The 138,191-nt window shown below is 47.4% G+C and overlaps 6 protein-coding genes and 1 long non-coding RNA gene across 7 annotated transcripts in view; 2 read left to right on the plus strand and 5 right to left on the minus strand.

Annotated features, from left to right (window-relative positions):
- Positions 1 to 1,078: 1,078 nt before the first annotated feature.
- Positions 1,079 to 47,943, plus strand: LOC149335844 (uncharacterized). The gene is made up of 6 exons (XM_089554566.1): positions 1,079 to 1,392; positions 32,583 to 32,721; positions 36,307 to 36,449; positions 41,667 to 41,784; positions 42,333 to 42,458; positions 45,277 to 47,943. Exons 1-6 carry the CDS (start codon positions 1,344 to 1,346, stop codon positions 45,590 to 45,592), a joined length of 891 nt encoding a protein of 296 aa, XP_089410692.1. The 5' UTR covers positions 1,079 to 1,343; the 3' UTR covers positions 45,593 to 47,943.
- Positions 47,944 to 51,605: 3,662 nt separating this feature from the next.
- Positions 51,606 to 53,174, minus strand: LOC149335845 (carbohydrate sulfotransferase 1-like). Its single transcript, XM_089554023.1, has one exon. The coding sequence runs from the start codon at positions 53,172 to 53,174 to the stop codon at positions 51,606 to 51,608; it is 1,569 nt and encodes a 522-aa protein (XP_089410149.1).
- A 5,293-nt stretch (positions 53,175 to 58,467) lies between these two features.
- Positions 58,468 to 70,280, minus strand: LOC149335846 (galactosylceramide sulfotransferase-like). The gene is made up of 7 exons (XM_089554024.1): positions 70,272 to 70,280; positions 70,035 to 70,156; positions 65,543 to 65,701; positions 62,725 to 62,935; positions 60,819 to 61,064; positions 59,766 to 59,939; positions 58,468 to 58,815 (listed from the first exon to the last, which is right to left on the minus strand). Exons 1-7 carry the CDS (start codon positions 70,278 to 70,280, stop codon positions 58,468 to 58,470), a joined length of 1,269 nt encoding a protein of 422 aa, XP_089410150.1.
- A 1,188-nt stretch (positions 70,281 to 71,468) lies between these two features.
- On the plus strand, positions 71,469 to 101,513 carry BicD (Microtubule-associated protein Bicaudal D). Its single transcript, XM_089552410.1, has 11 exons — positions 71,469 to 71,821; positions 73,040 to 73,180; positions 74,625 to 74,849; positions 78,256 to 78,505; positions 86,976 to 87,083; positions 88,318 to 88,418; positions 89,918 to 90,094; positions 90,941 to 91,126; positions 92,468 to 92,566; positions 95,249 to 95,384; positions 97,596 to 101,513. Exons 1-11 carry the CDS (start codon positions 71,591 to 71,593, stop codon positions 98,408 to 98,410), a joined length of 2,469 nt encoding a protein of 822 aa, XP_089408536.1. The 5' UTR covers positions 71,469 to 71,590; the 3' UTR covers positions 98,411 to 101,513.
- On the minus strand, positions 84,356 to 85,557 carry LOC149335848 (uncharacterized). Its single transcript, XR_016284114.1, has 3 exons — positions 85,360 to 85,557; positions 85,069 to 85,136; positions 84,356 to 84,517 (listed from the first exon to the last, which is right to left on the minus strand). It is a non-coding gene; the product is annotated as an uncharacterized LOC149335848 (long non-coding RNA).
- Positions 101,514 to 103,054: 1,541 nt separating the features above from the next.
- LSm7 (U6 snRNA-associated Sm-like protein LSm7) lies at positions 103,055 to 103,674 on the minus strand. Its single transcript, XM_089552411.1, has one exon. The coding sequence runs from the start codon at positions 103,505 to 103,507 to the stop codon at positions 103,184 to 103,186; it is 324 nt and encodes a 107-aa protein (XP_089408537.1). The 5' UTR covers positions 103,508 to 103,674; the 3' UTR covers positions 103,055 to 103,183.
- Positions 103,675 to 124,692: 21,018 nt separating this feature from the next.
- LOC149335850 (venom serine carboxypeptidase-like) overlaps positions 124,693 to 138,191 on the minus strand; it is a 24,303-nt gene continuing 10,804 nt past the window's right edge. The window contains exons 3-5 of the mRNA XM_089552412.1: positions 129,247 to 129,445; positions 127,417 to 127,747; positions 124,693 to 126,403 (exon numbers count right to left, since the gene is read on the minus strand). Of these exons, the coding sequence (XP_089408538.1) occupies positions 125,601 to 126,403; positions 127,417 to 127,747; positions 129,247 to 129,445 (1,333 nt within the window). The 3' untranslated portion in view covers positions 124,693 to 125,600. The remainder of the gene's footprint in view (positions 126,404 to 127,416; positions 127,748 to 129,246; positions 129,446 to 138,191) is intronic.

The following is a 138,191-nucleotide window of genomic DNA, read 5'->3' on the forward strand; positions in this document are numbered from 1 at the left end:
TTCTATTCCTCACGTTTGTTTTTCTTTTCTGACATTAGGTCCTTCAGTTTGCATCAGTATTAGTAATGTTGTCGGAAATTATCTGTGCGAATGGTCGGGATTATCAGGTTGCAAAAATACATCTGCGTTTACCTTTCTGCCCTTGCCGTCTGCAGGAACCACACACACACACACACACACACACACAAAAAAAAACTCATTCCATTGTTGTCAATCTAGCTGACCCTCGCAGGTGACGAGCGCTGTATATATCTGAGATTGCGCAGGTCGTAGGTTCCATTTCAATCATCTAAAAAAGCTGCGGTGGGTTACTTGTGTCCACTGAGCAAGATACCAGAGGACGAGATATACAAAAAAAAAATGCTGCGTGACTTAAGGTTTCCACGCCCCAGCAATGGCCTAGTTTAATGTGGAGTAAACATGCTCTCAACTCTGCCTACAAAGCTACTCATTGGATATATAAAAAAAAAATAAAAGGAGAGCCTCCGACGCCTTTATTACCAACAATATGGCGGATGCACGTGCAGCGAGTAACCACGCCGGAGACAGAAGCGGTCACGTGGTAACAGCCCACGCTTGCGCTTACTCCCCTCAACCAATTTGCTCTTTCATTTCCCACCCCGCCGCTCTTTCTCTCCCTTCCCTCTCTCCCAACTTCTTTCTTTGGATTAATCAACTCAAAGGCCGCCACGCCTCTTGTTTTATTTGTGCCACGTTTTCGTCCGAGGCCACAAGCGGATGGACATCCCTCCCCGCCCAAAACGCTTTGTTCCTTTCTTTTCCTTGTCTTTCATTCTTTTTCAGTTCATATTTGTTCGCATGGCCCACGAAACGGGCAGGGTACGAACGTGAACGAAAACCGAATAACGGCGGTTCTCCTATTCGTTCGTTCGTTCCCTCCCTCGCTCGCTCTCTTTTTTCATTCTTGTTTCTTTCTTTAATACCTCTTTCTCAATTCTCCTTTCCTATTTCCTCCCACGCCTCCTTTCCAATCTCACTGGTGGCGTAGTGGCGGGCCAGCGGTTTTGTCCGATTTTGCGATTCGTCGCCCTCACTGCGCGGTGCGGGGGGTGGAAAGGGTCGGCGCGGTCCTCCCCGGCGGGGTTTTGAAAAATAACGCCGCCGGGAACGCCACCCCAGAAGTGACTGCCGCTGCACTACGGGAACGCAGAGAAAGAGCCATGCGTTCGACGCCGGGGTGACCGTTGAAGAGTTTCGCTGGTTTCGTCGACGTCGACTCGGCTTGGATATTCAGCATTGTGTTGGACACTCGTTGGAGTGCGCTTTATTGAGAACGCAAAGCGTTGAGGACACAGTGACAGTGAGCAGACTAGCTCCCGTGGATGTGCTTCGTCATGAAGCTAGCCTGGTTGGCCTGTGTCGTCACGACCGGTAAGTCCGTGTTCCTTTTGTTTCCTTTTGATTCACTTTGTGTGCTTCCTTCGTATTCAATGCTCTTGCTCACTGCTAAGGAGACAAAACAATTAATATCAAATGAAGGGAAGAAAAGAATCACGTGAGTGTTTTGCTCCATCCAACTACTCTGTAACGCGAAAAGTGTAATCAGGGAAAAGAGGAGTGAAACAAATGAAAATGCAAAAGAAGAGTAAATGTTGAATAACTGGCCAAGCAGGACCAGTGGTTCTATCCTGTAACGCCGGTGACCACTGAGTTTTTGGGCACAGAGTTCTAACTGGAGATTATTACCTTTCTCCATGTATGACTACTAGATGATCACGACGATGATGAACAGTTCCGGCGTATATTCTTCAGTACTCTTGAGCCTACGCTGGTGCCTGATGCAGGCGACGGTTCATTACCCATGAACACACGTCTTTTGCGAAATAATCGAAATAATTGTGAACACCGGACTACTTGGTACAACGCTCTGTATTGCGTCGTGTGATCCTTAAGTGTACAAACTTCAAATGAACGAAATGTTGAGTTTTAATGATTTTTGACTCATTGAGGATTAGCAGTGATGGTGACCTCACATTCTTGGGATCGTGCCTCTGCCTTTTACTTTGTTGTCCTCAACATTTTTCCCGGGCATCAACGTGCTTCTAGATCAAGAGCGGTGTGCTATTGATCTTATACCGTGATAATGAGCAAATTCAAATTTCATGCTTCGATGTTTGATCATAGAGAATGGTTTGATCGCTATCATCACTCTTGCGTAAAAACCACTGCCTCTTAAATACCAAAGAATATTAGGAATCAAGCATCTTCAGAAGCTTCTGAAATTGCTAAAGACAGAGCTCGTGAACGCTGAGTGATCTGCAACATTCGTATTAGAGTTTCGTACTAGCGCATTAATGTATTAGTATTCGTATTAGAGCGAAAGATAAGGCGAGCGTGCAGACAGATTTCGCACTAGTTCATGTGCAAATGCTACAATTCGAGAGTGTTATTTTTGTTGCAGTGACGTAGTTATTAATTATAGCTTTCTATAGGCGTCCAAATAAAATAGCTGGGTAGATAGTTGAGTTCAATTGTGTGCGTGAAATTTGAATTTACAAAGGAATGAAAGGCGACATCAGGCCCGGTTAGGTGAGAGTATGCTACTGCGATCAGCAGCATTGAAAACGTTGAAGAAACTGCCATCAAAAAATATTTGCTAAAGGGGCATAAATAGACACTCTAACACCTTGCCACATTAACTACGCGAGACTGTATCGGCTTTTACAAATTGTGAGCGACGCGAGAGCCGTGGCGTGTGGTACGCTATTAGGCTTTGCGCCAGAAACTGGCATACATTCGCTTTTTTTTTTGTTGCTGTAGAAGCGTTACGAATTACTAGGACATAACGAATGCGGTCGCTATCACTTCAGGGGTACCTCGTAACGGTATGAAAGCCAGTTTTGATGCCCAGTATTGGCGATCTGGACAATGAAGCAATAATTACGATGTGCTCACCAGGAAACACGACTTCGAATCCAACGTTCAAGGTGAAACTAAGTACAGGTGCTTTAAAAGAAGTGACCCACATGGACATAGCACTGTTCACGATCTCCGCTCCTTGAAATTCCCAAAATAAATGTCAACATAGGTTTTATTTGCCGTTTCAAGCTATGGTCATTCATTTACCATAAACGCAAACGTCTCAAGCCCTGACACTATATCTCTCTATGTCTGCACTTTGCTATAACTCCTGCATTCTGCATAATCTGCTCCTCAAATAGTTAAGCAGTAGCCGTAATACCGCAGCAGCAGCGTCTACCTACAAATGTCGGCGGTTATTTTAATCATAAAGGGAAAGACAGAAGAGGACCGAAATCTACCAATTGATTGTAGACCTATTGGAAAACTCCGGAGCCATAACTGGTTTACAAAGAACGAGAGCTGCCCTCTGATTGCGCGGCTTTTGCCGTTCAGAGATACGGTATACCGTGTGATTCTTTTTAAGCTCTACAGTTTTTAATCTTAACAAGTTGTAGATGTGTCGCTGCGGTCTTTGCAGATGAATTTTACAGCAAAGCGGACAATATCTGCGTTACAGAGCTCGACTAATAAACGGCTATTTACTAAAATTCAATAATCAACTTTTAAATTTATATTTGTCGGGCTCGAGATTAAAATGCGAAATTGAAAGCCTCCAACGTCGGAGTAGAGTCTAGTTGTTTAAATTTCTGAATCACCATTGGGGTTCGAAAGATGCACCTTTGACATCTCGTGAAGTTGGCTTTCCCGTGTCGCATATTGATGAAATGACGGCGCTCGCATTTCTAATGAAGCAAATACGGACGCACTTCATGCATTCGAAGATGTAGAAAGGTTCACGTGGTTTTGGCGATAATGCCACGCGCGGCGGAGCCCTTTTAAAAATATATCAACGCCGGAAAGCCAACTCAACCAGCTTTGAGAAGAGTATTTTTAACGCTTGATTGATTATTCGAACCACAATGCCAAATGAGAAAATTTAAAAGCTGGGATTGCCTTTGATTCTGGACCTGCTGTTTCACATATTGCGCCATAAAACCAAACATTAAAAAGTTGATTAGTTAATTTTAGGATTGGTTTATTGGGATTTAACGTCCCTAAGCAACTAAGGCTATGAGGGACGCCGTAGTGAAGGGCTCTGGAAATTTTGACCACCTGGGGGTTCTTTAACGTGCACTGACATCGCACAGCACACGGGCCTCTAGAATTTCACCGTCATCGAAATTCGGCCGGCGAGGCCGGGATCGATTAATTAATTAATTAATTAGGGGATTAGTTAATTTTATTTCGACAAATTAAAAAAGTTTAGTTAATTTTATTTTATTGACTGTCTTTAATCGAGCTCTATCGCGTACATATTGTCCGTCTTGCTGTACAAACCAACTGCACCTACCGCCCCGGCGTATCTATCATGGTCTTTAAAATACATTTAGTAATTTTTTTTAGAGAATCACACTGTATAGGTCGCATTCACGTGACGTCACGGGCGCCATTTTGTTCTCCAGCGCGTAGCTTCAGCAGTGCAGGCCGGAACAGGAGGAGATAATCCCTTTAGACACGCCGGCGGCCTTTCGCAGGGCTCCACAGGCATCAAAATGGCGGACGATGTGACGTCGGTGAATGCTCCCTATAGGGATCCTAACACGTGACGTAAGGCGCCACACTTTCACACAGTTTGCTCTCGCTCTGAGAGTGAACGGCGACGGGATCTGAAAGGCAATGTACAAGATTACCCAACACCTTTTCATTTCCATTTGAAATTCAGTTAGGCTGCGCCCGTTGCCTGCTCCTATTCCGCCCGTACTCGTCTCCTCTTCAAAAGTCGGGGGGCAGCACCGGGCGTGTTCGTGAACAACGGTAGGCTCCATTATCAGCGGAAGCCATCGTGTCAGAAAAACAACGCACTCCTCTTCTTTTCTCCTGCGGTGTTTTGTGCTACCCTTCTGCTCAGCCTCAATCTTTTTTATTATTATTTTTGTTTCGCATAAACGTTGCGCCGGGGCTTATGCCAGAAAAATAAGCTGACCAGGTCGCATGTGTCACCTGGACCTTACGCTCTTCCTGCGCTTTGTTATGCTAGAATGAACGGCTGACCTCGCTCGACGGCAGCGTGGTCACGTGGTACGCCCGCGACCAATCACATTGCTTGCAATGGCCCCTCCTTCCCCGCTTCATAACTGCCACAGGCACGGCTGCTCTCTAGCGTTCTTTTGGCGCTCCTGCCAGCTCAGTCCGCTTGGGACATTTTCACTTTTTTTTTGCATGGTGGTGTTTGTTGTGTTTTTTTCACTTTTCACCTTGCCCTTGCAATTATGTCCGCTCGTGTCTATAGACGGGCCTCGTTAGAGCGCCTTGGTTCTGAAAGCGAGCGCGTCACCATATGAATTTTAACGGACTCGAGGTGTTTGTGATACCCCCTGTACGAGGTCTGTTAGAAATGTATCCGACTTTATTTTTTTTTTTGCGAACACCTGATGGATATGAAACAAGCGCGCTTACAGCAGCCGACCTTGAACCCTCGTGCGCATGCACGAATTTTTTCCCGCCTGCCGATAGCGTCAGTCGCTGGGAAGCAGCGTTTGAGTGAGGCAGTGCGCAGTGCTCTCGTCGGTTTTTTGTTGCAAGGAAAATGGCGGAGCGAGAGGAGCAGCGCTACTACCTCAAATTTTGCCAGAAACTTGGCGATAGCCAAGTGGAAATTATTCGAAATGTTCAGACGGCTTTCGGTGATGATGCTATGAGCAGCACACAGATTAAGCAGTGGTGCAACTGGTTTAAAGACGGCCGCACATCCGTGGAGAGAGAGCCACGCTCCGGTCGGCCATCAAAATGCCGAAATGACCAGGTAATTGCCGAAGTGAACGCTGTGGTGATGTGGGACTGTTGTGTGACTATCCGAGAAATTGCGGAAGAGGTGGACATCAGCAATTTTTCTGCACATTCCATTATCACCGAAGATTTGGCCATGGAGAGAGTTGCGGCGAAATTCGTGCCGAAGCTGCTGACGGTGGAGAAAAAGCAGCTTCGTGTTGAAGTCTCACAGGAGATGCTGGATTCCACAAACAGTTACCCTGACTTCACCGACGCCGTAATCACTAGTGACGAGTCTTGGGTATACGGGTACGACCCGGAAACCAAATCCCAGTCGTCACAGAGGACGCATCCCACGTCACCAAGACCAAAGAAGGCCCGACAAGTGCGCAGCAATGTCAAAGTGATGCTGACTGCTTTTTTGACTCCCTCTGTGTGGCATACCACGAGTGCGCACCCCACAGGGTCAAAGAATGACTAAACAGTACTACAGGGATGTCCTCCATCGCCTACGTGGTGCTGTGCGGCGCAAGAGACCGGAATTAAGGTCAACAAGAAATTGGCGCATCCCTCGCGGCATTGCTCCTGCACATTCCTCGCATTTGATTCAGACTTTTCTGGCGAAAAACCATACTCCTGTAGTTCAACAGGCTCCTTACTCTCCTAATATGTCCCCCTACGACTTCTGGCTGTTTCCTAAAATCAAGAGGTCATTGAAAGGAGCGCGATTTCAGAAAAGAAAGGACATTATGGCTGCAACGACAGCAGAGCTAAATTCCATTCCGAAAAGGGTCTTTTCGGAATACTTCCAACAATGGCAGCACCGCTGGGAGATGCATATGGAGCCCCAAGGAGACTACTTTGAAGGTTATTAGGTTTCTAAGGCTCCAGTTATGCCAGTTTTTTTTTCTTCGGCCAAAGGTCGGATACTTTTCTAACAGACCTCGTATATGAATGTTTTTTTTCTGCAACCTGTAATTTAACCTGAGAATCGAATCTGCGCTAGTAAAAAACAGTAGACAGTTCGCTACAGAACACTGTTCTTTCTGTTGGGAGTTATATCTGATAGGTGCCTTGTAGAGTCACGGAGTAATACCAGTAGAGTCACAAATAGTAATGCCTCAGCGCAAACGTTCATACGAGTTACTTTGTCAACATGAGGGAATTATTTAAGGCAGGTGAGCTAATGGAGGAGTCGTTTGGGGAGGTCTTGCGCTCTCCTTACGTCTAGTTCATTTATCGACCGTTGATCCTCGAAAAAATTGAGGTTTCCTTCACGCGACTGCGACGTCACATTCCCCAATTATTTTTCTGCCGTCACAGATCCGGTATGGTGGTGTCCCCCCATTGTATGCGTTCTTTGATAAACCCGAAACTGTTGATCACTTCCTGCTGTCTTGCCGCTTCTTCTGCTCTAAAGGAGGCGCCTGATTGAGATCCTGTTTCAGCAACTCTTCCTGGGTTTGTCTACTAAGATTGTTCGTTCCTTTGGGGCTTCTACGCTAGGACCCGGTTGCAGAAACGTGTACTCCGCCTTTAACCCCCCCCCCCCCCCCCCACCCACACACACACACTTTTTTTTTAGAATCAAAACGATGCACTTGGTAAAAGTTTCCTTTATTCTTATTTCTTTTACAGCTCATGCCCATGATTCGTTCATACCTAAACTATTCTATTTCTTTTACAGCTCATGCCCATGATTCTTTCCTGTCGAAACCATCCTATTCCTTGCACATAAAACCCACTTCCCACATTCACTCAGTTATCTATATCATAGAAGCCAAAACATTTCTTACGTTAATAAGTCAGTCTTCTGCTTTCAAATGCTTTATTGCGGAATATTTTTGACATGAGAAATTCCCCGCCTGTATCTTGGCCTATCCACCGAGGGGGTGTGTGCCATTTTTTACTTGAGAACAACAACAAAATCAAGCAAACAATAACAATTGCTCAGTGATCTCGCAGCGTGTCTACTCGGCGAAGCAACGTGAACGGCCTCGGCGGCATCGACAGCTAGTATAGCCCGAGTGAAGATGCACTCGAACCCAAATAGATTCAGCGTACATCTTCAAAAATCCGCCTTGTCGATATTTCAAATAAAATCGACATGCGTCGTGTGTGACCACGTACACGGTCTCCCGCTTTGTTGACACTCAAGTGCCAGCTGAAACTTATAACAACCAACCAGGAAAGCGATCAAGTCTGTGAACTGTAGGATCGGGGATATAGCTGGCACTGTACGCGCATTCTAAAACAGCACAAAAAAGACACGGACAGCAGAAAGAGACGTACAAACAGGGCTGTTTGTACGTCTGTTCCTGTTGTCCGTGTCTTTTTCTACGCTGTTTTAGAATGAACAAGCACCAACTCGCCCAAGCTTTTACCTCAACTGTACGCTGTTCTTAAAGACTGAAACGTCCCGAATAAAGACACACGCCAAAGAATGAAGCACAAGTTGGTGCCCGTGTGTTTTATTGGTGCTTTATATTCTGTCCGCGTCCTTTATTCGCGCCGGTTAAAGCTTCGAGAGCACTGGGTCCGAAGGCAGCCTCTGCCGCCACGGTAGTGCATGGTAATATATGACAGCCGTTTAGCTTGGTTACTACGGAGTTACAAAGACTGCACAAAAGCCAAGGAAAGACACTGCCAATTGGCTTCCAATTACGGTCTTACAGGGGGCAGTTACCGTTAACCAAAAAGGCAAAACAAGAAATCGGTATATGAATCTTCACAAAATGCAGCCCCTGCTGTGGTATTTTGCCTCGATATTTCAGCTCTGAGATCGTGCGGATGTATGCTTCATCAGCTAGCCCAATAGTACACGTTACTCAAGTAAACACGTGGGTTTGAAGTTTGAAGTTTGAAAAGTTTATCCGGCCATATTTACAATATACCCCCGGGGAGAGGCAAAAGGAGGCAGGCAAAGCGTGCCTCCTGACGAGGCCATCATCCCGGCTAACACATCAGTACACAGGCGACTAAATGGCAAATCACATATGTAATAAAAAAACACTTTAGAAGAAAAGAACAGCATACTTTAGGGTAGCAAGCCTAATCACAAAGACAAAGTACTCCTAAAATCTTAAAAAACAGAAACATGACACCGTTACACCCGAACTGTCTAACCAGAAACATACAACACAACTAAAATAGAAAATCTTTTGCAAAATTGATAACAGACCCTGGAGTACAAATATGCAAGAAAAATCCACAACACTGATAAAACAACAAAACAACAACAGTGACAACCCACTCAATAAACACAAAAGTTACAAAACAGGACAGAGCAACTTTAATTTCTAGGGGTGTGCGAATATTCGAAATTTTCGAATATAATTCGAATGTTATATTTTTAGTATTCGAATTCGATTCGAAATCCAGGTATTCGTGTTGTCTCGAATATTCGACCCGACGCGAATATTCGTATCTAGCCGAATATTCAATGTGAGTACCGGCGTTCATTTCGGTCCGCAAGCCGTATTGACAGAGACATAACAACAAGGCGGCGCCCAGAGCAATGCGCATTCCTTCCTCCAAGGGCCATGCCGTAACTGACTGCGCTGTTGAGCTTCTTTGTGGCTATACCTGCGAAGCTGGTATAGTCAGAGCTGTGCACGAAGTACCTCGCAATACGTGCCAGTTCAGTGTCAAGTGAGAGGGCATTTTCTGTGGCTGGAGGAGTCGTTTCAGCCAGAAGGGAACTACTTCTGCCTGACCATGTGGAGCAGCGGGTTTTCCTTCACGACAACCTTTCATGTTCATCCCAGCAACGCGCTTTCGTGCTGATGGCAAGCTAGGCTTAATCAATGCTGTGTACCAGCCATCTTCTGTGATATTTCCACTCTTCTAAGAATAATGTTCGAGACTGATACTTTTTGTGCAGCCACACACACCTTTTGTGTTCATTTAATCATCGATAGTTGAACTGTGATGTTCTTCGGTGCTCAAATAAATGTTTTGTAGTGGTGAAATGCGTCTGTCCTTGATTATTCGATATTCGATTCGATATTCGGAGCCAAGTATTCGTATTCGATTCGTATTCGAAGAATTTGATATTCGCACACCCCTATTAATTTCTTTTTAAAAGCAATAGAACTCGTAGCTACTTGAGCTATTTCCACTAAAGATGGAAACTTCCTTTCCCGTGGGACGAACGTGGCAGTCTCCCTTACGAGCACCTCCGAAGCCAACTATGCCCGCTTACGCCCGGAGAATGTCCCCCACACAGCTGTCGCCGCACAGTGCGTCGGTCACGTTGTGTACGCGGACATGCGGGAACAGGAAAGCGGTGGCAACGTGGCATTCATCTGTGCACGCGGCATGTACGGAGGAGGAACAGCTACGGTGGCGCTAACTCATCCGTGGAACCGCTTTGGCGGAGGACCCCGGCCGCACCATCACCGCGGCCTCCGTTTCCGCCTCGGCTTCCGCTGCCCGACAGGGCCCGCCGATCGCGCCCGTCGAGGTCACTGAAGTACTGGCCGTTTGGTGTACACAAAAACCATGTTGTCTGAGGCTAGCCTGCGGCTACGCGTGGTTCGGAGGTGTTTGGGCTGCGTTATACTGACGCTGTGGACGGCGGCTACAGAGCTGAACGGTCAGATCTGGTTAGCGGGAGCTGTAGCCAAAGATTTTCCCTTGCGCGCTTGGACACCGTTGTGCAGTCTTAGGCACCTCATTTAGCTCATTGCATTAAGTCACTACCTCCGATCTTCACCTTCCCCTCTTTCTGTTCTTACCCCTTTACTTTCTCAGATGTGGAGTAGAAGGCCAAAGACACGTTCTGACGGTATACCTCTTCATCCTACCTAGCCGTATAGATTTCTGTATCCGCTGACGCAGCCACTTGAAAACTATCTTCTACCACTCAATATTATCATTTCAAAAGTAGATTATATATGCAGTGTCTGCCCTAGCGGTGCCTCAGAGTAGCTTCACATCACGTAGAGTGTTCACCATCGTCCTGTCTACGTTCATTTCAGGACAAAGGCCTGTTCTTACCATACATTGATTTGATCTAGACCATTGCTGAGCTGCAGAAGGGCCCAGAAAAACTGACCTTCAGTACGGTTGCGGAGACAGTTATTAGGCGCACGTGCTATCGGGGACAAAAGTTTGCGGGACGCGAGTTGTTGGAAAAACGTTTATTGTAGGTCCACCTCTCTACCCAGTCACCTGATTTTGTTACCAGATGAAGTAGCGTTTAGGCCTTTAACACGTTCATACAATATCATGCGAGTGGGTAGCGAGGTGGAGCTATACTAACGTTTTCCAAACAAACACGTCCCGCAAACTTTGTCCCCTATTACACGAGCTAAGAACGCCCAGGGAGGCCGCCGCGGTGGCTCAGTAGCTATGGTGCTCGGCTGCTGACCCGAAAGACGCGGGTTCGATCCCGGCCGCGGCGGTTGAATTTCTTTGGAGGAGAAATTCGAGGCCCGTGTACTGTGCGATGTCAGTGCACGTTAAAGAACCCCAGGTGGTCGAAATTTCCGGAGCCCTCCACTACGGCGTCTCTCATAGCCTTAGTCGCTTTGGGACGTTAAACCCCATAAACCAAACCAACCAACCAAGAACGCCCAGGGAAAAACGCATAACTCTATAGCTCCTAAGTAAAGCACGTGCTCAACCGCTTCCTGTATGCCTCGCATGATGCGCGCGGAAGTTTGGCCAGGAAGGCGCTTGGATGTACACGTGGGCTCATCGATTTCTTGGAAGCCCTTGCGAACTTTCCACAGGTTTTATTTTGCTTAATCGATGCACGCGACAAGTCCGTCGAAAATCGTTCGCTGTCACGCGCTTACTGATTTTTCGTTTTTGTTGGAAGGCCGCTCCCTGTTCTCTGTTGTGAGGCTGTTGTTTGTGCACGGACAATGACAACGTAATTAAAAGAGTTGGCCTGTATGGTTCCACTTATGTACCGAATTAAGTCGGGAGCATGTTTGTACCTTATGTGCCCTTGCACTGCGAGGCAGACTCTTTCTCTCACTGTCATTAATTTTCTGTGACTCAGTTTATTAATTTGCTTGCTGGACTCAATGTACGATTGCAGAACTTTGTCTTGACATAACAGAGGAACCATTACAGTCGACATGAATAAATGCTCGCGTTTAAACTGTGCGTGTCTTTAAAGAGTAGCGAATAGACATTATAAACATTATGAATAGACATAATAGACATCGGCTTCGGTACCTAGTAAATCGGCGCCACTGCATAGCTGCAGCACTGAAGGGACCTATATTCAAAACCTTAATGCTAATTCAATGCTCGCTTTATATACAATGACACTGGATGGGCACTAATATTCCTGCAGGTATTCTGTTCTGTACTTTTGAATCGTCAAAACCGCATTGTAAATCCTTGACATGGAACAAGGTTCCTGCCCTCCTCTTACTTAGATGAGTCCTGGCATGTGGGATTAAGGTGACGTGCCTGCGTTTTACGCATTCTTGGAGTGCACAATAAAGAAAAACGCGCATAGTGGGTGCAAGAGTAACCGTGATCACACCCTGATTTAAAGTAGTGCACATTGAAAAACTCTTGGGTTTTTTAGCATATCGTCTAAATTATCCGGTAAACAATTCCTACAGAAAGCTTCGTCTGCAATGCGCCATTTCTTAGAACTTTCACGTTTGCGCTGCATAGCCTACTTTAGAAATGTCACCTAAAACAAGAGATAAGTGTGGATATCATGTCATTGAGACCACATTAATGCCATTGTTTGTTGAAATTTGAAGCGTAGCAGCTATGCTAAAGGCGAAATGGAGATAGTTTGTGTGGTGCGTAAATGCTGCAAGTGGCGTTGTTTTTTATTCTTTGAAAGCTCTGTTGTATTTTATTATGTTGTGTTGAGTTGAATTGTGTTGCATTGTATTGTATTGTTTTGTATTCTATTGTATTGTGCTTAGCCAGTGCTGTGATGCTCACACCTTTGGCTTTATAACGTAGTGTATGTGTATGCCAGTGTCATTCAACGAGGCTACGCGACATTGATCTGATTTGCCCATTCATACTGTCCTATTTCTGATATCAGATCAGAAATAAGATCAATAGCTAATTAACTTAATTTGATTTCCCAGTTCATTTAGAATACATCGAGTTACACGTGAACATTCCGTTAAATTGAAATTGAAAGTTTGGGCGTTACTGCACGTATAGAAAACCGTTTCTTAAAGCCCCATTATATATCAGGTAACCAATGGATATTTCCCGCTAGTGCTGGTCAGAATTTTCAAGAAATAAAAGCTACTTATTTTTAAAGGATGGTCTAAGCGAACTTGTCAGGCAAACAGTGTTTGGCAAGCAGTGATTTCAGCTTCTCCCAAAGGCAGACCATTAGGCGGTCGTCAGCTTCCTGACTCAACTCCGCGACAGCTGACGTCATCAATTACCGTGATGCACCTCGTCGGCACTTCCCCGAACGCAACGTGTGAGCGAGCATTAGTCCAGCAGGCAGGTAGCTGTGAGGCGGGGCACCGCCACCTAGCGAGCGGCGTGTCGACACTGATCGTGCTCGGAATGCCGAATCGTTTCGGCACTGCTGACGCTCAGGCACACGCTGTATGGCTGTGGACTTTACTGCGAAGGCACTTACGCAAGCCCCGTGACGCCCGTAGCTGTCGACATCGCGACCTTATGTTGCCCCCTTTATTATGAAAACGCCCTGATATTTAGGCTGCCCGCCATTTCTTTTTTTTTTTTTGCTTGCTCCTACGTTCCCGTGAGGTCGCTTTCATTACTCTTAATATTAGCCCCTCTGACGCACTTTATTCATACTGATAGCTTTGGTTACGTCTCGTTCTCGTTTCGTAATGCTCGATAATGACTGGCAAACTCTATGATTAATTGGCTAGTACGCGTGTTATATTACTACGAGGACAAACGCAATATATCCTGCGCCTGATCTTTGTTCAGTGGACTCTTTACGTTCATTATCATGCGTTGTGCGGACGAGGGCACATGAGACATATGTTCGACGTGCGTAAGGCCCCATAACCTTCAATTATTAGTCGTTTTTTTGTTCCTTTTGTTTTATCTATGTGCTTAGAAGGGAGATTATGGGATGGCAGCTTGTTCAATGCATTTTCCCTCTAGTCTTACTGCCAGGTCACCTCCCAATTTTCTTAACATCTGCACGCACCAGACTAAGGCCGCAGTTGTCTTGCGATATTTAAATTGAAAAATATCAGTACATGAACGAAACGTCTACGAGGAACGGGTGGAACAACGCTCCAAGGCAGTGTCTAACCCTGCACATGAGCATTGAAATTCAGCAAACTTGCCTAAGAGACGGTCTGTATTGGTCGCGCCTGGTATCTGTTATGTTGCATCTCTTTTCCACTTCTGGGAAAATCTTGAAAACCGCGGAAGGAAATGCCTTTAAGCATGACCACAATTCCAAAAACCTGCCCCTAGAAAAATATGCTGCTGAGCTGTCGTGGTTTGTGTGAAATAAAACGCCGACTACAGATTAAGTGAAGCTTGCGTGCGCACAGTTATATTGTCTGCGTTGCCGTTCATAAAAAAACATTGTTCCAGGAAACCTACCTGCCCCAGTGTTGCCACAGTAAATAAGTATAACAAGAACAGAAAGTAAGCGTAGAGCACGCTTCCTTTCAAGGGGAATGTTACCTGTGACCCTGACAACGACCCTGGAAGAGCGAGTGGAAGCTAAATGAAACAGACTCATTCGCTGGCCATTAAAATAATTGGCTATTATACGGCCCCTAGAGAGTACCAGGGCCGTTCTGTGAGCCCCGCCCGATCCTTGACTGCGATTCGCTGTTTCTATGGCCTTCACAAAAACTCATTCTCTCTCTCTCTCTTTTCTTCCTCGCTGGGGAAAGACTGGAGGGCAAACTATCCCCATTGGGATGAAGCTTCATAGTAAATTCTCCCTGTTGAGGGACACCACCTGGAACAACCCTGCATTCCAGGCAAATATAGCGGCCCGGTTTCTTTGTTGGGTATCAGCGGGGAGAGGAGAATAACAGAATAAGCGGCTGAAAGCACAGACGTACAGTCGATGCAACCCTCTCGTCGCTTTATAAGGCGAAAGCCTTTAATGCCTCATACTGTCGTTAGCAGACGCGTCGGCAGGAGTGTCGACAGACGCGTCGGCAGGAATGTCGACAGACGCGTCGGCAGTCGTGTCGACAGACGCGTCGGCAGATTCGTCTGCCTTTCGGCGTCACTGCTTAAAAGGCTCAAGGTTCCAGCATGAATAAAGGCGCATCTTAGTGAATGCATGGGCTTCATAAATAAAATAAAAGGAGTAAAGTCAAGAAAAGGAAAATAAAAATAAGAAAATAAACAAAAATAGAAACAAGATGTTGAAATAAAAATAAAAAACAATAAAATTAAGAAAAGGAGCAAAAAATTAATAAACAAAATATGAAAAATAAAAAGTAAGCAAAAACAAACAGTGGCCAGGAAACGCTTTCGCCTTGCAGCACTTTAGAGAGCCAAAGTGCCCCCTGAATTTTTTTGCCATCGTCAAGGGATTGCAGGCGCCCTAATCTCACGTGCGGGAGGTGCGGGGTTCGATTCCTAATGCTGATGAGCCCCCCTCAGTGTTACAATCCGCTGGCTTTGCGCAGGCCTATTGCTCGGCTTCCTTAGGGTGAAATGCTTGGGAAATGGGTCTCTGATCTCACATTGAGTAGATGAAGACACCTTATGCGATGAGGCTCTTTGGCTGAAGATGCTCTGGTCCCAGAACAATTCTTCATCGTCAACAAGCCCTAATCTTGAGACTATTATTGCGAAAGCAATACTACTTGCACTTTCACGCCTTTGCGTGCCGCGGCCGGTTGTACCATGGCGTAGGTACGGATATTGCTTTCGCAATTACCGGGCTTAACCAAGCTAAGCCGCAGCGAATTTTTGTTCTTATTATCAATAATACTGCTGTTCTTTTAAATCCGAGAGACCAGTGAGCGTCGAGTGCCTTGTATGAAACGTCCACAGTGTGTTCGTATACTTTTACCAGAGCAGTTCCATGGCATCAAACCTGGGCCAGAATCCAGGCAGTCAGAGGCTGAATTCACGTGTTAGATCCTGTAGGAAGACATTGTTATGTGGTAGTAAGGCAGAGGTCGTAACAACGTCAGAGAGCCGATGAAGTTAGTTAATAGGCGACAGGCTTAGAATTAGGCCTCCGTGCCGTGGAAATGCTCGCCTTTTATCCAGCTGACTTGTTTATACGACCGACCCTGGACCACCGAGCGACAGTCCCAATCAATGATTGGGGATCAGACGAATGACATAACGGTGCACATGAACAAACATGATTATAAGATGGTGGACGACTTACTGCTGCGATTGAGGACGAGATGGCTTTGGTGAAAGACTGTCACTAAGAACTAGGAGATAACGGCTCATGAACATGGGCGTGTGCCGAGTGGCATAGGCGAAGCGCTGTCTTGTATCGATGCCGTCGTTTTAAGGCGTCGTGTCTGGCCGAGTCACTGTCTTTGTCTTCCAATCGCGTTTTTTTTATTGTATATACACCTTTTATTTATCAACCTTCCTCATTCACTTTCACGGTCATTAAGCAGAGTGATCAATTTGATACGCGAGTCATCACGCCAGGTACGTACATCAAGCTCCCGGCGGCTATCGCATTTGAGGAGCACAGCAATGTGTCCAAAACGTTACGTTTGGTTGAAGTGTTCGCTTTTTTGTTGTGATTGTTGTGATGATATTCGTTTTATTAACGTTTCTGCCCTACCTTTTTAAAAAGTCATGATACTCGGCCGCCGCCGTAGCTCAGTGGTTATGGTATTGGACTGTTGACCCCACTGATGCAGGTTCGATCCCGGTCACGGCGGTCGCATTTCGATGGAGGTGAAATGCTAGAGGGTCATGAACTGTGCGAGGTCAGTGCACGTTAAAGATCCCCAGGTGGTCGAAATTATCCGGAGCCCTCCACTACGGCGTCCATCATGGGACGCTAAGCCCTATAAAAATTAGGCGTGGTTCAACTACTCTTGAACCTGGTTAGAGAGCGAAAGCTATGGCATATCGGGCAACGCGGCTTGGCGTCGGTAACATTTAGTGCGTTCCGGACACTGGATAGGCAGCGCACCCACCCTGCCACCCTGGCAGGTGGAAGTTAACGGTTGATCGCGAGATGCTCACCTAAAGAACGCTGCGACGTACTGCTGCAGTTCCTCAAAGCGCTATTCAGGCGCCCACTGACCCAGGGAGGCAGTTATGCGCCTAAAACGTTGTCAACGCCACCGCCAACGAACACAATGAACGCCGACGGCCTACGGCTTCAATGCCGCGTTTCTGCCACGCCGTTGTCAATGCCAACGCATGAAGCGCACATCTGAGCTTGGCGCATGATAGCCTTAGATGCTTATGCGCCACTAAACCCAACCCAACACAACGCACATCTGTCACTACCGTCACGTAGCTTAAAGCGCGACTAAGGTGTCCACTTTCCCGGTGGTGGTGATGAAAACATTTATTAAGAATGAACAGGAGGTATGTTTTGATCAGCCCGTAAGGGACCGATCCTTACAAACACTAGGTGGAGGTCCCTAGTATGGGACCCCAGTGGCGGTGGCCGCCGCCCGGGCGCGCCCGACTAAGGCCTGTTGGGCCTGTAAGTCGTGGCAGCCGAGCAGGGTCCTTCCCAGTCCTCCCGGGTTGGGTTGGGGATGGGGGGAATAGCGGGGTTGGAGGGGCAGGCCCACACCATGTGATAGGTGTCAGAAGACACTGCACTACAGCGTGGGCAGCTGCCGCTAAAGGAGGGGTCAAAATGTTTTAGCGCTGCCGGGCACAGCAATGTATTTGTGAGAAGGCGGGAAAGGAGCCGTTCATCCGCCTTCTTCAGGCCTTTACATGGGGTAGGGTAAAGGCGATGACAATTTTGATAATATGTTGTAATATCTTTGAATGTATAGACCGGATTAAAATCGGGCTCCTGATCAGGTGGGGAGGAGGAAACAGCCCGGTGAGAGAGCGCGCGGGCGGCTGCGTCTGCTGCCTCGTTGCCTGCCAATCCCTGGTGAGCAGGGGCCAATATAAGGTAACGGTGTGCGGGGTCCGTATCCCGTATGCAATTTTGGTAGATTCGATAGACTAGGAAGGGAGTGCAGCCTTGTTCGACGTTCTGACAGGCCCCTCGCGAGTCGGTGATTATGTATTTTTAATCGGAATGTGAGGCCGCGAGAGCAATCGCGACCTCTTCTGCTTGTGTTACACTGCTGGCTCGGAAGGTGAGGCCGTTAACTGTGTTGTTGTTGCGAACCACCGCGACCGTGTACCACCCCCCGTGGTGAGGACCGGAGGCGTCCACGTAGTATACACCTGTTTTGTTGCCATAATGTCGGGCTAGCGCTTCCGCTCGTGCCAGGCGCCGACCATTATGGTCTTCGTGTGACATGTTTGCTGGAAGATGCCGCACGTGGAGGGCACGTCTCCACAGTTCTGGGATGCGAAACCTTTCTTCCATTGGAAGGGTGTGTTGGATATGAAGTCGAGCAAGAAGGCGGCGACCCGACTCCGTTAGCGACAAGCGCGTGTACTGGCTTGTAGGGTGCGCCTCCCGGAGCTCCCGGAAAGTATTCACCACCCCAAGAGCCATAAGCCGGCTGTTTGAAGTAGTGATGGAGAGGTCAAGGGCACGCTTAGCGCCACTCGACGAACCCTGGCTTCTTTCACTCTCCCACTCACTTTCCATATCTACCGACGAATCCCAGTTGTTGTTGTTACGACTGTAGGAATGATGAAAGGGAAAGTGCACGGGCCTGCCCAGTGGCTCGGGCTGAGCCACACTCGCTGCCACGTGCAGACAGAGGAGAGCTGAAAGATGTGAAAGATTGAAAGAACGGACGCGCTTCGCAACAACCGCGTCCGCTGTAGCGACGACGCCGGTTGTAACAGATACCGCAAGCCCCTCAACCGATGAATCCAACCGAGCCACCCCTTCTATATATACGATGCAACGCCGGCTCCTCCTATGTTGCTGCAACGCGGTTTCACCGGCTGCTCCTCTGACGTCATGCCATATGGCGCGGCGCTGCCAGCTGCGCTGGTTGCTAGGCGGCGGCTCCGCTCGCGTTGTGGCCACCGGCCACAGCGAAACGGCGAGAATGCAGTCAATGTAGCTCTCACTACAATAATTTCGGCCACCTGGGGATCTTTACCTTGCACTGACCGCACAGCACACGGGCGCCTTTTGCGTTTCGCCTTCATCGAAACGCGGCCGCCGCGGTTAGGTTCGAACCCGGGTACTCCGGCTCAGTAGAGGAGCGCCTTAACCACTGAGCCACCGCGGCGGCTATTTCCTTTCATGTATGTAAGTGGTTTTAATAAAACATGATAAATGGAAGGATACGATATGATAGGATAGGATAGGACAGGATAGGATAACTCTATTTAGCTCAAGTGCAAGTGCTTTTATGCGGTCAGATGAGTCCATCCGCAACGGCCGGTTGCCCCTATTCCAGGGCTCCACTGGATGCTGCCGTCACCTGAGCTCGCCGTATCAGAGAGAGAGAGAGAGAAACAACTTTATTGCCATAGATTGGCGGGATTTAGGGCAGGTGGGCTTGGTGTGGCCCCCAGGTGGGGGCGACTTCCTGGGCCCACGAAATGAGTGCCAGTTGGATGCTCTTGTGTGGCCTTTTGAGGAGTTGGTTCCATCCTTCTTCGGAGGGAGTTGGCAGTAAGGTTCGAGGGGGCGGATTTCCCGCGCAACCCCAGAGGATGTGTGCCTGGGTGGCGATTTCTCCCTGGTAACAATTTTGGCTGACGGGATCGTATTCCCCGTCTGTGATGAGTGAAAGTCTAGAATGGCTAAGGATAGAGTGTGTCTGCAACCTGCGGAGCAAGGTGGCTTGCGCTCGATTCAAGTCGGGGTGTGGAGGCGGGAACTGGCGTCTCATCTCCCTGTAGAGGTTGGTAATTTCGGCAAAGGTCTGGGGAGCTTCGGCAAGAGTGTCTGGGTCCGTGGGGCCGGCCGCCCGGGTGGTTAGTCCTCGGGCTAGTCGGTCGACCCCTTCGTTTCCAGAGTTTCCCGCGTGGGCGGGTACCCAGACCAGGTTGATCTTATGGTCGAGAGTGCAGCCGCGAAGGATGCGTGCAGCGGGGTGGCAGATAAAACCTGCCGAGTAATTTTGTATCGCTCTTTTGGAGTCGCTTAGGACTGTGCGCGTACGTGGGTGGTGGTGGTGAAAAACATTTATGGGAAATTAAGTTCTTTACAGAAAGGTGATTGGGGTAGGACCCTATTGGCCCTATCCCCTTACAATACTGTGTGGAGCCCCTATTCCGGTGCCCCGTTGGCAAGCAGCGCCGCCCGCGTCCTGTTGAACCAAAGCCTTTTGGCTCTTTAGGTCTTGACAGCCGAGCAGGGCCGCCTCCTAGTCCTCTCTGGTGGGGTTGGGGTTGGGGGGGATAGATGGGTCAGCGATGGCCAGCGCGATGGCGGTTTCTTCTGCCGCTCTCGGAGAGTGAGCTACTACTGTGGCGGCGGTGACGAGAGTAGATTGTGACGTGGTTGCACAAGCCACGTATGTGTTTGCACTTTGCCGTGCAGCGTCTACGTATATTGCGTGTTCGTCGGCAAGGTATGTGGCATCTAGTGCTTGGGCTTTCAGTTGACGGCGCGTATCATGGCGGCTAGGTAGCATGTTTTTGGGGATTGTTGTATCAGACCTATCTGGTCATCGCGGCAGTCGCTGGAGAACAGACCCTCCCATTGCTCCGCACTTGGGTTTGGCATAATTGGGACGATGTCGACTTTTTGACATGCCCATGTTGCGTGATACAGTGTAGGTTTTCCATGGCACCACGTACAATTGTGTGCGTAAAGTGTGGGGTGAATTTTACTTAGTGTGTTTAGATTTGGATATGACCCAGTTTGAAGTTGTCTCCATGTGACAGCCTCTTCTTTGTTTAAGGTTGGTTGCTTTTATGGGGTTTAACGTCCCAAAGCGACTGAGACTATGAGAGACGCCGTAGTGGAGGGCTCCGGAAATTTCGACCACCTGGGGTTCTTTAACGTGCACTGACATCTTTGTTTAAGGATTTGTGCGGTGGTGGGTACCGCATCCTGCTGCCTTTGTAGATGATGAGTATGGCCGAGTATTCCTGAGGTACTGGCAGGAATTCCTCTAGGTAGTTGACGTTGGATTCTAGGTAGTTAGTATATGCTCGAGCTATCCTGTCCCCCTCTTGGTTTCCTGCCACCCCCGTGTGCCCCGGTACCCAGATGATCACATGTTTGATCGGCTTGTGTGGTTCTGCATCTGTTGATTGCGTCTTACAGTCAAAGACTTTTGCTAGCCCCGGCATCTGCTATCAATCCTGGAAGCACCTGTGCTGGGGCAGCGAAATAGAAGGATAGCAGGCAGTGTATAGAAGTGAAATTAAAGAGTTGAGGGGATATTTAGAAAGAACAGGGGGAGAGGTACATTGGGCGATAAATATATTTACATATTAACGCAGTAACATATGTACAGGTCGCACGCGCATGATGATCGGTTCACCAAATTAAAATTGGAAATTGGTTTTTGAGGAAAGGAAAATGGCGCAGTATCTGTCTCACATATATCGGCGGACACCTGAACCGCGCCGTAAGGGAAGGGAGGAAGGTGGGAGTGAAAGAAGAAAGAGAGAAAGAGGTGCCGTAGTGGAGGTCTCCGGAATAAATTCGACCCCCTGGGGATCTTTAACGTGCACTGACATCGCACAGCACACGGGCGCCTCTTGCGTTTCGCCTCCATCGAAATGCGGCCGCCGCGGTCGGGTTCGAACCCGGGTACTCCGGCTCGGTAGACGAGCGCCTTACCAAAACCAATTTTCAGTGCTATTCGGGTGTCCACCGAGAAGCGAGGCCGTTCCTGCGCCCTTTCCTTTCCTCTAAACCAATTTTCCTTTTTTTTTGACTACGAGGTATGCACGAAGTTCTGCCCGCTATCACTGCTATACTTAGCTACTTTTCTGATAAAGATAAAGTCATATAACGATATTTACTAAAAGACCGACAAGCATGAGGCGTAGAATTATTTCAAAATAATAGCTGCTGAGGCAGTCGCGGAGCTATGAAAAAAAAAAGATTTCTAAGTTTCAAGAAAATGCAGCCAACTTTGAGCGCTCCTTCTAATGACATCGCCGAATAATGAAAGGAAGAGAGCAGTGAGTGCAGTGTTTGTGTTTACTGCTTTGTCGCGAAGTTTTGCCGCGTTACCCTTATGTCCACTCTGAACTGTTTGCCTCATTTGTTACTGTCACGTCTGGCCGTTACAATAAATTTCCCTTTATATGGCAAGTGTGTTTAGACCCCCTTGGCTCCGTGGACCACCGCACGGTCCCACTCTACGTCGGAACGTTCATGTGGTGTTTGTTCATGACGTCGGCACCCCGAAGCATCGCAGCAAGCTGCGATGGCGGGTCCAGAGACGAGAACACGACCTCCCAGTTCTCCAAACTTGATAACGCGGGCTGTCCCTGCGGGGGAGGATCAGCAGGGCAGCCGAAAAGGATGTGGGAGAGTGTGGCGTGAGGGTCGCCGCACAGGGTGCATGCAGGGGAGGTGCCACAGTAGAGAGATAGCAGCTGAGGGGATGAGAGAAAGTGGGTCTGGAGGCGGGGTGGGGAGGAGGGTAAGTCCGACGGTCCAAGCGGGGCATTTGCGTGAGCTCTGCAAAGGTGTGCGCCCGTTCTCTCGAGAAGCCTGGACCGAGGCCGCCCTGAGCCCGGCAAATCAAACCTCGGGCCAATTTATCGGCAGCCTCGTTTCCTGGATTCCCAGAGTGAGCCGGCACCCACTGGCGCTCTACCCTGCGTGGTAAGTTTTTGGAGGGGATGTTCAACAACTCCCAAGCAGGGGCGTGCATCCTGCCTCTCGCGAAGTTGAACAGAGCCGTTTTGGAGTCGCTAAAGATGTAGTTTGCATTGGAATGTACAAGGGCTAGGGCGATGGCGGTTTCCTCTGCCTCCTCAGGCGCACAGCCCGAGGGAAGGCGGTGTGTGAGGGGCTGTGCTAGGGCTGGATTGTAACCAACTGCTACAGCTTCATGAGTTGTGCACGCGGCGTCTACCCAAATGGCGTCCTGGGCTTGTCCGTAATACTTGTGAAGGCCTTAGCGCGAGCCATGCGGCGAGGGATGTGGTACTGAGGATGAACGTTCCGGGGAAGGGGTTTCACAACGAGGGGGGTATGAATGTGTGGAGGAATGGCTATAAGGGATGTCTGACAATCCGTGTTGCAACTCCTACGCCGCGTATCCTCCCTGCACAAAGGTTTAGACGAAGCGGACAGCATGAAAGTAGTGCATGATTTTACACTTAGCCGCGCTTTATACGCCACCCCATATCTTAAGCTGAACCGCATGGAAACAGAGCGAGTGAACGCCATGATTCGTCTAGCAACCAAGGCAGCCTTAAACCTACCCCGCAGTACTAGCACAGCCAAGCTCCTTGAACTAGGCATGCATAACACATTTCAGGAACTAGTAGACGCGCACCTTCAGACACAGTATCTAAGACTTGCCGCGAGCGCAACTGGCAGGCATATCCTCGCTTCCCACCGCATCCTGGCTCTAAGGCGTTTGTGCGCGGGTTTTTGTGCGCGGTTTTCAACCCGGCGTGCTTCCCCCGCGTATGGACCCACTAGAACTTTCTTGGACACTTTTTGTTTTTGGACACTTATGTTCCCTGTGAGTGTGTGTGCATAGGGCGACATCAGTTGCCGCAATGTAGCTTTGTTTTACGGATGTCCCTTTTTGATCGAGACTGCAAAGAAACTTCTCTTATGCAGTTTGATCATGGATTAGATATCATAGCAGTTGGTGTCTGCGGGTGATTTGGAGTAAAAGCACTATGCCAATGGGTCAACCCTGAGCAAGATTGTATGCTTGCGTTGTTTGTGGGTGTGTACCAAGCGAAAGTAACACATAAAAAAATGGCTTTGGTTTAGCTCAGCTAGGCCAGGATATACTTAGCGAAAGCAGTTGCGTGTAATGGCATTTCGGTAGCGACGTCGCATTTCGGCTGCCGAAGCGAGCGAAGGCGAGCGCAATGACGGGGCAAGCGGTGTGACGTCATACCAAACGGCGGTGCAGCTCCGCGGCGAGGCGCGCCGTGTGACGTCATGCCAGATGGCGCGCAGTCCGCCAGCTGCGGCGGTTGCCGGGCAACGGCTCAAGGTCGGTCTCTGTGTCTCCTCGGGGCATAGCCACAGCGAAATCGCAAGTTCGTGGCCAACGTAGCTATCGCTACAAAACCAAACCATATTACTGGCTAGGACGATCACACTTACTCATCCCCGATAATGGCTTTTTTGGAGAAATTGGATGTCTTTGTTAGTTTTTATCGTAAGTAAGGAGTGCCATTGTCGTATGTGTATTTTTCATGATGCGACAAATATCTACATTTTTTTGTCAGCCGCCAAATGTTCTGCCCCGATCTTTAGCGTTTTAGAAGCGCTTTGCTGTACAGTGTAGTTTTCTTCATAATAATTCACTCATTTATTGTATGTACCGACTCTCTGTATTTCTAATGTGCAATTAGGCAGTGTTTACAGAAGGAGCAGGGAAGAACCAGACATTGCTACTCTTTTGACATTCGGGTTCTGTGGTGAGCTATATGCTGTAGTTGTTATTCTTTAATACTATGAGCGCTGTCAAAAGATATGGAGGCAAATAGTGTACAAAAGAGCACATAGTAAGGAATGAACAAAGTGACGTAAGGACGGACGGACGGATTTTTTAATTAGAAAACATGGTCATACAGGTATTAAAGGGGGAGGGTGATACGTATGAGCACTAAAATAGAGAGTTGGTCCAGTTGGTGCATATTTCTGAAGGCAGAAAACAACGCTGCGGCGAAGGACGAAGAAGATTAGAGGACCGATCGGCGCTTTCATGCTGTGCCAATGTGTACAGCGCCGGTCCTGTCTTCTTCTTCGTGCTTTGTCGCAGCGCTGTTTTCTGCCTTCGTAAATATGTTTGCGCACAACCTGTGTAGATATCCATTGCTGCCTTGAGCGGGACTCTAACTGGTCGCAATACTCGACAGCCCGACAGCAAGTGGGTAGCCTTCGGCTGTCTTGATTGGCAGGGACGGGAATAGGGCTGCAGCCAACTCCTAACCTTCTCTAACATAGAGATGAATTGTGTGGACCACGAAATGCAGTGTGTTTAAACAGTTCGTGGAATCCTTGATTCAGCTAACGGTAGCGAGGAGCCAGTGGTTGTTCTTGTGTGTTTCCTTGAGCGCGTTCCTTTGTCACAACGAAGAGGCCCAAAGTTGTCTTCTTAAACTCGGTTCTGAGTCCAGCGCTTGTGTTATTGTATACTTCTTCTGTGTCCCTGTACTCTTTAACACAAAAGTGTTAAAGGCCTTGTTACCCAGAAAATGCGTCATCGGCGTTGTGAAGGAAACATAATGGCTCTGGCAGGTGGTCCACCTAAGCCACGTGACCTTGTGGCGTCATCACAACCTACCCAACCGGATAGTGAGCAAACTGGCCACCGCGTTAGGTAGCAGTTAAATGAATGATTAGTCGTTCGGGAAGAACAACATGGGTCGCACAAGGCCCAGGAAGCATCTGACATCGCAGGGCAGGGGCGCATCGCTTAATCGCCGCACCACTGCGCCGGGAGGGGTTTGAGAAGTTCCAGGGATCTATGAATGTAAAGTAGAGAATGACCTTCTAGGTATATGGGAATTAACACATTGCGCTATTGCATCACACCCTTAATGCGGAGCTTAAGTGTTACCTCCAATTTTTTTGCATTGACATCACTCAAAATGAGGATTTCTTAGTTGGTTGACGTCAGGGCAAGTATAAAATAGTAATTCTTTAACTTTAATTCCTTTGCTATTTATCCACTTCACCGAGTGGTCGATCCCAGTTATAGCCAAGGGCATGTCTTTTTTTTTATGATCGAGCCCATGGAGACGGCTGAAAAAAAAATCGAATGAAATAGGGTTACAGTATAATTTTTATGCCATCCCGGCCTTAATACAGCTTGGGCAAGGCCACTTAGTTTTATTGAGACTAGGCATGAACTCTTGTCGACCGCTTGAGGTTTCGACACCAGACTGCGAACCTGCCCTGCTCTAATCGTGCGGCACTCTGGACACCCGCCCACGTCTCGTATACAGACTGGGTGGGTCGGTACAAATGACCGTGAAAACAGGGTGTGGTTCCTCATTTGAGTAATGCGCGCGGCGCGTAGTCGGCTTTTCGCGTGTGTGCATGTCTGGCAGGCCCCAACCTCGTCACGTATGTTCCGGCGTTGATTCGCCTTTTTCCCGGCACCACCTGGGGAACATTAAACAACGTGTCTGACCTTCGGGGAAACGCCGGAATCAATCGTGAATTAGATCGACTTTATTCCGAACCGTTTGTCAGCCGCTAAATCAGAAGCAGAGCCGGAAATTCGCGAATTTGAGCTGGCGTGCAACTGCTATCAAGAGTCAGAACCCGATATTATGAAGAGTTTCTGGGCGCCTGCAACTGGTACTTGGAGATACTGACTTTCTTTTGTCTGTCTTGTTTTGTGTGTCTGTATCCGCTGATTGTGTTCATGTCAATACAAGCAGCGCAGCTTTCGTAAAAATGAAGTTGCAACTCGCCCAATCCCAAGAATTTTTATCTTATTTATTTTAATTTATTGAACTATCAGGGCTGGCCAGAGGCAATAAAGAGGGGAGCGGTTACAAACAAGAAATACATAAACAAGAACAATGAGAGTTACATTTTTTTTTTCTGCTATTTATAAAATGTTAGCTAATACGTTACGAAAATGCTGCTTATCATTTCTTAGCTTTCTTTTGTGTACTCTTTTCCATCGGAATTGAGAGCTTACAACGGCACGCAAAGATAATGATGTGCGAATACGTGTACTAAGTGTACATCATGCTCAAGGTAGCCTTTAATCAATCAGGGGTTAGTTCATTTATCAGTAGTGTTTAACATAGTGTCCCGAGGTCGTGGGTTCTATCGCGACCACGGAGGCCGTATTTCGATAAAGGCGAAATACATAAACGTCTGTGTGTTGTGCGATGCCAGCACGCGTTAATGAACTCCAGGAGATATAAATTAATCCAGAGCCTTCCACGCCGGCATCCCTCATAGCATTTGCGTTGCTTTGGGACGGCAAAAGCTACAATTTACGCTTCTGCTAAATTATGAAATATTTCTCCTACCACGTGGCAAAATAATAAGACGGTGTAAACTCTCCTAAACTCACTTATGCAACCGCCTTAAGCTCTGCGCCGCGTTTCCACACAAGGGAATAGAAAGGCACCTAATAGAAGGGCTCAGGTGTAACGTTTATTTATTTACGAGCTTGTCTAGTTTATTTTTAAGCATATTAGTCAATGTTACTATCAGAACGATGCCAGTACGCCAGTAAACTTTGATGAAAGGAAGGACATACGTTCTAAAAAGTTTCGCACCATTTTGGGTGCCAGGCGAGGGCTTCGACCGACTAAACCCACGTGAAACCAAATAAGAACATCTTTTCTTTTTTCTGCAGTGACGTCAGTAAAGGCAACACTCTTTTTTTACTTCCATCGTTTCGCTTCTGAACAGAATGCAAGTGTACAAGGCTTTATGTCGAGCCTTGTTGTTGATTAGCTGGCTGAATCTTCCGTTCACAGTTGTGACAAAGGGAAGTGGCATTATTCTGACTGCGCCTAATTTGGTGGACCTCATGTAAGACATCCGTCGTTTAAGGGAACGGGTAAGCGTGGTCAGGTAGGATTTTACACGAACTTCTGAATCTGCAGAAATCATTCACACGCAGCCTTTTACGATTGATAACCCCTTGGCTTTAATATTCATCGGTACAGCGCGACAGCGAGAAGCATTTTCTGTTGCTTGACCATGAAAGCAGTACTGCGTGCTATGCTTTTGGCGACAAATATGAGAAAGAAGTGGCAGAAATAGAGAACGAACTAAGGAGTGATATGTCTTTCACATCCCATGCGTGCTCGACAAAGAAGCACAAAATATCGCGTACATCTTCAGTGACTGGCTTGGCTGTGACCGTGTCTTCACGTCCTCTCACAAAGAATCTGCTCGCAAAGACCCACTGTCTGTCCCACGAAGCGTGCACCAAGGCCCGCAGCCCTTGAGATCTCGTGACAGCGAACTATCTTTGATGGCCTCGAGGGATGCATGCGCAATGCTCGTCAGGGTCGAGCACGTGGCGTAACAAAACTTCGGACACGGACCGTGGCATTGCTTCCGAAAGATCGATACGCCGAGGAATCCTCGTGTTTCCTGGTCCCGGCGAACTTGTACAGGGAGGGAGCAACACGCGAGCCTGTAATGGGAAGCTTCCTTTTTTTACCTTTTTAAACACTTTCTTGGCGCTGTGGGTCCAAACCTGTCTTCTGTCTATGGTGGAATAACTTTCTAAAACATAATATATTTAGTCCTACTTCTCGAATCGGTTTAGACTAATGGCGATGGGGTTTGGTGGTGACATCTACAGGTGGCGCTATACGTATAATGCCGGCGAGGACGTACCTGTGTCCTGTATACACATTTGACGCACCATGTGCAGTCTGTTCAAAAATCTACAGCCCAAGGTGTTTGCTTCCAAGCCGGGTAGCGGGGCTCATAAGCACATCTAACAGTCCTCAGCTTGGGAGGGTTGAGGACTTGACTTTCCTCTCCCTTCGTGAGACTATAGGGTCCCTGAGTATGCAAGAGTAGGCACGCTGCAGGGTTCAGAAGCACATCCCTTGGGCTGTATACCTTTGACAAAGACTGTACAATCACGTGCCATCCAGCGTCCAAGTGTCTGCCTTAGTGGTGCGCTGTTCTTCCACCACGATCACGTCCATATGGTCGATCCGCAGGTTAACGCAGGGGCCTTTATGGCGCCATTTTCTGTTACCACAAAGGCGGCCTTTCATGCAGTGGTCATTGCTGAAGCAAAAGTTAACGAACAACTCAGCGGTTAAGGGAATGTTAAAAAAATACTGAAACGCTTACCGCACATTGTTGTGCCTTTTGATCGTTTGCACTAAATTTCAGAGTAAAGTAGCTTTCTCTCCATCGGGAATGGATTCTAGTGCTTTCTAACATCACTTGGCTAAAATTTTTCACCCCCCCCCCCCCCAAAAAAAAAAGAAAAGATACAATGGTTTATTTTCATACGCTTTCTTACGGATCCTGATTTTTTAATAATGCCTTGAAAACCTGCGTGGAGCTCAGGAGGCAGCGCGGAAATAGGCAATCCGTTCCAAAGCGGACCTTCTGAGAGCTCTTGAGAAGTGTGTAGAGGGTCTGCAAGATTCTCTACCGGTGAGGTTCTCTACCGGTGATATTTTAAAGAACTGTGAGAACAACAACTGCAATCACTCTGTGAGCTTCGCACACCACAGAGGCCTAAAATGCACTAATCTTTTGATATGGCCAACAACACGGATTCGAAAACAGTCGCCAAAAACGCAGCACATGGAAAGCGTTCACTTTCCACCTTCACCATGAATCTGCGAGCTCAAAATAGATCGCATCGGTTTCATCGTACGTTTGTATTCTATTCTTTTCGCAGTTCGGTTAGCCCAGTTCGCAGTGAAAGCTATGAGAGAACATGTAGTGTCTGCGTGGAGTACACCGTACGGAAAATACTTCATACTGCACAGCCAGTGCCCTTATGATACAAATTAAAGACCAAATTTTGTCGTATATCAACTACGCATGCGCAGTTAATGGTCTCATTTCATTATCGCATCCCATCTTCGCTCGATTCTTTTTTTCTAGCGCTTGTACTTTTCTTCTCCTTCTCAGCGAGAAGACGAAGGCCTGAAACATATTCCGCCGCCCAAACTTCCCGCCCCCCGCCACACGAAGGATTCTCCACTGCTTACTTTATTTGCCTGAGTGGAACTCACAGGGCGGTTCAACGCTGAAATGTTTTACGTTGCCGGAGGTTTTTATGCAGTGATATTGAAGTACCTATCGACATCGGAGAAAAAACGCGGCATCTTGTGGCGTGAGCCATGAAAATCACAGATTGGTGGCCAGGTTATAGAGTTATCAAACCATGTGACCAAGTGACATCATGACGGCGCGCAGCGTGTGTAAGGGGTTGCCAGTCGAGACGGGACTATGATGTTTGTATGTTTATTGCGTTTTAACGTTCCAAAGCAACTCAGGCTATGATTGACGCTGTACTGAACGGCTCGGGAAATATCGACCAAATGGGGTTCTTTAACCTGCACTGACATCGCATAGCACACGGGTCTCTAGAATTTAGACTTCATGGAAGTTCAGCCGCCGCGGCCGGGATCGCACCCGCGTCTTTCGGGTCAGCAGCCGAACGCCGTAACCACCGAGCCACCGCGGCGGGGGGACTCTGATGTGACACTAAGAAGACAACAGGACGGGAAAATACATGGACGAGAATAAAAGGCGTTTGCTATTTCATTCTCAACACATAATGTACTAAGAACTTTTCAACAATCTGCCCAATCCCTACTTAATGAGTAAATGGTGTCCAGACACATACGATTCGTCCGGCCCCTTCTGTGGAGCAGTTGGCGCACTCTTTCGCACAGTTTGGGAATTTCAAGAAAACCCAGACTTGGACAGCAATCCCGATCCGGCATACGAGCGCTGGGAGGCAACACCTCGTAGCCACAGTCCCCTCGACCGGAAATCTTTGGTTGAGAGAGGCCGGATTATGATGGCGACCAGTGGGTTCTCCTACTGAACTCACCCAGGATTTAGGCTCTTAATAAATATTTTTCCTCCTCCTCAACACATAACGCAATTAAGTGTGCCCCACAATTTTCTTGCAACCGCTATTCAGCAAAGAAACGCGTGGTGCATGTTAGAAAGCCGCTATGTGATTTAAAAGTGCGAGAATTATGCCTAATTGTTTGTTCATCAGGTAGAAACGGCGGTAAACTTTTTACGGAGAAGACAAAACGATAACACAGCACAAAGCACGCGAACTGACAACCGATTTTAATGGGTGATGCAGGTTTCCTTTCGTTCAAAGGGCCACCACCAACGCCACCTGCAACCTACATCACCCATTAAAAGCGGTTGTCAGTTCGTGCTGTTTGTGGTGTGCCTTCGTTTTGTCTTGTTCGTGAGAAGGTAAGCGTGCTGCTAAGGTGTTGCGGTACAAGTCAACATATATAGAGGTAAAGGTGAGCCCATGGTTGGCTATGCTGAGGCTATACTGTGCATAATTTGCAGGTCGCTAAAGGAAGCCATAGAACACAGGCGCAGCTAATCTGTCTGTGCTATTCTTGCATACGTGCCTGCAATGCTATCCGCTTTCAGGTGCTGCCCTTCCAGGTATCGCCGCCTCATATGCGCAGTTTCATTCGCTCAGTGTTCTTTCGATAAAAATGGACACTCGAACAACGGCGTTAAACTCTAAGGAAGAGGGATGTCGAATGACGTAGGGAAGGACTTCCGACCTGTACAGACTCAACGACAGCGCCAAAACTGGGGAACAGCTCACTCCTATAAATGTCTAAATGCCTATGGCCCTTAAGTCGTTCTAACGCTCTGGTGAAACCTCCCCCCACCCCCACCACTATGAGGACGACTTTCCGTGAGCATGGCCCGCTGAAGGCACTGTCAGGCCGGAGTAAAATGAACTTAATTTCCTCCAAGTTTGTTTTTAATAAATGTTTTGGTGCGTTAGCAGCATAGCCTACTTGTTGCAAAAAATTGTCGTCTGTGTGTCCACCTGAAGCCTCTACCTTCTTGGAACCCGCAAATATAAATACATCTCCCACCTGCGACAGTACACCTACCACCCACCCACCCACCCACCCACCCACCCGCCCACCCTTCTCCACCCTTCAGAAGCCCTCGCCCACCACACGTGTACGACAAAAGCAAATTCAAAGAAGCTATGGGAAAGCGGTTAATATAAAAGACAAGCAATACCTATAACGTGGATTTATCGCATCACATCATACGATCGGCTGTGAATTGTTTGTTTGAAAATGTGGTGATCTACTAGCCAGATCCAAATTCATACGTAAAGTGTCCTGTGACGTCCAGGATGCTTTACGTAGGATGCAGGATGCGTCAATACTGCACTACGAAATCATGGAACAACGCGGGACATTTTTCCCTATTGAATCCGATCGATTAGCGAGGCGCTTGTTGACGGTGTCCTAGCAGTTATCGAATAACGACACGTACGCGAATGCCTGCCTTCTCGTGTTTTAGAAGCAGGCAGGCTCCAACCTCAGCCCTGGGGCTAATGATCACGTGGTCATCGTTTTTCTCAGCCGGCAAAAAGAAAACTGTCACGGCCGCGGTACGTGGCAAACACGCTTACTTGTGCGGCGCCACACTGAGACCTCGCACTGATCTCACATAGGGGACACTCGTTAATTCGAATTCACTTAATTCAAACTGATCTTTTCGTCCCGTCAGCATGAACTTGAAGCATATTAAAAAGGCTCTTCTCATTTGGAACTGCGCGTAAATGGAACTAGTTTTCCTTTTCCGTTGTTAATATTAACTATATTATTGGGAGTAAACTGTATATACTTCCATGCACTGTTATTGCTGGTTTGGTTGGTTTGGTTTATTGGAGTTTAACGTCCCAAAGCGACTCAGGCTATGAGGGACGCCGTAGTGGAGGGCTCCGGAAATTTCGACCACCTGGGGTTCTTTAACGTGCACTGATATCGCACAGTACAGGGGCCTCTAGAATTTCACCTTCATCGAAATTCAGCCGCTGCGGCCGGGATCGAACCCGCGTCTTTCGGGCCAGCAGCCGAGCGCCGTAACCACTGAGCCACCGCGGCGGTGCACTGCTATTGCGTTGCTCACTAAGGCTACTCCTACCGTGCTTTCGCAGCTGCCGCCCTGGCCAACGGGCGTGGCCCGTCCAGCTGCGAGTCCAAGCTGCAGAACTGCACAGACCTGGTCAAGCCATTCCTCAACGACCTGCGCTACATGTTCCCCACCACCATCGAGGACGTCGATGACATGTGCAAGTGAGTGGCATACGCGAGCACTCGCAGCTTACACCAGTCACACCCTCACGCTACCCGTTTGTACCTTTCTGGTGGCAGTGAATGGCAACCAGAGTAGGCTAGCAATAAAATATTTAAAAAAAATCGTTTTAAAGTTCTGCGCTAACCTCGTGTCGACCTCGTGTCGACCTCGTGTCGACCTCGGCGCTAACCTCGTGTTCTGCGCTAACCTCGTGCGCTAACCTCGTGTCGTGCGCTAACCCTAGAGGGCAGAGATGCGTCAGAGTAAGCAGGGCGAATGGGATCGACACAAGGCAGGTGCTCTGTAAAAGCCACGTCTAATAATTTCAGACAACAATTTTGAAAATTGAAAAATTGTAAGATATTTTTTTAGAAATATGCAAGGTAGTGGTTCATTCTTCTGATATGTAGCAAAATCTTTCTTTTAAAGTATTTCCATTGATTGCATCTAACAGTTAAGACTGCCCTATAAAACCAATTGAGAATGGTTTTGACGACAGCAAATACATTAACCGAAAAAAAATTTCAAGGCTGCCGTCGGGTGTTCTGCGGATATATTGATTGTTATATTGAAATCTTATATTATATGAAAAAAAAATGCGTTCGTAAAAGGTTTCCCGCTCAAAAATGCTTGTGTCAAGAATTGTCTATGATCCGAATTCTCGACATTTGCTAGACGTTTCGTGCATTAGAACTCTGCGGTTAGCGTTGTAGGCAACAAGTAGAATAGGAAACTTTGCACCCGGAAAGTAGGTCTAGAGTGGAAACTAAGTTTCTGGCAGCCGCTGAATAGAACGCGTGAAAACAACCACCGCCTTGTCGGTTTCAACATAAGAAAAGAATCATAAGCCTATAGCACGGTCTGAAGAAAGTGCAAAACCTACTCCAAGCTATGGAGCCTGAAGCGAAGGTACGGCTGTTGTCGTTCGTGACCACGCTGGTCAGGCCCTGATTCCTGCCTGCATAAAATACTCGGCACGCGCCCAAGGGGGAAGCGTCGGCACGCAGACTTCCTCGAGACCAGCCGACCGAGGAGCGTCATTCAAGATTAGGCCTTTTGATAACAGGTGTCCCAACTACGGTCCGTAAGTGGGTCTGCAGCTCTACGCTTCCCGGGGTAGACTGGTGCAGGATTGCACGTCGGCGCAGACCTCAGCCGTGCGCACTCGTTTCGAAACACCCTCGGGTATTCATAAAAAGCGACTTTCGGTCAGTGCACCGTCCGAAATTAGATGTTGCTTTTCTTATCATTCATTTTTCTTCGAATCAGAGAAACAGTTGTGCTGATTATTGGTTTTCTTTGTACCAGCCTCTATTGTGCCGAGAGTAAAATGGTACGGGCGAAGGGTATACAGTTAAAATTTGCTTTGACGAAGTGGACAGCAGCCGCGAATAATTTTTTCAAATCGGTAAAATCATAAAAACGAGGAAGGCATTTTAGCGCCCTTCGAAATCTAGAATTGTAACGTACCGACACCTGAAACCTGCCGACGCATAGTTTTTGCCGGCACCTACGCCTGCGCGTATGATGAAACGTCCGCGAATTGTGCATGAAAGCGCCATCTATGAAAACGGATTCGAAGCCAACGCGGGAAGCGCCGCCGTTGTTCCGTGCAGCGGCGCAGCGTGTAGTCCCGTCAAAATGAAACTAGGACCGTGACTTGGGCGCCAAGATGCTGCTGCTGGCACGCTCCAACAATCTGCAAATCGTCAGCAAAACAAGGAAAAGAAACCCTTTTTTGTTGCTCATTTCTTCGTTTAATCGAGTTTAGTGGCCCTTTGTTTCGTTATTGCGGGTTAATGAGAACATTGAACCTTAACGGTACCTGTCGGGGCATCAAAATTTTTTCGCTGGCTCGGGAACTTCGTATAATCGGGTTTCTGTAGATCGAGTCGTGACTGTTCTTCAGAAAGAGACTGATAAGTTGAAAGACAGGCCTACAACGCGAGCAGAGTTGCAGAGACATAGCAGACAACCAAGAAATGTATATTCTAACGATTACGACACGTCCTCAACATCGATTTGGTTTCTGATACTTTTGCACATTAACTTGATCCGTCCCAGTTTGTAAAACTTTCAGCACCCTGAGTGTTAGATTCCATTGCATTCGACGGACCTTCCATTGCAATAATTCGATATCATATATTACAATCTAGTGTATTATATTTAATTAATTACGCTAATTCGACAAGTTCTCGGTAGACAATATAGGATTCGCAAAACTGATAATCTGGTGTTTTTAACTTAAGTAGTCACTAAGTATTCCTGCCATACAAATGAGTTTTAATGGCCACCTTTGGGGTGAAAAGTTATCCTAGAAAAGTGGAGTAGAGCGTACACTGTGTCTTGAATTCGGCCCGAACCTTGGTCGCGAATAACATTTCTCTCTTTCTCTGTCAAAACTGTCAAGACTTTGTCACTATGCGCTATATTCGATGACCGCACCTGAAAGAAAAATCTACCATTGCTCGCCCACATGTGAAAGAATGGTTTGGTTTGGTTTTACGGTGGTTTAACGTCCCAAAGCGACTCAGGCTGTGAGAGACGCCGCAGTGAAGGGCTCCGGAAATTTCGACCACCTGGGGTTCTTTAACGTGCACTGACATCGAACAGTACACGGGCCTCTAGAACAGTACACGGGCCTCTAGGTGTCCACCGAGATGTGAGACAGATACTGCTCCATTTACTTTACTGAAAATAAATTCATCACGGGCCTTTGCTAAAAGGTACCCCGACTCGAGGCCGTAAGTGGGCCGGATAGAGGATAGAAGGATAGCACAGGATAGCACGTCGACGCTGACCTCAGCCAGGAAAGGATGATGATGACCGCTTTTTAGGAACTGAAAGGAGCGGTAACTGTCTCCCTTCTCGGTAGGCACCTCAATCACGACGTGAAATAACTGAGGAAGGTGGGCATGAAAGAATGAATAAAGAAAGAAAGAGGTGCCGTAGTAGAGGGCTCCGGAATATTTTCGACCACCTGGGGATCTTGAACCTGTACTGACATCGCACAGCACACGGGCGCCCTTTTGCGTTTCGCCTCCATCGAAACACGGCCTCCGCGGTCGGATTCGAACACGGGTACTCCGTGCACACTCGTTTCAAAAGGCCATCGGATATTCAATAGAAATAACGGTCGGTCAGTGCGCAGTACGGGATCTGATTTTCCTCTTTGTTCATTCTATTCGCATGAAAGAGGCATAAAGAAGCAGCCAATGAGAGGACGCGCGTCGGAGAACTGAAGAACGGAAAAAAGGAGATACGAGAGGTACGGGGTGATCTTGGACGCGTGGACGTAGCTCTGCAGGAGCTATATCTGATCGCAATCGCATCGACTAACAAGGAACGTTGAAGCCATGAACTGCTTGCAATTACATTCCGCTGCATTAAAATCCAAAATGCCGCATAAGTGCAGGACCATAAATCCAATTTTATAATCTTGACCTCAGACTAACCGACGCCAGATCCGCCAGTTCCCTTGGGAATAAAGAAAGGCCTTCGCCGTGAAACAAAACAAAGCACGGAAGGTTCCGCATTGCATCACGAGGGCGCGCCTTGACCGACACGCGTCTCTCCGCTTGCAGGATGTGGAGCCGCTTCGTCGACTGCATCCGCCGCTACGTGACGGACTGCGCCACCGAAGACCAGAGGTCAAAGTTCAACAACGCGGTCGGCGACTCCATCGACACGGTGCACGCCATATGCAGCTCGGAACGCTACCAGAGGGGTGAGGAGCACGTCACTCACTTTTATATAGCGATATAAAAATCGGGTGAGTTTTTTCTTGGATTACGGTAAAGTAGTTAGCAGTTGACGTTGTGGCAGGGGTAGCAGTAGTAATATTCTCTCAGTCAGTAGTGGTAGGGGTGGTGGCTGTTATAGTATTTGTAAAGTAATGGTAATAGTAGCAGGAGCTTTAACAGTGGAGACGTGCGTCTCCCGAAACAAAAAAACTCAGTGACGTCACCACTCCAAAAGTACTGTCGGCAGCCAAAGTTTACGTGATGCTAGTTCTCGGGGAAAAAAAAAAGTTATTGTGGCGCTACCTCGTGACCTGGTCACCGATGGTTGTAGGACACGCATCTCCTCGTACCTGAAGTGATTTCAGGCTGCTATTAGCTTTGCTGGCGATGCGTGGTCGTCCCTTGACCAATGAGACCTCTGGTTTGCCGCGCACGGCCTCCTAACAACTGAGAATGTTTCATCTGTAGCGGGTAATACAGGTCTATTGTCTGCTGGACTCACTCGGGGCAGGTAAGAAAAGGCAATGGAAACTGCCTTCGTTGCACTTACTTGCTCCAGAAGACGGCATAAAAACGGGAGATGAATAATGAAACTAAAAAACTTGGAGATCACTGCGGCGACCCGCACTGGAGCAATGCGAAAGCAAAACGTCCACATACTATATCGACGTCAGTAGCTGTTCCGATGTCCGTGTACTTTATCGAAGTCCATAGCTATTTTGATGTCCACGCGTAATTTTCGCTTGTAATTAATTAGTTAATTATAACTCGTGACCCAAATTTTTCACACGGCAAGATCTCATCACGCACTAGCTAACATAAACTTACTAATTTATCTCTACTGGACGACACAAGTTTCAATGACCCGACACAGCCATCTAATGCTTTCGCATTAGTAATCAGTCAGTGTTTTAGAGCTTTTTAAGACGAACAGGTGCTATGGATCCTGTAACATGGAACCGAATTAAAGGAACAAAAAAACGCGGTACGGAAAGGTACGAAAGAGATGGCAATGAGAGAACAAGAAACGGTTGTAACACAGAGTCGAAAGAGCAAAAACGCAGCGTAGAGGTGAATAATAAAATTGAAAAGCAATGAAAAGCTACAAAGATGAATCGACTTAACGCCCTGACAAAACGGCTGTCTTCTGTATGTTTCCTGTTACCCTGCGCGCTGTTTTGCCAAGAATAATGCACCAACTGGCCCGTCTACACTCTATGACAAAATGGGCTGCGGTGCATTAGAAAAAAACGCACAAGAAACAAAGTACGCAACGTCAACACCTTTCGGTGAAGAACTATCGATCGTGTAAAACAAAAAAAAAACGGCACAAGGAATTGCGTTTGCAAAAAAGGAGAAATGTTAGTACATTTTCCAGCTGTTCGTGAAACGATGATTCACGTAGACTTTTGAGGAGTCTGACTGTTGTAAAAGTGACAACAGCGTAAGTTCTGCAACCTACGTTTACCAGGAATGCTGGCTGAACGAGGGCGGTCAATGAATAGACCGGCGTGATCTGCTCGGTTTAGGAGAAACTCTAAATCAGATCACAAGAAGAAGGGAGTTGGGGTTACCAGTGCCGTGAACAACATTCTTCAAGGTGGTAAGGGCAGCTCGCAGCTCGTCTGTATATCTGAGCGCTCTTTAGGGAGAGATAACCTATGTACAGGCTTTGTCAAAAGTAACCAGGCTGCACGGTTTGCTTCTCAGTCGAATATTAAAGCTATTAAACCATCCCTCAACACTGGGTCAGTGGACACCTCAGTCACGCTTTCAAGTACGTGGCGGTAGTGTCCGCCACTAAAAAAAAAAAAAAAATTGTGCTTTCGGAGACTATTTCGTGCAATGCTACACCGCCATCCATTTTTTTTTTTTTTAAGCGATAGTTGTCTGAAGGAAATGGAAATGCAGGCGTAACGCGTGCAGCCGACTGTACGCAGCCGCCGCGACCGGGGAAATTCCGTGTTTAAAAAGGAAGGCCGACCAACGAGGCCGGCGAAACACGGTGCGCATACACTCCACGCATTGCGATGCTGGTGAAAAGAAGCAGTCACCTGTGGACTCCGCATCGCGGCGCTGCGGGCAGGGCCGTCCGGTGCCGGCAGTCGGTACGCGACCACAAAGCGGTACGGAGCTCCAGCCGCTCATGTGGCCCGGACTTCCCGACCGTCGATTATGCGTCATTGAAAGTGCTCCGGTCCCGTCGTACTACTGTTGTTTGCTTCCTGCAAAAGTGGAATGCCTATTGCACTAATTGTCCGTACAGTTAAACACGAAGTATATTGGCCCATGAACCTGGACAAAGATACCTTCTTAGCATTTCTTTTTTGCAATGAAGTCAACCCACATCATTCAAACCATGATGCGCAGATTCACACCTAGAGAACCCGGTGGTCATCGTGTTATCACGCCACATCGCGGATTCCTGTAATGACTCTTGAAGGAGTTGTCGCTTACTTTTAGCAGTTCTTGTTACAATACGGGAAGTTAGTACACACACACGCACGCACACACACACACGCACGCACGCACACAAAGTGCCGAATCACGCAGTTTTTTTTATTCCTTACTGCATGGCATGCTTTCACGACGTGGGGCACGCGTAGTCGATATAACATATTCGCGCAGTGCTCTAAAAGCCGTATCCCAAGTCAGGTGAGCAGTGAGACAATGGTACAATTTATTCGCATGTGTAATAATGGTTTGTGACTGGTGAGTGAAGCTTTGGTTACCGTTTCGGAACGACCAGACAAATGAGCTATATTATATCATCAACGAGCCATTATTTGTTCCAGTTGTCAGTATTTGAAACCGGCCCGCAATTCTCTTAGACAACGTGCAGTTCTCATAGCGCTGTACACTTTTTTTGCGTGTGTTTGTATGTGTATTTGTGTTTGTGCCTGCGTGCGATGGAATGCAGCACGGCAGTTACCTCTAAACCTTGTCCGTCTTTTATTTGTGATCTTACTGCATATACTCGCAAATGTTTTCCGGTACAAATGCCTTTGTTACAGGCGCATTCAACTCCAGCACTGAATGACACACTCACGATCTCTGCACCCAATTCGTACAACACTGAGCTAGCGTAGCGTGCACTGAAGGAAAAGAAAAAAAAAACGCTCCAATGCAAGCAACGAGAATACAAAAAAAACAAACAAAGAAACGAACAATGGAAGTGCGACGCTATGCAAAGGGAAAGGGAAAGGCTGCGGCGATGTATGCCCGAGGAAATTAATACACAAGAAGGATAGGAAGTGATGTGGGTTGCGGATAGAGGGGTGCGGGGAGGAGAGGGGGGGGGGGGGGGAGTTGGCATTCTGCCGTTTCCTCAAAGTCGTATTCAATGCGATAGGCGCTCTCGTTCCTGCCGTTACGCACGCTCGCTGATGCGATCACAGACCTCTGTCGCTGTTATGGCGCGTTATGGCGTTATTTGCAGCGGGCGCGTCACTGTTGAGTTATGTGCTGGTGGAAACGAACACGCTTTGTCCGGGGTCCATGCAAGGTTCCGCGTTCAATGCGTCGGTGCTGGTATGCCCCGGTCGGGTCCTTCCGTTGTCGATACGCTTGTTAGTTTTTGCCGCTATTTATAGGCGGCGAAATCGACAATGGGGCATTTTTATAATAGCGCGCGCGCGACGGGTTCTTCGGCACGCCGGTGGAAGGAAGTTCATTCTTGCGTGGCTTGCAGAGTATGTGACCCAGAACAATATAGGAGCCCGCTGTGATCGCTTTGTCGCTGTGGACACCCGTGTGTTGGCGCTGCTTTCTTTGAAAGGCTGGCTGGCCTCGCAGGGACCAGATGGAATGGTGTCCCCAATGGTGCTGCTCTAAAATGTTGTTTGCGAAGCGCTGTTTTGAACTCCGCGACTGAGCCGACACTGTGTGCCGGTCTCTGAACCAAGCATTGAGGCTATGTGTGCAACATGCACAAGGGCATGTTAATGATGGCTTGGACACCTTGTGTTAAACTTGGATCAGAACACTCAACTTAGCCGAATTTTTTTTTAAGGATGTGTGTAAACGAAGTGTTCGTGCACGACCATACTGCACTAAGAAGAGCAGTGCAGCTCATTACTGCCTTATGACGTCATTTCCCATCTTCACTCTCTCTGTATTCGTGTAACTTGCGCTTTCTTTTTCACCGTTTGCTCCCGCATGCCAGAGACATGTTTCCTCCTACAGCATCTCCATGTTTCTCCACATTGAAACTTTTTATTTAATTGCCTAAAAGGCTCTTTATTTGATGCTAAGTGTTGTCCACTGAGTGCTATAGCTGAGGCTTAATGCGGGGAATGGCTACTATAAGTAGCTAGCGCACTAATAAAGTTTCCTGATGGTGCGAGGAATCGAACCAAGAACCTTCAGATTGCGAGGCGAGCACGCAACGCACAGGCCACAAAACCACGTTACTTGTTGGAGAATAAACATGAACCTATAGGGCATGCGTTTCCTTACGACTATATGTTAAGAAGTAGGTACGTGTGTCATTAGGAAGGAAGGAATCTTTAATGAACCTCGCAACAGAGCTCACAATGAGACAGTTTTTCCGCATTCAAGGCACGTAAGCAGTCTTAACTGCCCTCCGTAATTTTATTCACCGTTATCCACGAGCACAAAAATAAAAAAATACTCACGGCACAGGTCACGCCTCAAAGATCTTTGGTTTCCAAAATAAACATGTATCGAGAATGCATCAGCGGCTGTAATGCGAGGCCTTCAATAGCCACGTTTACATGAATACGGCAGTGGCGCACCATATTTCCTTGCGTATCTCGGACGCCATACGCGACTGTTTACATGTACCGCGTCAAGTCAGGCTAGACGGTGGCGTATCGCCCAGTGCACACGACAGAGGGCGAGCAGCTCAGATCTTGAGCGTGGTCTTCTTTGTTATCCGAGTGAGGGGGTATGTATGGACTTCCCAGGAAGGAGGAGGGACGCCTCCACACCTGTTTCAATTCATCGCGGAATCTGAATTACCCTTCTCGATCTGCTCATGCCTGGAGGATTTTACTCATTTTTCTGTTTACACGAGCGCGATATGCTGGAAAGTTGATGCGATACGCTGCTGTCGCATGCATGTAAACGCGGCTTATAACCAGCGCGCTGCGGATGAAGGCTGTCTGCTCTCCAAACCTGATCATTCCGTCGAGTTCAAATAACACGTCCTTATCCCTATTTCTCTCAATTCTCCGCAGAGTACCTTCAGAATGCATCTTGCTTCCGCAAGGTGTCCGTCGACAACTGCGGCGTCTTCTACACCGCCATGGTGGACCAGGTCACCAACCCGGCCTCCAGGCACGACCACATATGCTGGTACGCAAACACTTCTGAGAGCTCGTTATGCATGCTACATGACCCGCTGCAGCAGTTCTAATGCACTGGCTCTGTCATCTGGGCCACGGGATCCACTGGCACACGTTAATACGATGGCGAATCTTCCGGCAACAACCTCTAAAATTGATTTAGTGATTCATTCAGACACCGCTTGAATGTTGAGCAGCAGTGCGTAGTTTTGCTTTATCTTTACAGGAGATTATTAGTGAAACGGAATTTGCTACGAAAATGCATCATTTAGGTTTGTTGCACATCGTTTTATTGGTTGCAGTGTTACTAGACAAAAAGGAAGCTTTCGTTCATGTTCTGTTCTGAATTTTGTTGCTTAGTAAAAACGACATTTTTTAAAGTCTATAATCTTCTGTCTTCGGAATGGTACTTACCTGCATTAGGCAGCACAATCCCGTCCTTTCCTTCCCTCTCGACTTCTACCACTGACCAGTTGGTAATTCCAGTTGTAGAGTGTGTGGCAGATATTAAAGGCTAAGTCACCACTCGTCCCGTCTCGTGCTTGACCTTGAACGCAGCTCGTATAGCCAGTTCAAGAGCTGTGTGAGCGAACCCCTGCTGAGGTTGTGCGGCAACCGGGCGAGGACCATCATGGACCACTCCATGGCCTTCCTCATCGACCGCTGCGGGAAGTCGTACTACTCGTAAGGAGCTTGATGCGCCACCTGGCTTGCACAATCTGCTTGTAAAGAGCCTGCACCTACTTGTTTGGTTTTAACTGCGACAACAAGCGGGCGTTTCCGATCACTGAGTTCAGATACAGCCGGCCCAGCGGTCATATCGTCACTTAAAATAGTGTCAGGCCGAACTTTAAAGAAAAAAAAATCGAAAAATAAAGTTCTCCCAAATTGTGCTTACAATTTCCTACAGCCCTACAGGCTCACGTGATGCGCAGACGCCACATGCCGACGAAGTTCTTTGTAGTTGCTTTTTACCAGGTTCATACCAAGCAATTCTCGACAAAAACTTTTTTTTTTTTAACGGGAAAAAAAAGGAACGCAATTTTTCCATGTATTGTAAGATTTCACTATAACAATCAATATACCCGTAGATATCCCCTCGGCAGGCTTGCATTTTTCTCATTATTATCGTTTTTTCTATGGTCTAGAACATTCCCTATTCGTTTTCTATGGCAGTCTTAGTTACTCGATGGGAGCGATGGAAAAATTTGAAACGAAATATTCTGCTACGCATCGAAAGAATAGACCGCTACCTTCAATATTTTCATAACAATACCTTACAATATTCCAATATTCGGAATTTTAGTACAAGAATGCATGCTGGACCTGTCACCGTCAAGAGAAAATTTATCGCTTGTGCTCGTAAATAACCGGAGCAGAGAAAAATTCTGTCCTTTTGTTTGACTTACTGGAGACAGAATAAATTATGCTTAACGTCACGAACCCGCCTCGGTGGCTCAGTGCTTATGGCGCTCGTCTACTGTCCCGAAAGACGCGGGTTCGATCCCGACCGCAGTGGTCGAATTTCGATGGAGGCGAAATTCTAGAGGCCCGTGTACTGTGCGATGTCAGTGCACGTTAAAGAACCCCAGGTGGTCGTAATTTCCGGAGCCCTTCACTACGGCGCCCCTCATAGCCTGAGTCGCTTTGGGACGATAAACCCCAATAAACCAAAACTTAACGTCGCGTGTCATACCTGTAGCTTTCTGGCAGCCATGGATGCCTATGCGATGGAATAAAAAAATAAGTATCTCATGTGGTGTGCCTTACAAGCTTTCGTGCTTAACGCCGCGAGTTTGCTGACAGTAGTAGAACAGCGCACGGGCCACATTCTTAGGCCCGAAACCGGCCCAGGCGCGAGGATTCAGTCCCGGGCCGGGCCCAGGCCTGTTCCCGCAGCAGCTCAAAAAGGTGAACAGCTCACTGAGTGCAAGTATAGTCTCCTGCTACACAAGTAATGATGCTGCCAACAAATGCGCGCCAATCGCAGTACACTTGAACAAATTGGATTGGTAAACATAAAATGAAGACAAGGTAAGGCGGGTTTGCCCGCTCGGGTTTTTGAGCTTTTGAGCAGAGAAGTTTTCTGTGAACAGCCTCGAAGCTCCGATAGCCAGAGGAAAAGGGTTGCATATCCACGCGCAATAAATTTTGCGCTCCCTTCTAAATATTTGACCGGTCGTTTTTCACGGCCCACAATGTCTAAATATTAAAAAGAGCTCGAGGCCATAAAAATGACACTTTTTTGTTAATGAACACGATTTCCTGACTTGAATTTATGGCCGCATTGGCCGCGTTTCTATGGAGATGTAAAGCAAAAGCGCCTGTTTATTACGTAGTTAGTGATTTACGACCAGAAGTGTCCCAAACCTGTATGCTTCTCTCGAATGGCGTCTCTCGTAACGTATAGAACAATCGAATGAAGGCTCTTCTCCAGCGGTTCTTATGAAAGTTCAAATGTCCAGTCGTGAGCGGCAACACAAAATCGAGCACATGCGTTAACGCAAAACCGAGCACAAGCCTGCGATGCTCTGTACTATAGAAGGCGAACGCACTCGAGCAAAATGAACCGCGTGTCAGGCGTTACAATGTTCCACTAAGAACGCCGCTGTAGTCAGCACGCTGCTGGACTTTGCGTTTTTTTCTAACTCCTATTGTGTTGCTCAAAGCGGCCAGGCCTACGCCTCCAAAGTTACTTGATATGCCATTGTGAGTTACGTTGATTAAACTCGGTCTACGAATGAGCTTCCTCTCATTCCGCGTCACCAAAAAAGTAGTAGTAGTGCTTTATTAACAAACCACTGGAAAGATTTTAGCACCCGGATTTTTTTCATTTCCCAGATGTTCCGGGCAACAGTAAAAATATATATATTGTTTCTCGTTTTTCTCGCGGAATAAAAATGCGACAGTTGTGGACACCAAAAATAAGTAAAAAAGCGTTGAGTAATTTTCTCACCTAACACCAAGGCCCTGCTTCATCCGTGTCACTGCTTGAACGCTACAGGTGTACTTCACCCTGCAATAATGAATCAAATGCCATGCACAGCCCCTCTATGTACGAACGCAAGCCCGGCCCGAGCCCGAGCCAGGCCTGGCGAAACAGCACATTTTCAGGTCGGCTCGAGCCTGTGCCGTGCTCTAACCAATAGGCCTTTCTAAGGGTTGCTAGCCAGCTCATTCGCGTACACAGGGTTTCAGCATACATTTACCATAAAAACTTGTGACAGCTTTAAGTAACTGTATATTTTTTCGTTACTGGAACAGAACCCTGTGATCCAGTGGCATGTGATCGTTGTGGTTGCTTGAGGAAAATGAACAGAAAAGTTCGAGTTACCGTAGAGTCATCCAGACTGTAAGTTTTCTCCAAAGAACGTTTAGGAAACTATCGCGAAAAGCTAGCACGCAAGATACGGCAGGCACACCCTACTCGAAAACGACCGGTTTTTTTGCCAAGGACATTTATCTACAAGGCAGAGCACTAAGTCAATGACTCTTTTCCCAGGCTGTCGTACAAGTGCCCCAGGGCCCGGGCACTGCCCCTGTCCAGCCACAACGCTTCGCCAAGCCCCATCGTTCCGGCGTCGGCGTCTACAGCCGGTGGCGCGGCGCCAAGCACGAGCACGCGGCGGCCCAAGAAGTCTGTGGCCTCGATCACCACCTGGTACCCACGCACGGTGGTCTACACGCTCAAGCCGACACCCAGCAGTCAAGTGTCTCGGTACAGCGCAGCAGTGTCGGCGAAGCCCAGCGCCACGCTGTGGTCGATGGTCACGTGTCTCTCAATACTACTCCCGACGCTCCTGGACAGGACCAGATGAGAGCACCTTGCGCGGCGCTACCGCAAGGTGGCGCTACCCTTGGTAGCGCTACCCCAAGGTGGCGCTACCACATGGTGGCGCTACCGCACGATGGCGCAACCACATGGTGGCGCTACCACACGATGGGGCTACCACACTGCGGTGCGCGAAGAGGTCACGTGTGCGGCAAGGGGTGCCGGATCGACGCAGAGACAGCAGTTTGGCTGGCTTACGAAGCGACCACCGATGGCCGGCATTGTGTACGCATGCTTCAAAGAAAAAAACGTGTCTATGGTAATGGCGATTGTCCCGACAAACGCGGATCGATGATACGGCCGCAATTTATGGGCCCATTCACACTTGCGAGTTGCAAAGGGCACGCGACCAGCAGTCGCTTGCGACCAGGCAGCAGCTCGACAACACCGTTGTTCACACTTGCAAGCGCGACCAGCGGGTCGCCTCCCCATTAGGTTCTCGTTTGAAGCGAAAACTCTTGAAAGACATTGTTCGCGCGCTTTTTAGAGTTTCGTCTGTTTTGGCCGCGCCTCCTGTACTCGCGCTCGGTCCTCTGAATTGCTATTCGCATTGTACTACAACGACCCGAGCGAAGATGAGGATGTTGGGACGGTTCTGATGTGCACAGCGGTTGTACAAGCGTCATGATGACAGAGGCGCGCTTCTCTGCTGGGCCGGCCTACCAGCCTGCAGTATGCCGGCCGGCGTCAGAAAAATGCGCCAATATTGCTTGTTTGCGTTCATACGAAGCCCTTGGGTAGAGCAATGTAAAAAATTAACCATTTATGAATATCGCTGCCCAATACCGAGTTGCTGGTAGAAGTGGTAACAGCGACACAAGAAAATTTCTTCCCAGGATGCTGCTGCTCAATGCGGCTCGACTGTTGTCTGCTAGCCCCGCTGCTGAAGGCGTCGCGGAAGTCGAGAATGTTTTGATATTTTTATAGTACGAGGTCCACAATAAAGCGGTGACGAAAGCAGCATCTTATTAATTACTAGCGCTGGCCGGGATCCGAAGCGCCCATCAGCTGCGGCATCGAAATGAAACCGGCTAGGCTTAGCGACGACAGCTGGGAGCAGCGCAGGTCGTCGCCCGGCGCGCCCGCGAGTGGTGTCGTTGCCGGAAGCTTGGCTCGCTCGCTGATTGGTTCAGCGGTTGGCGACTCGCAGTCGCAGGGCTGAAAAATCGAACAGGGAGCGACTGGCCTGCGACTGTCACGTTTCGACCAGTGCGACCGTTTGCGACTGTCGCTTTTCTACACCCGCGATACATTAGTGGTGCGGGAGATTCTCAACCTAGGGCCTCAATCTACTCTGTCTATCTGTCGCTTTTCTACCAAAACGGTCGCGCGACCTCTGCGACTCGCAAGTGAGAACGGGCCTTATAGCAGGCTTACGCTGTTCACTGGCCTCGATGCGAATAACATGCTTGGTGTCGCTTGACTGCAGCGCCTGATTGACACACGGCAAGGCGTTTTCGCACTGTAAAAGCTTGTGCAGCAGCGTCGGTGTGCCAGTGAAAGAGGAATCAGGCCTGGAAAGCTGTAGATAGTTCGCCCGAACATGCAATCTCCACAACTCATGCCGCACAAAAATATAGAAGCATAACGTTTCTTTTTTTATTTGAATGGTTCCTAATAGAAGACGATCAAACGAATGTTAACACTGTACTGAAATAAAGCTGAGCTAAGGTTTATTAGGGAAAGCGAGGGGCAGAAAATGAAAGGACACGACAATGACAATTCTATTTTTTTTTTCAGTCCATTAATTGGCAAGGTGGTAGCTCATAGTTCAAATGTGTTGACTGTTTAGGGTCGGTAGCTGAATTAGCGTTTGTATTATAATACGGCAGTTTGACGGACAATGAACTGCACTTGCTTTGATTAGCATCTTGAGAAGGGAGCTAGTTTAGAACCGGCGCGTTAAGAAGCATCGTGCGTAATCCGACTGTTTTAGCTCTCTTATATTATAGTTAGCAGAGCAGGAATCGATGTGCGGCTGAACAGCTGCTCTCTGTTATCACAAATAAAGTTGTACAGCAGTCATAATTACTTTACCATTGCTACGGTAAGGGCTGTCCGGCCGCTATAGTCATGCCCAACTCAATAATGCAGCGGTAAATACCCTTCAAAAGAGGCCCTCCATCAAATGGCGTCAACTGTTCTCGTGGCATCGCTCTTAATGCCCTAGCCTGAAATCACCGGCGGCTGGCAAGCGCCTTCATAAAATGGGATCATCCGCGACGTCATGACAACCGGTCGACGCTATTGGTTGAAGCATAGAGTTTCTTACTATTACCTAGAGGGAAAGCTGGCAGCCCGTCTATGGGAGTTTGCATGGAGACCCCACGTGACCACCCCAGCCACCATGGGCGCTCAAAGCATCATGGGGCGGTGAGCTACTTGTTGCGGAACTGCAACTTTTGGCCAAAAAATAATAAAAAAATAAGCTGTTTGGTAACTACAAACGTCCTAACATTCAATATCTTGTCTAATGATTGCAACAAACGATCAGAAAAGCATTTAGGTGCAAAGTTTGCCCAAAATAAGAGACGACTCGCTCTCCTATTGGCCAAGTAATGAACACTACAAAAACTAATATTTCGTAATTAACAGGCGCACTTTTAAAAATAAATATGTTTTGAAAAAAGATGTTGTTGCTTAGATACTTTAAGAGGTTTCTTAATGGCATTTCGGAAAAGTGAAACCTTTTATTAGCGTCGTGTGTCGTCGCGTTTTCACTACTATGGGTTTTGCCCACTGCGTTCGCGCGAAAGTCGTCTGCGCACACACGAACAGCGTTTTCGGAATGAAACATCTCAGTAAAGCCACTCCGTGTTCCCAAAAAACTACGACTGTGCCGCAACAAGTAGCTCACCGCCCCATGATGCTTTGGGCGTCCATGGTGGCTGAAGTGCAGCGCCGCCAGCTTTCCCTCTAGGCAATAGTAAGAAACTCTATTGGTTGAAGGGACTCTTTTGAGGGCTATTTGCCACCGCATTCTTGAGCTGCATCCGAGTATAGTTTGTTCCTTGAACCACGTGCCTCCAGGTTACTTTGACGATTCAGGTTTCGGTCAGTGGTCGAGCTCAAGAAGCATCTGTGCTTTGTAAGGAGCTGATAATACGATCAGAGGGAAACCGCAAATTTGATTGGCCAACAAAGCCGACAGGTTCGCCACAAAATATAGGCGTACAAGAACGTTCCTTTTTCTGGTACAAGCCAAGCACTGCTGCACAGGGTAAGTTGTGGCCATCTCCACAGTCCGTGACTCGCTAAAGAAAAATCAACCTTTCAGTCGTCGCGCAAATAAGCGACCAAGACAGGCCGTAGTAGTACTAGCAGTGATCCCCACAAAGTGACATTAGATGGCGGTTGCGTGAAAATGTTCACAATAAGTGGGTTTTTAAAACACCCGATGCTCCATAGCGCGAAATGAAGGCACAAGACAGGACACAAGCTCTATGGAATATCATGTGAATTTCCCACTAGCAAGAACCATCACCCGCCTAAATTATAAAACACGGGAGTCAAGGAGCCTGGCCTGCATAGGTACGTGAGTTCAAGGAATGAAACGTTGCACACGGTAAAGCTCAAAACGTGAGGAGCGGTAGAAACCAACCAGTCACGACTTAAAAGAACGTGGTTACATCAGAACACCAGCGAGCGTCTTATCTCTGTTCATTCGCTGTCGTTGTCTACCACTTGTAAAATACGCGCACAATGCACGCTATGTAATATTCTTGGTTACTGTATGTCGCTCAGAGCACTAGCGCAATAAATGGAACAAAGGATATACGTGACACCATCATATCGTACTAATGCGCTGAGCCGCTGCACTGTATTCTGTAATTATTACTGGTTTGCCTCCGGTTCATGTGAGATATAAAGTTGAAAGACTGTTTTCTCCTGCAAGACTGTTTCAATAAAGTTTATTTTTCATCTCAACAAACGGCACTGTCTCTTTTCTATGCAAATCCAGCTTCCTTGGACTTCACTTTTAATTGTGAGCCAACTGTTGAATATTGCAAGGTACTTTTATGGACATATCGATGGGAATAATCTAATCTTTCAACGCGTCGCAAAATCTTGCTTTTAAAATTTGCCCTGCGCTCGTACAGAGTGAATAATATAAGAAACCAATAGGGTACGTTTTTTTACAAAAAGATACCAGAACACTACAGGCGTCCCGAGGAAGGACCCGTGGATTTATTGATTCTTATGGAGCAAATTTATGATAGGCGAAAAAACTGCGTTGGTGAACAAATTCCCACTGAGAAAAATGCGCTTGTCCAGAATTTCTGGGCATCTGTGTAGGTTGTGATGGCACATTGAGCCTTTCTTATTTGTGCCGCGGTTTCTTCCTTTCAAGCAGCAACTTTAGCCAGGAGGCTTAATTATGCGAAAGGTTTGCGACGTTGGGAAAACGCGGCTAACATTTTCTTACACGGGGTGCGACTACTGCAGCTAATGAGAAAATCAGTAAAGACCAATTTCTAGAAAACTATTGGCTATGTTCATTATCAGTAGTATTCTACACTCGCAGGGTAAACGGTTTTATGGGCTTACATGCACTGTCAAGTGATCAAGTCTGCGTTAAGATTGGATTAAAAGCCGCCACTTACTGCTAGAAATGCCAACGAAGCAATAGCGCGTTGCTTACTTTCAGGTGATCTTTTTTGTGCTTTTGTACAGGTTGCTAATTAGCAGTCTGCAGTTAAGAACCCAAAGCATTGTCCATACCAAAGCAGCACTTTGAACACGTAAAGCTAAGATGAAAGAATTGATGTCACACAGGCTCTTGAACTGCACGCAAAAGCTATCACTAAAGGATAGGCAGGAAGGACTTGCGTTGTGACTGGTAGGTAACACAACTGAGGAAACTGAATATACTGCAATTTGTGAATAGGCAAAGACCACAGAACATTCCTTACAGCAAAGGCCGCCTAGCGGCTGTGGACGTTGGACGGCGAACGTCCGAACGTACTCTGAACAACGCTTACAGTTCAACCTCTTTGCCATGAGGAGACACCCGCTCGTGATCAGCATATTAGCGCAGAACAAAGATGATGAATGCCCAGTGTCGATATTTTGTACTGCTCGTCAAGGCTTTGTAATAGAACACTCCCTGCAGTGACTGCAAAGCTGTTTGTGCAGTGTGGTTACCGGTTTTGTCAATGTCATCGACCTTGCAAATGGACAGCGGAGCTGAGCGAGCAGCTGAAGTCGGGCCGCTACTTTTTGTGCCATTCTCGGAGAACAGGCACCCTAAACAATTTTTAAGCGCGGACAACGATTCGTTATTTATTATGTTTATTGCTCTCGTTTCAAAGCTTTCAGATTTTGCCTTAGATTCCATGTCGCCTTTCGTCTCACTACTGCGCCATTGAAACGGCGTGCACGCGAAAAGAGATGGCTTGACATCGGGGTTCTTCATGAAATTGTCTTTTTGCACTACCTATGAATGAGCCTTCGTAGGCCGCTACACCATTCATTTGCCGTCTAGTATCTACTGATGTCTGTCTTCGGTCAAGCTTGGGACATCAACAAAAATTTCTCGTTTCGCTACAATCATCTTCCTGTCCTTAGAAGATGATCACATAAGAGCAAGCGGAAATTCATACGAAGTTCTCAGTACCTGGACGATATTTAATGCGTTCAGAAAATTGAGCGGAGTTCAATCACTTGCGGACACAATGTAAAAAATATTTAGAAACGATGTTCCACTTTCCCGCTCATTGTCGGTAACAAAAAACACACCATTAAAGGTCATCAAAGTTAACTTGAAATAAATAAATTGTCGGCAGTTGTTCACCCACAATACATAGAAGTGATAGAACATTCTTCCAGGTTAGTTGGTTCATGTCGAGGAAAGTGAACACTGCGTCAGTAGGGTGAGGAAAGGAGGCAATGACACGAATACAACTCCACGGTTCGTGTATATGTATTCGATTCATTGCCTCCTTTCCTCATCCTACTGGCGCAGTAATAATTTTCCTCGACTTGGAATTAATATGTGACTACGGTAACATCTTCTTCAGCTCTTCGTAACTGCCGAACACTTTGTAGCCTAGTCGCTTCAGAACCACTGTGCAAGCTGTCTGGATCTCCTTCACGCGTTCCCAGTTAAGCTTCTTTGTCCACATGTAAGCGGTGACACTGGAGCGCCGCACCGTTGAGTAAGGATTTCTCAACACTTTCGCATCATCCGTGGTCGTGTGAGTTCTCAAAAAATCCTGAACAGCATCCGAGAACTCCAAGCCCAGGGCTTGAAAAAGCACCGTCGACACATTCAATGGCCGCGCCGCGATGTCTTCGTATCTTAGTCTTACCGTACCATTGGGGAGTAGATGTCTAAGTTGTTCGAAGGCGTCCAAATCTTCTTCGATCTCACGGCAGAGGCATTTGGCTTGTAGGCACGTTTTCGACTTCCTGCACCAGGACATACTGTTCCTAGAACTCAGCATGCCTCGTGGATCGCGCACGAGGTGCAAGACTTTCAAGTTGTTCCTTAGAGACGCGTTCAGCTGTAGTCTCTGTAACACGTCAGACACGCTTAGCCGTGTGACCTTGATGACCTGAAATGGAGAGCGTCGACAAACATCGGCCATAAATTGTGGATTGAGACACACCTTCTTTTTTCGGCCGCACAATTTCATGAGGAATGCATTCGGAGTATAATGGTTCCAGCGCCTGTCGGCGGTTACCAGGTAGTCTGACATGCGCGGGAACTGGCACGTCAGGTGGTTCTCCAAGATGTCTAATCCTTTTGAGGACATGGGGGAGTCCAGACGCTCTGCTGGAGTTAGCAGGCTAAGCGGCTCGTAGCTGAAAAAGGTCGTGTTGCTCGCTGAAGACAGCAACCCACCAAGAAAGGATGATCCGGACCGGAAATAAGCAAGTAAAAGAATCCGCTTCTTCTTCACCGGATCAACGATTGCGTATTCCTCCGGAATCTTCGTTAGTACCGTTTTGTTTGCGTGCGAGGCGTTTGGTTTCCTATTTTTGGCTTCCACTCCTTCGTCTACTTCGGCCATCACTTTGACTAAACTGTCGCTTCCGTGGACATTGCTTATATTGTGTTTAGATGAATCTTTAACCAGAACTTCTGGCGTATTTTGTCGAATAAGTGGTAAGCGCTGTTGCTTAACTCCTGACGGCTTGAACGCCGGGTTCGCTCGTTTGCCTAGTTGATGTACCATTGCATCTACTTCCAAGAACTCGCCGGGGTTAGGCTGTTCTGCCGCGTATACAAGAGCAATGTTACGATTACCAGGGGAACCCTTCCATTTTTCCGATTCCACTGCGACGATCTTCAATCCGGACTCCCTAATCACATTCTTCGTGACCTCGTGCGTCGTGACACGAACCACTGGCACTTTCAGCTGCTTTATTCGCTGTGTAATGACGCTCTGTTTAGTCTTGGCACCGGCGGTCATGCCTCGTGGATTCACGTAGATGGCGAGATTCTGCGTGTGATACGACACGATGTGACTCAGTTGCCCGACGATCGTGACGCATAAGAGTCCAGCCAAGGAAGTGAGGACTGCCCTTGGAAGAAACTTTATCCACAGGCGAGGAACCGTCATGGCTTCCACTGATCAAACACGGTGGACAACTTGCGGTCGTATAGCCAGTCACTGTCCATTCTTCCACGGGCTCAACGCTACGGTGCCTTGACGGTCGAGAGCGTTGCGTAGTGCTCAAACCACGGGCGCGACGCGGCGCTGAGAACAACATCTTTTGGAAGCTGTCGCACGTTGCAGGTTGCACGTACGGCGTCGCATTCAGCCTCTATGCGTGCTCGCACGCGGCGTCCGCAGTGTGGTACCGACACACGAGAGGTGAACTTGAAGGCGCTCGCATTTTTTTCTGTCTCCATGAAAGGCGCCATCGGTTTCTTACGACCGTCTCGAAAGCGTGCCGGAAACGAGGCAAAGAAAAGAGTAGAAGAAAATGCGGCAACATATGTTCGTTCATAATAAGGTCTAAATGCGTGTCGGGACTCGTCAACGTGAAACTGCCTCGAGTGCAGTTCCTTGTAAGCGCTTCTGTGAAGTTCTGAAACTTGTTTTATATACTTTAGAAGTCATTTTCTTTTTCCGCATTTAGCGGGCACCCTTTACGTTATAAGGGCTTCGACGTTAACCGATTGAAAAAGAGAAAAACAGCCGGAATGTCGGGTTTTATTGGACATGCATTGAAAACGGCTTGACGAACGAGGACAAAAGTAGAACGCGCAGGACAGGACCAGCGCCGTGTGCGTGTATTTATTGGACGAGTACGTGTATTTGTCCATGCTTACGCGTGAAGGTCCTTTAGCTACGCTGCATAACGCTACAATGATCGGACCTGAAATGTTGTAGCCGTCCATACGCTTCAAACGAAATATGCGCTTACTGCTTTGATCGCAACCCTTTACATCGCTAATCACATGTTTAGATAAATCTGGTGAAGACAGAGAAAGATACCAGCGTAGAAATGTGCCATAGCAGAAATAGAGAAACGGAAATGGATTCAGCCTGACACGCAATGCACTGAAGAACACAGTCGGAGGTTGGTTATCGCAAGTTACTGAAGGGTTCCAAAAGGAAAGTAAAAGTAGACTATAAGGGTGGGGTGACTAGATAGCCGCTGCAGAGGCAGGGCAGGGATAATCAAAGATTAACAGCGGAGGCCTTCATCGTGCAGTGGACAGAGCCTGCCTGATACTGAGGACATCTGCTGCATCTGGAACGTCGGTCATATGATGGAGAAGGAGGAGGCATTGTTTAATGAACGCTGGAGAGGTGAGCCTGGTCATCTGCCTGGCTGAGGGAGGTGCCGCGGTGGCTTAGAGTTTATAGAGTTAGGCTGCTGGCCCGAAAGGCACACGTTGGATCGCGGCCGCGGCGGTCGCATTTCGATGAGGGCGAAATATTAGAATCCCGAGTACTGTGCGATATCAGTGCAGATCGTCCTGTGTTCCTCTTCTGTGTCTCCACCCTTCGCGCTGGATTTCTTTCTACAATAATGTACCAAATCGCCCAGCTCTTCACTCTACTGATGCATAGTCGTCTGTCCTGGACCTAATTTGAAGGTTATTTTTACATAAGAAATAGATCCATATGTATCAGCAGCGCGAACACAACACAGGAAGAAGAAGGAGAAGATAGCGCATAGCGCTGAACTTCCAACTTTTATTTAAACAAAACTGAACCCTCACTTATATACACACATCAGGTAAAACCTCACAAGGGGGAGTAATCAAGGCGCGCGATCGAACTGGGACCCACACTATGTCCAGGGCATCAAAAGATAACAAGAATCACACTATACAATGAGTTCCATGAAATGCAGCACGAATGACATGCGAAAAAAAAAAGGAAATGGGAAAAACAGGGTTGAGTGTGCGCGCATAACAGTTCAGCGCTCTGTACTGTCTTCTCTTCCTTCCTGTTTTGTGTTCGCGGTGCTGACACATGTGGATCCTGACAGTATACACCGCATTCACATTTTAGTGGCACAACCTTCGAAATGTAATGGCGTAATAGATGACGTCATTTAAATCACACGGGCCAAAAGCCAGGGGCGACTGACAGTTACTGTAATGAAGCTAGCCGAGCACGTAACTCTGGTGCCCTCTTGAGCTGCCTGCGGCCAGCGTGATGACTGGCGTGCCTTCACTCTGTCGCTGTAGCCTCGTTTACATGAACCCCACAGCGGCGGATCGAGTCAGGGATTCGAGCTGAGCAACGTCAGCCCAACTCGTCGACTATCTGTTTATCTGAACCCGATACGAGTGAGTCAAATCTCGAGGCGCACCTTAGGAGGCACGGCTGCGTGAGGAGTTAACCGGCTCCCACTTCTGTTCTCCTCGGCAGAAAATGCTCTTCCTAAGCGTGAAAGTGAACTAGGTGTAATATTCCGAGAATGATGCGAGTCAATCCACCCCTTTTGGCGGAGTTGAGGAATCTAGTCAACTCCCGACCCGACTCGGCGACGTTTACACAAACCCAGTAACCGCTTTTCTACCATACAACTCGACTCAGCCCGGCGCTGTCGGATTCATGTAAATGCCGCTTGTGTTGTTGCGCTGATGCGGCCATCATGCGTGAAATGTTTATTTCCTGGCAAGGAGAGTCCCTATAAACAAGCACAAAAAAACAGGAGCTAAATTGAATGACACTTCCACCCACAAGCCGGCAGTTCCGTATAGTGAAAATGAGCGGCTTTTCTACGCGAAGAAATTGACGCTGTGAGATATTTGAGAACAAGACCAATATATTTCTTTCTTGCTGCTTTTGCGCTATACCTTGGATACCTCGTTGGAAGAAAATCCGGCGAACGCCGTCGCCACATTTGACAGGGTGGTGGTGGTGGTGACAACTTTTTAATTAACTAAAGGAGAGCTTGCAGGCCAAAAATGGCTTTTTACATAGGTTGAGTCCTTAGTCCGGGACCCAGCTGGACTAGGCCGCTACTCGCGCCCGATGGACTAGAGCCCTTTGAGACTCCAGCCCCGAGCAGATGAGCAGGGCTGCCTCCCATGCCTCTCGGGAAGGGGCAGGATTGTGGGGAAGGGAAGGATTCTACTGACAGGCCCAAACCATGTGGAAGGTATCGGTTACTTCCCCACAGTGAAGGCAGCGCCCATCAATTTTGGGGTCGAAATGTTTCGCTATTGCAGGACACAACAGAGTGTTGGTCTGCAGGCGCCTCAGAGTTCGCTCATCGGCTTTATTCAGGCCCCTAGCAAGGACCGGGAAAAGCCGATGGCTCGGGCAGCCGCATCCGCAGCCTCATTACCTCTAACGCCCTGATGGCCCGGAGTCCAAACTATGCGTTTGGGCGAAGGGTCCGATTCCCTCACTGCGTGCCAGCCAGGAAATGTTGACAGGCTCGACGCGAATCTGTCACGATTACCTACGAATGCGAGTCCGAGGCGGCAAGAGCAATGGCTACTTCCTCGGCCTGTGCTGAATTTCGAGCTCGAAAGGAAGTTCCACCTGCCACCTGCCAACCGTCCTCCTCTTCCCACATCGCTTATTCCTTCAATCCACCCTTCCCCTCCTTCCTTGTAAAGCAGAGGAGAGAGACGCTGGAGTAAGAATGAGTCAGCTCATGTGAAAATGACTAATATTGACACAGTAAAAATGAATAAAATAAGCCATCGGAATAAGAATAGAATCACAACTGGAATAGAACCAGAATTGAAGTAGAATAGAGTGTGGAACAGAATTGAAACTGTAATATAGCCCGAGTAAGAGTAGATTGGCGAGTCAAAGAAAAATATCGCCTTCCCGCCGCATCGATTCAACTGATCGCCCCTAAATTTTGTCTTGGCTTCTCGGTTACTCTTCCTATCTGTCTTTATTTATTCCCTTCCTTCCTTCCTTTCTTCTCTTTCGTTTGGATGCCTTACGAATGCTCTTTTAAGCGCTAAGCAAATAACACGCAGAGAGGGCCACAAATCTTGTCCCTTTCTTCGAATTCTGAACAGAACATATGCCAGCTCTGTCAATTTCGCGGGGAGAAAGCCCATATCTTGAACGTGCGCCAAACAATTTTTTTTTTCATTTTAACCTCCAGCGCAATATCACCGCGTGCATACATCTCCAGAAAACGTCTGTTGTGCGCGGCCAGTAAAACCGCTGATGTGACAGAATTATTGCGTTCCCTCGCCTCTCCGAATTTCATTACCGATATTTTCAAACTGCCTGACTCCGCGTACACCGTTTTCTGTTTGTCCGCATGCACTCGTGCGCGCGCACGTGTGTGTGTGTGTGCGCGTGCGTGCGTGCGTGCGTGCGAGATAGGCCTATTGTGTTCACATGTGTGTGTGTGTGTGTGTGTGTGTGTGTGCGTGCGTGCCAGATAGAGAGATCGAAGGCTTATTGTGTTCACGTGTGTGTGTGCGTGCGAGATAGGCCTATTGTGTTCACGTGTGTGTGTGTGTGTGTGTGTGTGTGTGTGTGTGTGTGTGTGTGTGTGTGTGTGTGTGTGTGTGTGCGCGTGTGTGTGTGTGTGTGTGTGCGTGCGTGCGTGCGTGCGTGCGTGCGTGCGTGCCTGAGGGCTGCGCGCGTGAGTGTGTGTGTGTTGATTAAAATTTCACCAGTTGCCATACAAAGTTTTGTATTCGATTGTACCAACGGCTGATTGTACTGAGACAAGCAGCAACATAAAGAATACCGATTTACGCAGAAGGAACGGAACGGACGACGGTAGGGGCCACGTCTGCCTCCCTTTTAGCCTGCTTTAGTAGCAATACAAGCGCTAGAAGGTCGCAAAAACGCTTAAAAAGAAAACGTGAGGGAAAAAAGCAAGTGGAATATCGACGACGCTAGTGAAGGATAGTTATTACAGACGCTGACGAACTTGGCTAAAAGATGAAAGTTCGTGTGTGAGGCATTCAGAGACGTCTACACCACCGCAAGGAAGCTCTCGGTTGCACGTTGGACTGCAGCAACGTCCCTCACGTCCCGCGGGCTGCCTGGCATAAGTGTGTCTATGGGCCCGGCTGCCACACCATTTCACTCTTAAATCGAAACTCCCGAGGCCCTTACATAGTCGATGTTTTTTTGCTCACATCAGCCCGTCAACGCACGTGGCTGAAGTAAACGCCCAAAGCTTTAAAGGCACCTTCTAGCTAGACATGGGTTTGCAGGAGCACGTCACACGGACATGGCCTGTATGTCTGTTTAGTGTGACCTGAAATTATTGTCATAAAACTACATCACTTACTTATAGCATACTCGTGCCTTCCATGATGTCGCGCTGGAACATCGTGCTGACCGATTACCATTACCGATTATCGGTACTGTTGAAGCATATTCTGCATGAGAACTTTATAAACATCTTTTCCTTCCTGCCAGAGAAAGAAGGCAAGAACGCGCTGCCGCGTCAGCTAGACAGTGTTCCCGAGGCCACCGAGGACAGCAAGGCCAATAGCAGCACGACGGCCAAAGGTGCCGACAGCCTCTCAGGTGCTGCTCCGGCTGCCCAGCGGGCAAAGTAGAAGGCCGAGATGTCCATGAGCTGCCGATGTCGCACCATGTTGGTGAAGAGCAGCTCGTTGGCGGCCAGCAGGCGACAGGTGGACGCCGGCACCGCGTGCGTCACGTTCTTGAGCCGGTAGCCGACGACGTCGCCGCGGAAGACGAACTGCGGCGGGAACACCTTGTCCGCCGGCTCCTCCGAGTCAACGCAGTCGCCGTACATAGCCATGCGTGCCTTGCGTAGAGCGAACACCTGCGCGCATGCGCATTGGTATATACCTGACTGTTGTGAGCAAGTGCAGAGACGTCAGGCTGCCACTTCCTCGATGCTTGCTTCAGCTGCACACCATGGTTCAGCAAAGAATATGGCGCTGAACAGCGACTATGTGAGCGCTACGGCTGCACCTCTTGAGCGGTCTAAATCAAACAGTTGTACTGAATAAAACCTCAAAGGAGGCCCTTGAGCCAGCGGCACCCACCAACTGTCCTTACGCCGCGGTTGATCCGGTTAATCCGTGATCAATCCTCCTGCACTTGCCCGTCCAATAATATATACAGCAAGTGCAAAGGGATCAACCTCGACGTCATGACATTCGGTCGATGCCATTGGCTGGAGAGCAGCCTCCATTGGGGGGGGGGGGGGGGGGGGGGGGATTTGTCGCATCGTTCTCAAGTTCAAGCACTACACTGTGTAGCATGTTCGGCACAGTCAGCCCATAATGAAGAGAAAAGCGTAGGCTGCGCTGCGGGAAGTAGCTCTCCCGGCTTCCGTAAGGAGGAAGTCATGTGTTTGGTTCATTAAGGGCAAGAGAACGTTCGGGAGCCAGTCAAATTCCTTGGTGATTCCCTCTCATAAATAAATAATACGGCAATACCAGAGATCGCACAGTGGATCAGTGCAAAAGTTCTGCATATTCACTCCTCGATGCTTCAGGCACATTGCTCATCTCTCTTAAGTGGACCTTAGGCATCAAGGAAACATGAAGGTAGGACCTCTCGTCATTTGCACTTTTGGGTATTGACATATTAGTTGTTGCAAAGCGTCCTTTCCCGAAATTACATGGCGCCGGATCTGGAGAAGGCTTGGTGGCCCAGAGTGTACGATCACGTGAAGTCAGAGCATGAGCATCAGTTGCTACCTCTACTGTGTGCCTCTGACATCTCCAGCATTGCGTTTATATCACTCCCTGCATGCTGGCCCACCTCTTCTTTCATCCTGTCCGCTCCGAACGCGGCGATGGCTTCGAGCAGCTTGCTCTTGAAGAAGCCGTACAGCGCCACGTCCACGTAGTTGGCCGTGAGTATGGCGCGGCGAGCCTTGTCCGGAATGCGGCTCGGGAGGAACTGCGAGCTCCGCGCGTTCTGCTGGAAGCTCACCTGCGCGAGTCAAACCAAGTGAAAGGGGAATCAATATACCAAGCATGGCGTAGTTACGCGTGCTTTGCTTACGATCCCCACTTGAAGGGAACTCCGCAAGGTTGGATTCCACTCTTAGCTGTTTTAAAGAGGCTCGTCATTGTTAACAAGTCATGTCTGCTATCCCTGCGAAAATCAGCGTTGGAGTTTTGAAAAACACGTAACGTACAGCGCGTTATTTCTTTTTGAAACACCTTAGACTAAGCTCCATCCCGAGACAAATGATTGACACATCTTTAAAATAATCCTAAAGGGAGCGCCCACTACCATCGCCGTCTGCATTACCTGACTCGACCCCATGGAAGATATTGCGCATTCTAGAGAATGTCCACACCATGGTCCACACCCAATGCACAATATCGTTGTTATGACCATAGCGAAGATCTACTTGGACTGCTTCTGATGCGTGACAATAGATGGCACAACCTGCACAGCGTTCGTACCCGGCTTACGTGATGACCATCATGGCCCCAGCCCACCAGGATAACATTGCACAGCAGATGTACTATCGATGGAAAGAAACGCGAACAAATTGGAGCCTAGGCGCTTCGCTGTTCCTATTTATTTTAATGATGCTTTTATTTCGGTGACAGCAAAAAGATGCTAGAGTTGTCCGCGATGCATCTAGGACGACTCGTCTTTTTCTTGGCACCTAGGTAAAAGCGCCATCAAAAGAAATTCAAACAGCGGAGCGCCTATGCGCCGCGTTGTTCGCGTTTCTTTCTATCGTGATAGTACGCGAGAACTTTCAGCCGCGGCATCCAATAGCAACGCTATGTCCCCTCAGACGTTGTGTGACAGGATTACAGCGCTTGTGAGTGCACTGGACCGCGCCCTCACCACGTCCTTGGTGGTCCAGCAGAGCGCGTGCTTGAGCAGCACCAGCGACTCGTCCATGAGGTCGGCGACGAGCACGAGGTCGATCTCGTTGTCCAGACGCCGGATGAAGTCGACCACCTTGCGCGAGTCGTTCATGGCGCTCAACCCCAGGCCCAGGTCGAAGGACATCTGGTTGGTGCCGATGCGGCCGTGGTGGGTGCGCAGGCCGGCCAGGTACGACAGGAAGTGGCCCTTGCCAAGGGTATCCTGCCGACGGGACCAGCTATATACATGTATGATCGGCCTCCTGGTCAACACCGTGGGTGTACCGTCTTTGTCAAAAGTAACCAGGCTGCATGGTTTGCTTCTGGCTTGTATAGTGGAGCCCTTGTGGCTTTCCTAAAGGTTGGAAGGTAAGAAGCTCAGTCCTTACCTTTAACGACTATTTCAGCTTGAGGGAAGCTGTAAGGGCTCCACTGTACGAGCCAGAAGCAAACCTTACAGCCTGGTTGCTTTTGACAAAGACTGTACGTGTTGATCTCATTAACTCGCGTGAAACTGGAATGCCCGGATCTACCAGGTGTTTCAGAGAAGGCTAAGTAATCCTCAAAAATAGGTTTTCCGAGGTAAAAATACTGTTTTTTCAGCATAGTATTATCAGTGTTGGCAGACACTCGAAAAGCGGTGAACAGTTTTAAAAAGTAACCTTGTTAACTAATCCTTAGTAATTAACTTTGTAACTATTAGAGTTAGGCGTTTAATTGCAACTAGGAATTTATAGCCGGTCGTTAGTAATAGCCATATAAGCTTTTAGGATTTAGAAAACGCGATTACCCTTGGCGCTGTGGCTCGACAAAATTTGGCTTTTTTGACTAGTTATGTGCACTGGAAAGGTTGATTTGCCTGTATGCTCTTCGAAACTGCACGAATTCTCGCACGATGTAGCCAAGTTTTGTCGAGCCACACCACAGCGCCAAGGGTAATCGCGTTTTCGAAATTCTAAGAACTGATATGGCTGTTACTAACGAGCGGCTGCAAAACTCTAATTGGAACCAGTTGCCTAGCTTTGATAGTTAAAAATTTAATTATCAGAAATTAGTTAACCAGCTTACTACATAAAACAATTCACAGGCTTCCTGGTGTCCTTCAACACTGGTAAAAATACTATGCCGCAAACGCCATATTTTTACCCCGAAAAGCCTATTTTTGAAAATCATTTAGACTTCTCTGAAGTACCTTATACACATCCCCCACGACGTGCAAGCGGTACCGCATTGGACATTTCAAACGCATTAAAATGCTCGCGCTGTCATCAACAAAAATACATATGCATCCGTCGCTCGAAAGTAAAAAGCACTGCGATGGACCCCTACTTCTTGTACGCGCAGTGCAAGGGTTTAATTGAAGTTCACACACTGTAAACAGGAATTAGCCCGAATGGTAGTTTTAATGGTTAATGACCGCCCTCTAAACTCCACGCCGTAAAATATTTGCGCCAACAGCGTGAAAGTAAAAACTAGAAAATCCGACATTTTATTAGCGTCACCAAATGATCAAATAAAATAAATGATTCATCAGATCCGCAATCAATATCGGTTAGCTTGTACATCTCTCTAAACCTTTTTCATTTTCGAGGGCTACATAGCTTCGCTCGTTACTTCAGAGTTCAGTGTCGGAGAAGCTCAGTATAAGACTCACATAAGACTTACATGTACAAGACTCGCATACAGCCTGTAGGTCATACGAGCTCAGATATCCCTGGTACAAAGGGTGCGCAAGGACTTCTGTCGTCATATACAAAAGATGCGCTTTCGCTGAAATTCGCTACGGTTTTACGAGCACCCTATCCCAGCTCTCGTAACCGTAACTTTGAGCCGTCTGTAAGATGCATGAAGACATGTAAGGTATTTGCGTAAAACCGACGCACCTCAAAATCGTCGATGTGTATGCCCTTGAGCTTGAGGGTAGCCGCGAGCGACTCGAACATGGCCATGGGCTCCCTGACTATGGTGATGATAAAGACGTCTCCTCCCAGAACGCTGGCGTACTCCTCCCGCGAAGAGAACCGGTTGTGGTGAGCCAGGATGTGGTACTGTTTGCCGTAGCGGTCCAGGTTGGGCACCATGTTACGGCGGAACCTTTAATAGAGAGTCGTACGCCGTCTCATTGCTCGTATGCTTATCGCAATTCCAATTCATAGGGGCGGCTGTGGTAGCTTCTAATCTGGTGTGTCACTGGTGTATACAGCATTGCTTTTTCCGGCGACAGCTTTTATTGCCAAAGAACCCTATGGAACTGCCGTGTGCTGGCGTGACTCTCATCCAGGACTTGGGAAGGTGAGTAGAGCGGTAACAAATGCACTAGCGGTCGCAACGACAGGAGGAAGGAGAAGCAAAGGAGCACAAAAAAGCTTCTTTAGCTTCCTATTGCTTTCGCGATGGCGAGGATGTAAGAAGAGCTCACGGCTTGCTTGGAAGCAAATGGAAATATGCTCAGAAAGAACTATACCGCGGCGACAGCAAACAGACGAGACAAGGGTCTCGTCTTGTTGCTGCCTCACTTGAACTGTCTCACTTCTATGCAGAGGGTAGGAGTGAAAAAAGGAAGAGGTGCCCTAGTGGATGGCTCCGGAATCATTTCGACCACCTGGGGTTCTTTAACGTGCACTGACATCGCACAGTACACGGCCGCCTATGCGTTTCGCCTCCACCGAAACGAGGCCGCAGCGGTCGAGTTAGAACCCGGCTACTCCGGCTCAGTAGCCGAGCACCCTTAACACTAAGCCACCGCGGCGGGTGAAATTTCGGATCCCTCCAATACGCGGTGCCTTCTCCTTCTTCCTCGATCCCGGCCGCGGCGGTCGAATTTCGATGGAGGTGAAATTCTGGAGGCCCGTGTACTGTGCGATGTCAGTGCACGTTAAAGAACCCCAGGTGGTCGAAATTTCCGGAACCCTTCACTATGGCGTCCTTCATAGCCTGTGTCGCTTTGGGACGTTAAACCCCCTAAGCCAAACCTTCTTCTTTCGCTTCCTCCTTTCCCTCACGACGTGGTTGAGGTGCCGACCACGAAGTAAGACAGTTACTGCGTCTTTAATTTCCACAAAACCATTTTTTTCTCATGGCTTCATTAAGGTGGCAACTAAGATTGAGGTGGATAAGGCGCGTTTCCTTTCCTGATTACCAATTATTTAAAATTTTCACGCCCGGTATGGCTGTTTCCTCTGCAATAACGGGATGTCGCGTAAAAAAAATAAAAGTAGTGTTGCTTCACGCCCTATTCTGCAATGAAAATGCCTTTCATTCCAAGCATAAACGCGCACAGTATGCACGTTCATAAACTAGTTAGCATCGTGAACGCTTTTTTCGCAGCCACTTTAGTCAGAATGAAAATATGGAAGTAGTACTTCCTTTTCGTCTCACCACGCACCTATAGCTGCAGAGACCAATTGGTCCGTGCATGCTGATCATTCCGTGCGTGCAGTGATACTGATTCTCGGTGTGAGGGCACAGGTTTCCCTTTTTCTTCCACCCTTTGTGTATAGGGCTGCCAACTTTGCATTTTTCTCTGTCTCGCGTTTTAAAAAACTTACGATTCTTACTAAAAATCACAGCGAAATTTGCTAAAAAATAGAGAACAAGTGCTTCAACCACCACTGACAAGGCGAAAAACTTAGATCACTGCGGCGACCCGCATTGGAGCAATGCGAAAGCAAAACGACCGCATACTGTATCGACGTCCGTGGCTGTTCTGACGTCCATGGCTATTTGGACATCTAAGTGTATTTTCTCGCGTTTTTTTTGCTTTCGATTAATGAACTAATTATACCTCATCAACGAAATATTTCCCACGGCAACATTTTATGACGCACAATCTGCCACAATCACACCCTCACACATTTATCTACAGAGAACGACGTAATCGTGTGGACAAAATTTGTGGACACTTTTCGCTGACGTGACAGAGCCATATAATGCTTTCGCGTTAATTGCGAAAGCAATAGGTCCCTGGCTGCGCTTGGCTCTGCTGGTGGTTTGGCACGGCTTCGCCTTTTGTGCAACTAAAGGATTTACTCTGGACACAACATAGTTTCTACTGTTTGTTTATTCCAATGAGCACGCTTTGGTGGTTCGTAAAGTAGTGACTCTTGGTCTGAACACTGGTAATTACATAGACGATTCTTCGGCATTCAGAGAGTCCATGAAACTACTCTCGCTCACTGAACTTGTAGAACGCCGCCGGGCTCGCCATTCTGCGGCATAGGCTCGTTGCTTAGCCAACCGCTCTTGCCTTTCTTCATCTGTCTCCTCGGCACGGCGCCGGCGTTTGCGCGCAGCACGTCGACAACTCCTCAGACATGACTAAGCGGAGCGCGCCTGCGGCGCCCCGTTTATCCTCTCCTAGCGAGCGCCCTCACGCGGCGGGCCGAGGAGGCCGTCACGTGGTAGCCGCCGCGCCGAGCGAATGAACGACTACGGCCGAAGAGACGAATTGGGGCCCCTGCTCTCCTCTGGTCGTGACGTCACGCTGTCACGTGGTCGCGCGCAGCAGCTGCGCCGGAGCGAAGGAACGACCTCCACCGACGGCAGAAAAGTGCTAGCAGTATTGCTTTCGCAATAAAACTGGTTGCTTGCTTCAAGCAAGGAGGATCTAGATCTCTTGCCAGTATTGGTGGGGAGTGAGGGGTCTGTCAGAGACCCCCCCGAGACCCCCCTGACTTTGAGCACTGCGTGCGTGCAACGTACCTGGTGGGGTGGCCGAGGTAGACGTCGCGGGGCCCTATGGCGAACGTCAGGTTGCGCGAGTAGCCGTAGCGCATGAGGACGTTCTGCACCGACGTGCCCGCGCACTTGTGCGTCTTGATGAACGCCACCCGGTTGCGCTCCGAGCATCCAGCGCCGAGTCTGCGGGGAGGGCAGTGCGTCATGCATCGATTCATGGGCATGCCGACCGTAACAGCGATAAGCGGTGTAGTTTTGTTGAATGAAAACTAGCGCCACCTAGGGGTGCTGTCGGCTTAGAAAAAGAACGTTCCCTGGACTGCAGTGGGCACCTCGCGCTAGCACGGTGGAAGCGCCGAAACGCCTCCTCCCTGGACTGTTGCAACTTGCAAACAGGTTCCGCCGCCGCTTCCACCGTGCTAGCGCGAGGTGCCCACAGTCTGTTGGCTCGAGCTGAATGTAGCGAGCAACTCGCGGCGAAAAGCTGCCCAGTTGGAGAAGGATGGCAGCGCCCAATGAGCCCTTTTTGGAAAGGTGTATAGAGCAAGGGGAATCCAGATAAGGAAAAAAAAAGTAACCTGCTCTTTCGGTCTGAACACACAGACAGCGACTGTGTGTGTGTGTGTGTCTTCCTTAAGACCTCGTCTATTTCGCGCTGTTCTTGAAAATGGCATACCAACTCGCCCAAGCATCAGTCCTAATGAATGAATGAGTTCATTAGTTTCAATCTGTCTTAAACGACTGTCTATTAGCCGCCCTGTACGGGCGTAGAGACTACAAGTATGAGAGTTGTTTTAGTTGTTTCGATTAAACAAGAAAGTTGGGCTAGTTGGTGCTGGGACACCAACTAGTTGACAGTTGATGTCTATCGTGTGTCCCGTCTGCTTCTCTCTCTGTCCGCTGTTTTATTCGCGCTAGTTAACATGTCGTAGCCACTGTTAGTTGTTTCGAGACCGTAGCACATGGACTAGACACTGCTAGTGCTAACAGCTGGCATGTACAGAAAAGGAGGACGGCTATGATAATTTTTTAAATTACTAGGCACAAAAAAGCGCTTCTTCGCTCATCTTTCTATGAACCCTGAATCAAGTGGCGATGTGGATCATGGAACGAAGGTTCGAGAAAACGCCCTGATGTTCCTCGTTGATTCTGCTCTGGCATCTGAACGAGCGTTTTTAAAGAGGCCGTGAACCACGTTTTCCGGATAAAGAATAAAATTGATTGAGAAACTTCTGTTGAAAGTTGCTTCACGATCAGATGGGTGAGGTCCTCATTCAATCCAGTGGCCTGAGCTGCTTCATGAACCTGGTCGATGAGTTTTAGCTCATCTTAAAAGGATACGATAATCAGTTGAGACTCCCATTGCTCGTAAGACGTATATGTCGTCTTTAAAGGTTCAGGCTTGTCCGCACACCCCTACGAAACATGGAAAAGTGTGGGACTTGCGTCACACCAGGGCAGGGTGTCAGGGTATTGAGTAGGATACATTTTGCTGAAAGCATGAAGTATACTAGAGTGTAGGGTCCAAGGAGCGATGCTAATCAGAAAGTAGATTTAAATGCCAAATATGTGGCCTTTTCCTGTTTCCCTGATTCGAATTCGAAAGGGTGATTCGAAAGGGTTCAAGACATCTCATCCGCTCGCACGCTTACCATACAGAACTATACATAGTGAAGCCTTCGCCAACTATAGTCGGACACAATTCAAGAACGCAGCGGCAAACATCACTCGGAGGAGGCTCTACAGCTAATGGCGTCGACGACCGGTTGTCATGGCAGTCGCGATAGTCCCCTGGCGTGACTGGTCATCTCAGCAAGTGACTGATTGAACGCCTGTAAAATAAGATTGCCTATTTCGCGGGTTCTGCCATTCGTCGTCTCCACAGTGTGCAAACACTAACATGCTCGATGTTAGTGAAGCAAGGGTAAACATTTTTGCTGTGAGGCGACCAGGGATGGAACACGAACCGCTCGAGTTCTCTTCCTAACCGCGGTAAACATGGGCGTCCGGAAAGAGAAGCGATTGCCTCCCCCCCCCCCCCCCCCCGGAAAAAGTTCTGCGGACGGCCTTGGCGGTAAATAACATTTCATGGTGCCTTTAAGCGCCACCATCTGCTGTGCAAAAAAGCAATAGGTTTATTATCGACTTTTGTAGGTTAAAGAGGCACTAACTGGGAACAGTAGGTCAAGCGATACTGATAGGCTACCGTCACATGAAAGCAAATACGTAATTTTTACAACACTCACAAAATGAACAAGGGAGGGGAAAGCCTCAGGGTGCTTGCCAACGTTTAGACTAGAGGACTTGTCTTGGTTTGGGCAAATCGTTCCTCATTGGCGGCGCTCCAGTTGTCTTGTTTGACCAAGTCTAGTTGTTAAGCAAACAAGGGAAGGGGAATGAGGGGCTCGTTATAAATATGACAGAAGCCAACAGCCACAGAAACCAAAGGGCACAGGGGATTTTTTTTATGAATTTATTTATTCTGTGGTGCTGATCAATTTAGAATGATACTGAATATGTTATCGCTTAAAGCTAATTGATTAGAAAAGCAGAAGAAAAAACAACCACATGCCGCCGGTGGGATACGAACCCACGACCTCCGAAATACGCGTCCGGTGCTCTACCTCTGAGCTACGGCGACGGCTGTCAAACCTTCTGCTTGAAGGGGGGGGGGGGGGGGGGGGGGGAGGCTTAGCGAGGGCCTCGGTTCTGGCAGCCTTGACGCCATAGGAAGCATAAGAGGGTTCTCACGCAGCTTCCACCCTCTCCGTTCGATGACGTTCTACGTCACACCTGCGGTAACTCAGGACGTTCTACGTCCGCCGCTTATGAACGTGGGTGGCGCTGATGAACACTCTCAAGGTTAGGTTACTTGTAAACATAAATACCCCCGAAAGCAGAAGGTTTGACAGCCGTCGCCGTAGCTCAGAGGTAGAGCACCGGACGCGTAATTTGGAGGTCGTGGGTTCGTATCCCACCGGCGGCAAGTGGTTGTTTTTTCTTCTGGTTTTCTAATCAATTAGCTTTAAGCGATAACATATTCAGTACCATTCTAAATTGATCAGCACCACAGAATAAATAAATTCATAAAAAAAAATCCCCTGTGCCCTTTGGTTTCTGTGGCTGTTGGCTTCTGTCAAGTCCAGTTGTGTATTTGGGGACCTCGAACCTGCGCTGGCTATAATAAAACGCGGGTCGCAGCATAGGCAATCTTAAATTCTGAGATCCGGAAATGTCTTGCGACGGCCATTTGGAAAAATAGTGGAGCAAAAGACGGAGGCTCTAGCGCCCGGAAGAGGACATCCGATTACTTGACAGAGGAGTTGTAAGCGATAGTCAGTAGCATTTTGTCCAGTAATTTGTCAGCGCGTTCTTTCCTGAGCAAAAAAAAAACAAGCAAAATACTGCGGCTTTTTATCTCAGTACACCATATAGAACAGTCTGTAGACAAGCGCATGTAAGGCGTTTTTTTTTACTACTACTGGAGCAAGACTCTTAAGTTATTTAAAACCCAAGCCGCTCTCCGCAGCGCGTGCCGTATGGATGTTCCATGACAAGTCGCTGTCAAAGATTATGCCGAGATACTTGACTGAATCAACAGAATCCACCGGCTTACAATGGCACGAGTGGCTTCGCGCCTCATCGCAGTTTTCAGAGTGAGAGCTCTACTCCTCAAGGCACAACTTCCGATTTCGATGTGGATGAGACAATGACCTTCAATTCCTCACAGGTCAAACCGAGCTTAACTGCCTGGTAGCGCGTCGTGAAGCAACATTGCTGTGTCGTCTATGGCTCGGCATTGCCTTCACAAATAAGTATGCTTTCCGGATCGCGATGGCCGACAGCCCTACTTGTGTAAACTGTGCCTGTGAAAAGACAATCACTCACATCTTGTGTGAGTGCCCTGTCTTTGTGACCGAAAGACATAAGCTGCGTTGTGCTCTGGACCGCTTTGACCCTCGCCCCTTCACAGAGGCCAAGATCCTCGGCCCGTGGCCACAACAGTCGACTGTCATCAAGGCTTACAAGGCACTGTTTTGTTTTTTGAGAGAGACTGCCTTGATTGACAGATTGTGACTGTTTCCCGTTCCTTCTCTCCTCCCTCTTAATCCCCCCATTCCCTTCACCTGTGCAGGGTAGTCAACCGGAAACCTCTCTGGTTAACATCCCTGCCTGCCTGCCTGCCTGCCTGCCTGCCTGCCTGTCTGTCTGTCTGCCTGTCTGTCTGTCTGTCTGGTAGTATGACCACGTGATCATATGACAATGACCACTGGGAACCTGGCCTTGACCTTTGACCCATGACCTTGACATTTGATTTGAGACAATGGAGACCCCATAACAGATTTCGCTCGCATAGCTAGACTCAAGCCACGTTGAACCCAAACCATTTTTTAAGGAATTTCTAACATATGATTTTGGTATTAAATACTATTATTAGTATTAATACTTATTTATGTCATGGAAGGCTGTCGTTCGGCAGACGAGAAAAAAAAACCTGCAGGGCTAGTTCACTTACCCGGCGCAGTGAAGGAAAAAAGTGATGACCGCTGTGCCAGTGAAGAGGCACAGCAAAAGCTGCACGGATGGGCGTCGGGAAAGCCAGGCCATCTGCTGGTGTCGGAGTGGCATGAGCGTCGGCTGTCGCAAGCGCCATGAGGAAGAGAACACACCGAGCACGGAAGTGAATGATCTGTGGCAGCGTGTAAGAGCAGCAACTCAGTAGGAAATTATGGGCCAATAACAGCGTTTTTACCAGAATCATTTTCAGGCTTCTACGCAGCTCAGCAAGGCGGTATCGATGTGAACTGCAGGTCAGCGGTGGGCGCGTTCCTCACTCCTCTTCTTCGTCAGAAATCTCTCATCCGGAGCGCGCGTTCATTAAAGTTCCGAGAAAAAAGAGCCACCGTCGCTTTTCGGACTGTACTTGGATGGTTGTTTAGCGAAACAAATAATGGTAAAATGGGCACGGTGGTGTAAGGCAACTGTATTGGCAACTGTGTACTACGGTACTCTCCATGCATGAGCAGTATTTGGGCGAGAAATCCATCATTATTTTCTAGCACTGATGCTGCTCGTTTGTTTCGAGCTGACCACTGAAGGTCTTGCAAACACTAACAGAAAAGCATCGGTCCTGAAGTTAAATATTTTCGTATTTAATTACAAACATTTTTTTTTTTGTATAACTTCCTTTCATGTGGAACTCGTGACTGCAAGACTGGACCGCGACTTGCTATATTCTGGTCAGCGATACCTTTTGATCGTGTTTAGCTTCTGCATTGGTAGTTTTTTTTGCGTGCTAGCGTGGTGTTATTTTGTAAATAAAACGTTTCTCTCACAAAGCGTACTGAGGCTTTTGCTCTTTTCAAAAGGGGCCACCTTCGTGCTGCTCCACCTAGCGGTCTGCACTTCCACTTTTCATCGCACCGAGCTGTTTCGGCTGTTTCACGTGTGTTCGTGCAAAAATTCCTCCCTCGAGGATTTCTGCCTGAAATATTGGATGGGCATAAGTTCACGTGCTTTCAGAGTAGGCCAGATGGACTGGCATAATTTTGGACCTCATTGGAGCTTCTTTGACTGAGCTGTCATCTTTCACTGAGGTGCAGTTGAGCGGCTACGTTCTTGGTTGAGCCGACTAAGCGCGTGCCGAGTTTTGAGAAAAGAGAAAAGAGAAGGTCGATTTTCCTCCACCAGGAGCTTCACCGTCGAAACGAAACTAGTTCAACTCGCCACAGTTACAATCCGACAGAAAACGTAGTGCCCAAGGACCCAGCGTGACTGTTTTACTTAATAAACCTGCATTCGTTTTAACACTTAGAAAAATAATGAGAATACTTAAAGACCTATTTTGCACTGTTCTGTGCACATTTGTTGTGGGTATATATTGAGTTTAGGCAGCTTTTTACCAAAAGTTTGCGGAAGGATACAACCACGAGTTGGAAGGGCACTTTTTTCCTGTGGCAAGATGGAGTCGTGCCAGAGCTTTGCTACGTTGATGTGAGTTCCCCATGGGTGTGATTTCGCCCGAACGGGGTTTGGATCAACGTTTGAGGCGCACACGGAACATTTGACACCATGGACACCAGCGCCGGGCTCAAGGAGGGCGATCTGCGAGCCGAAAATGAAGCTCTTAAACTCGAGTTGGAGCGGCTCCATCGCGAGCTCGCTCAGACCAGTCACGAGAAGATCCAGTCGGCCCAGTACGGTCTCGTGCTGCTCGACGAGAAACAGGCGCTACAGCAAAGGTGCGACGAGCTGGAAGCCATGTACGACACCACGAAGCACGAGCTGGAAATACTTAAGGAGGTGAGAACCACTTAACGCGTGTTTCCTCTCTTTTTGACGTTAGTAGTAGTAGGCGTGGTAACCGGTTTGGCCCGATTTCTTGATGCGATAGCAAATTTTTCCTTCGTTGCGCCTTGCGTTCTGCGTAGCATTGTGGCGGGCATTCATTCACGAAAACCCTGCGCGTGTGTCGGTCCTATCTGCGCGGCACGATGATGCTTGCAATCGTCGCGGTATTAGGGTTAGGCGATGCCGCCGGTTCCTTAATTTATTTCCTCTTGTATTTCTGCTACAGCGTTTGTGCGTTGGCGACTTGGCGGCCTGGCGTGAAGGTCAAGATGCCGATTCAGTGCTTGACCAAGTGGGCTCGTCGCTTGTGTTTGCGTTTCGTTGGAGGCGTGTAGTTTTGGTTGTTTGCCAGCATTTTTCAGTCTCCGGGACAGCGCGCCCGAGGTGCGACACGGAACACAAACAAAAAGTGACGTCCTCCGGAAACGCGAGCACATCTCGCGGTCGATCTCGCCGAGCAAACTCTGCAGTGTTCATTTTGTGTTTCGGCATCGGAAGTCGTAATTAAGGGCGCCCCCAAACTTGGTGAGGGACCTCCGAGCGCATGTAGGTCGCTTGGAAGTGCGATGGTGTGACACCGAAACCGTACTGTTCCGAGCATTCCTGTCTACGTTTCTTTTTTGTGCGCACTGTTGGCGTTCTGCGAAAAATACTGAAGCTTTTTGTCTTGGATTCATTAAAAGTGTTATTTTTTTATGCGTGCGTCCCGTTTGTTTTTTAAAATCAAACTGAAAAACCATGTCTTGCGGTTGTAAAATCCACGCTTGCTTGCTGATGTTGATGCTGGTGGTCACACGGCCTTTCTCCTTTGAGTGGGGAAATCGCACCATAGTGGATCAGGCCTTTAAATACTTCTGACTTTCAACATTGCGTACTTAACTTGATGGGGGAACATGTTTAGTATTTTTTTTTACTCAATTTCTTATTCTCACGAATGTTCTGAATGAGGATGCTGTCCCCCCCCCCCCCCCCCCCCCTTTTTTTTTGATTAAAGAGTAAAGTATGTGTCACACTTGGCAAAAATTCACTGTAGATGCGCATAAAAAGGAAAAAGAGAATGTTATGATTGAGGTCACCTGCGACCAAGGAATTTTGTGCTGCTTACAACTCTCATTTTGCACTGTGATGTGGGAGGCTAACCTGTATTCAATGTGGTGGAATTGTTGACAGGCTCTCGCCAAGGTGCAGACAAGTCAGAAGGTGTCTACAACCACAGGCATTGAACAGGAGGAGAGCCTCCTCCAAGAAACTGCTAGCAAGGAAGCCTCGCTGACCTCTTCACTTCAGGAATTAGAAAAAGAGCTCAAACAGGTAAAGGCCCCCCTTCTTTTTTCTTTGTGACGTATCTGAAGTGCCTTGTAAAACTAGCCTCGTCTTAATTGCATTGAACATGTGTTAAGAGATTTGCTTGAGTTAGCTTTGTTCTGCTACGAGACAGTCGCCTCTCTCACTGCCAGCTTGTAGTTTGGCACCATTTACTAGCCACCTCAGTCTCTAAAGATGACAGTTATCCGTCAGATGAAATCATAATCATTACTCATTACTCTAAAGAACAGTCTGCCAAACAATGTAGCTAATCATTAATGCTGAACAAACCATGTACTACACCCTACATGGAGGTTTCATTACTTTATCCTGGGACCCTGTAGGCTTGGAAGAAATGTGAGCATTGTGCTTTCTTTGTACATTGAAAAAGAAAATAATTTAAAGTGTTCAGCGATTTCAACCTGCAGTGTCTTTACAGGTCATGAGGAGTGCCTAAGCAATGAGGACTTGATAAAAGTTAATGGTAGAACCCTCATGGCTCCGGTGATGGCTTGCTTACCTCGGCTGGATTCTTGGAACAGTTCTGTAGACATAAGACGTCAGGGAGCCAGCCTTGATTGCTGTATATGGTAGAGTAAGTTTCATAAGACTCTTATTACATTGTTTGGCTGGGCTCCTAATCGATTCATTGTTAATATATTGCAGAAGTAGAGCAAGTTCTCATTGTCGTGTATGATGCAGTGAATTATGATGCAGTGAATACATTGTGTAGAAAATAAAAAGCACCTCATTGGAAATATTTTTCTCATGAAGGGAAACATAAGCTTTCACACATTGCACATTGCAATTCACATCATTGCAAATTGTTCAGAATCATCCACATAAACTAAATAATGGGCACATTGTGTGCAGGTTCTTTGGTGGCTTCTATAGACATGCACATTCACATTAAAGGGAACTTAATCACAATGCAAAATACTGCCATGAGCTGAATTTGAGAAGTGACCATAACATCAGCACAATAAAAGGTAAAGTAAATCTTGAATTCACGTAACAGCAACAAGAGGAAGCTTTCATTACTGGGGCCACTGGCAACATCTCAAGAATCAAGTGTCAGATCATGGCAGAGGGGCTACACATTAGTGCTGCTCGCTTTTGTCTTGTGAAAAAATCAGCCATGCGCATTGACTAGTCTTTATACATAACCACACATCTGTTAGGAAATGATTTTCATCCACGGTTGTGGCATTTGTGGCTCAGGTTTGGTGTCCTTTGGTCAGAAATATAAGGCGTGGGGGGGTTGTGGCGTTGTTATCTTAATGGCCATTTTGGAGGGATTATTATCCATTTGATTTCAATCTCGTCCTTATCAAGACTGTGCATAACCGGGGGAACCGTTCCAAGCATTTCTGCTAATGTGATGTTTTTGTTTAATTTATTTGACTGTGTGCCTGAGCATGGTCTTATCCCTTGTTTAACTCTTCTCCAGGTTCGTCAAGAACTTGGCCGAGTGTTGGCTGAGAAAGAGCGGCTGCAAAACGAGAACTATGAGATCATGAAGCATGGAGACGTGTCTGACTGGGAGCGCAAGAACCTACGCTCGGAGCTCAAGGACATGAAGCTGAGGGAACAGAGGCTTCTCACAGACAACAACGAGCTTGAGGAAGAGAACATATCGCTGCAGAAGCAAGTGTCGTCACTGCGGTCATCACAGGTGAGCGCTTCCTCCAAGTTTGTTGTGGGGGTTCTAAGTGTGTTTCTTTGCATTCTTGTGACAAATGCAAAATAAATTGAAATTCAAAATTGAGTAGTGCTGACATGGCAGCTGAAAGATAATAGTGTACTTTCTGCCACAAAACATTGGAACTGGTCAGGTTTCAGCGTTCATCAACATGTCCTCTTTCTGAGTGTCTGTACATTGGAGTGATGGGCAACATGCTTGTGTTTGAGGTTAAAGTCATTTCAGTGTTATTAGAGAGTTTTAGTATTGCGAGCTTTGCGTAATTGCGTGCATAGCGGAATAGCCGCTCTAGAGTGCGCATGCGCAGAGCGCTAACGGGGAAATAGCGTTAACGTGCACACGCAATTTCCAGAAGTTAGCGTTGCGGCTTTTGCGCCCTTAGCGTGATAACATGGCGGTGTCCTTCCAAGTGAGAGCCACCCGCTTCAGCCGATTCAGTTTGCGGGACGCGAGTTCCTGGAAGAATGTTTATTATAGCTCCACTTCGTTATCCATTCTCCTGATATTGTATGAAGGTATCAAATGCCTAAATGCTCCTTTCTCCGGTAACAAAATCAGGCGACTGGGTAGCGAGGTGGAGGGTACAGTAAACGTTTTTCTAAGAACTCGTGTCTGGCAAACTTTTCATCCCCAATAGCACATTGTGTAGTGTACCAACAGCAGCAGCTGCCAGTTGTAGATTTTAGTACAGCAGCCTAAGTAATATCTTTATTACTGCTGGCCCATGAGATATTAAGAGCTTCGCAAATTAGTTTGGTTGCATTTGAACTATCAGTGCACAAATGTTGGTTTTTGTGCACAGTTATGTTCAATTCTGTACCATTAAAGTCCCTACACTTTCTTATGCTTGAAGCTGCCACCTTTACAATAAGTGATACTGCTTCTTCCATTTTTTTTATTCTTTTGCTAAGCAGAAATCGCTGTATATGCAGATATCTTTCTCTAACAGTGCTGTAAGCTTGTGTCGGGTTCTGTGTTGAAATTGTGTGTGGAGATTTTACCCCATAGACATGTAATCCTGTGTTGTCCGGTGTATCACCTGTGATGCATTGTGTAAAAACGTGAATGATTTTCATTTCTGCTCGTTGAACTGCATTAATTTTTAACGTAATTGAGAAGTGGCCTTTTATGACATACGTATAATCAAACGGAAGTCAAAATGTCAGCTCCCAGAAATGCAAGAGGCCTGCGATCATTCAAAATCTAACGCTAATGTCAAAACAGCCTAAAATTTCTGTGCTCGTAACATACTGCATTAGCACGTAATGGAGCAGCTTTGAATTTTGCATTTTGCTCCTGATTACCTGTGAACAGTTTATGGTGTTAAGACATTCAGGACTCATCAAAATTAATATAATTTAATTATTCCGTAAACATCTTTGGCTCTCCTAGCTGTTTACTTTTCTGCCATGAATAGACCTTTAGTGATGTAATCCTGGAAGATCGTATGTTTTTTATCCGATATTTGATGTCTAGGCATTACAGGGATAAGTTTTCGGGGTACCTTGCTGGGTACCTTCCTTTACTAGAAAACTCTCTTCAGTAAGGGATACATAGTTTTAAATACTTGGTGAAGCAAACCCTCTGTATGAGCATGGCATTATTACATTTACTGGACTATAGTTCTCATGCCCTTAATGTGTGTTAACAACATTACAATTTGTGGAAAAAATGTTTGAAAACAAAACCTCCGTGCTTTGTAAGATACGGCCAGTAAGCTGTTCAAGTCACTTAAAAAAAAAAAAGAAGAGTGTTAATTTGGTACCAAAGATATGTTCTTATTTTTCTGGTCGAATAGTATCAGTTCATGTAGCAGTGTTACAGGCGCAGCAGCGTTCATGGTTAGTCAGACATGAAATTTAGGCAATGAATACATGATGACATGTTATAAAAGGAGTTGAATGATCTGTAAACTTCAGTCGTTTGCATTTCTCGTGGGCAGCGTTTTATTGCCTTCTCATAAAGCATGAAGTGGTTGCGGACCTTTGTCGGAAATGCTAGCTGTCCCAGTTTGCTCAGTTGGTAGAGCTACTGCCCCCTGGAGGCGCTGGTATCGGGTTTGAACCCCAGACCAAGAAGAATTTTTCTTTTAACTGCGAAGTATCTGTGGAACCTTTGTAGCTTTCCTTTGTGGCTCTACAGCTGCACTTGGGTGGATGCCAGTGAGTAACTACTCTGCTATTATAGATTGTGTAGATTGTATAGATTGTGTGTAGGTGAGCTGCAGAGTGCTGGAATGGCACACTGTTAAAAAGGTGCACATTTGATTGTGGGTAGTTCACTATAGGTTGTGACTATTGTGTTAAAATGTCGTATTGCTGTGTAGATGTGTAGGTTCATGTTTTCTGTTATAGATTGTTAATGTGAAGATGTCTTAAAAAGTTTGAATTGAGTATGTGCAGCCAAGCTTACTTATAATGAACTGGATGGTGATATGGATTGTGTTTATTACATCCGAAGTTCATAGTAAGTGGACTTTCATATTGCAGCCAAAAACACAAAGTACGGCATAAATAGTATCTTGTTTCTTAATGAGTAACTTAGAGTGTTTTTGAACATTTTGATTTGATAATCACAGCGCATTCCTTAGAGGCCCCTGGGAGGTACCTCAAGGAAGTTGTTCATTGGATCTAAGATGCAGTCCCATTCGTTTTTTTATGACTTTTGACGGCAGCAGTGCCTTCATTTGTAAAATCGAGTGTTCATTATTACTGTGGCCATTATAACGACTGTATATGGTAGGTTGAGGTGTTTTTAATTAGTTCTAAGCCCGACTTGAAGACGCAAACAAAAATTGGAGAGGACAGGCACTTGTCCTGTCAGGTCTTTATATCTTCTTTCCGTGCTAAGAACTACCTAATGAATGTGCACCATCTAGCCCTGTTGACAACATGGCATTGAGACTGTGGGTTGTTGGATTGTATTTTGCAAATGCCCGAAAGCCGTGGTGGCTCAATGGTTTGGGCGCTCAGCTACCGAGCTGGAGGACCCGGGTTCAATCCTGGTTGTGGTGGCCGCGTTTTGATGGAGGTGAAACGCAAAAGGTGTCTGTGTGCTGTGCGATGTCTGCATGTGTTAAAGAGCCTCAGCTGGTTTAAATTAACCTGAAGCCCTCCACTGTGGCGTCCTTCAGAGGCCTTTTGTCGCTTCTGGACATTAACTCCCTCAATTTACAGTTCATAAATTTGTGTGTGAAACAAACATAAGGAGAAATGTTCTCTTTGAATGCCAGCTGTACTGAACGAATATGCGCCAATTTGCCAAATGATGTGTTGTTCTCGAATTGTTGGATTGTAGATTATGAAGTTCCAGTTCTGCTGATGAAACTAGTGCAGGCGGAAAGAGCCTTCTTGAATCCCTGCTTTGTCTCTGGTCGTAGGTGGAGTTCGAAGGTGCCAAGCACGAGGTGCGCCGCCTGAAGGAAGAAGTGGAGTCGCTCAACGCGCAGCTCGAGGAGCTCGGCTCGCTGCGGCGCATCGGCGAACAGCAACTGGAAGAAGCCCTGGAGGCGCTTCAGTCGGAGCGGGAGCAGAAGTACGCCCTCCGGCGGGAGCTGGACCAGCGGCTGACGGCCGAGTCGCCCGTGTTCCACCTCGACGGACTCTCCTTTGCGGGCTTCCGCCTCGGAAGTAAGCGTTCCCTTCCCCCTCCTCTCACGCACCGGATGAGTGTCCGCGAGGCGCCGACCATGTTGCATGCGGGCTCTGGTTTTAACGCGGGGAGTGAGTCGCACTGCACGAAAAGTAGTCAGGGGGGTGCATCACCGTGCGGTGGTGTTTCTAAGCTGCCGCCGTCTTCTCCCCGGCCTGCTGCTTCGCAGTCTTCGAAGCCTAAGAAACGCGGCGTCAAGTCGCGTGCTGAGGTGTCTGGTTGTGCTGTGGGTTGTGGTGGTGTGGTGTTGCCGCCCGGATCACTGTCGCCGTGTGCTGTCTTGTCCTGTGGTTGTCGTGGTGTTCAGCTTTGCTCGGCTGCCACCTCTGCATGCGGTGGCTGCGTTTCCAGCACTGTAGGCATCGCTCCATGCACCTCCTGGGATACCAACTCGTCCGTGGACTCTGGAGTCGACCGGGACATGTCTCCTCAGCATTTCCATCATACTACACACACTGCTTGCCGCAGTAGGACCCACCGCGGTTCCGGCGAAGACCACGGGAGACCCTTTCCTTGCTCTTCATCTAGAGGCATTGTGCACCTTGCTTGCGGATCATCACTTTGCAATGAACGCGGCATACACGTGCCAGTTTGTGGTCAGTTGCGAAGTTCATCTTGCTGCCTCCATGATCAAAGTCCCATTTCCAGCCACTCATGTGAATGCACAACTTTTAGCCGCAATGTTCAAACCTGTGACTGTCCACAAGGAAGGCATCATTCCAGGTTAGCTTCCAAGCTGTTATCTCAGAACGCAAATCGACGTGGGCAAATGACAAGCGCTTGTGAAGCAAATAGTGTTGATTGTACTCAAGGTAATCACAGTAATGGGAACAATGCCGCACATTTACCTTCCAAAGCTGCACAACCTGCACATGATCAAAGCGTTGAGTTCTTTGCGCACAAGTCAAAGCTGCAGTCGCACAAGGATCCTTCTTTTTCACAGGCCGAGTGTGAACAGTCTGACCCCGAACTCTCTGGTGAGAGTTTGAGTTTCGACATAGTTCGTACAGAGAATAATGCCTGCAAGACCAAAATGTCAGGCAGTGATAAATCAGATTGCAGTCGTGAACCCAGCTTGAAAAAAGTTGACGGCAACGCGTCTGAAACACCTCGCAGCAAACAGCAAATTCAGCTTACTCACGCGAAGAAAGATGACACGCACAGTGACGAAGGCTTTGTCGCAGAGAGCAGTCAGAGTGAAGGCTTACAGAAGCGCCTCTTCGAAGGTAGCCGCTGTAGCTCCGTGTCTTCCATCTCTCCCATACTGTATCACGAAAGCTTTCCAGAGTTTGACTGGCCAGGAGGTGCCTCAGTGGAAGGTAGTGTCATAGGCACTTACCTGCCGCGGTCGCGAGCAGTTAGCAGTTGCTCGGCGAGTACCGTTTCCGAGAGTACAAAGCAGCATTCCTGGCACTGCAGAGGCCGCAAGGCGGTGTGCAGGATCTCATGCGCCATGGTGGACTATGTCTTCGCGCCGTGAGATGTGTGGTAGTGCCGCTCTGTGATATTTTAACTTGAATGCTTTATTAGCCACTTGCTGCACAAACTTCTGTTTTTTATTTGAGCCCACAGGGGAGCGCAGTTTACTGCTGTAGGCTTTGGGCTAGCTGTGTACTGTGACCTGACAGTTGACAGCTTTGAGGATATAGCCGCTGGCGATGATATCCTTGGGTCATTTGCACTTAAGCCCCGCACAGGAATGTTGTTTTGGAGTTCGTTTAGCATAGAATAATGCCTGGCATCAACACGTGCCCAATTTTCATCCATGTAGGAATGGGAAATGGCTGTCCTCATAAATCTGGCCATAAAAAAGCACGGCGAAGCAGCTTACCTACACCAATGCCACCATGTAGCATCGTGCCTAAAACAGAGGTTCTCAGATTGGGTTCTGCAGAACTCTTGAATTCCTTGGAATACTTTTTGGGCTTCCTGAGAAACTAAATCCATGCGTGCCTGAACCCCCACCTTCCCTTTGTGCACTTTATATTGGGAGTGTCCATAACTATAATTGCTCGCCGACAACTGTTTCAATTTAGAGCCGATCACTGTTAATTGAATTTAAGCATTCTTTCTAGGGGCCATCCGAGGCAGTATCCACAATGCAGAGGGTGCTAGTTGGGCTGAAACACTTATCTCCGCCTATATATGTTCTTTGGTAGCTATCAAATGCATAGTTTTCTGCTTGCGTAAGCCTGTCCCGTTTTCAAGTAGAATTTCTGGACAGGCTGTTAGCAGTAACTATCACTAGTGGAGTTAACTGAATAAGCTTGCTCTCATGCAGTTAGCTCCTCACTTGGCGGCCATTTTTCATTTCTCCTGGATGAACCAGGCAAGTGTTGGTGCCAGATGCGTTGGTCAGAGAAGTAGAATGCAAAGCGCTGTGTTTCTGTGGTGCTTGGGCATGAGGAAGCAATGCATGTTTGCGGGGAATTCGTTAATGCTGTCAGGAGATAAATGCAGGCCTTTTCATATGCCAACGGAACAGCTGTAGCTGGTCGTAGGTTTTTTGTACGGTATGTTTTGAAAGCTGGTGGATAATTTAAAGGGGCCCTGTGACTGACAGAGCATGTTGTTCTGATTCTTTGTTTTCATATATGGTGGGACGTGACAGTGCCTCATTATCTGTGAAAATGGCTAATTGGCATATTGAATGGTATCTTAATATGCTCCAGAAATGCTCTTTTCCTAGTTGATGCCACTGCACAAAGTTCTGACAACAGCAGTGGGGTAAATTAAATCTGTATGCACCATTTGAACAATTGTAATTGGCTACGAAAGAAATGTCGCGTTGCCCCTATAAATCTTGTACCTTGCTGTATCAACTGTCGGTAATGCTGTAGACTCCCTTCAAGACAGACATACTAGGACTTTGAAAATTTGTTCAGCTTATTCCGTCTGGCGACATGCAAGCATGATTAAGGTCTCTGGTTTCCCGCGATTCTGTGAGAAATTGGGGATTTAAGCATTTTTTTTTTGTAGGATTGTGAGTCATGCTTCCATTTGCCTCTTTGTTTTCTCTAGTGACTCAACTCCTTTTAGTGCCTTCTTCTTCTCAAAGACTCGCACCACCTTCTTTCCATATCCATGGCCTCCTTCTCGTGTCTATGTGCCTGCACGCTCAGATTTTGTCCCAAGGACATTAAAAAGTTGGCTTCTTTTACTGGCTCTAAAGCAAAGCGGCAAAGTTTGCTTTAGCTACCTTGAAAATCTCGTAAAATAGAAAATTGTTATTGTATTTATACCTTGCTTCTGAATGTAGCGCGAGATGCATTCTGGAGCAATACCTGACGTTTCCTATGGAATTTCGCGGATTTTTCGTTCTCAGTTCACAGAATTAAAAATTTTCTGCTGCAGAAAGTTAGGGGTCTTAGGTACAATGAGAACATGTCGGTACCAAGTGCCTACATCAGAGTGAACCAGGAATGACACGAGCATAGATCAGAAAGTGTTTGCAGGGAATCATATAAAGTGCTCTGAACTATTTCCATTAATCCTTGCGGTCCAGCAATCATTTCTAGGCTTAGCCTTTTCTACGACAAAAAGTTACATGTGCCTACGGTTAAGGAAAGACGTATTTCAAACCCCGTGTTCAAGGAGAACAAAATTGGTCAAACTGCATCCCTCACAAGAGGGCAACAGTAATTATCAACTGCCCTTACAAGCTTGCAGAAAACTTTTGAATTATGCTCTTGCCTTTCTCATAAATCTCCTCGTGTTCTCTCTTCTTTCTTTACATAGTGCATTCACAGGAAGTTGTGTAGTTTATATTCACGATATTCTTTTTGCATTGCTTTCATGGGAAACTGAACAAAGTAATAAGGGAGTAATTACTCATTGGCATCCACCCGAGCGCAGCCACACGGCTACAAAGGAAAGCTAAACAGCTTTCTCAGAAACTTCGTAGTTAAAGAAAAATTCGTCCTGGTCCGGGGTTTCCTTTGTAGCCGTATGGCTGCGCTCGGGTGGATGCCAATGAGTAATTACTCCCTTATTACAAATCTACTCCACCTTGGGGGTTTCCCCTAAACATTTGACCAAAACTGAACAAAGGTCATCTAACTGCTCAGCTTATCAGAAAATGGGGCTTGACAGAGTTTGTCTTAAAAGGAGTCTGCAGTTGTATGATATTTTATTGTATACATGCAGCTCGTGCTGGCTGGGGTGCTATCTTATCATAGCACACTGGCTTGATTTTATCTATATTTTTCATCATGTTAGTGAGTTTACTTTTTAGTTTGAGCCCGTGCAGTCTTTGTTTGAGTTTTGTCTGTTTTGTTGCAGTTAGCTGTGATATAGTATATATATATATGCCCACATTTTTTGCAAGGCACAAATGACAGCTTTTATGGTGTTTTGGTTGTGGCATTATTGTTTCTTCTTTTTGTTGAGAAGGGTGTCATTTTTGTTTCGAAGTGTTAGTATTGTTTACCTTATTTTGTCTTACACTAGTTTCCATATGGAGTCAGTGATGCTTTGTGTATATATATATATATATATATATATATATATATATATATATATATATATATTTGTGTACATACCCTCTGGAGGTTGTGAAGTCTAGCTCCAAGAGCTGAAACATTTCATTATTTTTCCATTTTATTGGCTTTACCCATTCCCAAGTCTTGCATTTGAGAGCACTATATAACTGCACATGGCATTGTGATATTCCCTAGCATTTTAACAACTGTCACATAAATACACAGTTCATGTTTGGTCACTGCCTTGTACAAGGTGCCCCCTGTTTGTCTGGGTGTATGCAAGTTTTGTGCTGTGCACATGCTAAGTCTTTTCAACTGCTAGCAGGTTGATGGTACAGGGGTCCCATGGTGTCGGGGAATTCAGTGCCAAACATAACATTTCAGTTCCGTAGTGTAACGGCTCCAGCTTTCCAAGCTGTCGTTTGCATAACGTCTTGTGTGTCGATCCAGCAGCATTCTTGCTCGAGTGTTGTTTCTGAAAGGCAGCTGCAGTCAGGTGTTGTTCTGCTGCAGCGTGCAAGAGATAAGGCAGTTTGCTGGGATAGGGATGACCACAGCCGGCACTGCGTGGGGATATTGAGAGCATTGTGAGAGGCCTTTGTTCTGCATTCCAGGTATCCAGCTGAGTCGGGTAATGATAAGAATGAGTCTGCAGTATGCCACTTGCATGGCTTAGACAAGCCTACTGCACACTGTGCTTTCATATGCGACTTTTAGTCGCTGCTTAGTGAGCTTTGTAAGAACTGTACTTTGTTTGGTGCGTATGTGATAAGGACATGATGCTTTTGTACTGAAATATTTTTATCCCTTGTATAAGACAGTGCAGGTCTGTGCAGAAATAAGGTACAGCCTGTTAGGCTTAGCCTTTTGGCTCCTATGTGGGAAGGTGCATTGCCATTTTGCCAGGAAGCAGGGTATTTGTTTGCAGAGTTCGCATTTGTGTGTCTGAGCATGGCCACCTCACGAGGGCATTTTCTTTATACTAGTGAGTGCCATTTCATTTTACGTTGGTCATTGCTTGATTTCATTTTACGTTGGTCATTGCTTGTTGTTGCGCACAAAGCTTTCTCGAAGCTGCTAAGCAGCATTTTTAGTGAACGCGGTAGACGTTTTGTCATTTTCTTGCATGTGATGCAAAATAAAGCAAGTTTCTCGTTGCACGTTCTTGTCATGATTGCTCCTTAGCTGCAAGAGGCACAGCCTCTTGGTGAGTTGCCAACTGGATATGCCTGCTGCAGCCGCTGTTTGTGTTACTAAGCAACTTGTTAAGTTTATACCCATTTTAATTCGTCGTCGTTAGTTATCAGTGGTTCAGTAACTCGGATAATCAAAAAGAGAGACAAGCGGTTAATTTGGAAACGACACATTGTGAAGAATTATCATCGGTTTATTTTTCTTGTGATAAAGATTGTATTGAGCCTGTTGAACTGTATGTTGTCCAGGCGGCCAGCTGTTATGGATAAGTCAGCTTTGTTGTCTTCATTTTTCATTTTCTGCGACTTTTTTTAACTGCAAAAGAAAGTACATGAGTGAACAATTCTGTTTCCACTTCGGTGGAATCCATTTCCTGCTTTGTAATGGAGCTTTGGAAACAAGGATTATATGGTGTGGTTAGGTAGCTAACATGGCCTCTAACATATCATAAGTTCTTATGTAGTAATTTATTCAGAGACTGAGCCATTTGGTAACTTCCACTGATTAACTGAATGGCTGTTTCATTGGAGGACCAAATATCACGTCACTCCGGCTAGAAGGTAGCACTGGGAACCAATTTTCAGTGATTTAATGCTAGTATGTCACGTCGTCTCTTCACGGAAACACCAGTGTTCTCCTGTCAAGGTTAGCCACGTGACCTGCCAGTAGAAAGCACACATACCACAAATGCACGAAACCACTGTTGTTCTGTCCCATGGTAGAAGAACACTACTTTAGTTCATTTGTACCAGATGTGAATCATTCTTAGTTTTGTAATTGTTACGGATTGCGAAAAATTTTTCATGACTACATGCACTTTCATTGCACTTCAGCTACTTTCACTCATTGAAAGGTGGGGTACTCACTTGTTCAGCGAACCACATTTACCTTTTGTGTATTTGGCCCTGATGCTGCTACACCAGGATCGTCAAGTCTGCAATGAAGGAATTTCGTACACTGGCCACTCTTATTCATGACTGTAGAATAGTACAGCTCTTACTTCTCAAACAGGTTCTTGCTAATAAAAATTTATAACGTGCTTTTTCTACGGTTCTTTGGACTTGAAAGCTCTGCTGGTGATTGCATGAAGCTAATCTGGGTCCAGGGTTTTGAATTTCGCAGCTTTCGCGTGAAGACGGCAGCAAAAGAGGTCTTACCTCAGAGCGGTGTGTCCGGGCAGTCTGAGCATTCTCCGTTCCAGTGCTCTGCTTTATCTCTGTCCACTCTTATCCTCAAACACCAACTGCGCAGAATGCTTATCAAGCTTCATTGTCGGCTTCCCTTTCAAGCGCTGCTTACTTGCTTCAGATATATCTGCTTTTCCCGCTTGCTTGTATCAGCTGTCCCGACCTTCACTTGCCATTTTGCTGAAGGTTGCTAGAACTTTTCCGTATTACTTTGTGATTAACACGTGTGCAAAGTTGTTCATTGTTTTTCTCACTTGCTCAGAACATAAATTCAGAAGCTGTATGAGTGTTGCGGCTTACGTCGTTTGAAATTTATATTCTACATTGTTTATTTCTTGTTGTCTACTGTATGCTGGCAAAAATAAGCTTTTTGGTGTTAGAAGCCGGCTTGCAGGTGTGCTATGAGAAAAACCTGAATAGGACTTTGCATATTCTGCTGTGGGCTACTAAAGTTTGGCGTTACAATATTTTTTCGCATCAAACATCAGCAAGTTCCAAGCTCTGCCTGCGACTAGTTTCAAAACAGAGCTTTTAATAGCAAGATAAAGTTTTTGAAACATTGAGTTAGCTTTGAATCTAAGCAGCACCTTCACCCTTTTAATAATTATGGAAGTAAGGTGAATAGATGCTCAGCTTTGAATAAGAGCACTCACTAATTGTAGAAAAGATCAGCTTTAGGACTTCATATGTGTCTTTTGATGTTTTATTGCCAGCAGCCTTGTTGTTGCATGAACTTTGTAGGGTCAGCTTGCATTGTCAACCACGTCGGAATAGTTGGTAGCTTGTTTGTGGATGCATATTGCTAAAAGGGTAACCATGAGTTGTACCCTGGCATTGGGTTCACTGGACTTCTGCTCTTCGAGCTAGTTTGTCTCTGGTTTAATGCAAAAGTGATGTGAAGCTAATTGTGTTACAGTGCTTGAAGCTCAACTCAGCAGCTTCTGTAGAAATAAATAAAATAAGAAACAATCCAATGCGCTTATTGACTATTGTGATGGGATGGCTGCACAAATTACTCAACAGATTGATTCGTAGCTTATTATACCTCCAGATTTTTTGCATGGAACCTCTTTCTCTTCTTGAACCAGGTGCTCTCACTCTATGGAATGAAATCTAATCATGTTAGATTGTCATTGTTGTAGTCGGTGTACATTTAGCAGTCTCTCAGACAATTTTATTAAACGTTTGCTATTTTCATTGGCGTAAGTAGCCAATAGCTGAATTGTGTGTTCTCCTGTATGAGTTATGTGTGAAGGCTTGCATGAAATTGTCAGTTTTTCTGCGTCACCTGTGATGTGCTCGTAATATATATTATGTTATATTGCTGTATACACCATGCTTACTTTTTAAAAGAGCACACAGACTGCCAAAATGTATCCACGTCAGTTTCATTCCGGAAGCAGCTGGAAACTCTCTGGATGTGCGTGGTCCTTGATGATGTGACAGCGATATCAACATCTTTCTAAGCAATAAGCAATGCTTTTTAATTTTTAGTACCTAAGAAGCACTCTTTTCTTCGATCATTTGGTGGTGTTAATGAGACGTATTTAAGGAAGCCCATTTTTTCCTCTCTGCGCATCGTGCAGATGCTGGTCAGGATGAGAACAACCGCGTTGAAGACGAGGATGGCGACTCTGGTGCACCTGTGCTCAAGCAGATTGAGGCGGACTTCATCAACCAGCCCATGGAGCCGAGTGAGTTTTGTGATCAACGTGACCTCATTTACAGCTGCACTGAACGACAGAAAGTGGTTTACGGCACGACGATGGGCTTATAACGAACATTATGCTCTGAGAGGGAATTGTGCTGCTAGAAGTGTTCCGTACTAATTATGCAGACTAATTACATAGACACACACAGGAACTGTTGCGTTAATGCCATTAGAAGGGGACAGCTACCCAGAGCAAACAGAAAAATAATGCGTGTAATATGTAACAGTGAACTTGCATGCTTGAGCAACTCTGAAATTACAACTGTTATCCTCTCTTCACAAAGATGGTTTGGTTTGTAAGGGTTTAACGTCCCAAAGTGACTCAGGCTGTGAGGGATGCCGTAGTGGAGGACTCCGGAATTTCGACCACTTGACGTCAAAGAAACCCAGGTGGTTGAAATTCCGGAGCCTTTAACTACGGCGTCCCTCATAGCCTGAGTCGCTTTGGGGGGTTAAACCGCTATGAACCCAACCATGTTGTGAAAACAAGATAACAGTTGTCATTTCAGAATTGTTCAGGCATACGAGTTCACTGTTATGTATGGCAAGTATTATTTTTCTGTTTGCTTTGGGTGTCAATTAGTGAATGTATCTCACTGTTGTAAAAAAATTTACTGCCTGTTTTTTTAACAAAACCAGAATTGATCTTCATTTCATCAACCTGAGAGTTTTTGGCCAAAGATCATACTATGTAATGACAATGACCAGTAACTATGGTTAGCAGGGTGTTCCTTGTATATGTTGAAGGGCTCAGCTCCAGTCTGGTGGTAGCTAGTGTCTATTCAAGTCTGCATTTATGTTACGAAAAAAAAAAATAAAGGATCTCTTTTTTGTTTTCTCAATCGAGTGACACTAACCTTTACGTTCACAGTCAAAAATTGTTAAGGTTACTGGCCAATTACAGAAGGCTGTTTGTACAGTACGGTCCACTGTTAAAGGGAACATGCGATCGCATGGCCTCCGCGCTTCGCGAAGCCCTGTTGCCTAGATGCGGCGAGAATGGACGGCATCAGGCGGATTCGCGGAAAGACCAGCCGCCATGCTTATTGTGCATGCATGTTGTGCCGTCAATTCTCGTACGTTCTGGGTGGCAGCGCTTCGCGAAGCGCGGGAACCACGCGATCGCATGTTCCCTTTAACAGTGGACCGTACTGTACAGTAATGTTTGCTGTCAACCCTTCTTATCCCGTTTTCTTCCATTCTGTGTGCATGACTAGAGGGAGAAGGCGCCAGCACATGCCGACCGTCCACTGTGGGTGACCTTTTCAGCGAGCTCCATCTCACCGAGATCAGAAAGCTTGAGAAGCAGCTCGAGCAGGTCAGTGTTTGTGTTGAGCACAACCCCTATTAAGTTTTAAACACCGTCGTTACTATTCTGTTCTGGTTAGAAACCAGTGTATGCATCAGCTGCTTCCTTTTTCGTAAAACTTGGTGTCAACTTTGTGCATAATCACTACTATTGTAAGGATATTGTTAGAATTATTTGCAAAACATGTTCGAAAGTTGGAATGGGCCAAAATGGGGCACAAGAGAGAAAGAGACTTGCACGAAAGAGTATTTCTAGTGTGCTTTCCTGCTAGTGTGTTCGTTCCTGGTTCACCCATTGGTTTTCAAGAGAAGGTTTACTTTTTGATTCAGCGGAGATGGGCGAAAGCATCTTGTTGAATTTTAGTCGAAGGTGGGGGAGACACAGCATTTCTCTTAGCTCATCAAAAACCGATGTTCACATTGTCCTTGTTTGCAGTTTTCGCTCATTTTAATGTTCAAGTGCTTTTCGTAACTAGTCTCTATAATTTAACCATGATGCCTCTGCCACGAAGCCAGCATGCGGTTAAAAAGCATATTTCTTTCCGTGCACAACACTGACACCCCATTTTATGGGTGTTTATGCCATGCATGGTGACTACTGCAGAGATATGCAATCATGTGCAGTTATTTTATTTTATTTTTTTTGTTTTGAAATATTTCAGATTTTTTCTTTTTGCTGCAAAGCATCAGATTTTATTAGTGCTGCTGTGTTCTTGCATCAGTTATCCTGGAGCTGTAAGCAATGTTGTTTCATTCAACCATTTCTCAGCTGAACCTTTTCAACTTAATATGCATTCTGATCCATTTAAACCTGTGTGACTGTCAGAATCTAGCTGTCGACTCAAATCACCAGAGTTTGAATCGCCTGTGCTAAAGAAGTTTCTGGCTGGTGGTGCCAAACGAGAGATGCAGGGCATAGTTAGTTTGATGGTGAAGCCACAGGATGGTGCAGCCACCTTAGTTGTGATAAAAATTTGTTAACGACATCAGCCCAAGTTCTCTTTCTACTTGCTGTAAACTGTTTCATGCTTACACTTATTTCCACTGGACTGACATTCGTGTCATTTTTGACCACATTTTTATCGTGCCGTCTATCATTACTTTCTCGTTGTACTCCTTTACTTTCTCTTCAATGCCCTCCTTCCTTCTTCGCCCCTTACCTGCTGGCCACTGTTGGGGTGCCAGCAATAGGTTAGGCAGTTTTGGTGTGGATGGTGTAGGTAAAATGTATCACGGTTGTTAAGCATCCCATAAGGGACTGCAGTGGTGAAAAGGCTGAGGTTACGAGCATGCGTACAGAGCTCGCACCAGTTGAGGTATCGTCCGCTCAGCTGTCCTGCTGACGTTACACAACCCCTGCTGCTCCTTTGCTCTTGACTGGGACACTGAACGACCATGGTATTACTGAAAAACTTGAGGGCTGTGCTTCCCTTTGCTGTTTATTGAACAGATAACTACTACAACTTTACTTGACGTGAAGCGTTTGTGGAATCGTTTGTCGAAACGCAGCTGGAGACGGAGAAAGGCCACCTGTCTGGGTGCCTGGAGGATGCCCAACAGCAGCTGGAGAAACTGCGGTCGATGCCTGGTGGAGACCAGAGGCTGGCGATAGCCAGGCTCATCGGCCCCATCCGAGCGCTGATCGCCCTGCACGGCGAAGAAGTGGCTGCCGAGTGCGGCGAAAATGTGAGTTCCCCCTGCCGGCGGCCTTGACCACGACTCTCTGTGAAGCATCGCTGTGGCAAACTACCACAAAAGGGTGGCTAGGCTTGTTTGTTTTAGAGTTGCCCTTCGTTGGCTTCCATCTTCCTTTCCCAAGCTTCCTATCTCTTCTTGGCAGTCCTGGCATCCTGAAAGAGCATTTAACTGCGGGGACTGGTGTAGTATGTCAGATGCCAAGGGCAGATTTAAGAAAATTGGGGAGGACAAGCAACAACCCCTCCCCCTTTTCTTGAGCGAGAAAGTTTCTATTCAAGCCACACTGAAGTGGGCTTGGGCAGGGCACTTAATCCGAAGGCAAGGTAACCGCTGGTCCTGAAGGGTAACGGAGTGGATTCCAAGAGAAGGCAAGCGTAGCAGGGGGCGGCAGAAAGTTAGGTGGGCGGATGAGATTAAGAAGTTTGCGGGAATATGGTGGCCGCGGCTTGCGAAGGACAGGGCTAATTGGAGAGACATGGGAGAGGCCTTTGCCCTGCAGTGGGTGTAGTCAGGCTGATGATGATGATGATGATGAAAGAATATCATCATGCGTAGCATGCATTCAGAAATGCAGTGAATGTTGAACCAGTCTTCTATAACATTTTATCCAGTGTTCAGGCATTTTACAGAGTGTGGAAGAGGAAAGAATTATGTAGAGGAAAGTTCTGCAGATGTAGTGCTGAAATTTTGTGCAGTCAAGTTTGAAAGCATTACTAACAGGTCGAAGAAGTTTAATAAAAAAAAAAAAAAATGAGAAGGTTGGTGTTGAAGGCTGCATTCTCGGGTGTCACGCTTTGGTTTGCATCTTGTGGCTCTCTGCTCTCCCCGCCCCAGGACATGGACGATGTGAGCCGACTGCAGAAGCTGCTGGACAAGCACGAGCAACGCTACCGCAAGGCCCTGCAGCAGATTGCCCAGCTTCAGGCAGAGTTGGACGGCATGGTCGACGGCGTGGATGGCGAGACTGACTCCGTCGCCAGCGGCAAGCTCCGCGATGAGATTGCTAACCTCAAAAACAAGGTGCGACCACGTCGGGACACTCACTGCAACTTTATTGTTTTAGCTTTGATTGTTTTGTCAAGATGGACAACTGTTACTGCACTGCTGTAAAAGCTCGTTATTTCAAACTCCGTTAATTCAAACTGCCAGTACTCTTCTGCCCAATGCCCATGTAGTTCTGTCACATTGCATGCTCGCAAATTTAGATGCTACGGGTGTTGCACCGGTTAATTTGAACGGGCTCCCAAAGGGGGGCCGTGTCCAGGTACGACCAGCATAGCAAGTGATAGTCCGGATGAGCCTCCTCAAACCTGAATACCGTGCTCTTCTGACATGCGAGCAACAGCAGGCGTGATGGCGAACAGAAAGCCTGTAGAATAACCATTGCCTGTTCTTTCACCAGATAAATTTGCCGTGATGCAAGCGGTTTTTGTTACTCTTCTAAGGGTCATTCCTTAATTCGAACATTTTTTCCAGTTCCTTGCTTAACAAGTTTTTACTGAGATAGACAAATTTGCTATTTGAAGGCACAAACAAGGAGTAGTATATTAACTCACTAAGGTTTGGATGAATAACACAGACAAGCTACTGCTTCATCTGCTGTGTGTCATTTGCTTAACTTTCGTGTGCTAATAATCTTTTGTGTCTTCAAGCCGCGCAGTTATCCACTATGGACCAACACCAACTAGGCCATATCCTTCCGCTCTTTTTTTATTCTTGTGTACTCTTAGTTCAAACAGCATGGACTCAGCAGTATATTGAAGCCGTGCAAGCGAACAGCTAAAAGCAGAATCAGGTCTTGTATTGAGGGCAGTAGAGCATAACCTTGGAAGCATAACTACTACAGCCAAAGTGTGACCATACGAAAAGCCACTCATAAATACAGAAAATAAAGTTTATGGTAATGACGTTAGTGGCATTTACAATTTGACTTGGGTGTATTTCGGGCAGGCCTTTCAATTTATAATGTTTGAGTTCATAGATTAACTATTACTATAGGAGGATATGCCATGATTAAGGGACCATCCAGGAGATCTGGTGTATAAAACATGGTGGACAAAGGGTAGCTGCAGATACAGTCTAAATGCACAAATCATAGCAATGTAAACACTTTTAATCCAGTGCACTTGATTGTAATGGAATGTTAATAACTGCATGCATGGTAAAAAAAGATGATCAGAAACAGGATTGGCCTATATCGCTGTAAATGTGGCATCCATTTGTATGATTGTCTTGTTTCTATGGTCAGTGGTGCTTGTGAGTCTTCTCATGAAGAAATTCACAAGATGAACCATTCATACTTACAAATGGGTTAATGTGTAGAACAAATGGATTCACTGGCAATTGTTTGTATGTGTGCAGGTTCAAGATTACGAGCAGCTTATGGCGGAGATCAAGGAAGACCTTAGCGTCGTCAGCGAATTCACGGATGAAACGCGAACCAGGCTTGGAGCCACGCAGGTCAGTTTTCTGTGTCCACTTTTACTCTTTTTCTTCTGTTGTGTGTTTGTACTATTCCATTCTTAGGCTTTGTCGCTACACTTGGGGCACGAGAGGGGCCAATATACAGCGTTTATTTAGCATGTATGAGCTTGCATGCAGCACTTGTCCGCAAGGAACGGGCAAACTCTGATTCACTTTTTCCAGGGTTGGCATTAAAAGTGCCTTTAACAGGCTGGAAACAAGACGAGCTCAGCATAAACATAGCATGAACATAAATGGTAGATTTTAGTCATGGCAAGTTGTTTTGTTTTATATCTGTATTGTTATAGATATGCTTATGTACCCCCTTTGCCAAAAGTAACCGAGCAACAGGTTCTTGCTTCTCAACCGCATAATGGAGCCTTCAAGGCACCCCTAAAGACCGAGAGGTGTCAGAACATGAGGGCAAGGGCTCACCTTTCTTTACACAGAATCAGGGCTTAAGGGCTGCCATGAGTGCTTCGCTACGCGGCTAAGAAACAAGCCACCTGTGCCGGGTTATTTTTGGCAAAGACTGTACATATACAGTAGAACCCCGATGTTACGGTTGTCATGGGATGACGGGAAAAAGAAAAATGTACCAGCCGGTAAACATTGTAGCCAGGATGCGCGCGTGAAAAAACTGTACATTGTAGCTTACCGTTTTTTAAAAACTTATTTTACTTCTGTTAAGGGCAGCACGTTTCTCTAGTGATCATTCACATGCACAGAATATAGGCGCACTGTGGTGGCTCTCTCTCTGCGTGGGCCGCTGTTGGCGGAAGGGATGCAGCAGCACAAAGGGAGGCTATGTGAAGCGGGCAAAATTCGGGCACTTGCGCTCTGTTTTCGCAGCGGTCGCTTTAATCCTGCGCAATCCGCATCTACCGGAACCTAGAGCTTTCGCTTTTAAGCTGCAGGCGACAAGGCAAATGTGGATGATGAAAACATGCCTCCGAGCCAACTTGCGGAGCTGTATCTCTTACAGTGCTGCCCGCGCTATTTTCTGCGGCATAGCTTTGTTTTCATGCCGTCGGTCATTTGCACTCTCGCCTCACCGGTGATGGAACTTCACCAGCAGGCACAACAGGATTCACGCCACCCGTACATAACTTTGCTCGGCTGTGTCAGTGAGGATTTAATGCACCAGAAGCCTTAAGGGGGGACACTGGTCTTGAAAAGAAAATTTTATTAATTTAGTCATAGTTATGAAATTTTCAGGGCACGTGCATTTTTGTGCGCTGATTCTAGATATGTCACTTAATTTCGTGTCAAACAATTCCTTGAGCACTTATGCACATTTTATGCAAGTGTTTTGCGGAGAGTTTAGAAGAAAATTTGCTGCAGGAAACTCGCTGAAATGTATGCCATTGGGTTCTCTTGACACCAAGGAATACAATCAGGGTGAAATTATCATCCTGGCTCTCATAGAACTAGAGTAATAGGGTACTGAAGCTACCACTTCAGAAACAGAAATACACACTTTCCTTCTCATTTCTGAAGCGAAAACTTCAAAACTCTATAACTCGAGTTCTATGATAGGCAGGAAGACAATTTCACCCTTATTGTATTCCTTGGTGTCAAGAGAACCTAATGGCATATATTTCAGTGAGTTTCGTGCAGCAAATTTTCTTCAAAACTCTCCACAAAATACTAGCATAAAAATTGCATAAGTGCTCAAGGAATTGTTTTACATGAAATTAAATGACACATTTAGAATCAGCACACAAAAATACATATTCCCTGAAGATTTCGTAACTGTGACTTCATTAATAAAAATTTTTTTTTCAAGACCAGTGTCCCCCCTTAAAATACACCTGAAGCTACCAAGCACAGTGGTGGCCAAGTTGCACTTTGGCTGGTCTCGCATAGCCATTCCTTGCATGCTGAACTTGGGCCGCCAAAATGCCAGCACACACTTTCACGAGGTGCCATTCATTGTTTAGCATGCGGCAGTGCTGTCACTGTTGCAACTTAACAGATGAGTCTGTATTGCATTGGTGGAGCATGGATGGGACTGGATCATAAGAGCGTAGCAACTGGGAAATCGCTGCACATGAAAACACAGCAGCGGGTAGATTAGCAGCCAACTTTCGCTGAAGACAGTTTATGTTAAGTGGGAATTTTCCTGTTCAGCATTCCATGATGCTTGTAGTAGTGCATTTGTTCAATACATACTTTGTGATCATCGTGCTTAGAGGTACCGCAGCAGTGAAGTTCAACAGGAACATTCGCAACTGTGCATTTTATGTGCTGCAAGTTTTTGTCTGGTGTGCCATCCATTTTACAATTTTAGGTGAAATGCCTTTGCTCGTTGTTATGATGCTCCAAGTGTAGTCATCATCATCCAAATCATGCCTACCGCAGGACAAAGGCGGCTTTTCCCATTTATCCCCATTTCACCTGGTTCTGTGCCAACTGTGGCCACTATGTCTACTCACACTTTTCGATCTCACCTGACCCTCTGCCACCTCCTCCTACATTTGTCTTCTCTCTGGATCCACTTGATTACCCTGCAGGACCACCGGTTTTCTCTGCACATGCTCTGCCCATGTCCATTTCCTTTTCTTGATTTCAGCCAGGATGTCATTAACTCACCAGGTGCTAAATTTTGTGCAAAAGTGGTGCACTTTGCTTTCAACATCGGATCTTGCTCATTATTTAATTTTTTTTCCATTTTAGGAGGAGCTGTTGGCAGTTTCAGATGACCTGGCACAGCTGTACCACCATGTGTGCACAGTGAACGGGGAGACCCCGAGCCGCGTCGTACTTGACCATGCCAAGGGTTCCCGGGTCACCGAAGACGGTGAAGGCCAGGGTGAGTTGATAAGCGCTTTGAAAGATGCCAGCTTCATCTCTTCCCCGGTGGCGTGTGCGGAACTTGAAATGCATGGGTACACCTGGTGCCAAACGCGAGGGCTTGCTGATGTATTCCCCTTTGTTTCCTCTTTGGATGAGGGCGGTGACTGTTGCCGCCTTGCTGATAACTATAATGCCAATTTCCATCTCGGTCTGAGAGATCCACTGTCTCATTCTCTTCCACCGATGTTCTAACCTCCTCTTGCATCTAAGCAAAAAAAAACCAGAGCCGAATAATACACTTCAAAGCAGAGCCGAGAAACCACAATCATGCGCGAAACCTGGTGGCTCCTTTCTGATGACTTTTTCATGCTCGCACCCTCTTCTATCGCATACTGCTATGTAATTCTGTTCAGAGGTGGTTATTTGTTAGATTGTTTCATGCGTCACGTAGCTGCCGTGGTCGCGGCCAATCAGCAGCGTAACTCTGGTGGGTGGTGGGTAAGGAGGCTTATCTCCTGGGGGATTCCTAAGCCACCATCAGAGAAGTGCCACCATGGTGGCTCAGTGGTTATGGTGCTCGGCTGCTGCCTGAAAGTTGTGGGTTCGATCCCGGCCACGGTGTTTGAATTTCTTTGGGGGAGAAATTCTAGAGGCCCGTGTACTGTGCGATGTCAGTGCACGTTAAAGAACCCCAGGCGGTCGAAATTTCCGGAGCCCTCCACTACGGCGTCTCTCATAGCCTCAGTCGCTTTGGGACGTTAAACCCCATAAACCAAACCAAACCAAACCATCAGAGAAGTGCCAGTCTTTCCATACATAATGTGATGAGAGGAGAGGGAAGGGCGCAAACACACTAAATTGAAATTTTGACTACAGATAATCCAGCTTACAAAACGAATTTTAAAAGCTCTTGCTGGAGGATGTTTGTGAGACGTCATTCTTTAACATCCCGGGAATACTGCATATTTCTTGATAGCCCATTTCAGAGCCCATTTAAAGAGATCTCAAGAGGCTGCTGCTCTGGTGCAAAAGCCCGGGTATGAGCAGCCCATCTGCAGTGGGCTAGTATTGGGTTGTGCCCCTTATGAAACTGCAGGGGAAGTTCAGGGATGAGTAAACCCATCAAAGCACCCTGATTGGTTGGATACATGAAGGATTTGGTGGTTAGTTGTTGAGTAATGGTGATGGTGACGAATTGTTATGGTGCATGGGTATCTTTGGGTGAAGGTCACTATGGCACAAGGTACTTTTCTTAACACTAGCTGGGGTCAAAGACCCATTTCCTAGGCATTTCACCCCAGATAAGTCGGGCATAAGGCCAGGGGAAGGCTTGCACCGATTGTATGAACGGTGGTACCCTGCGGCACTGGGGATCGAACCTAGGACCTCCTGCATGCGAAGCGGATGCTCAAACCACTAGTCTACTGCTGCGGTAGTTCTTGAGTTCTATGGGGAGCATCTGCAAGGAAATGCTAGATAACTTTTGGTGGTGCTTAACATGGTCCCATTTCTTTTTTGTTTTGTTCTAAACTGAAAAAAATCTTTGAAATGTGAGTGCTAAAAAGGGAACAAAATGCCACTTTTTGTTTTGGTAGTGTGCTTTGCCTTAGGCACTTTGCCTTGTAGCAGCGCTGCAGCGCAGTAAACGCAGCTAACAGCAAGCACTCTTGCATTGATAATGCATGCAACGGTGGCAGCATCAGTTGCCACCGCCACTGCGCTTCAAATGATGCCACTATCCATGGAGTTGGAGTTAAGGGATCAGAGGCTTGCAGTCCTTCTCTCGTGTCCCTTCTCCTGACCAGGCCAGTGGCCATTGCCCTGCAAAACAGGCATTAATTTCGCCTTGAGTCATCACCATGGATTCTCGTGTCTTCAAAACAAGCAGCGTTGTGAGGACCTGTTGGTGCCAGCTGTGTGTGCCGGAATCACACTAAGCACAGAGCGGCACAGAGCCTCGTGATATGCTTTCATTGGTTCGCAGCATAGTTCGAGGCTTGACCTGCAGGCTGTGCAAACCACTGGCCAATATCTTTTCTTACTAGATCTCCAGGCCATATTTAGAGATACCCAAATTTCATCATGGAAAGCTTTCGAGATAAGCAGTGGCAGACCTGATGCCTCTTGAGTGACTTAAAAAATTTTCTGCTTAGCTGATAATATTTTGAGGTATGCGAGGTTTAGTAACTTCAGTTTACTGTAGCTTGGACTCTCTCCTTTTGTGCAGCAACCACCGAGGATGCCCCCTCTTCAGAGAAGGCCCCGACTGATAGCTCTCCGATCGAGAAGCTCAAGACCGAGCTGTTTCGCCAGGCGCTTCTTCGAGAAAACGCTGTGGACCCATCGCAGTGTGTGACGCTGGGCGAGACGCTCCGTGATCAAGTGCGCCACCTGCGCGTCGCCGTCGAGACGACCATGGAGATGGGCCGTAACCGCGCGCCCCCCATCGGCGATGGCATCGCCGGAACCGCAGAGGAGGAAGAGCTCCAGGAGCAGGTCATCAAGCTCAAGTCACTGCTGTCCACGAAACGGGAGCAGATTGCCACGCTTCGCGCCGTGCTCAAAGCCAACAAGCGCACCGCGGAGGTGGCACTCACTAACCTCAAGTCCAAGTACGAAACCGAGAAGGCGGTCGTCAGTGAAACAATGACCAAGCTCAGGCACGAGCTCAAGTCCCTCAAGGAAGACGCCGCGACATTCGCCTCGCTGCGTGCCATGTTTGCCGCACGCTGCGAGGAATATGTTGCGCAGCTCGATGACCTGCAGCGCCAGCTGGCGGCCACGGAGGACGAGCGCAAGACACTCAACTCCCTGCTGCGCATGGCCATTCACCAGAAGCTGGCACTGACGCAGAGGCTGGAGGACTTGGAGATGGACCGTGAGCGGTCGCACCTGCGGAGGCATACGGGCACGCCACGCCGCGGCCCCTCTCAGCAGAGTGGCTCGGCACAACAGCAGCAGCAGCAACAGCAGAGAGGCAGTCCCCACCACTCTTCGCTGCCGTTCTTCGGCTACGGCAGCCACCAGCGTAGGGACTACTGAATGCGGAGCTGCGGCTGCGCTTTGACGGTCAACTCACGAGTCAGGGTTGCTGGGCTGCCGCGATGATCAAAGAGGTCATGCGCGCTGCGCTGGCAACCTCTGTCTACAATGTCCCAGAAGGAAGACCTCCCGGCTTGTGGACGCGTCTTGCAAAGATCTGTCACTACAACTCTGCTACCATGAAGACGACAAGGGACCTTTCTGCCATATGGTACCTACTTGTGGCAATGGTGTGGTCCTTCTCGGTAAACGACAGGTCGTGACGACGGTAAATGCCTCCTGTCGTCATTGCGACCCCTGGTGCTCCTCGGTTCAGAGCTCTGAAGATGTGCTATAGGTCGTCGAAGAGTACTACATTACAATCGTCGTTTGCAACACGGACTTGCACAGATGCAGACCTGGCGGGGCAAGTTATCTGCCAGGAACCTCTTTGGTGCCCTCTCTTTCTGTCCAGTGGATAGACTGCAGAAGTAGACCGCGTTGTTCTTTAAACCTGTGGTCCAGTGGAAAAAGTCTCAAGCCGTCGTACCGTTTCTGCTCAGGAGGAGACACTCTCTTGTCCATGCTGTCCAGAAGTCATGTTGTAGTTGCCAGCCGCCACGCACTATGTTCAGCGGTTTAGTGCACACAAATAATTGTTGGCTGTGCCGTTTCGAGGTGCAGGAAATGTTCCAAGGGTGAAGGCGAGCGAATTTCTCGCCATATTTTAAGGCAACTGTCCTGCAGCCAAGGAAGGACTCTTCGTATTTTCACTGACACATCTGGAGAATGTTGCTCTGGTGTTCGAAATGTCAATTATATCGTTTCGTTTGAACGCAATTTTAAAGCACAATGTCGGGCACTCGAGGCAACTAGAGCACAACATTTCGGGCACGTTGTACCACTTGCCGCTGCATCCGCTGCTGATGGAAAACTGCGCGATGTGTGTGTCTGCTTCAGGGGCAAGGTTTTTAAGTATGTGGTGGACCGGTACTTAACGGGCTCATTTAACATCTGAGCACAGGCAAGGTGACCAGTTTCTGTGGCGCTGCAACTACGGAGTGCTCACGACCTGAGGAGGCTCGACCTCTAGAAGGGACAGATGGTTGCGACGCCATTGACACGCGTTAGGAGCTTGCTGTTTTCGGTGAATTGAGTACTACGATGTGTTAGCTGTGAAAGGTGGCAGCTTTATTTATTTTCTATTCGTCACTTGGAGTGTTGTCGTGTAATGAAGAGGGGAAGAAGCTGGCATACGTGTCACAGTGGCCAGGGACTCTCTGTTGATGATGCCTGGGGAAAAAAATTAAGCAATGTCCTGTCTTAGTTCCTTTGTGAGGACATGGCGGGATAGAATGCATTCCATTTAGGGTCGGTGAGGGTGCAGTGGAGTGGGTGGGGGCGGGAGGGGTTGGGCGGAGCCGATGCCAAAGTGGTATTAACAAGAGTTTGTGCTAGCTAGGGCTCTTACTACTATAGTTAGAAAATATTTTATTTTCGTTTTTTTTTTCACTCTATTTACGTAGGTGAGCATGTTTTACTATCCCTGTCGTCCAGTTTTATATTATATATATATATTATATATACACAATGCATATATGCAAGTTGATGTGTTTGGCAATGAGCAATTTTTTGTGGCTTACGTTTTGGACAGGTTGCTTCCCGTTTTGGTTGTCCAGAGACTCTGTTGTGCCGCTTGTTTGCAACAGGCTCAGCCGGCATGTTGTTTCGTGCCGTTCACCTTAACACTTCCTTTGTGACGACTTACCGGCATTATATAGCCTTTGTGCTACAGATGACTGTACAGAAGTTTGTTTGCGGTTAACTTATGTAGGTTGTGTGCAGCTGTTTTCCTGTGTACTTGCACTAGCAGTGGCGCCTAGGTGTGCCATCTAGAGCGCAGCTGTTGCCGTGCTAGCATGAAGCATTTTATTTAATTTATATATTTGTTAACTTTAGTGCATCTATGTTTTTAAGGCCAATTTTTACAAATTTGACGAGCTAGACTTTTTTAAGGGGGAAGCCTTTAATGCCTCATCGTTGTGGACAGAAGGCTGTCAGCAGAAGCTTGTCAGCAGAGGTGTCATGCTTTTGACGGGTGTCCACAGAGATATGTGAGACAGTTACTGTGTAATTTCCTTTCCTCAAATACAATTTTCATTTTCTTCATTATGGCCTCCCTTTATTCTTTCACTTAATTAGTATTTAGTAATTAGCCATTAATTAGTAATTATGTGTGAGGTTATCCAGTGCCACAGACGCAGTCAAAGGGGTGCGGAAAACACTTTCGCCTCTACGCACTTTAGACAGTCAAAGTGCCCCCCTAATTTTTTTTTGTTTCATAGGCAACCAGGTTTTTGTTGCCTCTGGTGAACTGCTCTACAGAGCAAGCACATACAGAATGTGCTTTATTTAAAAAGTCGTGTAAAACACTGAAATTCATTGAATCAGAAAAGCTGTACCTATTGGTCTGTCAAGCCCCTTAATTGGTGCCATGTTATTAGACATGGAGGAATAAAAATGGGTGCAGTTTTCATGACTGCTTTTCAGAGATGGCAGCTTTTGTTCTGGTGCTTAATGGGTGGTGAAATTTCTTGTAAAGTGCACATATTTTTCGTCCGTTGTCACTGCGTAGTGTGCTCCGCTGAGTTTTTGACATTTTAGCCAAGACAAGTCGATCTGATTAACGCCAATGGAGGTGACTGTGTGAATGTGCTGTGCGTGCAGTGAAATTATTGAAGTGCCTAACTAACTGACTGTGCCTTCCCGTATCCCCCCCATTTCTGTGTTTGTACAACTCGTCTTTTCCCTTCAAGGCTTGAATGTGCAGTTGTATGTTTGTAGAATGGCAGCGCTACTTGTTGTAAAGTACTGCTTCCCGAGAACCTGTGGTGTTTTATTTCAAGGACACGTCTTCAGCAGTGCTTCTTTCTTGTGCTGTATTTTCTTGTTGGGAACTTCGAAGGACCGTCTGAAACATGCCGTCCTGCTGTTTTCGCAGGGCCAATATACAAGTTTCGTCCAAACGTATGTTTTGCGTCACGTCGTCTCTTGAACTCTTGAGAAGTTGCTTGCTTTGGAGTGGTGTGGTTGTTTTGCGCAAAATAAAGACTATGAGGTGCTTGTTGTGCGGTGACATTCAGCCACATGGTGCAACCCACAGGTTGTTTGCCAACAAAATTAATTTGCCCGTTGAGTTAAAAAGGTAAGGAATGCTAATATTCTTGAAAAGTAATGAGGTACAGAAGCAACTGAGCAAAGTTGAACGGTGGATGGACGTTAGGAGCATCCCCTTGCCAGTGGCGGGAACTACCGGGCTGAAGATTATTGATTTGAAACCATTTTCTTCACCCTAATAAGTGCTATCATGGAATTCACCCTTTTTCAAATATGAATTCCAATAACTTTTAGGCTGTACTGAATCTGACTTCTAAAAACGAATCCTTGTCACTACCGTGCTTTTAAGCCATCAACGCAGTTTTTTATTGACCACTACCATAGACACGCTCTTTCACTAGCCATGAACCCTAGTGCTCCAGAGACTCTGACCTAGCCATACATGCTACATGAATGATCCCTTTTGGCACATTTCCTTTTGTAGCTGTGTGTTCTGAAGCAACCTCATCTCACTTCAAACAAGGCACTGCTTTTTGAGTTGGAGTGGCTCCTTTGATTTCTTTTCCCCTAACTATAGGTTTACAGCCAGCTTCTTTGCATTGAATTTACCCATTTCGTACCCTTTGTGTGTTTGGACCCTCCATGCAATGTTCGCTATTGCCCCGTTCTGGAATCCTTTGTACTCATATTTACTTTTCCAGCTACTTTTCTTCTGCGAGGCAATGCTCAACCCATACAAACATCTTCACAGCACTTTAGCTGCCCATTTTCCATGCATTTCCTAAACCCATTCCTCACATTTCACTCCGCATTTCTTGGGCTTCAGACGATATCTAGCTCATGCCCTCCTGCACTGCCTCATTTGTGGTTGTGCCACGAGCATGTAATGCTAGCCTCCCAATCACTTTCTTGTGTTTCTAGTGCTGTTTGTGCTTACGACCTTAGGCACATAACTACTTTCCCCAAGGTAACCCCTAGCACCATCGCTCCTTTCCAAATGCTTCTCGGCACTTCATACCATAACCCACAGTGCTGCATGCTTCACAACAGCACCACATACTTTCCCTTTCGCCCGAGTAGACTGTGCTGCTGCACGTACTACAGACCCTAATGAAACGTGCACAGCTCCCGTGAACAAAATGGTATTCCACCTTTATACTTTCAGCCCATGCTTGTAATAGTCAGCGAAGTAAATATTCGTACACCGGTTGCAAAAGAATGACTGCAAAGTATAAAAATGCTGCATACGCGTTTAGTACCCGCCCAGAGGTCCTGCAGGGAGCATTTGGTAGCATATTGGCGCATTTGGTAGCATTTGGTAGCATTTGGCGCGCTTAACGGCCCAATCAAAGCCCGATCCAAGTCCGGTGGCGTTCCACCACCGTTCGCTGTACCAATATCTCCGCTACTTTGAACCGCGAACGCCAGCTAAGCATGCTCACTAGTAATCAAGTATTGCATACTCTGCGCAGTTGTACTTAGAACGCCAAATCAGGTCTAACACAACCGGGAGATCGCAGAAACGCCAAAACACCATGCGACCGGACGTTTGAGCAGCAGTTTGTGTGCGATTATTTATTCACACATAGACGCATGAAGGCGCAAACAAACACAACACAGGAATCACATCCAATGAAAACAAACTTGAAATGTACACTCAGCATGGGAGATGTCCGGCTAGCCTTCGTGCTGGACGAACGGGTTGGGTATGGATTCCATGCCGTCCACAGGGCAGATCACTACGACAGCCGTACCACGACACACGACGAGTCCCAGAGTCCTCGTGTCGTCCGTGAGCTTGTAAGGGTCGTCAGGGTCTCGCAGGAACTCGGTGGCATTATCGATGACCAGGTTCAGTAGCGGGTCGTATCCCTTGAGGATGCCGGTGGCTTCCCGCCCGCCCTGGAACTTGACGCGAATGGCTTTGTCCAAGTACTTGGAAAGGTCGACGATGCTCTCTTTCCGCTTCTTTTCCTTCTCGCCAGTGTTTGCGCCAGACATCTTGGCGAATGGTTTGCGCCTGTATCACTTCTGTTAGTAACGAAATCGTGAAGTAACAAATTTACCGAAAACACGTTGTCTCAGCGTAACCTGCACGCTCAAAACGCAAACCTTGCGTTGGTGGCGATCATGGAGAAGCGTTTGCGGGACGGCAGGCTGGAAACGCTGATTGGTCGATGGGATGCGCTTCTCCGTGACGTTTTTTGACTTCGCCCTGGTTCTCAACCGGACGTGGCGTCAGCGCGCCTTTCTCGACCTCTCCCTAGAGCGCCTGGGGAATCGCTAGGTGCACCCGCCGCGCCGCGCGTGCGTGGTGAGCGGGCATGCCGCATTCGTTTCGTGATCCTCGGCGCGCTCGTTTCGAGGCGTGTGCAGCTATGGCGTTCGTGCGTGGTGCGCTCGGCGGCGACAGCGAGCTGAAATTTCTGTGCAGTTTTTGCTTGCGGCTTTCGCCGTTTCCCCAGGAGCACGTGGCTAGTGTCGTGCTCGTATTTAAAGTTTTTGCCGCGGCACTACAAGGATCCGCATCAGGCGCGCTTTGAGGACCGCCGTTTGACAGCTACGCTGACGCGCTTGTCGGGGGTGCGCATTCTCAACCCTGAGGTAAGGACTGAACTACATTGTCGCAAGTTTTCTCGTGCATTGAGGACTCACCAAATTGCGGTGCTTGTAACGAAACTTTTTTTTTTTTTTGCAGCGTCGTTCCCTGGATATGCTTCTCGGAAGCCGATGTCATTGTTCGCCGCGGACGCTGGGCCTACTGCTCGCCGCCACGCCGCTGTAGGTTGACGTTGAAGAGCTGCTCCAAACGGCCCTTTTCAGGGCCGCTTCATTGCTTCCTGGAAGATTGCGGGCATCAATCTCGCGGCCGTGTTCCCTCTCTTTGCCGAAATCGGCGCCAGACATCAGAACCCGCGCTAGGCCTCGTTGCAGGGTTAAACGAGTGCAGTGTGGCTTTAGAGAAGTTATGACTTGCGCTTAGTCTATCTATATCATTCATTCAGTGCAGTCTGCCTTTGCTTCTTTAGCGACTTCTCACGCCTTGTCGAAATCGGATTTAAAGCTCACGCCACGCCTCGTTGAATGGGTTAACCGAGTGCAGCGCCTAGCTTTGTTTTTGTGTTCTAACCTGTAAGCAGTGCACCTTTCTTCGCTCCTTACTTTTGTTCTTTTCAGTCGTTTCCTGAATCCGTCGAAAGAGCCAGGCTTGCCGGATGGTTGTTCGCCGTGAATGGAACCACGAGGCGATCGCATCTGCATACACAGCACGACTTTGTTCCCTCGTGTTTTTTTTTTTAACAAGGATTGCTTCGACAGCTCGTGCAAAACGAGGACTGCGCACGCCGTGTCGTCGCTGCTTAGTGAAGAGGCACAAAACGGATGTCGTCCTTACTAAAGGCCCTTCTCGGGGCCACCTCAGTGTTTCCTGGCAGACCACGCGCTTTCCGCCCTGTGCACATGTTCCCCTCATTTCCAATCATTTGTAAGTTGCATATCAATGAATTAATAAATCAGTCAATGCACCTTATTTACCAGAAAAATCTGGCTGGTCACCCTGGGCTAAAAGCTGTGCACACAGCTTGACAAGGCCCAGGGGACCATTAGATGACAGTTTTGAACGTAGGAAAAACAAGTTGGTACTTTAAAAGAACATGGAAAGTACACCAAACAATATAAGAGATAAACATTACAATCGCGCATTACAGTAAAGAAAAAGAAAACACTTTGACAGCAGACATACAGTATCAATATACACTATAATACATACAAAAATCACGACATTCAGCATTATGGCACGAAATATAAGAACAGCACATAAAGCAAAAAAGAGAATGCAAGTTACAATAGTACAGATAGATTAGCTGTTTACATTTGCATATGCCTAAAATTAGTCCTCGTCTCCTTGGGCCTCCTTCAAATCCTGCAGAAGGCTTGAATTTGCAACTGCTAATATCAAAGAAGATTTAGAAGAACTTCAGTTTGGGATACACGGTGCATAGTACTTGAGAAAACAAACAATAGCGCCTACAATGACACACACAGAAGAATAACTATGCAGCACAAGCGCTATCCTGCGCTCTACAGTATGGAACTGTGACTGAAAAATGAACCTTCACGTCAGTGAAATATGAGCCTTTAGGCTGTCTACAAATTGTTATTACAGAAAGAAAGAAATATTAGTGAATGTTGTGTGAGAGGCTTGCATATTACTCTGTTTGTTTATTTATTTATTTACCCCTCAAGGCCAGTGGCATTACACAGATGTTAGGGTGGGCTAGTCTAAAAGGAAAGTAAAATAATAGAGCCCGGCCCGCACCGCTTAGAGCACAACGGGCTAGTGGCATTACACAGGGGGAATGGTAAATATACTAAAACTGAGAGAAAAATACAGTTGATTACATGAACATTAAACAGCGCCTGAATATACAATGTTAGCTAGTGCTACGCGGAACTGCTCGTAATTTTCAGTGCCGGCAACTTCTGCGGTAAGGTGGTTCCAGTCGCATGAGGTTCGCGGCAGGAATGACTGCGAGCAGCATTTTCTGTTGCATGACATACTTCCAACTTTGTGATCATGATCAATGCGGCGGGATACAGAAATTGTACGGGGGATGAGGTGATCACGAAGAGCGGGATGATGGTACAGTTTGTGGAACAGGGTGATACAAACACTTTTCTACGCGATGTCAGTTATGGGAGGCAGATATTAGACTTCATAGCTGTGCGGTTGTAGTTAACAAGGATTAAACGCACAGAGTTATTTTGCACCAGCTCAAGATCATTAATGAAGTCATGAGCAGGGTGCCATACACGTGTTCCATGCTCGAGTTTTTATCGTATTAGTGTTTGATAAAGCAGTAGTTTCAAATTGGAAGGAACGTTAAAGAAGTTGCGACGTAAGTAGCAAAGCATGCGATTAGCATTTTCAATTATGTTCTCGGTATGAAGAGACCAGTTAAGATAATAAGTAATGTGGACGCCGATGCACTTATATGATGAGGCTGATTCCAACGAAATGTTATCGATGTAGTAGTGAGGTGGGACGGAAGTTTTTCTAGATACACGCATGACTTTGCATTTGTTCATATATAGCTGCATTCACCATTCTTCGCACTGAAGTCAGTGGCGGTCTCGTCAAGTAGTCCCCTGCTTTGTACGTTCACCTTGTTAGCGGCTGTCTTATTTCACACAATTCCACGTTCTACACGTTGATAGGTATCGTGTTCCTGCCTTGGTGGTAGTGGTTTATTTAAAAAAAAAAAGGAAGCAAAAGAGTGTTGCCGGCTGCGGCAATTGCTATCTAATATCTTAAGCACCCGAGCTGCAGCCGGCGGAAACGACAGGGAAAGGGAGAGGATAGTAAGGAGAAGTATAGAGGGGAGCGACAGCAAGAAAGGACAGGGGAGAGCTTTGTACACTATTTACAAAATACAAAAGTAATCAAGTTCCCGCCACCGTTGTCTTGCCATGCCGCCGGCGCGGCGGCGACGGCGGTGCCATTTACCTGCGGTTGCGGTGGCCAACAACCTCGTCGGCGGGAGGGGGGGGGGGAGCCACCCATTCATGTCTTTATCCCACCAGGGACACAGCGACGCAAGCGAGGGGACCATCCCTTTCTGGCTTGACAAGGAGCGCCGACCAGCCGCCTTGGGGACTGAGGGCAGAACAAATTAAGCCACTTCCCAGAACTGATAAATGAAGGCCGCTAACCCCACTGGTGAAATGTCCGGGCAGGTGCTTTGACCTTAGTGGACATGTCGTGGCAATTATCTCAGACGTCGACTCGTTTCCCCTGGTATCGAAATGAATATTGCTCGCGTAAACGTTAACATTCAAAGATTGAGTAATGGTATAACGTCTATACCTTTCGCCATTTATTTTTCAATAACAAAGCGGAAAAAAATTTTGTGCAAATAAAATGAAAAATCGTTGTTTCTATTTTTTCTTTTTTTATATACAGCAGTCTGTCCGCTCCCCCTAAAACCACTCTCTGTGACCGCCACTGACTGAAGTAATGTAAGGTTGTTAGTGTTGGTTATTTCTCTAAAAATGACGCAAACATCAGCGAATAGGTGAATGTGAGAATCCATAAGAGAGCGGGGATCATTAATGTTAGATCAGGAACAGTAGCTAGGGTACAAGAACTGAACCTTGTGGAACTCCGGAAGACACCTCTGTAAAACAGGTGTTATAACCGTAAGCAATAACTAATTGTGAGCGATTAAGTAGACATTCAATCCATTTCAATAAGTTACAGTCAATATTAAGATGTTTTAGTTTGTGAGCCAAAAGGTTGTGACATACATCGTCGAAAGCCTTTGAAAAATTCAGAAATATACAGCCAGTTAGTGATGATAGGTCTAGAATACAGTGCAATGCATGTGTAAACTATATTAACTGTGTTTCGCAAGAGTAAAGTTTTCGAAAACAATGTTGCGCTGACATAAAAAGTTGTTCAATGAAATGAAGTTAACAAGGTTGGTGAATATTATATGTTTGAACATTTTGGGTCAAGTATTGGTAAGGGATATGGGACGATAATTAATAGGGGATGCTTTGCTGCCGGATTTGTAGACTGTAACCACCTTTCCGATCTTGCACTCAGTAGCAGCGTTGACTGGTCAATGCTGGAAAAGTTTGGTTAGTATAATGGGCGAATAAGCTGCAGTGCTTTTTAAGTAACGCAGTCATAACCCGGAGCGGAATGAACACTGAGTCCATCAATAAGCTTATTCACACCAGTAGGAGCAACAGTTATAGGTGGCATGAAAACATAGTTGAAGTGGTGAGTTGTAGGCATATGTATACATCAGATATGGGTGTAAAGTTGTCAGTGATTACGCGGTTAAGAATCGTGACGCGAACGTCGGAAGGGATGAGGTCGCCTAACGGGTCAGATAACGCAAAACTATCGTCGGTGGAAGGATTAATGACCCGCCAGAATTTTTGACATTGGTGGTTACATGTGAGTGGAAGTGCTTTTAGCGCTTTTGAGCGCCTGAACATACATGTTGGAAGCCGCTGAATACGAAGTCCGATCGCTCACTAGTTGGCGAGAACTTTGCGATGCGGTAGAGGCTTTCTTTTTGTTAGATAAACGTTTAATGTGATTATTACACTAGGGAGCTATTGAGTGGGTGGTAGCAGTGCGTTCAGGAGTGTATTGTTCTGTGAGTTGGGTGATTATAGCTGTGAACATGCTCCAGTTGGTTTGAATGCTGCGGACACCAAAGCTATGGGAAAGCATCGATAAAAAAAAAATAGTTCATTATTTATCGCCTGAAAATTTGCTCCATTGTAGTCTCGTATTATTATTTTTTTTTCTTTTTGTTAGTGTTCGGAGTGGCTAGATTAATGTCATAGTGCATTAGCAAGTGGTCGCTGATGCCTGGCAGGTATGTAATAGGTGAGACTATGTCAGATCGATTTGTCAGGATTAAATCTAGCGTATTAGCCGCGTTGGCTGTTATAGTCCCTTGTGAGCACAAATGCACTAACAAGAATACTGAGCGCACATCTAAAAATTCGCGACTTCGAGACGAGTACGGGGACATTAAAGGGGAGTTGGTATCCCATGTTATCTTCGAAAAAATTAGATCGGCAAATAAAACAATACTGAAATAGATCATGGTGCTTTGTTTTTAAGTGTTTCCATAAAAAAGTATGGCAACAGATAAGGAAAGGCTTAGGTGATCGTGATCGAGGAGGTTAGACTGAATTATAGTGCAACAGCTTGAAACAGGTCTTCACATCATTCATATATACTAGAACATTGCAGGAGCCCGGACAAAGCAAAATTACACAAATTACGGTTGAATAGAGATTATGGCAGGAAAGTGGATGAAATATAGCTAAAAGAAGAATTGTGAACCGAAGCAAAGTATGTAATGAGCCAGAAATATGCATATCAAAGAAGACACTGCACTGAGAAAATGGACAGCATGAAATAAATGAGCAGCACAAGTGCAGCGTACAGGCCTTTATCAAAGAATTTATTTTTTGTTTATTTACCACGTCCTGGTAGTGTTAGCTCCATAAAGCATTATCAAAATTATCACAATTTTCAGTTTTATTTGCTTAGGAGAACGTTAGAGCAATAAGAACTTGGCTCATAAATGCACCTCAAATATTGCCATAAATCATCGTACTCTTCGTCCTCGGCCACAAGAGCTGGGGCTTCATGAGATAATTATTACGGTGCATTAACGAAAATTTCAACATGCCGTCAGCATGCAAAGATTTTATACTGGCGCTGAAAAACCCGCATTTTTTTAATTTTCGCTGGCAGGAGGGAGTAACTTTCTTGACTGCGCTGCTTTCTTCCTAAGCAAATGAAAGACGTGTATGCCGAGCAAAAACAATTCGAAAATATGTAGCGTAAGATATAACACTAATGCACTGTGAAGCTTGATGCCTTATTGGTCCAGTAGAGTGGAGAGCTGGGCGAGTTAATTGGTTCACGATTGTAGAAAGAAAACCAGCGCAAAAGACGGGGACACAGAACTCGGAACACAGAATACAGGAACACAGAACACAGCGTCGTCCTGTGTTCCTGTTGTGCGTCTCCGTCCTTTGCCCTTGTTTTTTTTTCCTTAATTGGCCATGCACTTGTGGCAATTTAAGTGCACTTCCTGTGAATTTTGCACAAAAGTAGTGTATTTTTGCATTCACCTTTTTTACACGCTGAGTTGTTTTATCTTTTGGTCACTTCAGAAGGGAGGAGTTAGTATAGAAGTAATTTACTTGGAGAATACAAGGAAATATATCTTGCGATGAATTTTCTCATATTTTAATTCTGCCTGATGGGAATGCATTACGCGCCATACGGTGTTACTCACAACCAAACGCCCAAGGCTCTAAGTTGGGCAAAGCATGTATCATATATGTGGAAGTGCGAATATGGCTGTGGTGCGCTGGGCGTCTTGCATGCACAGCAGGAAGTGATTTGTGTCTAGACCATCCAGGAGGGCATGTACAAGGACGGGAGGATAGTACAAACGCTAAAAAAAAAAAAAAAGCTAGCTGGGGCTAGAAACGCATTTTTCGTTCTAGCAAGTACCAACGTTGGGGCAAAGCAACCAGTTTTGGGCGCCTTGTAAGAAGAAAGGATGGTTCTGGGAAGCGGAGGCAGGGCTGCGTACGGCGCACGCGAGGTCGCGGGGTCACGGAGTAGCGCTGCAGCAGCACATCGGGAAAAGGTTAAATTCTTCCACTCGCCACTCGCAGCGCACCGCAGAGCCGGCAGCCTTCTCTCTTGTCCGCCTACCCGGCAGGTTCCGGCCGGGGAGACGGACAATAGTCGCGGGCGAGAGCGAAGGAGGGGGGGGGGGGGGGGGGGGCACCACATGAAAAGCATTAGAAGAATGTCACTGGCGCCTCCACTACGGCTCAGCTTGTACTATTCTGGCGCAGTGCTGCGTTTCGCCGTAATCGCTTGTCAGCAAAGTGAACACAGCACCGTGCCTTCCCGTGAATAGTACAAGCAGGGACGTCGCGGCCACATCGGCATTCGCAGTATAGCGCCGCCCTGTCGCTTATTTGCTCGCTTATCCTCTAACAAGTCAAAAAGTCTTCCTGTTGTGGCACGCCATCCATGGCTTACGACACCACGTCTGTCATTCCCCTTCATACTTCAAGCGTTTCTCTTGCTATGGAAGTATTAGCCGTTGCGGCCACCAATTCAAGCAGCGAGAAAAATTTCAGCGCCGCAGGATTCGTAATGAAAGAGCGCCGCTCTTGTTTCGATCAAGCCATCATCAATGAACAACTTGCATATTTAGAGTGATAAACCTATACCTTTATGCGTTGTGTCTTGTGTATAATCCCAAACTGTGATCTGGAATGCGAGGTCAAAATTTGAATGTCATTGAAATAAACTCATTTTCCTGAAATTCTCTTTTTGTGTCGTCGCCGCTTTGCAGGTCGGGCCGAGCACGAGCGTGTTCAGGGTCCTTCAGTGTCGGGCCGGGCTTCCTGTCGGTAGGTTAAGTCCCGGGCCGGGCGCGGGTTCGAAATTGCGGCCCGTGCACAGCTCTATTCAGAAACCTAATCACATTTCCTTTTGTGAAAAAAGAGCTATGTGCAGAGTTTAAATGGTGCAAGTATGAAGCTACAATGAAGTCAATTACCAAACACATCGAAACATCAGTTGTGATGCCTGCAAAAAGATGTACTGCAACATATAAATACTTAAGTCTCGATAAGCAGGAATACTGAAGGGGAATAAAAACAGTTTTCTTTTGTTCGGGCTCACGCACCTGCTACAAACATATTCTTTATACATAGCAATAAAACTTGAAATAACTGTTTAAGAAGCCTTTTGGTCAAAGTATAGCTAAGTATGACTGAAAGGAGTCCGCAAGAAATGCACGGAAGCAGGCATGCAGTGTGACAGCGCAGCGCGACAGGTGCGCTTTTTAATCTCGCGCGCGCACTGAAGAACATGGGTTTATGGTTTATTGGGGTTTTAACGTCGCAAAACGAGTCAGGCTATGAGGGACGCCGTAGGGAAAGGGGTTCGGAAATTTCGACCACCTGGGGTTCTTTAACGTGCACTGACATCGCACAGTACACGGGCCTCTAGAATTTAGCCTCCATCGAAATTCGACCACCCCGACCGGGATCGAACCCGCGTCTTTCGGATCAGCGGCCGAGCGCCATAGCCACTGAGCCACCGCGGCGGGTCGAAAGACATGACGGGGACACGCCGAGGAGGCAACGCTGCAGTGCACGCTGCCTCCTCGCCTCTCGGCTCCTCGCGAGCAGCCCCGTCCGCTGACGAGCGGTGGCGGGGGAAAATCTAGGGAAAACATGCCTGTCCCCAACCGGACATGACGTCATTAAATATCACATGACCTATGACGTCACGCGTATGACGTCATATTTTTTTGACCAATCAGCGTTTCCAGCCTGCCGTCCCGCAAACGCTTGTATCATGGAGGTATGGTGGCGATGTTTGGGATGTAACGACGTTACTTGCCGCAAGAGGCGCTACATGCAATTCTTAGAAAACGAAACTGAAGAAGCCAGCTCTCGGTAAAAATGAGTAAAATGGTAAAACAACGCCTTAAGTCTTCAAAATAATGCTCGTACTTCAATACACACTACTGATAAAGATGAGTTTCTTTGGGAAAACTGAAGCCAACGTTGTTAGACAAGGCCATTTTCGCTAAGGATTAGTTTTGTTCGCGGGAACTAGTGGCGCTGTGGTCGAGCTTTTCTGTATCGTCTGCCGGCGCGGAAGTTGGAAGTTTCGTTCGCTGCACAAAGGAGAGTCGGACTTTCAAGCTAGTTTTTGTGTGCATTGTGCTCGTAGTGATTGTGAAAACTTCGTGGTGACATATGTACAGCCTCCCTGATTTTTAATAATATAGCGCGAGCGTCGACCGAACTGCTGGTCAGCGCCTTATAACGGCGATAAGCGTGCAACAAGGCGAGAGTTCGCGCACGCGCACGAAGGCAGAGCGTCGTCTGCTAGGCTGTTCCAAGCACGAGGACACACGCCCTGCCGCAATATCAGTTCGCAAGATCCCGCCAAGCCGTAAAGCGCATGCGCATTATTAATATGTGAGACTGCATGAGACATGATTTCTTTCTCTCTTTTTTTTTTGTTTGCCTATTACGGGAGGCCAGCCTGGCGATGCAAAGTGATAAGAAAAAATAAAAGTAAAGAAATATAGCAGCACATTGAAACCATTGCCTGGATCGCGATAAGCGGGGTTCCAACCAGCTCTTTAATGAGCCTTGCAGTGTCTCGACGGTATAAAAAGGCACCGCAGCTCTCAAACGCCCACTTCGGCGGAGAATGCCTCCTTGCGAGTTATCATTTTTCGGTTTTTGTGGCTCTGGACCAAGGCCCACTTATGCTGTCTTTTTTTGTTGTCTCAATTCTGTAAAGTTTACCCGCTCACTCCTGAACTACTTAAGCAAAACCACGGAGCCACGAATGGTTGCGCCTCCTTTTTTTTCTGCAAGAAGGTTGCCGCTTTCAGCATGCGTCACCTGAGCTGGAAATGGCAGTCGCCACGTTAGGAGCGATGAATGCATTGAGAAGCGTGGGGTGTATAAGCTCGTTCTTTCAGGAGAGGAAGGGGTAGTAAGACACAGCTGCATGTATCCGCGAATGTAGAACACTTCTGTGTATTTTCATCAAATAACCTTTATTTCCTTGGTGCATTTTAGAACTGAAACAGGGCCTTGTCTCAAGGCTCTCACACATCATACATATAAGTTAATAGCGCTGAAACTCGCCTCCGGACTGAGCAACACCCGCGATGCGCCTGGGCAGGGAGTCGAAGAGTGCGGGTACAAGGTCCACGTCATCCTTAAGGGCATCCCATGCACTCTTCACGGCTTCCCACAAGCCGTCTGCCGATGCATCGTGGAGACTCATCTTTGACAAGTTGGACTTGAGGATACCCCAAACATTTTCAATTATATTCAGGTCCGCTCCCTGGGGAGGCCAAGACAACGTCATGATGCCTAGTTGTTCCAAATGTTCCTTCACGGCGCGTGCAGCATGCACCGGTGACAGGTCATGCTGTAGGTAGAAGCAACCATCCGTGAAAGGGCCGTCCAGAAGATGGGGAAGAAGCTCCTGATCAATAATTTCCAGGTATGCTTCAGCACAGAAGCGGCCCGATATACGACGGAGCGGGCCAAGGCCATTCTTAGTTATTACGCCCCAAATGTTTACGCTCGTCCTGCCACTAGACTTGACCTTCTGAACATAGTGTGGATCATACCTGCAACAGTGGAAGAAAATTTTATACACAACATAAAGTGTGTCAATGACTCCTAGACAATATTAAACGACACGTAATGAAAATATTACAGCGACAATACACCCCCTCTTCACATGGAAGTATAATCCATCCACAATCTCAGCAAACATCTTTTAAATTTAACCAAGTATAAGTAATTCTATTTAGGAACCATTTTACCCGCCTGTGCTGCATCATCTATTTCTTGAACAGTGATAGCTGACATTGATAATCACATGTCACCCCGGGAAGCAAATGCCATATACTTTCGCAGGTTTAAGCAAAACATAGCCAAATCGAAAAAATGAACAATGATAAATCACCAACCTCATGAGGTCTGGCCGGTAAACTTTCTGTTGCTGGCTCCATTTTGTGCAAACCGTGGACTCGTCTGTGAAGACAACATTTTCCCAGTCCTCCACGGTCCATTCAATATGGTCGCGTGCAAACTGTAGCCTTTTCTCCTTGTTAGTCGCCGAAAGCTTCGGCTTCTGCACCGCAACTCGATTGCGAAGACCTGCTTCTCGAAGTCGGGTACGCACCAAGTTGTCACTCACGTCCACTCCAGCAACCTGCTTCAATTGGCCAGCAGTCATGAAGGGCGCTACACAAGCCGCAGCAACAATGGCATGGTCCTCTTCTTCCGTTGTCTTGCGCTTCAAATGTCGAGGAGCGTCACAAATGCGCCCTTCGTCGCGATAAGCCTGAACTATTCTGCTTACGGTAGCCTGAGTGACTCCAACGCTCTTAGCAATTTCATTCTGAGACTTCCCGCAAAGCGACATTGCGATGACGCGGTGGCGTTGTTCCAGTGGCACGCGTGGAGGCATTCTCCGCCGAAGTGGGCGTTTGAGAGCTGCGGTGCCTTTTTATACCGTCGAGACACTGCAAGGCTCATTAAAGAGCTGGTTGGAACCCCGCTTATCGCGATCCAGGCAATGGTTTCAATGTGCTGCTATATTTCTTTACTTTTATTTTTTCTTATCACTTTGCATCGCCAGGCTGGCCTCCCGTAATAGGCAAACAAAAAAAAAAGAGAGAAAGAAATCATGTCTCATGCAGTCTCACATATTAATAATGCGCATGCGCTTTACGGCTTGGCGGGATCTTGCGAACTGATATTGCGGCAGGGCGTGTGTCCTCGTGCTTGGAACAGCCTAGCAGACGACGCTCTGCCTTCGTGCGCGTGCGCGACGTTATAAGGCGCTGACCAGCAGTTCGGTCGACGCTCGCGCTATATTATTAAAAATCAGGGAGGCTGTACACTTGATGACTTCAAGCGAATGTTGCATATGTCATCCTGCTCTGCGGCCGGCTGGGCAAGCGTCAACAGAAACGATGCCGCCGATCATCGTTTTTTCACATCGCCTTGCGACGACAGCCAGTTTAACAGGTAGGGGCAGTTATTGCGTCCCAAGAACAGCTATCTCGCGCGTCTAAGGTATGTGTGCGCAATTCTGAACCTGACGATATTATCAGGGATGCGAAGAGCGTTGTAAGCAGGCAACACGTGCGAATTCCTCACGGGTACAGCACGCTACCCGGTGCAGCCCCTGGGCTCTTTCCCTGCGTTCCGGAGCGAATCTCAGAACCGAATAATGTGCAATGCAGGCGAAAGTCACCCAATAAGCCTTGCTTTCATTCAGACTTACAAGTGATCCTTGCATCGACAGTACTGCAGCATTTGCCAAAGATACAGTATTGTGCATCTTTATCGTGAAGTCTTCGGAACTTTTTCCCGCCTCAACCGCTGGATCATTTGCGGTGAAACTGTGCACAGAACTTGCGTATTGTAGTAACTTTTGTTTCATATCAAGTTTTACAATGGTACTTGCTTAGTTCGGCCGTGCATGATGCAAACCCGTAGTCCATGGGCGTCCGGAGGGGGGGGGGGGGGGAGGGGGGGGGGGCAAGGGTGGGCGGCTGCACCCCCCTGGAAAATCACTCCCTCGAACCGTGAGTGATGGCCGCACGCCAGGGGCCGTGGTGGGCTCAGCCAAAAGGGTAAAAGCAGCTCCGCTTCCACGCTTTGGGTCACATCTGCGAAATGCCGCGTCCGGGCACGCGTCTTTATGCCGTTTTCAAACCACGCCATCGTTAGCTCTGTTGAAGGCCGACCTGTTGCAGACATACAGCGGCACCGGCGAGCATGTGTTTCAAGCCGTCTTGAAATGGGTGCCTGTTTCTTTGATCTCTAGACAGATAGCGACACGGAGGCAGACAGTGCACAGTGCATCTTGTTTTCGCCTTCGTTATGCCGGCCACCGATGAATTCTTCAGGAGGGAAAGACAAATCAGCCGTGTCCACCCCCGCTTTGTCGGGCTGCTCATGGACAAGCGGGCGATCAGTTGGCGCCGCCGCCGCTCGCTGTGCCTCCGATCCACGGGAGAGCGCAGTGCGGTAGAAGCGCCGCTATCAGAATCTTCGGCAAAGGAGATTAGCATCTTTTGTTCACGGCGACGCAGTCTCCAGAGGCGCCCCCACACCAGCGTCCCTTGCGTCTTCTCCGAAAACCAGCGCCTTTGGTCAACGCAGCCCGATGGCGCCTGCCTGGCTCGCCTGTCACCTCTGGCTGGGCCTCAAATGACAACAGCGCCCGTGTACTGTGCGAGGTCAGTGCCCGGTAAAGAGACCCAGGTGGTCGACATTATCCGGAGCTCTGTACTACTCCGTTCCTCATAACCTGAGTCGTTTTGGGGCTCTGAACCCCATAAAAACACACAAAACAAATTTTCCTACCGGAGTGGCGAGTGTCCCTTCCCCTTGGAAGTCGCACGGAAGTAAGCCCTTGCACGTGTGCGCGCCTCTGTATTTGTGCTTCGGTGTTTTTAGTGGCCGTTTGTCAACGAAGCTGAGAACAACCAAGACAGTGGACGAGAAAACTACGAGCGGCGAGCAGTGTGCGTGCGGTTGCTCGACTGTGCGGATGCGCGAGCAAGATGGAGCGAGGTGTATGAAGCTGCGAGCGTGCATTTATCTTGTAAATAAGTTTTCGTTGTATGTATAGACATCTTTTGTTTTCAACGTGCGCGTTCAACCGTTTTTCCAATCAATGTGTGTGACGAGTGTGCACCGAGAGCGTGTAATGAAGCACAGAAATGAATTTATCACCCGTGTAATCACGCAATTCGCCCAGAAAAATCCGTGGAGTCTACAGTTGCTGTTCAAGGAAGACTGACTGAGTGACTGTAGTTGCGTGTTTGTGACCATATTGTGCTGTGTGCTGGTCATCAATCCGGGTGAGTCGAGAACCCGTATGCAGCAATACTGAGCACTCTTCTCCACGAAGTGACAGTATATTTTTGGATTTTTTATTAATTTTAATTGTTTCTTCGTTGATAAACTGCAATGTATCTCTCCTAGCCACACTTTAATTTGCTGTTTGTAATTTTTATTTCATGTGTGTATTTCACTTATTTTTTATTTATATATAAATAAATAAATTCATACCGCAAATAGTGCCTTTTTGCTACGAACATGCCCCCCCCCCCCCCCCCCCTCCGGCGCCAACAACCAATGGGGCCCCCCCCCCCCTGCAAAAAATTCTGCGGACGCCCTTGCCGTAGTCGTCTGCACCGAGATCGACGAACTCGCCTCCAAAAGGCAGCGGTGGCGCCATCAAAGGGTCCGCGCACCTTCTAAACCACGCCTCGGCGCGATTCGCATTGTTGCGCTTTTCTCTGCAGACAACAGAGAGCGCCACCATCGCCTTTGACGAGAAAACTGCGTTAGCGGCTTTTGGTTCGTCGATCTCGACGCAGACGATTACGGGTTTGCACCATATGTGCGGTTGAACCAGGTAAGTGTACCTTTGTAAAACTTACTACGAGACAAGCGTTACCACAATACCACAGCTTACGCCGCAGCAAGCCAGTATTACGCCTGCACTGATGTACACCCTTCCAATTTTTAACAGTATCATGCGAGCGTTGACCGTTCGCTTGATCAGCGCCCTATGAAGGAACGAATCGGCAAACACGTCGAGAGTTGCCGCAAGCGCACGAAGACCAGGTCACGGTGGCTGTCGTCTGCTAGGCTGTTGCAGAAGCTGCGCACAGCCCCCGACCCTTTCCTTCGATCGTAATACTGCTGGCATGCGCACCGCCGATATTCAGGAGAAGCTACGTGCCACCCAGCTGCTAACAGCTTTACTCAGCGTTTCTCGAACGAACCTTGTGATCAATCTTTCGTTTGCTCTTGTTTTGTTTGCAGTTGTATGGGGATATGGCTGTGGCCCACGATTTTGATAAGCGGGAGATAAAAAATGCCAGGTAGAGCGGTAAGCCGAGGAAAGGGTCGGGGGCCGCACGCAGCTCCAGGAACAGCCTGGCAGACAACGGCCGCCGCGTCATGGGCTTCGTGCGCATGCGACAACTCTAGGCGAGTTTGCCGATTCGTTCCGTCATAGGGCGCTGATAAAGCAAACGGTCGATGCTCACGTGATAGCGTTAAAAATTGGAAGGGTGTACGCTTGGTGATCTTGCGACTGTGACGGTATATTTCTACGGGCTGGCGACATGATGTAATAACAAGGAAGGTGTGGGGAGCTTTCAACTCCAGAAAGCTAACGGCAGGCCGTCTAATAATTCCGCAGGCTGCCGTGGTGAAAAAAAAGCTCACGTTTTCAGCCGGGTTATTGAACTGGTGCCCATATTTTTCCAGCTGAAAAAAACATATGTTTCCAACTGGATTAGAACTGAACCCAACATCGTGTTGTCCAGCTGGAAACAGTTCTTGTTTCCAGCTGGAAAAGTTACACTTCCAGTTAGCTCCGGATGTGAAATTTTCAGCCGGAGTAGCTCCAGCTCGATTTTTCCTCAATTCCAGCTGGAAAATGTCACCACAGCTGACTTCAGCTGACTAAAGTCTGCTGAGTCACAATGTTCCTCTGGGTGTCGCCAAGAAGATGGTAGCTGCGTTCTGAGTGGCCACAACAAGCTGCACAAGCAGCTGTTAAAAACTGCTGCTTCTGCCACCGACCTTGGGAGAACCCTGATGGATGCAGATGGCTTAATATCTGTGCAGGTGTAAAAGTAAATCTTGATGAACAGGCTGCGATGCCGGCGCTGTTCATCAGAGAGGACTGACGCATGAGATAAAAAAAAAAAAGAGCAAGGTCCTAGCACTGAAGGCAGCACTCAAAAAATTCAGGGGGCACTTTGGCTCTCTAAAGTGCTGCAGTGTGCCTTTCCTGGCGCACTGTTTGCCTTTGACTGCGAGACTGTTTGTGCTGTACTCGTGACTGCTTCTTTAGCACTCTCTCTGCTTCGATGAGTTCGGTTGTATCCATGGCCCTATTCGCAGTAATGAGGTATGTAATGTGGTCACCTACGGACGCCTTACGCCCCCTGTCGGAGCGGACGACAACCATTTTCGTAATGGTTGGTTGGTTTATGGGGTTTAACGTCCCAAAGCGACTAAGGCTATGAGAGACGCCGTAGTGGAGGGCTCCGGCAGGCACCTTGATTGGTTCCAGCATCACGAACTAATTACGGCATAATGATGACTCAACACACGTTACCAACAATACTTAATCACTGTGATACACTACAAATTGATATTGCACAACTACCTCATAAACGTATTACCAAACTATTCATACAAAAGTCGTTTATTACCATCATTACATAATGTATTAATGTCTTATCCCAAGTTTGTTTTCCAGTTATGGTATTTCTGATGTGTGCATGTTTCCTCTGTATTTAGCATGTTTATTTTTTCACCACTATGTGCCAAACCAGTTTTTGTTTCCGCATGCAAGTGCATCGTTCGTCGCTGCTAATGGGTGATGGGTGACTGGAGCTCAGTCAAGCCGCAACGAAGCGGCTTTTTCTCCAGTCACAAAAGCATTTGTTGGGCGAGTTGGTGTTTTTGATGATCCATAACAACAGCGCAAACGACAGGACAGAGATGAAGAAGGGACACCACACAGCGCTGACTCACAACTAAAGTTTATTGGATGCCAGAAGGTATAAATACCTCCCTGGCGGCCAGAAAGAATGCAGTCGACACTTACATGCGTGACTTCTTCATCTCTGTCCCTTCTTCATCTCTGTCCTGTCGTTTGCGCTGTTGTTATGGATCTCCAGTCACCTTTTTTCGCTGTACAATGTATGCGAAAATAAAGATTGATTGATTGATTGATTGGTTTTATTAGTTGTCGTCTGCTTCAAAAGGGGGTGTCAGGCATCCGTGGGTGACCTCATTACTGCGAATCCGCGCATTCTGACGTCATAACCATTTTGACCAACCGAAAAGAGTGACACCTCTGCTGTCAACCTTCTGTCGACAAGCTTCTCTCGACAACGATGAGGCATTAAAGGCTTTCGCCTTATAAGTTACTGGCGAAGGAATTGAAAGGGCACTGGTTGATCTCTTATACACCATATGCGTTTGCAGGGCCTGGCGTTCATGTCACCAACTTGTAGCGGGATAGTGCACCGTAAATGCTTGTGCACTGAAGCAGTTTTGTCATAACATCCGATCCGCGTGAAGTGCTACCTAAGTGCTTGGAAGGCATATATGAGACACACACAACACGTAAGAAGGCGAAGCGCGCCTCTTCTAGTACCATGTCGCTCGCCTCAACCTCAGTTTGTGTTCCTTAATTTGTGCCCTGCAAGCAGTGCGGTTTTTTGACTGTGTAGGAACACCAGCCAGGCCACCCCCTTGTTTTGTTAGCGCTGGCTGACTTTCCGGAGGCGTAGCTTACGACGCGCGAGACATGTAGAAAAGCAATGTCCGCTTGCCATCAAGGGACCCTAAGAAAAATTGGCAGTGGTTTAGCTCTGGTTAAACCTGGAGGATTGCGAAAGCAACGAGGAGAGAGAGAGAGGCGATGGAGAGCGCGCGGCAGCGGCCCCGGCACGCTAGCTATGCGCCGCTACTACGCATGAGCAACTGGCGAGTGCGGCGGCGGCACCTCTCACCCGCGCAGCGACGGCGGCGCCGCGCCAGCTGTGCGCCGTGTGACGTCACTGCTCCTCGCGCATGCGCAATATGGCCTTTCGTCAGCTCCGCGAAACGGCTCGGCGACTCGCGTAGTGTTGCTTTCGCAACAATATGTGCAAGCCGTGCGTTGCTCCAGCTTTCATGTGTCTCGTGTTACGGCACGGACTGAAGGGCGTAATTCTCGATTTATGATTTGTATGTGCGATTTAATAACCAGAGGAAAGTTTTTACTGGCTGTTTATTATTTTTATCATAGAAAAAGTAATGTCGAACAGTATAAGCAAGTCACTATACATGATCTCGTTCATGGAAACCGGCATGAATGCATACGTGAATGCATAAAAAAACACAAAAAAACAGAAGATAAAAGCGAAACACAGAAAAACAACCAGCACTGCATATTATTAGCTTCTTTCACCGACGCACGTATACACTATGGCAAGTTTGGGCCGTACAATCATCAGCGTGAACACGCCCTCGGTGCACTCAATTATCACAAAGCTGCTTCGTAGCTGCTCGCGGTTTTGCGATCGCGCGCTGCTGGAAAGTTGAAGCCTCGTACAAACCGCGGGAGATGGGCCCTCATTCGATCACTCGAAGGTCGGCTGTCTGAACGGAGATCGTCTTTCACATCTGACGCCCCAGCTCCCAGTTTCAGCTTTCTCAAGTTGTGCCACGTGCTGCTGACAGATCTTTTTTGTTCGGTGAGGTGTCACATCCTCATTAACGCATGGAATGCGATGCAAGCATTTTTTCTCGATGTTGAGGACGTTGTACGCGTCGGGCTTTGCAGCATGTTTTCGAAAAACTGCTTCGGCTGAAGTAACCACCGTCGTCGAAATGCATTTCGCACTCATAGTCATGAGAACAGGGTTGGCACGGATAATGACCTTTCGCCATGCTTCCAGTCGAGTTCCTTCTTTGGCAGCGCTCAAAAGCGATACCTGCTCCTTCCAGGTCACGTAGCCACTATTTCAGCCAGGCACAGAGAACTTCTTGCCCCTATGAAGACACAATTATGCATTTTATTGCAGTAGCCAAATGGGCAAGAACAAGTAAGCGGATGAAAGCACGTCTACAGTTGCAGTCGAAGCGAACGCAACAGTCGATCCTGAACAATGCACCTGTAAGCCGTTCAGAAGTGCTTTCGCCCTGAAAGTACACCCGCCATTGCCGAGTCGGAGCATAAATTGTACTACACTGTACTTTCCAAAACTTTTCAGTCTACTGTGCTTGCTACTGGGCCGCGCAGTGACAGTCCAGTGGCATCCTTGCACTCTAAAGCAGTGAAAGGGCGAGGAGGAATTCTTTCTCACCCTCTTAGGTTTGGAGCGCTAGCTAGGTGTAGGTTGCAAGCGAAGTGAACCGACCGCAGAACCGATCTGGCGGTTGACTGGGAACTTAGCTGGACGGTGTCAAATTAATTGGCTTTAGGGTCCCACCCGTAAGAGCGTAGGAATATGCGCTGGCGCCGTAGGCGGATTTATGGGTGACTAGAAGAATAAGATGGGGTAGAGCGCACAAGGCAGGCTCTCTCAGATGATGAATGGCAGTTTACCAATATCCCTCAAGAGAAAATGAGCTCCGTATCTTACCGGTACTCACCTATGGGGCAGAAACTTAGAGGCTAACGAAAAGAGTTCAACTTAAGGACAACGCAGCGAGTTATGGAAAGAAAAATGATAGGTGTAACGTTAAAGGGCCACTGACCAGGGTCCGGACATTTTTGAAAATCAAGCCCACTGCATAGATGAGGCATCGAAGATAACCAGCAAAATACTAGAGCCATGCGCGCCCCGAAAAGCTGCGAAAATTCAAATCAAAGCCCGCTCGTTCTTTCCTTCAACAAAAACGAACCCGCCCCACTACTCTGAACCCCGTTGACGTCATGGGGGGTTACTTTCGCTAAAGGCACTCCATTGGTGCATCGTTCTGACTGACGGGAGAAGGTTGGGCGTAGCCTTGGCGTCGCGTCGTCTGCACAACGCTTTCCGCAGCGCCTTCTGTTCTGGCTCATGCCTACAAACCCGCATGAAGAAAAAAAAAAAAAAACTGCGGAGGGAGCGTGCGTGGACAGCCTTGAACCCTAGCCATAAAAAGTAAAAAATTACCCCCCCCCCCCCCCCCGCCGTGATCACGTCACGAGACGCTCTGCATGCACGCTCCCTTCTCAGTTTTTTTTCTTCTATGCAAGCCCCCCAAAACAAGGTTTTAATTACTAGTGCAGCAGAGCCTTTCCCTCGCTCGCCCACTTGACCGCTCCGCACAGACACCGCTTATCTCATGCATCTTGCGTAAGCCTTGACTCCAATGAACGACATGGGCTTCGGAGCGGAGAAAAGACACAAACACACAGAACACAAACACACATGAAGAAAAGCAAACGGGCGGTTGCCGGGTCCGCACTTCGCCGTGTGTTTCGAACACAACCGACTTCCGCCCCTCCGCTCGTGAAGCGGTGGGGAGGCCTAAAAAAAATGAAAAGGTGGCTCGCTAACTGGGAATGACAAACAGATGAAAGTATGCGCTCGCTAACAAGTCTAGCGAGGGACGAATACAGGGATACAGGCCGGTAACAGGGGTCGAGCAGTTTTGTTACACCCCCAACCAGGAAGGGCAGGGAATGGAGTGGCGAAGGTGAAAAAAAAAGCTTCAAACAGAAAAAAAACAGCAACTGGGGAGAGGAAGGACAAATAAAAAAAAAAAAACGCGCCGAAACACCGCGAGGAGACCCAAAGAGCAAAACAGAGGGTGTTAGGAAACCCGAGCGCCCCCCCCCCCCCTCCCCTCGAACATACCCAGCAGCAAAAATCATGAAAATAATTCTATTGAAGGCGGGGCCATGACGTACCATGTGACGCACTCCACAAACACCACGCCTCCGGCTTACATCGGAGAACGAAGGGTGATTTTGCCTTGCCAAGCCTACTCGACGAGGAGCGGGAGAGAAAAATTTCCAAGAGGGAATGGAAGGAGAGGAGGCTCGCTCAAAGTGAGGTAGAGAGTGTTTGCGACCATGGGGAAGCAAGCAGAGTGGGTGAGGAAAGAAAACGCATGAAGAGACGTGCATGGCGAATGTACTACCAGCAAGAGATGAAACCCCAGCAATGTAACTGAAGTGCAGAAAACAAAAGATATTATCTCCGGGAGAGGATATACAAGCGAGGTTGATTAACACCTCTAAAAGATGGCCTTCGTTCCTTCCAAGTGACATTAACCTGCGCGAGTATTGAGCCACCCCCGGATAAGGTGTTCTCATTCACTTGTTCATGCCTAATTTGTTGCTGAAAGCGTTTAAAACAGTACAAGGCAAATTTTCAATCAAGAAATAGCACGCAATGAGCCTCTGTATCTGTAAATACTTAGTACTGCGGAAAAATGCTATCATGCTGTCAACCGAGACGATGCTATTGTGCAAGTAATATGCAGGAATAACAGCACATATAAATGGTTCACAAGCAGGCAACTACTGCTTTGGGAGGGATTTATTCATGCCTAAAAAATAGAACACCGCGGCAGAAGTGTATCTGCACGCTGTAACTGTAAGCGAGCGAGCGCGCGCGAGCATTCGAATGAAACAATGTTCTCTGAAACAATTACTTCTAACAAGACGATGTATTTAAGGGTCAAGTGACTGCAGGCTTTTGCGCATTGATTGATTGTAAGTAGACATAGTTGTAAGTAGACGTATATGATAAATAGAGGATTTAGTAAATAGCCGCCAGACTGCTTTGAGTGTTGCTATACTTGACTGCACAGGTTAATCGAAAGTGTACAGACAGGCCGGAATGAAACGCGAACACGCATATGTCATACATTTCTGCTTTGCAGCGAGATATTCCTTTACAACCTATTTTCGATTATGCATTTCAGTAGGCCCTTTACCCAGGCACATGAATCAGGCTAGTTGTGCACTTCAGCTAAAGTAGGCAGGTAAAATATTTTGTTTTCTTGACATGCTCTGTTCGCGTTTCATTCCAGCCTGACTGTACGTCCCATCCATGCGTTGTTGTTGCTCGTGGACGGAAAGATTGCTCATTCGCTTTGTGAATACTAAAAACCGCAGAAATGCTCTCCCCTACCAACACGGGGGCATATGTTGCGCAACATAGGCATAAAAAAAAGTGAATTAAAACAAAAACAAAAGGAAAACGAACAGCAGTTAATAGTCAGTTCACACAACACTCATCTCGAACCAACTCGAGATTTTTTCAAGTCTTTTTTTTTCTTCTTTCTCTTGAGCACACATGCAATAGGCGCACCACTCGGTGATTCGTTCGGATGCGTAATGAAGTGTATGGTCTTTACTACCAAAGCACTAGTTGTCCATTGCACAGAAGTGGGCACTGCACAGTTGGTCCTTGTCTTATAGCACGCCCTAGGCGTGCTGAGTTAGATTGTTGGCCAAGAAGCGCCGCATCATCTCGTCCGTGGCTCGCGTCTGGTCGAAGCCCGGGTAGTGACCCGCGTTCGCGACCACGACGAAGGAGAAGTTCCCCGCCGTCGTCACGTACCCCGAGACGCCCTCTTCTTTGGAGCCAGCGTACAGAGGAAACCGCCGACCGTGCCTGAACTGTTCGGCGCGACTCCACTCCACGCTTCTCAAGAAGGCCTCGACCTGCGGCGCCGAGAAGATGGGGTCCAGCTGTCCCGCGTAGGCGAGGAACTTGTAGTTGTCCATGAGCGTGGCCACCATGTCCGTGATGTTCCGGAAGTAGTCGCCCATGAGCTGCTGATTGATGAGGGGATCTCTCGAGAACTGAGCGCTGTGGCCAACGTGGACGGCCTCCTTGAACTCGGCGCTGGCCACGTAGTTCCTGTAGGCGGCGAACTCGGCTGGCTCGACGCTCTGAAGCGCGTTGCCGTCGTAGTTGTAGCCGGTGAGCCGCTGGAACATGGTGGGAGGAGCGCCTCCCGTGGCGACGAACACGGTCTTGAAGAGTAGCTGCAGTGCCTGGTCTGTGCGGTTCTCGGCTGCCATCTGTTTGATTAGCTCCATGCGACGGCTGTAGGCCTCCCAGCCCTGGAAGTCCAGCAGGCTTAATTGTCGGTAGTAGTCGGCTAGGTCAAGCATGTCGGATGCAGGGCCGAGGAAACCGACGCCACTGATGATGCCTTTCAGTTTTATTGGCAGGTCTTGATTCGTGTGCAGACGCATTGCCAGGGCCACGGCGGCTCTTGCTGAAAAGAAAAAAAGGTGTGAAGTAAGCATACTTTACTGCTTCGAATGGTTGGCAACTGGCATGAAGGGAGTGGCCGTTACCGTTACCATTTGTTGTTAAACCTGAGACAGCATATTTGGTTCCATAAGTTGGAAGCGAGCCCCCCTATGTCTCGGTCTTGCACGTTTTGCAGGTTGTCATATGTATGCTACATCTCCAACTGCTGTTTTTCCTGCTGTGAGTCACTTCGAGCTTGTCGTTGCTCTAACTCCATGCAGTGCGGAAGTTTCCCTCTCTGTTGAATGAACTAGCCAAAAACCGCCTGTTAATGGTTGCGTTGGTGCGGGGCGTGGGAGCCCCGCATGCGAGGAACCTCTCAAGGCAGTTGCTGGGTGGAGACTGGAGGTTTATTGCTTTAGAGGGAGAGAGAGAGAGAGAGAGAGGGCGAGTGTACAACAAAACACTTTCGCTGCTGTGGAATGCAGACGGTCACGGTAAGGGAATGGGGAATGCGTCAGTCGACGGGGCTGTGGGGATCAGATGTCGTCGGGGGAGACGCCTGCTAGCTTTTGTGGGTGCTAGCTTTTGTTGGAGCGGCCGGCCCGCGCTTGTTTCTTGGAAGCGGGCGGCGAGTATGCGCGGAGGAGGCAAGGGCTGCTGGAGCGGCCTGGCGTCGCTTGGTCGACGAACACGACACCGCCTATTTCGCATTCTTTCTTATCCTTTAAGTTCCAACATGGGGGCAACTTTGTGTGGAAACAGTTGCACCTCTAACAACAACAAGCAGCAGTGTTATTGCACCCAAAGCAAACATAACACTATAAGGTTGTTCTGTTGCAATATGTGTTAAGGTAAACATGATTATTAAGAACCGTGGTTCAAAAGTGCTAACTGCGACACGTTTGCGGTACAAACTAGGACAGCGATAATGCAAGGTTGTCTCGGATGGTTCGCGAATGATTTGGTTCATGAAAGTGTCCGTACGAGTAAGTTGCATTGGACGGCTTGTACCCTCAGCCATAATTTACTTACCTCCGTAAGACTCCCCGGCAACGTAGAAGTCGCGTCCCTTGTACTGTGGGTAGAGCTGGAGGAATTGTGCCAGGAACCGGTGGATGTCCCGGGCAACCTCTTCGAGGTTAGTGGGGTAACCCTTGAGGCTGGCCGTGCGGCTGAAACCGGCTCCCACGGGCTGGTCCAAGTAAATCACGTTGGTGTAGTCGCGCAAGGTGTACTCCCTCGGGTGCAGATTTCCCTGAGCGTCAAGGGCCAAGGGCCCGTTCTCGAGGAACTGGCCGAACAGGGAAGAACTGCCGGGACCTCCTTGCAACCACAGTAGTAGAGGAGCATTCATGTGGTCGTGCTGGCATAGGAGAACAGTGAAGAACGACAACTGTCTTTGAATGCTCGTTAAAACTACAAGGCAACGGTCGATGATGCGGATGACACAACACATGATCAGCACAGCCCGTGACGTTAACCTTTTTGCCTGTCGACACCGCTCGGAACTCACGGGCATGGCCCGCTTTGGTGGCCCTCACTAACCTTGATCGAATCGTACAGACTCTGCAGTAAGGCTGAACGTTATGCCTGTTGGTAATGCATGCTATAAACGGTTATTACTACCAACCCGAGTCCTGTGCTATTCTTTGTTGTGTATGCGTCAATTCTGCTGGTAGCAAACCTTGTGAACGTACGCACCCTGTGCTAGCGGTGTGATAGAGCCAGAAACAGATTGCGTTCGAAGTTTAAACCGGATTCTCAAGGCTCTTTGTGAGATTGTTTATTGCCCAGCGCCTTTGATATTCTAAAGATAGCTCATACAGAAAGGAGACTTCTCGCCTTCTTCTAAATTTACTTCGAGACTGTGACCCGGACTCCAGATGGTGACAGCAGCAGTAGATGACTATTGTGGGGATTGTGCGCATGCCGACATAGGTCTGCCAGGCCACAGATCTGTGCCGAAAATTGGCGATTTTAATTAATATCTAAGTGCTGGTACGGTGGAGCTATTGCCAGCAGAACTTTTTCAAGGCTAATCTCACCAGTAGCTAACAACAACCTTTAACCCCTTAAGATAGGTTTTTTTTTTTGGAGTTGATATATTCAGTTAGGCTCATGGTGATACTTGTCCGACCTGCAGGAGCACGGTAATCTAAAATAACCGAGTTGCTCTGACCTTAAAATAAGGAGTTCAACGATTTTATGACACGTGTGAACGCGTCTATTTAGGGCAGGTTGTGACAGCTGATCCGGATGATGAGAGGGAAATAACTAGAAGAATAAGAATGGGGTGGAGCGAATATGACAGGTTTTCTCATATAATGAATGTCAGTTTACCAATATCCCTCAAGAGAAAAGTATACAACAGATGTATCTTACCGGTACTCACCTATGGGGCAGAAACGTGGAGGCTAACAAAGAGGGTTCAGCTTAAGGTATGGACAACGCAGCGAGCTATGGACAGAAAAATCATAGGTGTACCGCTAAGAGATCGGAAGCGGGCGGAGTGGGTGAGAGAACAAACGTGGGTTAAAGACATTCTAATCGAAATCAATAGGAAGAAGCGGGCTTGGGCAGGGCATGTAGTGCGAAGGCAAGATAACCGCTGGTCCTTAAGGGTAACGGAGTGGATTCCAATAGAAGGCAAGCGTAGCAGGGGGCGGCAGAAAGTTAGGTGGGCGGATGAGATTAGGAAGTTTGTGGGAATACGGTGGCCACAACTGGCGAAGGACAGGGCTAATTGGAGGGACATGGGAGAGGCCTTTGCCCTGCAGTGGGCATAGTCAGGCTGATGATGATGATGATGCGAACGCGGCGCGAGTTGAAACGGTATTCGCGGCTACTGGCATAAGTTCTCACCTTGGCCTCCATGTGCAGGAAGAAAAGGTGGCTCTCGAGGGTAGCGTTGACCGTCACCAGTCCAGCGTGAGCCTCCGCACCCGTTTCCGAGGCAAAGAATATGGGTACTGCGCTCAGCCTCCGTGCCTCCTTTGTCTCCTTGGGCTGTACGTGGGGGCTGAGGTAGAGGACGTCTTCGTCGTCACCTCTGTCACCTCGCCTGGGATTCAGCGACAAAGCGAAGATCATTTAGCGTGCATCAGCCGATGTGAACAGTTAGTCAGAAGGGCATACGTGCAAGAAGAGTGTGATTAGTAGTAGGTGAGCTTTATTTCTAAAAAAACTAAACTAGAAGTGTAAGTTTAATAATTCTGTAAACACCCCCAAAGCCTGGTCTTAACCTCGGCAACTAGCGCTATAGAATATTACTTTTATTGTTCTTCTGTTGTTCCACAATTCTACTTTTTTAATTGCCTCGTGCCTTACTATTTATTTTACATTGGTTTAAGCCGGTTGTGTCGTAGATGGTGCGTTCTTTCCTGCCCATCATCAACGAAAGTAGTAGGCGAGCTGTCGCTTTGTACGAATGGAGCAAAAGTAACAGGCGGTCTATTTCGAAACCATTTTTTTATTAATTGTTTTTGATACTTTCCGACGGTTACTACCATCTCTGTCGTCAGAGATGACAGCTAGTAAGCAACCCCTTTCACGAGCTCCAGTGCCGAAGTGCAAAAAAAAAACAATGACAAAGGGAGAAAAGAACAAATCGATTTGAAGGGAGGGTGGTAAACTAAAAAACAAAATCCCTGTCTTTTCGCCGCACGTGTTGAGAAGTGACAGGGGTAGCTAAATCACTTTCGCCGAGTGTGTGCGTCTTTTACGCGCACAAACGCGATCTCTCTCTCACAAACACGTGTACAAAAGCATACTATATACACACAACGCTCAAAAACACAGCACACAAATACAACACGCACAACACTCACACTCACTCGCTCATCCACTTACTCACTCTCACACACTCACTTACAGACCGACTCATTCGCTCACCCACTCTCTCTCTTACACACACACACTCACTCACTCACTCAATCACACACACTCAGTCAGTCACTCACTCACACACCAACCCACCACTCGCTCACTTACTCCCTCACCCACTCACTCTCTCTCGCACACCCACCCACCCACTCACTCACTCAATCTCTCTCACACATACACACACACACTCCCACCCACCCTTTCACTCACTCGTTCTCTCTCACACACTCACGCACTCAATGACTCACATACACACACTCACAAGGCACCCAGTCGCACACTCACCGCTCAATCACTCCCTGTCTCTCTCTCTTTCTCTCTCTCTCTCTCTCACACACACACTCACTCTCTCTCCCACGCACTCATTCAGCGACCGGCTCACTCGCTCACTAACACACACACACTAACCCACCCACACAACCATCTACTCGCACACACACACACTCATTCACTCACCCACTCTCCTGGATATACTCACTCACTCGCTCAGTCACCCACTCACCCATTCACTCGCTCACACCCACTCACTCAGCCACTCACTCACTCAGCCACTCACTCACTCAGCAACTCACTCACACTCACTCTCACTCACTCACTCACTCACTCAGCCACTCACTCACTCAGCCACTCACTCACTCTCCCACTCACTCCCTCAGCCACCCACCCACTCAGCCACTCACTCACCCACTCACTCACCCACTCACTGACTCAGCCACTCACCCACTCACTCACCCACTCACCCATCGACTCAGCCACTCACTCACCCACCCACTCAGCCACTCACTCACCCACTCACTCAGCCACTCACTCACCCACTCACTCACTCGCCCACTCACCCACTCACTCACTCGCCCACTCACTCACCCACTCACTCACTCCCCCACCCACTCACCCACTCACTCACCCACTCACTCACTCACCCACTCACTCACTCACTCACTCACCCACTCTCTCACCCACCTACCCACTCACTCACTCTCTCGCCCACCCACTCACTCTCTCGCCCACCCACTCACTCTCTCGCCCACCCACTCACTCTCTCGCCCACCCACTCACTCTCTCGCCCACCCACTCACTCTCTCGCCCACCCACTCACTCTCTCGCCCACCCACCCACTCTCTCGCCCACACACCCACTCTCTCGCTCACCCACCCACTCTCTCGCTCACCCACCCACTCTCTCGCTCACCCACCCACTCTCTCACTCACTCTCTCTCACTCACTCTCTCACTCAACCACTCTCTCACTCACTCTCTCACTCACTCTCACTCTCTCTCTCACTCACTCTCTCACTCTCTCACTCACTCTCTCACTCACTCTCTCACTCACTCTCTCACTCAACCACTCACTCTCTCACTCAACCACTCACTCACTCAGTAATATTGTCTCTAGTGTGCTACTTTTTACAAAATTAAGTGCACTAGTTGACATCGATGCCCAATTGTACTGAGGAAGTTTAATATTGCACACAATCCGTTCGGATGCAGCTGGACGGCTCCCATAGTAGCTATCCCTGTGTGTCTGGCACGTGTGTGGCAAAACAGTCCGTTGCTTTATAGGAAAACGAGATAGCGTTCCTTGGTAAGCGCCTTTCCTCTGCAGTGTAATCCTTGATGTTTTTCTGCGTTTTGTTTCCTTTTATGCTGGTTTACACCTTATTCATTTCCTGTGTTTTCCATTGAACCTTCAGTTGTTAGTCAGCGTCCGTGTCGTCTTCTCTTTCGTTGGTCCTTTGTGTGTTTTGCACTGGTCATCAAGAAGAGCTACTTCCAACTCGCCCAATAAAATGTGCTGTTAAAAAGAAGAAGAAAAAGAGCCGTCCTTCCAAACCAGAGGTGGGATCAGCGAACGTATTTCGGAGGAATATGGGATATAAAAATGTTTTGAGTCTTAGGTGCAATTGTGTGTTTTCTTACTTGTCCTGGCATCTATTTGAGGAGGAGGAGGAAAACCTTTTTTTTTGTAATCAATTCTTCGTTGGTGGATAAGTGATCGCCATCTGTTTCGGGAGTCCATTACTCCGTTGGCTGTACACGCACAGATTCTACTAATATACGAGTGACCTTTATTCTCGTGTTCAAGGCGATTCATTTTAGTTCTTTAAAACTTCAACACTTTTTAACTTTAAAAGAGTAAAAATGGGCCGCGAACCTACAGAGAAAACCGCTCACAAAAACAAAGTGTATGCATGCCGGTCATACTTGGAAGCTAATCATGTCCTACATCCTTGGTCGGAAATTTTGAATTCTGTAAAACTGTAACGTGCTGATATATAAATATTGCAGGTGATGGTCCATCGTTTTAAAATGTAGCGAAATCTTTCTTTCCTATTGTTTCCATCGCTTGCGTCGAGCAGTTATGACTGGCACAAAAACCCAATGGGGGAACGCTTTTGACGATAGCATGAACGTTAATTGCAAAAAAAAAAAAAATTCAAGCCTTCCTACGGGAAATCTGTGAATATATTGATTGTTATAGCGAAATATTATAATATATGAAAAACAATTGCGCGCATTAACTCTTTCTCGTTCAAAAATGTTTCTGTTCAGAATTGTTGGGTATGCGACAACGTGCTGATTACGTCTTTCTTCCCATAGTGTTCATAATCATACCGCAATTAAGTCGCCGCTTAATCGATGGAAGCCCGCCATATATGCATCGAACATGGTTAAGCATGTGCTACAATTGTCCCGTAATACCTGCCGCGAAAACGTGACTCACAAGACAGGTACACGTATCGCCGGATGAATGCAAGGACACGATCTGTGTTCGCGGCAACGTGAGCTGGCTAGGAGGCTCACGTAACATGCCGGAACAGGCATGCGCTCTATTTTTGCCTGCACTCTTCTCTCTCCGCATTTACAAACATCTCCCTCTCCCCCAAGGCCACGTGCATCACGGGTGCAGAGTGTACACATGCATACGCAAGGCAAAGCATTAAGTCACAGCGCCAGCTTCGGAATGGACTGCGTGATGTGTTTGCACTCACACGGTGTCGTGTGAATTGGGGAGGGGACTGAGGGGTGACGGCGAAGCTTTCCAGCAGCACAGCAAACAGGCCCAATATTGCAAGTATGTTGGCAAAGACCGGTTCCATAGAGGGCCAGAGTGAAAGGTACTCAAGTAGCACTTGTTGGCCCCGCCGCGGTAGCTCAGTGGTTTCGGGGCTCGGCTGCTGACCCGAAAGATGCGGGTTCGATCCCGGCTGCGGCGGCTGAATTTCGATGGAGGCGAAATTCTAGAGGCCCGTGTACTGTGCGATGTCAGTGCACGTTAAAGAACCCCAGGTGGTCGAAATTTCCGGGGCCCTTCACTACGGCGTCTCTCATAGCCTGAGTCGCTTTGGGACGTTAAATCGCAATAAACCAAACCAAACCAAACCAAACCAGCACTTGCTGCTGGGCTAGTCGGTGCATAGTTCTACGTACAAGCGTTAGGGTAAAATACGAGACAATCACAACAAAGGTGGACAAGACGTTATGTTGTCCACCTTTCTTGTGATTGTCCCGTATTTTGCGCTAACGTTTGTACGTAGAACCAGAGTGAAGCCATCCATTTTCAATAATGCGCCGATTAACTGTGCTGCCTGGGTTGCCTTTGTTGGTTTCAAATGAATAGTGTGCTGGCTTTTGAGCTAGCGAGATAGCGAAGCGTGGCAGATAGTATGCGGAGTTCCTAGAATTTTTTTCTGCTAGTGGTATGGACGGAGTTTCCAGTTTTTTAAATTGCAATTGTGTTTACGTACTGCTACGGTCGAACACTGCTAAATCTTCGCCGAAGCTCGGCCCACGTCCATGACCGCTATCCATTGTTGCCCCGTTATACTCAAACAGTCCGTTGTTATAGGCCTTCTTTCCACCCAAACAAAACGCATATCACGAAATGAAATTATAAGAGCATGAATTTGATTCCTTAATTGTGCTGCTGAATAGAGCGAGACCCTGTAATGTCGGTTCTGCTGGCTACTTTTATTGGCTAGCTGATTATTAGAACGCATTGCGGACAGTGTGCTGCTGTTGCCAGCTGTAGTTTTTCTAATTTGTATTCTACTACAGTCTACAGAGCTACTACAGAGCTGCTACAAGGGGGAGGGAAGGACAAGTGCTGTAAACAACTTAAAGTTTATTGGAAAATATGTAGATAATATACACACTCAGTCTACAACGAGGAGCGCATGTGCTTCCCCAAAAATATGTAGAATGCGTTACTGATAGGAATCCGTATACATAATTTCACAGTCTTGTATAAGAACAGAGGTAGTGCTGACACATATGTCGCAGTTCTTGTGAATTTGATACGCCTTGCATACTTCTCTCGTCCACTGATCTTTATGTCTATACAGAACTTCAGTTTTGTTAAAAAAAAAGCTGTGCATGAAATTTTATTCGAGGAAATGGAACTGTTAAGGCCACAATCTCTGTAATGTAAAGCCAGGCTGGAAGAAGGAGCACCTTTTAAAGACGTGCTGTGCTGACGTAGTCACGTGTTTAATCATTTCCCGGTCTGCCCTGTATAGTTCTTGGCGCAAGTAAAAGGATTGCCATAGACCACACCCCCAGCACATGGTGCGAACTACAACTCATGTTTTACTTGGTACGTTTCTTTAATTTTTCTTTTTTTTTTTCTAAGACTCTTCTGTCAACGATAGCGCGACTTTTTTTCCAGTTTACAGTCGTGCCCCGTTAACACGACCCCCGTAGTATGCACGATTCTTTATTACGCATGACTCGCTTTACGGACACTTTTCTTCGGGAACTAAAACGTCCATATTAATGAGGCACGACTGAGCCGAACACAAAACTTCTGCCCATATGTGCTGGCTACTTGCTTTAGCTGGTGGTACAATTGATGAATGTACAGTTTTACCGCATACTTCCTTTTCTCCTTACTGGAAAGCCCCGTAGGTTCGAGCTTGCCAAATTACTTAAGCTTTTTAAGGATTTTATTGAAAGCAATATGACATCATTCGAGAAACCCGCTGATCTTAGCCTCTGGACCTGCTGTTTGAAACTGTTATCAACAGCATGCACGCATGACTCTGAGCTTACGTGAGGGTTCGATACTGGCTGTAGAACTGACCAAGGGCAAACACGTTGCCACGTCGCTTACTTATCCGCAACAAACCCACGTGGGAGGCCTGCGTGTTATCCACAGGGACCGAACGATCTCTCCGCGAACTCTCCTTCAGCACCTGCTCACACTGCTGAACCACCAAACTCTGATGATCCCAGACCTGGACATAAGTCGTTTAAAAAATTTTCTCTTTCGCTACTCCTTCCTAATCCTTCTTTCTTCTATTCTACACCCCTCCCCCCTTTCTTACTCTTTCCTGACATAATTTCCTCAGAGAGAGAAAGAGAGAGAGAGAGAGGGGGAGAGAGTGAGAGCGAAAACTATTATTGCGAAAGAATTCAGGGCACGCCCCTGGGTCCCCGCACGACCCCACTGCACTCCAGTGTTTATGTTCCTAAGGTTCATAACACTGGCTGCCCGGCAGGAGGCGAAGGTCTGCAGGGCCGGGTCCTCCGAGCGCAGCAGGGTCTCCCAGTCCTCCCAAGTCTTGAGGTTCTCTCAGCTCCGCGAGGAAGGGTCCGCCGGGCAGAGGGTCAGAATGTGTAGGGAAGGAGAGAAGGGTTCTGGGCGTAGGGTGCAGGCAGGGGTGCGGAAAGAGGGATGGCAGTGAGATAGGGTAACGGGTGAGAGGAGGATGTGTGTTCTTAGTCTGTGCCAATGTTGCATGTTTGTTATCTAGGGAGGGATGGGGCTTAGACTGGCGGAGACCCTTCAATGTCCTCACGACGGGGTACACACACCCTACCTTCCCACACAACATTAGATCCTCTTTTCAGTTTCGTCCGGAATGCCGACTCGGAGCTCTTCCCTTTGTTGCTTTGATGAATGCTCTCCATCATCATTGCCATAAAAAATTCTCTCTCCCTGGTTTCTTTCTTTCGAGACTGTGTACCTTTTTAGTACAATGGATAGAACTTGCAGAATAAATATATATGAGCAAACTTCCTTCAATTGCATGCATATGAGAAAAGGGCTGCCCTCCTTTGACGGCGTTGTAATCTCCTCTTCTCGTTATCGTAGCGTATAGCAGCAACAACAGTTGATCAAAAATTCACAGGGATACCTAATTACATTACGTGATGGCAATGCGATAATTAGAGGCCGTTGATCCCTTTATATTGAGTTTTGTGTTATTCATGTGTAGTTTTGTTTGCGGACCCCTACACGTCTATCTGCACACAACCAGACCCCTTCGGCTCATCTAGCAGGTAGTTAGAGGTTTACCCGCAGGTGCCCGGAGGTGGTTACACGGACGTATATTTGTCACTTCCGTTCTGGTGACGTCACTTCCCTCTATCCAATGGTAACTATTCAGTCTGCTGACGTCACTTCATTACAACCAATGGTAATTATCCTGCTTGGTGACGTCACTTCCCTTCAGCCAATGGTAATTATTCGGTCTGGTGACGTCACTTCATTACAACGAATGGGAATTATCCTGTCTCGTGGCGTCACTTCTCTTCCAGCCAGTCGGTGAGTTTTACGACCGTTGACACATTTTTTTTTTCTATAAGATGTCAAATACTACCGCATTAAAATGACAGATGTATAATATAGGGAGATGAGGTGTAAAATTGATAACGACTGTGCACAGTTTGAACACATTCGGAAAAAAAAGTTGAAAAACATTATTCAAGCAGTATCGAACTTACGTCAAGACCCAGCCGCGCGCACAACTCGTAAGCATACATTGTAGGCGCTCGGTTCCAGTTTTTTTTAATTTTTCATCGACATGATCAAGCACAGGAAAGCCCATTCTTCCGCGGAAGAACTACTAAGAGAACATAAAATTTTTCTCGAGAACTTTTGACATTTCTGATCCCTTTTTGCACGTAAGATCAGACTGAATACCTGTTTTTCCAGAAGCGCGAGAATTGACATAACTTGCACAAAGAGCCCACACGAACGCGCAAGTGATTAGCACAAATTCATAGTCATAGTTTTGCCTTCATTAGAATTAGTTTAGAGGGCTCATAGCACGAGTTTGAAGCCCACTCTCCGGCCGTGGTCACAAAGCTTCTGTCAAGGGGCAATGGATTGCATAGACATGTGCAGCTTTGCTGCTTATTTAGCGCCTAAGTAGGGCACATTCGTAGCCCTACGTGAAGGTATGTCTGTATATTCATCCCATGGCGTTGAAATCACCGAGGGTGATTGCACATCTGGGTGTGCGTTAGAATTGTTCGTGATAGCCGGAGACCGGCTCGCTTGTTACTCTAACCAGCGAGACAATAGATGGGGTGAGTGATATGATTACAAAAAGCGCTGGTCAATGATAATGACCATCGGAACGAGGGCTAGGCTCATCCGTATAATGAACCGATGGTTAGAATGATGTTTGGTATGTGGGGTGTAACGCCCTAAGCGAAACTTGGGCTGCGAAAGACGCCGTAATGGAGGGCCGCGGATTAAATTAGACCATCTGGGATACTTTAGTATTTCTAAACTTTATAGGCCTTTATATAAACTTTTATAAATACAGCTTTTAAGATTTACAAGCACGCGCTGACGTTGCACAAATCAATGCAGTAGACGAATCAACCAGGACAATAATGAGAGAGAAAGTATCGCAGAGCAATGGGACATCTCACCAGTAGCGAAAAAGGAAGTAAAGAAAGCCTCAGGAGAAATGCGAAGGGGTAGAGCAGCTGGTGAGGATCTGGTAACAGCAGATCTTTTGAAGGACGGTGGGGAGATTGTACTACAAAAACTGTCCACCCTGTACACCGAACGTGTAATGACATCGACCGTACGGGAACTTTGGAAGAACTCTGATATTATCTTAATCCATAAGAAAGGGGGTGTGAAGGACTTCAAAATTGCAGATTGATTGGCATACTGTCCATTTTCTAC

This window comes from Amblyomma mixtum, chromosome 7 (genome assembly GCF_055824585.1).
Source record: "Amblyomma mixtum isolate Tamu chromosome 7, ASM5582458v1, whole genome shotgun sequence".
In the NCBI taxonomy this organism is placed as follows: domain Eukaryota; kingdom Metazoa; phylum Arthropoda; class Arachnida; order Ixodida; family Ixodidae; genus Amblyomma; species Amblyomma mixtum.

Coding starts and splice junctions, on each gene's coding strand:
- LOC149335844 (XM_089554566.1), top strand. CDS start 1,344: ATGTGCTTCGTCATGAAGCTAGCCTGGTTGGCCTGTGTCGTCACGACC. Junction 1,393..32,582: donor GGCCTGTGTCGTCACGACCG/GTAAGTCCGTGT, acceptor GTGCTTTCGCAG/CTGCCGCCCTGGCCAACGGG. Junction 36,450..41,666: donor CTCGGAACGCTACCAGAGGG/GTGAGGAGCACG, acceptor AATTCTCCGCAG/AGTACCTTCAGAATGCATCT.
- LOC149335845 (XM_089554023.1), bottom strand. CDS start 53,174: ATGACGGTTCCTCGCCTGTGGATAAAGTTTCTTCCAAGGGCAGTCCTC.
- LOC149335846 (XM_089554024.1), bottom strand. Junction 65,702..70,034: donor TTTTTCCTTCACTGCGCCGG/GTAAGTGAACTA, acceptor CCCTCCCCGCAG/ACTCGGCGCTGGATGCTCGG. Junction 61,065..62,724: donor TACACATCGACGATTTTGAG/GTGCGTCGGTTT, acceptor TCCCGTCGGCAG/GATACCCTTGGCAAGGGCCA.
- BicD (XM_089552410.1), top strand. CDS start 71,591: ATGGACACCAGCGCCGGGCTCAAGGAGGGCGATCTGCGAGCCGAAAAT. Junction 74,850..78,255: donor CGTCACTGCGGTCATCACAG/GTGAGCGCTTCC, acceptor CTCTGGTCGTAG/GTGGAGTTCGAAGGTGCCAA. Junction 78,506..86,975: donor TGCGGGCTTCCGCCTCGGAA/GTAAGCGTTCCC, acceptor CGCATCGTGCAG/ATGCTGGTCAGGATGAGAAC.
- LSm7 (XM_089552411.1), bottom strand. CDS start 103,507: ATGTCTGGCGCAAACACTGGCGAGAAGGAAAAGAAGCGGAAAGAGAGC.